Source organism: Sesamum indicum, linkage group LG13 (genome assembly GCF_026168435.1).
Source record: "Sesamum indicum cultivar Baizhima isolate 11 linkage group LG13, ASM2616843v1, whole genome shotgun sequence".
Lineage (NCBI taxonomy): Eukaryota > Viridiplantae > Streptophyta > Magnoliopsida > Lamiales > Pedaliaceae > Sesamum > Sesamum indicum.
The window spans coordinates 15,815,803-15,959,981 of record NC_142669.1 but is presented as its reverse complement, the minus strand read 5'-3'; the positions used below and the strand labels follow the sequence as shown (position 1 = coordinate 15,959,981).

The window sequence follows — 144,179 nt, the reverse complement described above, 5'->3', positions numbered from 1 at the left end:
TCAGACACGCACACACCCCACCCATCCACACACACCACACGCACACACACACCCACCCACACACACGCACACACACACACACAACCCCCCCCCCCACACACCACACGCACACACCACCACACACACATACACACCCCCCCCCCACACCCACACACACACCCACACCCCCCACTTCCACACACACACACACACACACACATACCCACACACACACCACATGCACATACACACACACACACCCCTCCCCCCCACACACACCCACCCACCCCACATACCCACCCACACACACAAATACACACGCACATGCACACACACACACACACCTCACCCACACACCACATGCACACACGCACACACCCCCACACACACATACACACACCCCCCACACCCACCCACACACCCACACACACAGACTCGCACACACCCCACCCACACACACACACCACACGCACACACACACACACGCCCCACACGCATGCACACAACCACCAACACACAAACAAATATATTTTTATATACCTTAAAAAGTTTGCTGAATGATGCCGCCCCTTATTCCGACTTTTACATTTCCTTGTCTATACGTCTTTTTTCTTTTTTTTTTTTGTGTGTGTGCGCGTGTGGTGTGTGGGTGAGGGGTGTGTGTGTGTGTGGGTGGGTGGGGTGTGTGCGTGTGTGTGTGTGGGGTGGGTGTGTGCGTATGGGGTGTGTGTGTTTGTGTGCGTGTGGTGTTTGTGTGTGTGGGTGGGGTGTGTGCGAGTGTGTGTGTGGGTGGGAGTGTGGGTCACCCACACACCACACGCACACACACACACAAAAAAAAAAAGACGCATAGACAAGAAAATGTAAAAGCCGGAATAAGGGGCGGCATCATTCAGCAAACTTCTTACATTTCCTTATTCCGGCTTTCACATTTCCTTGTCTATGCGTCCTTTTTCTTTTTTTTTGTGTGTGTGTGTGTGTGTGTGTATGTGTGTGGGTGTGTGTCTGTGGAGTGTGTGGGTGTGGAGTGTGGGTGTATAGGTTGGGGTATGTGTGTGTGTGTGGGTGTTGGGGGGGTGTGTGTGTCACGGTAAAACATTTTTTCTTTCACGGTACAACACCTCACTTTTTCTATTATTCAAAATGTAAGAAAAATATATTTTACCGTGACACACACGCATACACCCACCCACACACACACGAACACACACACCCCACTCTCACACACACACACGACACGCACACAAACACATGCACACACACCCCCCCCCCCACACACGTACACACACATACACCACACGCACACACTCCACACACACATACACACACCCACCCACCCACGCACACACACACCACATGCACATGCACACACACAACACCCCCTCTCACCCCCACACACCCACCCACCCCACCCACCCACACACATCGCACACACAAATACACACACACACACAAATAGACTCGCACACACCCCACCCACCCACACACACCACACGCACACAAACACACACACATGACACAAACAAACACTCCCCACACGCACGCACACACCCACCCACCCACCTACCCACACACACACACACACACACACACCTCTCACCCACACACACCCACACACCACATGCACACACGCACACACCCCACCCACCCCCATACACACAACACCCCCCCTCTCACCCACACACCACACCCACACACACAGACTCGCACACACCCCACACGCACAACAAATATATTTTTATATGCCTTAAGAAGTTTGCTAAATGATGCCGCTCCTTATTCCGGCTTTTACATTTTCTTGTCTATGCGTTTTTTTTCTTTTTTTTTTGTGTGTGTGTGCGTATGGTGTGTGGGTGGGTGAGGGGTGTGTGTGTGTGGGGGGGTGGGAGTGTGTGCGTGTGTGTGTGTGGGTGGGTGTGAGCGTGCGTGTGGGGTGTGTGTGTTTGTGTGCGTGTGTGTGTGGAAGAAAAACATGTTTTACCGTGACACACACACACACACCCACCCACCCACACAAGCATGCACGGCACACACACACCCCCATGCACACACATACCCACCCACATACACACACGCTCCACACTTACACACACCCACCCACCCACCCCCCCAACACCTACGCACACCCCCCCACTTCCACAACACACACACACACCCCTACACTCCACACAACGCACACACACACCCCACACTCACATACACACACACCCACACACACACAACGCACACACCCACACACACACATGCACACACCCCCACACACACATCTACACGACCACACGCACACACCCCCACACACACATACACACACCACACCACACACGCACACACACACACACACACACACACACCCCACACACACAGGGCACGCACACAAACACACACCCACCCACACATATGCACACGTCCCACCCACGCACACACCCCACACACACATACATACACACACCACACCACACACGCACACACACACACACACACACACCCCATACACACAGGACACGCACACACCCCACACACACATACACACACACCACACCACACCACACACGCACACACACACACCCCACACACACACCCCACACACACACCCCACACACACAAACACACACACCCCACACACACAAACACCCACCCACCCACACACACATATGCACACACCCCCACCCACGCACACACCCCACACACACATACATACACACACCACATGAATACACTCCACACACACATACACACACCCACCCACCCACCCACACACACACACACACACACGCACAACCCCCCACTTCCTCACACACACACACCCCCATACACTCCACACACACACCCACACGCACACACACCCCACACTCCCCACACTCACATACACACACACAAACAGCCCTCCCCCCACACCCCCCACACAACACCCACCCCACCTCCCCTCACACACAGAGACACCCACACACACCAAACACCCACCCAGACACGCACACACACACACACCCACAACACACTCACCCCCACCTACACACACACCCCACCCACCCCACACACACCACACGCACACACCCCACACACACTTCACACGCACACACTCCACACACATACACACACCCAACCGCCCACCCCCACACCCACCACTTCCACACACACACACACACACCCCCATACACTCCACACACACACACACCCATACACTCCACCCACACACACATATGCAACACACCCCACCCACCCACACACACCACACGCACACATTCCAAACACACATACACATACACATACACACATAGACACACCCCACACACACTTCACACGCACACACTCCACACACATACACACACCCACCCACCCACCCCACACCCACACCCACACCCACACACACACGCACACCCCCCACTTCCACACACACACACACTCCCATACACTCCACACACACACCCCCACCCACACCCCCCACCCACACACACATATGCACACACCCCACCCACACACACCACATGCACACACTCCAAAACATACATACACACATACACATACACACACCCCACATACACCCCGCACTTCCACACACACAGACGCACACCCCATACACTCCACACATACACACACCCCACACTCACATACACACACACACAGCCCCCCCCCCCCACATAAAGTATCACAAGGGGTACAAAGAGGGGCCTTAAATGCTTATTCTTCTGTCCGATTCCGGCTGATTGGATTGATGATTCATCAACGGGCACAGGCTAATTCAAGCGGCTTAGAAGCATAAAGGGAAAAACTGGGTGAAAGTATCCCAGGTTAGTGTGCAGATAGAGGACTTCTTTCACAAGTGGGAGCGAGCCCTTTCTTCTGAAAGTACTTCCGATTTGGCGTTGTTCAAGCCTTCTTTTCGGTTGGAGTTCTCTGGAGTAGGGCTCTTCTGCTGCTTTGGACTTTTGTTTTGGGGTTAGCATTCTAAGCACTCATAGCTCTGCTCATCGTCACAAGACGAAATCGAAATCTGAAATCTCATACCACTGTGAAATCTTTAAGGCCCTCTCTAACCGTGAAAAGTGGTGGGTGCCCACTAACGGCCATTCCTGGCTCGGCTCCGATAACGCAATTTCGGGAGGAGTCGGTAGTTGGGCACTGGATCCCTTCGGACCTGGAGAACCAAACTGGTCGCTCCTCTAGTTGAAGTATCGAGCCCCTTTTTCTATCTGCGGGGTGGTACGTACTGGATTCCATCTAGGATAGCCTCCACATAGCATTCACTGAAAAAAGGCAAAAATGCTTCCACGGTTGCCAACAAAAGGGAAACTTTCACGATTGAAAGAGAAAGATTTCTTAAGCTGTAACTTGCCTTAGAAGCGGTTTAGCAGGTAGTTGTTGTAGTTGTCTTAAGGAAAATGCACTAAGAAAGCGAATATCCTGCTGCTTCAAACCAATCCAAGCAAGAGGAAGGAGTTGTCCGTCCCATGGACTACGAAGTGGATCGATCAAACGCATTCATACCGCAGCCGGGTATTTGACTTATTAGCAAGCAAGCCCTTCTGCTCTACTTGGAAAGTCAAGTCCATGGAAAGCAAGGAAAGACCGTAGATATTAGAAATGTCTATCACCTCATCTCCTGGAATTCTTTCTTTTGACGATCAGAAAACGTAAGGGCGGGTTCATTTCCGAGTCAGAAAAAGAAAGAGGTGAAGCCGCTGTATCGACGAGAGGTGATGTCACCCGAGGATCACTCCTTCCTTCCCCCGCTACATTCTTTGGGGAGCTGCTCCTTCCAAGAAATGGGTTCAGACCAAGTGACAGAACTCTCTATGAGTTGGGCTACATAAAAATCTTTTTCTACAAAAATGGATATAGGCTTAACTAAAGCCCAATGCAGGTTGAACTCTATGGAATCTAAGCCTCACTCGTGCAAAGGAACTATTTCTTGGCAACTTGGACAACTTATAACAATGTTTGTCCCGCATATCACTAGGAAGATCGGGATCTTTACAAAAGGCTTTATAAAGCTTTCGTCTCAATTCATATTTAGCCACGAGCAATCCACACGGGGCTGCTCCGGACAAAGAACCGGCAAATCTAGTATGGAATTAGAGCTCGGGTGGGGATACTGCTCATCTAAGACTAGGTCTTTCATTGGCACCTCGTACCGTTCTGCGGGTAATTATTTACCTCTCATACCTACTAATTGATGTACCTGAGATACATTTTCTCTAGCTCCCGAAAAAGACATTATATGAACTGGATTAAAGGGGAGATCAGGTGATTTTATTCCTATAGTTAGGCATAGTCCGAATTAGCTCGTCAGTTCCGCAAACTGAATATGCTCGTGTCGCGCCTCCCCTGTCTACCTCTCCTCATTATCTTCCTTAACAAGAAGCATTTTTGCTGTGTACTCTATCACGTAGTGCCCCATCTGCCCGCACGGAATGTTCGCATCGATCCCTGACCTACGGTCCGGTTGAGCTCAAGTATCGGCTTGGGATCATGTCTTCTTAGGACTACTTTGGATATACAATTCTATTTCGGTAGTAATATTCCATTTCAGTTGGAAAATGTAGTCAGATGTTTGGGGCAGTATAAGTGATCAAGGACCTTTGCGAAGAGGGCAGCCATGCGTTGAGGGAAATGATATATGCCAAGAAGGACAACCCTGCCCCCCCTCCCCCCCCCCAACACACACACACACAACACCCCTCACCCACACACACACATGCACACACACAAACACCCACACACACACCCCACACATACACACCCCACACACACACACACACACACACACCCCACACACACACAGGACACGCACACAAACACACACCCACCCACACACACATATGCACACACCCCACCCACACACACACACCACACACACATACACATACACACACCACACGCACACACTCCAAACACACATACACACGTACACATCCACATACACATACACACAAACATACACACACCCCACATACACCCCCCACTTCCACACAAACAGACACACCCCCGTACACTCCACACATCCACACACCCCACACTCACATACACACACACACACACACACAACACAGCCCTCCCCCACCACACCCCACACACACCCACCCACCTCCACACACACACACATACCCATACACTCCACACATACACACACCTCACACGCACACACACCCCACACTCACATACACACACAGCCCTCCCCCCACCCCAAACCCCACACATAGCCACCTACCTCCCCCACACACACACCCACCCACCCACACACACACCCCTTACACACACACACAGCCACACACACAAACACCCACCCACACACGCACACACACATGCACACACCCCACCCACCCACCCACCCACCCACCCACCCACAAGACACCACACGCACACACCCCACACACATACACGCACACACCCCACACACATACACAGACCACACCACACACGCAAACACAAACACACACACCCCACACACACATGACACGCACACAAACACACACACAAAACACACATAGGACACGCACACAAACACACACACACCCCCACCCACACACACAAACACACACACACCCCCACCCACACACACATATGCACCCACACGCACAACACCCCCCCCCCCACACACACCCCTAACACACGCACATTCACACACCTCCCCACCCACACACACACATGCACACACCCACCCACAACACACCCACACGCACCCACCCTTCCGCCCCCCCCCCCCCACACACCTACCCACCCACCCACCCACACACACAAACACCCACACGCACACACCCCACATAAATACACACACCCACCCACACCCACCCACCCACCCACACACACACATGCACACACACCCCCTCACACACACAAACACGCACACACCCCACACACACATACACGCACACACCCCACACACGCATACACACACCACACCACACACGCAAACACACACACACACACCCCACACACACAGGACACGCACACAAACACACACACACCCCACACACACAGGACACGCACACAAACACACACCACACCCCCACCCACACACACATATGCACAACACCCCCCACACACATACACACACAACACACACACACACACCCCTCACACACACACACACACACCCACACACATAAACACCCACCCACACACACACAATGCACACACCCCACCCACCCACAACACACCACACGCACCCCACCCCACACACACATACAACGCACACACCCCCACACACCCACCCCCCACACCCACACACACTCACAACACACCCCACACTCACATACACACACACACACACCAAACACACACAGGACACGCACACAAACACATACACACCCCCACCCACACACACAAACACACACACACCCCCACCCACACACACATATGCACCCACACGCACAACACCCCCCCCCCCCCACATACACACCCCTCACACACGCACACACACACCCTCCCCACCCACACACACATGCACACACCCACCCACAACACACCACACGCACCCACCCCACCCACACACACAAACACCCACCCCACACACGCAGACACACACCCATCCACACACACATACACACACCCCACCCACCCACAAGACACCACACGCACACACCCCACACACACATACACACACCACACCACACACACATACACACACCACACCACACACGCAAACACAAACACACACACCCCACACACACAAGACACGCACACAAACACACACACACCCCCACCCACACACACCCCCCACCCACACACACATAATGCACACACCCCACCCACACGCACACACCCCACACAAATACACACACCCACCCACACCCACCCCACCCCACCCACACACATGCACGCACACCCCCTCACACACACAAACACGCACCCACCCCACACACACATACACGCACACACCCCACACACGCATACACACACCACACCACACACGCAAACACACACACACACACACCCCACACACACAGGACACGCACACAAACACACACACACCCCACACACACAGGACACGCACACAAACACACACACCCCCCACCCACACACACATATGCACAACACCCCCCACACACATACACACACAACACACACACACACACCCCCTCACACACACACACACACACCCACACACATAAACACCCACCCACACACACACAATGCACACACCCCACCCACCCACAACACACCACACGCACCCCACCCCCACACACACATACAACGCACACACCCCCACACACCCACCCCCACACCCACACACATACACACACCCACCCACCCCACCCCCACACCCACAACACACGCACCCCCCACTTCCACACACACACACACACACACACCCCCATACACTCCACACACACACGCACCCACACGCACACACACCCCACACTCACATACACACACACAAATAGCCCCCCCCCCCCCACACCCCACACACCCACCCACCTCCCCTCACACACACACACACCCACACACACAAACACCCACCCACACACGCACCACACAGACTCACCCACACACACTCACCCCCACCTACACACACACATGCACACATCCCACCCACCCACACACACCACACGCACACACGCACACACCCCACACACACTTCACACGCACACACTCCACACACATACACACACCCAGCCCCCCCCCCCCCCCCACACCCACATGCGCACACACACACGCACACCCCCCACTTCCACACACACACACCCATACACTTCACACACACACACACCCCACACTCACATACACACACAGCCCTTTCTCTTCCCCCCCCCCCACACCCCACACACCCACCCAAGCCCCCCATACACACACCCACACACACACGACACGCACACAAGCACATGCACACACCCCACCCACACACACACACCACACGCACACTCCCCACAACACATACACACTCACACACCACACGCACATATTCCACACACACATACACACACCCCCCCCCCCCACACCCCACACACCCCCACATACACCAATAGTTAAATGTGTCGTTAGCAGTTGCACTTGAGTATAATTAATTTATGAAAATTAAAATAAAATAAAAAATTAAAAAATAATTTAAAAATCGGTGTTGTGGAAAACATCCACGACTCGGTTTTTTTGGTTAAAAAAATTTACTTTTTGAGTCGAGTCGTAGATATGATCCACGATTCAACATAAAAGTATTATATGTCTTATATAAATTATATTTTTATAATTTTATTTTTTTAATAATTAAAAAGTAATTAACCCATACTTGGAGGATTTTGTTTCACATTGTGTTGGGCGACAAACTTTAGTTTGACTTGAACTTTACTTTATTCGAATTAATCGCATAGAGAAGAGTTATACTTATCATATAATTAATTTACAAATTAAAATAAATATAATAACATTCTTATTTGTTATTACAATTTTGTAATAACAATTATATATATATTCTTTTACTAATTATTACTAACGAACAACTTTTATATAATTACTAAGAAAAATTATTTTTTTCGTCCAATAATTTTATCTTCTATTGAATTTAGTCATATAAATAAGCGTATTAACTAATTGGTCATGTAAATTTACAAAATGATTAACAAATTGAGTAGCAACTTTGCAGAGTATAATATGTAATTAAGTATAGTAACAAGTGGAGCTTTGGATGGGGTGAAGATTTTAGTTACCCTAAAATTGTATGAGGCAACGCGTTTGCCTGTTCTTGACTCCATCTTCTCATTCACTTTACGTCTTTCTATAAACACGCTTACAATTATTTCTTCACTTCTTAAATCATTCCTTTTTTTTTTTTTTTTGTTAAAAGTAAATTATCACAATTTACAATAACATAAATTTGGTATTGTATTTTTGAAACGTGAAGGCTAACCCAACTCGTCGTACCTAAACTTATTGACTGTAGACTCAATTCCGTGTTGAATCGGCGGGACTATAGAGGACAACGTCCTCGTTTTTTTGTAGGTATAATTTTTTTTTAATAGGGATACATTTATAGTTTTACAATGTTTTACTGAAGTTCAAATATAAATAATTGATGAATGATCTTTTATTATAATTATTCTAAATTTTTTGCTAGTAACTAATAAATCTGATGAAACAACTATGGGAGTAGGTAGAAGTGTTTTCTAGAGGGTAAATTATAATTTACCCTCCAATGATATGAGAAAAAGGTAAAAAACTCTCTGTATAAAAAAATAATAATAACAAATTATTCCCTAAGCTTTTAAAAATAAAGCAAAAAGCCCCCTGTCTGAAAAGTTGATGGGGTGGTCATTTGCTTTATTTAGCAAAATACAAGAAGATAATTTGCTAATGTTTTTATCATTTCTTTTACCACAGGTAGTAAATTGTTTTTAACCATTTTCTGGACCATATAAATCTTTTGTCCCGGGGTTACTTTTAATTTTTTGCATAAGTTTGGTTAAGTGTATATTGGTTTTCTATTATTTAATTCTGAATCAAGGTATTTGACAGGGTTAAATTCTTTGGGGATAATGCATTGTTTATTCTAAAATGATTAGCCCTAATTTGTAGCCAAATTTCCTTTTTTGACATTATAAAAGACGGAAAATTGTTCAAATCACAGGTTTGACCAAGTGGATTGCGGACTAAAATTTTGGCTTGTAGAAGCCCATGAATGCATTTTAGTCCCACTGAGAGAGAGCACATCACTCACTAATGCAGCTGATCAACACATATAAAGGGACATTTGATGTGGATTGTGGACACTCACCATTTTAATCACTTAAGAACAAGGAAAGTTCCAATCATAATCCTCTTTTTTCCTTTTTCCACACACACACACACATATATATATATATATATATTAGTACGATGAGTCCATCCAAAAACTGAAATTTAATTTTAATTTTTACTATACTAAGAGTTATAAGAGGGTGTTTTGGGAGTTTTTTTTTATATGAAAAAAGCAATTGTTTTTTCGGTAATGATAAATTTCATTAAGTAAAGGAAAAGTACAGAGTGTACAAATCAAATGGCAATTTAAGTAGGTCATGGTATCCACCATACTCTATACAAAGCGATAGTACTAATGCTATGAGGTAGTTCAACACTAAGTATACGGAGTCTAAGCTCATCAAAAATAATTCGAGCAAGGGACACTGCATTACGAAGCATCTGTTAATACCTTCATCGATTACGATAGGTAGCATTGATAACATGTTTCCCCGTCCATCTTCGTGCAGCAACCAATACATCAATGGTCCATTCTCTAGTGGTCCAAGAGAAGTAGACCTTACGTCGCAACAGTTGAGAACACTGTCTAGCATAAGGGCAACAAAAGAACAGGTGCTGGTGAGTTTCAATGATGCCACTGAAACATAATACACACTCACCATGCAGATGCTGAAGCCACAACAAATTTATCAAACATCAAGTAACTCTATTGATGGTTCATCCCAAAGCTGGAAACTAGAGCAGTCATACCCTTTCGCCAATAGATCTGCATAATGTTTTCGGAGCTTATTAGAGGCTGCAAAATATCCTTACGTACTTGGTATAATTTTTGAACTAAATCCATCAAGTCCATTTAAAATAATATTAATAACTAAATAAAATATTGAGTAAAGAAAAAGGTAACTTAATTCCTTGAATTTAAAAAATAAAAAAAGAAAGAAAGAAAAAGCAATGCAATCCTTTAAAGTGGAAAGTAGTAAATTTGCTTTTAAAAATTGTGTTAATTATATTAATACCTCGGACAATCAATTCAAATACACAAACACCTCATGTCTCCTAAAAAATTATAGCGGCATCTTATTTAATGGCAAAAATTACACAAACACATTTTAAGATACACTACCCTAACACTCCACAAGGAGGTGTACCTATAATTGTACAAAATGCAAAGATATTTGTGTATTTAAATCTAATTTTAAGAAATTTCACTATAATTCACCAGTGAAAAGAAATTCAAGAATTATTCTTTAGTGGGGTTTTGTGCCATTAGTATTTTTATAAATATGATGAAAAATAATTATTTCTATGCACTAGCAAATTATGTGATGGATAATTCATCCATGAGAATATATGTATATGTTAAGCCACATGGATAAGTAGAGTAGTGCACTATGTATTGGTTCCAAAATATGATCAACTTGAGGCTCATTTAGGTAGATTTGTGTAGTGCTTTTTGTAGTCTTTAGTGGGTGTTTGCCCACTCAAATTAGAAAAACAACAACAATGAAATTAACTATAAAAAAAAAACAGAATATAACAAAGTTTAGAGGGTTAATGGGGTTACAATGTAATTGATTGAGATGCGTACTATTGGCCTTTAGTGGTTGAAATATTGTCATTATTGGAGCACATGTCATGAGCTTATTAACACCCACAATGCCCACCAACCAACTCCATAATTAGGCAACAAATGGACTACCCAATTTCTTTTGTATTTATGGAAAGTTGTTATCCAAATTAATTTTTTTTGGGATCAAATCAACCACATAATGCGGTGTAGTTATATTTGTTATGTAATTAATTATTTTTTAAAATTGTACGTTAATAATATGATAAATATAATGTGCTTGTTATTTAAGTTAGTTCAAATATCTTATCAAATTAAAATTCAATATGAGCTGAAATTTTTTTATATTAGTGGGTTAATTACATTTACTATCCTCAAAGTATACTCAGTGTCACAAACACCTTATAATGTTTAAAACGTATCAGAAAGACCTAACTGACTTAACGCCGTTAGTAAGACTGTTAGATTGGCACAAATGTACTCTTTATGTCTATCGAAAGTATCTATTGGAATATTTTGAGCATTTTTGCCTCCTAAATTATATATATATATATATATATATATATTTGAGTTGTTACGTACACTTGCATCCAAAAAATCAAGTAAAATTATACCCGAAACACCAAGCCAACTGCTCCAAAAAAATTATAGGTTTTTTTTTCTAAATTATAAGTTTATTTTAAATTTATTAAGTTTGATTGTTACTCATTTTATAGTGTAATTTTGCTAAAAGGAGGATCGGGGAAAAGTGAAGTACCCTATCCGGATTGTAGGAAGGGGATTGGAACATTTGTGAATAGTGTAAGGATGGTAAATATAATTAACCCTATAATGATAGATAAAGTTAGTTTAATGCTTTTAGAGTTGCATCTACACTTGAAGATGGACTAAAGCTTGGAAAAAGTAGATAATTAAAAAGGGGAAAGCTTTTATTAGATTAGAAACAACTAATGAGTATTGTTTTGGTCAATTTGAGGTAAAGGGTTCTTAATGATTTTATTTTTTTGTCAATTCCAAGAAAAGGGTGTGATGTGGGGTTTTCAGTATTCAAGTGGGATGAAATCCTCTACATTATAAAAATATTTTAAAAAAGAGAATTTATGTGTTTTTATTTAGTCGAATTTAAACCAAAATCTCTAATATTTAAATCTCACTGTAAGCAACTAATTGATACATGCCTTTTATATCATCAAAACTTATAATTTAACTGGCTTAAATATTGATGAATTATAATTGAATCCGACTCAATAATTCCTAACAGTAGATTGTGAGTTCAAGCCACATATGAAAGTACTGAATTTAAACAAATCCGATGTGTCGCAAGTTTACGAATAACATGTTGGAGCTCCAATATTTTTTGAAATACTATTTATGTATTAAATGATATAATATTTTCAAAATTATGATCGACTCTCAAAGTCTGGTTACGTACTAAATTGTATGTTTTTTTTCCTTTTTTTTTTTTGTGGTAATGAAGAAGTGACGGATCAATCCATTCATTTCTTCTGGAAAACGATAATTGGTGGGCAGAAAAAAAAAAGTGGAGCAAAAAGGTAAAGTAATGCAGTAGAGGTCCCCCTCTAATAGAGGAATGAAAGATGAGTGAGACAACATAATTTGATGGACATGAAAAAGGTGGATGAAATTAGAGTGATAGTAATGGCCGAGGTTTTTTTATTTCTAGTTAAGAAAGAAAAAGAAAAGGGCTGAATTGCAACGGCATCCTTTTAAATTTGACATAATTATAAATATATTTTTATTATTTTAAAAATTATAAATATCATCTTGATATTTGATAAAATTATGTACTTTTGGATTGAGGTCTAAAATTATCAACTTTCTTTTGTTGTATCTTTTTTAAAGAAAAAAGAATTAAAAATTGTAAATAAATCGGTTAGTTGGATGAAAGAAATTATCCACTTAGATCTGAAAAAAATTAAAAATTTTAAAAGATAAACAAAAATTATAATTCATAATACACAAAGGTATTTTGATCAGTTTATCTAAGAATTTAATAAAAATTAATGTACTGGACTAATTGTTAGGAATATTGATAATTTTTTAAAAAATAAAAAAATATTTAAAATTATATTAGACTTTGAGAGAATTTGTTATAATTTACCAAAAAAAAAAAAAAAAGAAAAATCGAGAAACGAAGGCATAACATTGCCTCTGCCTTTTAGGACCAAATAATTTGACTAGCCGAAAACTCTGATCATGTTGTCTGTATGAGAGCAACTAATAAAAAGTGATTGGCCAATTTTTGGGCTTTATCGGAATTGGATGTTTTTTTTTTTTTTTAGGTTACTCATAATTGATATAATTATGTTGTTTTTGGGATGGTAGATTTGAAAGCAGGGCTTTTAGGTTTTTACCTATTGATGTTTTGAATTTATTTGGATAATTTTATGCTATAAAATATTTTAAGACTCTTCGACTCTTTCATTGAACTATATTTTATTAATTTCAAACTTATGGGATTGTTTAAAATTTTTGTATGAAATTCCTTTTCTCAAATTAAAATTATTTTATCTAAATATTACCTTAAACGATGTTTGGATTAAGTGATTTGGAGTTGAGAAATGAATGTGGAGGAAAAATTTCAAATAACTTCATACTAGATGGACTTGATCAAATCCATCACCATATTATAAAATACAGTTCAAAAAATTCAAAATTCTTTATAATATCGAATTATGTAAATAAATTCGACAAATTTATTAATTTATTTTAATATATTCTTGGTCAAGTGCTTTTGTTGAATAAAGAAACTCCCACTTATGTCCCTTCAATTTTTATTTTAAATATTAACTCAAAGGCTTTATAAACTCTTCAATTATAATTCAAATGAAGATGAAAACACCCTTACTATTTATCTACAATTCCGAAAACTTGTTGAGAATTTATGTGAACGGGTCCAACTCACTAGACTCGGATCCTCATATGGACTCTAACGTCCATTTATGGGAAATGCATACTACAATGCAGGGATTATTACATTACACTTCTTTATTTACAAATTATTTACACAAATTATTACTATTTTTTAAAATGTTATACATACATACATCAGAAATATCGACATTATTTACACAATTAATTCTTGCTTTTGAAAAAATTACACGCACACCGTCCAAAAACATCAACAATATTAGACCAACTAGACAATTGCCCTACTTTTTAATTGTCATGAGTGATTTCTGTAAATACACAACAAACATAAATTGTATAAAAATAGACAAAAGATTATCCCTAACAATATGAGTACATTTGGATATATATCGCACCCATAGTCATCCAGTCCACACGGTGCACATTGCATCTGGTGTTTCATCTTATGCCACATATTGTATAGCATGGGGTGCAAAATGTAAGGCACCATGACTTGCCCTATAAATGCACGTTTTACGTGTCATGTCAATATCCGTTTAATACTTTTCCGAGTGTGTAACTCCTCTTTCTGCATTATTGTACGACAATTACTGACTTAAATAACCAAGTATTTCTTACAGCCAACTGCAACGGCCCTAATCGTGTACTGTAGTTCAAACTGGCTCTCCAATTCCCATGACTACCTCATCCAATCGAGAGTGACTAAACTGAAAAACAGCCCGGATCATAGTTTACTGCAAATCAGTGGAGCAGAAAATCAAGTTCTCATGTATCATTACGTTTAGTATTTCTCAAGAATTCATGCACATACGTTGTCATGTACCTTTAGCTGTGGCAATGCACTATCCTAAAAGGTAGGAATAGGATGGACCATATATGTACATATATCCACATCCTTGATAATTATTTTGTTCGCTTTCTATTCAGAATAGTGGACATAGAAGCAGAATTTCGATTTCAGACAGCTGCAGCATTAGTCCCCCCCTCTGAAGACGATTGCAGAGGTTTAATTAATTTCTTGGCCATGAGCCCATGACTTTGTAGGACTTTTAGCCAGATAGTTGTGGGCTCCATTTCTTCTATCGGTATTGTCTTAAAAGGGATCCTCACAAGAGATCTAGGAAGAATTAGCGTAGCCAACCACATAGCAAAGTATTGACGGTTTTTAGTTTTATTCTACTAAAGCACATCACTAAAAAAATGGGTCTTGGTGCTTGTAAGTCGTTCAAGCTTCTAGTGTGCAGCCAATTTGGGATTTTGATTACATCAATCTTGTAAGTGACCCTAGGGTCTCAAAAGGACATTTCCTGGCCCACATTGGTGTGTGGCCAAATCTGAAGTTGAATCCATCCAAACTTTTATGTGATGAAAGAAGAAACTCTGAGCCCTATATGTCCGGGTTAAAATGCAATGGCAACGGATGAAACGCGTGGACTTGTGAGCACAAGAACACACGAAAAAAAAACGAAAAAAAAACGAAAAAAGAAAGGGTTTTTGTGCACGTTTGCATGCAACAATGGGTGTGGAGTAGTGCAATGTGGCAATTTAGAGCACATATGTGAAGAGAGCTTGGCATTGATTACCCAGTGCAATGCAGAAGTAGGTAGAGATCATGGGTTTCCAGGACCGTGTGAGGGTCTACGTGAAAGCGAGAAGCACGTTTTCTTGAGAACCTATTTGTATTCAAGCATTTAAGCAGGAGAAGTGGAATCTCTCCTGGAAAAGTCGCTAAACAGCCGCATCAACTGCTTATTTCAAGCTGATTTTTTAATTAGTTAGTTTATGCTTATCCATCTATACAATCAATGATCATAAGAGAAGGAAAGGTTGTATTTCAAGCATCCTGAACCCTACTTCTCGAGTCAAACTTATTACATGATTTTGTGTCTGAATATACCAAGTTAATAAACTGATCAGATGTGGCTGAGAATTGGATCAGATTCCAGAAAAATGTAATGGTAATTAATCACTTATGAGGGCAGAAAGTCAGGCTGACCAGAAAAAAACATTTAAGTATAGATTATTGGTTATAGTTAAAAATAAAAAGTCGTAGTAAATAGTTATAAACCCACTGAAAAAAAGAGGAATTTGACACGGATCACTCAATCGTTCCAAAGCCCGTGTTATTTAAAAAAATAACAAGGTACAAGAATTAGAAGGTAGTGTCGCAACCATCTTGTGGAACCTCAAAAAAATATTTCCACCAGCTTTCTTCGACTTATTAGAGCATCTAATTGTTCATCTACCATATGAAGTGCTCTTGGGAGGGCCAATATTGAGGGTATTGAAAATTTTTCAAACAATAAGAGAGTATTTATAATTATGCCTAACTTTAGAGAATGTCTTGTAATTTATTCTATTATTAATTTGACCATATTAAACTTGATCTCATTTTTCTTTTTCTCATATTATTATACTCCTAAAATAAATGGTATAATATGATTCTATCATAGCCCTTTGTCTTAATTTGGCAAGGGTAATAGAAAATAAGATAATTAGATTTACACTATTTGATTTGTAATTTATTTATACAAATTATTTTTGTCATGTGCAATTAGAAATTTTGGCAGTTAAAAAATAAGAATAATTTATGTAATAATATTGATATTTTTAGAGAACGTATGTATAATTTTTTACAAAATAAGAATAATTTGTATAAATAATATTAATATTTTTTATGAGTGCATATCTAATTTTTAAAAAATATAAATAATTTATATAAATAAACTATAAATTAAGAGGTGAAGATGTAATTATCGTAGAAAGATTTGTCAAAGATACACTTTTTTTCAAGATAAGGCCACGAAATTCCTCTAATAAAGACGTGAGTGAAATCCCCACTAACAAAATTTACATGATTTGAAGCAATGCAATCTACACAATCCATATGGCAAAGGTGACAGTCCAATCACACCATTATTTTGTATTCTTTATTTTTTCAAGTGAATCGCTTATAAATACTATATAAATTAGTATTTATGGCACACACTATGTAGTTTAAATTTTTTAATATTATTGAAAGTAAAATATTTATTACTTAATAAAGTATATAGAACATGATAAGTTAATATTAAATAAATAAAAAAAATAAGTAAATATCAAAAGATAATGAAGAAAGTGGAAAGTTATAAGATAAAAATAAATTAAATATTAAAAAAGAGATAAATAGATATAATAATAATTATTGAAATAAATAAATATTCACAGATTACTGATACTTGAATTTATAACCTTTTAATCATAGAATCTCAATGTTGCGGATTAAACTAAATTTAATTGGCCGATAAATGCACTATGATATGTATTATTGAAAGTGGTGGGTTTGATGATTAAGCATTGCACTAATTAGAAAAGTAAATAATAATTAGAGGCCAAAATTAGTGAACCAGCAGGAATGCTGCATCACGGAGACAACACTCCTCTACAAAATTCTTAATTATAGTCCACTAATTAGCAGGCCTTTGGATAATTACATCCTTCTTTCTAAAAATTAGTTTAATTATATTAATTTTATTTATTATGATTTGAAAAATTATATCAAGTATCTACGATGTTTATTTTTATTCAACAAATAAATACGTTATGCTTAACATACACAAAATTTGATAACATCGCAAAAAAAGTTAGAATGAAAGTTCATATTTACCATCGATTGCAAAGGTTTTGTAAATTTTTTAGGATTAATTATATTTTGCCATCCGAATTATGATCGTTTTGCACATTGACATCTATTTTTTTTTTTGTGTTAATTTATCATCTCATGTTTACGAAAATTTACACTTTGACTGTTTTGTCACCAAGTTTTTACCAAACCAACATCACATGCAATTCACATATGATATTTAAAGGTTATGTAATGTGATATTTTTCATATATGCACAACATGTGATGTTTTTTCTACAGAAAAATCAACAAAAAGAAAGCCATAAATGGCAAAGTGCAAATTTTACAAAGTTGAGATAGTATGTTGACACAAAAAAAAAATTAATGTCAAAGTGTAAAAACGGGCATAGTTTGTATAGCAAATGTAACTTACCTAATCTTTTAGTAAATAAACTTATATAAGATCTAAAAATAAAATACAATTAGGAGCTTAATTATAGACTTAATTTTTCAAAAAAAGAGTAAGAAGTGGTGGATTTAAAATCTTGACAAATTAACTCAAATATCTTCAAATTAATTATGAATATGTCGTTATTGAAATTTTATAGGTTCCACGATCATTCAAACACTTTGATAGCATATTTTCAAAATAAAATGTAATATCGTATAAACTCCAAAAAGATTTTATAAAATGTATAACTATAATTTTTCTAGAATAAATTTAATCTAACACCATCTGATTAAGGTCTTATATGTTAATATTTTCATTTATAATTTTCAATTTTCATATTCTTGAAAATACTAAAATAATATTTTTTTTAAAAATATGTTTCGACAAAAACCCTGAATTATTATTTCTTTACACACACCTACAAATACTTTTCAATAAAAAAAATTCAATCATTTGGTGTAAAATGAATAATATATTAATTTACATCACAAATAATAAAAAGTACGATATTATCGATTGATTTAAATATACTCCTTTTTTTATAGAAAAAATTGTATACGAAAATAAAAATTGAAAACTGAAATTGAAACAGAGGAAGGCTAAAAGTCGAGTAGGATTGACGACTTTTTGCTGGCCATGAACAAAGAACGCAATCTAGAAAATCTCACTTAGTAATAAAATAATGAGATAATTACATTGTTTTCTCCTAAACTTTATTCAAATTATAGATAAATTCATGTTGTTTCAAAAATTATATCAAGTATGTTTGATGTTTGTTTCTAATCAATAAATAATTTTTCATTAGTTAAAATTTATCAAATTTGTTGTATTAGCAAAAAAGTCGAACGGGAATCTATATTTACTCCCAATTTACTTATTATTGACATATTGCAAGTTAAATAATTTTTTTCTAACTGAATTACCTATACGCTAACTCACCCTCATAATTGTATTTTGGTTTAAAAAAGAAAAAAAAAAAAGAAAGATCTGTTTGACCTACAATAACTAATGAATAAATTAATCAATAGTAAATATATATATTTTTTTAATTTATTTTTTTTTTAATATCGACCAATTCGATAAATTTATACTGAAGTGATCTATTTATTAGATAAAAATAAATGTAATAATATTAGATATAATTTTTCTATCATAAAAAATTTACATATAATTGCATCAAACTTTACGAGAGTACGGTGTAATAATTCCAAAAATAAATTGATTTTTCTTTAAGGTTTTTGAATGTGATGGAGTCTGTCGTGGTCATTGGTTACTGTCTGCTCAGTGGATAAATAGCGTACGACATACAAGTAGCGATTTACACAAGAAATCTCGAACTAATGATGAAACGCACTTTCAGAAATAAGACAAAAGGTCTAAAGTTCAAAAGATGTTATTAGTGATGGGTTTGAAGTCAAATAACGTATTCATTGATTTTTTTTTCTTTAATTAATATTTTTATGGAAGTGAACAAATTAACATATTAATCCAAATGGAATAATGAATATCGAAGCATTTCTTTGGACAATTTGTCTTTTTTTTTTTTTTTTGGTGATGGAACGGATAATTATATGATTATATTAATATTTTAATAAATTAAATACATCAACTAATTCAATATATTAATATAATATAAAAGTTAAATAAATTATATTAAACTCATATAAAGTCAAATAAATATGCACATTTAGTGATATTCGAACTTATTTATAATACCCCAATCTCAATTATTAAACTAAGACATCATTGATGGGCGATTTTTTTTATCATTATCAATGGTACAAAAAATTCGACAAATGCCGAATAATTTTGAATTTTTTTTTTTTTTTTGGGGAAATCATATATTACTGCATCCATGACATTTAACAGATACATATATTATGTATATAAAAATTATAATATTTATTTTATAAAAAAAGATTTAGGACATATTAAAACTTTCAGATGAAAAAAGGTTATTCAAAATCCATTGTAATTATTCAGACTCCTACTTATAAAACTAACCCATCATTATTACATTATTATGAGCCTATGAGGCATAAGGTGGATTGAAATATTAACTCAGATAGAAATTAATCAAATTCGAACTAATAATATAACAAATAGGGATACTTACGTTGCGCTCCTTGAGGTTTAATACATTTACATGTAGTCCCTCTATTTTTTTACTTGTCTACAATAATAATAATTATTAATTAACTATACATATAGTTGACATATATCAATTGGTAATAATTGAAATTTATAACATAATTATAACCAATTCAATCAAAAATAAAATAAAATAAAATAATCCCTCCATTGTGTAGACTTTTTAAAAACAAATCAATCACAATTAATCATTATCTTAATCACTGGAATACCTTTTTTCTAAAAAAAAAAAACTTAATAATCAATATTAAATATGTAGGATTAATCAAAAACTACCATAAAAACACAAATGAATACTATTAAGTAGAATATTCCAGATATAGAATTCGTAACCATAACTATGAGATTTCAACTTCGCCAACTAAACCAAACCTCGTCGACCCTCAATTATAATAGACTTGGTCACGAATTATTCAAATTAAATGGACTTCGACTAAACTTATTTTCGAACCTCAATATCACAAAGGAATCTGCAAGCAAGTTCGATCTAAATAGCCAAACAAACATTTTAGCTAAGTTATTACCATCCGAACGACGGTACGCCATTCTACTTGCGCTTCTATTGAAATTTAATGCAATATTATTTCAACCAAGTTGCAATTATCGAATGCTCAAACCTGTCATAGAGATTAAAGTTTCAGACAACCACACGGCATCCGGTTTGTGCTTCAACTCAAATTCAAATGAGTTCCAGGGAACAAATAACACAATACATAATTGCAGTAGTCGACAATTCAAACAAGAGTACAACATATATGACAGAGGTATTAGATCACACACATTCATGAATACATAGTACGACATGGACTTCACAAACAAAAGCATTCAGTATAACTAGCAGGCCAACTACAAACACGTAGATTATGAAAAATATAGAAAGAAGACACAGAATGCAAGCAAAACGAGATAAAATGACCAGATGCACCGGAAAACATGATACGGGACTTGATCAGAAGCCACTGTGATGGATCTTTCCACTCTCAACCATGCAAACAGAAAACAATCACCCACAGCGGACAGCTAGTTCCTGTTCTTGGATTTCTCCACGGCCCTGGGAGCTGTAAACCAGAATATGTAAAATAAGAACTGTCTGATTATCATTTATTGTTTAAAAACGGGGGGGCGGGGGGGCGCTTCGCATTATTTAAGCCCATATTTAGAACAGAAACAGCACGAACATTTCACTGAATTTTTCAGTTGTTTCACTTTACTAATGTTGGGTTGGGGGTTGTCCCTTCTGTTTTGTGATTTCTTAATAGGTACACTAGAAGAAAATTTACTAGTGGCTACAACTTCATTGTTTCCGGACTAAAATCATGGGAAATTATTATTAATAATCATAGTCACAAAAGCATAGATTATCCATCATGGAAACTTTTTTTGCCATAGCTATGAGCCCTGACAAATGTTTTTGCCATGGCTATTAACGATGACAAATGTTTTAGCGACATTCGCAAAAACTTCGACCAACAACCAGTGCGTGGCCGTGGTCAATAACTATTTACTACGGCTATTTATAATTGCCATGGTTATACTAGTAGAAGGAAGAATCATTTAATACTTAATATCTTAAACATGCACCGGGCGTGGCGCAACCAGTATGATTTTCTTTCTTTCTTTCTTTTTGGCCAAGACCTCTTGTTCGGTGTGACGCTCATACCATGTTGAATGATTACCTCTGGGCTCTGATACTATGTTAAATTACTACCTTGTGTAAAAACTTAAAAGAAGAATCATTTCATATCTAATATCACTAACACGGCCCCTATAAACTGTGGTATACTCTTCTTACTTCCAAGATATAAAACAATATCGCAGGTCAAAGTCCTAGTCTAGATGATAGTCACTTTATTCAATTTTATGCATACACAGTCAGTTCTGTATTGGAATTGGTCCATTCTTATACTTATCGAGCATCGAGATATGTTACATAGAGAAGACATAATAACAATTTTGCCTAGCCCCAAATAAGAATTCCCACAAAACAAATACTTTTACCACTGTGCAGCTTTCATCTAGCAAGCAAGCTACAAAAGCAGTTCATAAAAGATCATAAAATTAAAGCAAACGTCATACAATCATACATCAATAAACTGCTCACCTAATCCAATAGCATCGGAGCCTTTCATGATTTTGAGCCTCTTGCACGAGTCGATGAACATCCTAAAAAAGCCGCATGAATCAGTTAGATGAAAATTGAAGAATGTTGTGTAGTAGAAAATCTCCGGTTGATCAAGCATTGGAGCATATTGCACTCAAGTAACTTAACCATCCAAGAATGTAAGATCCAGCGTTTTCAAGCACATAAAATTAGACATATGACAGTATGCAAGAAATCATCAACGACCGACGCCTACAGATTCTAATGATTCATTTTAGAAAAGGCAATGTTCTCTTCAGTTTTTCAGCAAGAAAGAAACAACAAAATTGAAAAGCAATACGCTGCATAAATAGCCAATTCAGGTATACATTATGAACCCGTAAGAGAAGGAACAAAATGGTTATGACCAGCAGAAAATTCCTTAATACACTGTCCAGTTAGAGTAACAAGAAATTGAAAAAAAAAAAAAGAAAGAAAGAAAAGAAAAACTCATTCATAATCTTTGCTATGTGGTGTTGTTTTGATAAGAATTAATAGAATTAAATTGTTAAAAAATGTTTTGACATCAGCATGGCTTGATCTCTTTCAAGAAGATGAGAATACATAGAACGAAATAGAGCAAAACAATTTTATATAGAGCACAATCTTTTATATCATTGAGTTCCTACATCGATTGCAATCATTCTTGTCTAGCTTGTCCCTCAATGTTTACCGGTCCAGGTTTAGTTTGATTTCAAATTGGTCTATGCATCTTATTCAACTTCAGTCTGAAATATTGGGCAACTCAGCAGTTCTTTGTCATGGAAACCATAAAATTCAAATAAACTAACCACTGCAGGATGGAAGAATTAACAGAATTGTACATAAATGTTGAGAAGAATCTTTTTTTCCAAGTGTCTTTGGCAATGGGGGCTTGTATGTCCAATTCACAAAGTTTCTCACTTTGTCAATAATTACAAATTTACGAAGATAAGATATTTCGGGGTGCATGGATGACCTCAAAAATGAAATATTCGTCTATGGTTATCAATACTGGTAAACTCAAAACAACAAAGCAGATTCTGTTTATCTTACTACTTTCTTTTAGCAGTAATGCATAGAAGCGAAGCAATTACAGACATGAAATGAAGAACGAAAGCTTACTCCCACGGGACGTCTCCAACAAGCATCCAGTCACCGTCCTTATCCTCATATGTCAACACATATTCTGATCCATGCAGAAGATCTCTCAACTTGCTCTCGCTGAGCATTTCCCTGCTCGGAGCACCCTGCGGTCCACATTGTCCTGCAACGAGCATAATGTTAAGAACATAAAGGTTAAAGACTTAAAGAAATCTAGAACCGAAGAGCACCTTACCTAAGGTAAAACAGCTGAACATTTTCTCAAGGGCAGAAGAAAGTTCTTGATATGTAGAGTATGTTCTGAGATCCACCTTTCTCAGATAAGGAGCACCATCCATACTGACCTTGACAAAAAGAGCACCAGGACCCGGTTTACCGTCAACTTCATCATTGTTCTTTGAGGTTGTGGCAAGAGAATTCTTCCTGAAAGATCTGATTGGTGGCCAACCAACAACCTGTGCCCTGCAAGAAACAACAAAAAACCCAAACAGTTGCAAGTCTCCAAATACTAAAAGTGAACTAGTTCGACCATAATCATTTCCTCATTGATCCTCCTTTGGAGCTTCTGCACTTACTTAGAAGCAGGTGGGCTGTTGGTGTTAGAACCATTCATCTTGTTACTGCATTCCTTTGGTGTTTTTGCAGGAACCTCAGTCTTAACAGATGGCTGAGTCCCAGATGACCTGTTGGAAAGCATTACACTAATTCCAGCATTACCAGCTAACTTTGTTTGTCCAGAATCAGAACCTGCAGGATTAAACATCCAGCTTCCATCATTAAACACGGTACTCTTAGATTCTGAAAATCCATCCACAGTGTCTGAGAATCCTCTTTTGTTTCCAGAAACAACTGTCTTCTGTGACAATAAGATTCCATCCTTGGAAGGAATCAGTGGAAACAATTGCTTCTCATCAAGCTTGCTGGGGCTTAGCAGGGTAAAGTCTGATTCTCGTTCGGGGGATTGAGAGCCAGGAAGACCAAGCCTCAATTCTGTCGCCTTCAGATTTAAATTACTCTTCTTTTCCTCAGGCACACTCGAGACTGCAGAGCTGTCTACCGACGAACAATCAGACAATCCCAAGTAATTACGTTCTTTCAACCCCAACCCATTCTGAGCAACACGGTCAGCAGATGCTGAAGAAGCCATCAAGGAAACATTACACTGACTTTGCCCCTCAACCCCCAATAGCGGCGGCGATATCAAGCGTGGGATCGTACAATAATGTATAAATCTGCGAAATCAGGGGAGTCGCTAAACTGGCTCAGAACCCATCAACAAAGCATATCATAGTACTAACTGACTGATAGCACAGAAGAACTAATATTAAAACACAGCAATTCTACAGAAAATCTATAAAAAGAATTCTAGTCATGTTCTAGGCACACAACCACGAACAGAACAGGCAGTGATCATCAGAACATCACAACTTCAAGAAGGAAAAACAAAAGGAATAGCATAACTAAAAAAAAATTATTTGTACAGTTGGCACAAGTATTCATAGCCACCCATTAAACAAGAAGATACTTATTGCACGCATCGGTAAGTTAATATGACAACAGGCATTTCAATCAACATAAAAACGTATCAAGCACACACACACACACAAATGGAAGAAAATAGGAAGAGGGTTTTGTACTGGGGGGGGGGGGGGGAGAAAAAAAGGACCAACCAACAACTCCCTACAAATATACAATTTTTTGGACAAACAAGACGCGGATGCAGACAGCCACACAAGAATGTGAAAAGGGAGCAGTAAAAGAAAAGTTCATCTACGGGAATTTTTTCATCAAAATAGGAACTTTTCAACTTTTGCATGGGAAAAATTGAATAAAATGGAACGAAAATACAAAGAAAGATATAAATATTTACCTCTGGAGGAACCATAATCACCTAGAAAGAACCCATTGGAAAGAAAAACCAGAAGACAAATATTAAAAAAGACAGAAAAATGTAAATGCAGAAACATTTTGACAGTACAAATATGAAGAAGATCCACACTGCTGGGCATAAAACTATACGCATATACTAAAACAAAGTTGAGAACCCATAAATCATTGAAAACAAATTTACAAGATCTCAGCTTAATTTCAGCAATATCAAGCTCGAGAAAAAGAAAAAAAAAAGAAAAAACAGAATATTTTCTTCGGCAAAACTTTACATGCATAAGAAGATAAGAACATACCTGAAAGATTAACTTCGTACAGGAGCAGTGGCAAGAAACTCAAAAGAAAGATGAGGATTAGAGCTTTGAGTAACTGTAGAAAAAGCAGGAAACGCAAAGCAGAGAGAATTTTTAAGGTCCCTCCATTTAAGCAGAAAGCTAAAAACAAAACTCACAAAAGCAAAAGAGAGAGAGAGAGGGGTTTCTTTTGTTTTTTGTTTGGCCGAGAAACTCTCAAAGCTCCGCTAGAGTTAAAAATTAAAATAAAAGTGAGGGGGGGGGGGCAAAAGGGCAATTAAGTAGGAAATGTAGGGGCAGTTTCTTACAGGGATTTCACCGACGGCCGTGATTGACTACCAGAAGTGAATCTGGGCCGTTAAGATGACCAGGAAAAAATAATTACTGTCGCTCTTGCAGGTGGGTAAATGGTGACAGCCAATTATGCCTTTTTACAGTTTCCTTCAAGACAGCTCCTCTGCCTCTTTGCTTTCTGGTTCTTGCTAATTCACCATCATGCCCTTCACACCACTACACGACAAATTCTATTATGAATAATTATGATGTCGATACCAAAATCATATTTCATTTTATTACACAAAATATTTTTAATAAAAATTAAGAGGGTCTTTGGCTACACTTAATCACAAAAATCATAAATTAATATAGTTATACTATGGCTTTTCAAATTAATAATATATAAAATATTATTCTAAATATAAGTAATTATAATTTTTTTCCGAATAAAACAAGATTATAAACGTTAGTAATGATAATTTTATGATTACTATAATTAAAATTGAAAAAAATAGTAAAAATAAGTTAAAAACTCTTTACCTTTAAAAGAAATTAACAAGCTCGTAGCATTTTGTTTTTTAGAATAGATTATACTAATATTTTCTAATATTAGGTCTAATTACACAAACACCACATATATTTTCACAAATTTATAAATATACCCCTTTATGTTATAATTGTAACTATAAGTACGCCCCATATTGAGTGAAGAAACTAAAAAATACCCATTGAATACATTGCACTAACACCATTTGAAGGGGTGCATCTATAATTTTATTAAAATCAAGAAATATTTATGTAATTAAATATAATTTAATGGGATGCAGATATAATTTACCTTATTCTTTAATGTTGTGAGTTTATTTTTTGATAATTACTTAAATGAGTATGTAAGTACATACTATGAAATCCCTTTGACTTTGGGTACTTTTTGTTTCAAATGGGAAAAAAAGGCATTTTTAGGTGATGGGAACAAAAGGTGAATGAAGAAAAAAAACAAAAACAAAAACAAAAACAAAGAGGTGCAGAAATTGTTTTTGGATAATATATTATTGGAATTGGTAGAGGAAAAAAGGGAAATTGTGGGGAGGGATATATGCTATTTTGGGGGAGGTATGAAAACTACCCCATTTTTGTATTCTTTATATTTATGTCATTTTTCAATTTAAGTTGCAATTAATATTCACGTGCACCCCAATTTCTCTTTCTTCCAAAATTATGGGAATTTATAAATATTTATTTTGATTCTTTAGTTTTTTTATAAGTGGGAACAATTTGATTCTTTTTATGAAAATTACACCCATATTATATATTTATTTCAAATGAATTTTGTTTTGTTAGTTTGTCGCAGGGAGTTTTAATATTTTCTTCTAATTGATATATTTCATTATGTCGTTTAATATATTTACATATCAAATGTTGATCAAAATACATCGTAATTTTAAATTAAAGAATATGTTTAAACACATTATACAAATTTGATAAACACTTATATCTATAAGTTTGAATATAGAGCCTTTTAACTGTAAGGTTTCAGCCTTTTCACTGTTGATTTAGTAATGAAAACATATGCTCGCTATAAGTCCGTAATTGGGTACTTTATACTATAAATAATAATAATAATAATGTTTTAGGCAATGTTTTCTCATTTTTGGTTAGGGGCTGTGGTGGATTTTAAATAATGCAACTTATAGAAAATTTGACTCTTGTTAGGATAAAGTCCCAATTATGTGTACTATGCCATTGCTATTTTTATCCACATTGCACAAAAACATTCACATTTGACCATATTCTACATTTTTGGATAATAATAAAACGGGTAAAACACACTCTGCCTCACCTGAACTATTTTATGTAATATTTATTCCCCTAAATTAATAAATGTAACATTTACTTCCTTAATTGGATAAAAATGCCCCTCATACCTAGACAATTATATTATTTTTAATATATTTTAATTTTTTGTATATTAAATTATTTTAAATTAATTTTTTTAATAAAAAAATTTAAATTTAAAGTGGAGTATAAATTAATATATATAGTAGATATTTTAATAAATATAATATAATCAACAACTCATATATACTGTTTAAAAGAAATTGATAAATATATATGCTTAATCAAAAGCTCAATATTTTTATAGAAAAGTAAATAAATATATTTTTATCAGTTTTTAAAGAAAATATATTAAAAAATTCAATATGTAATTTACTTATTTTTATCTAAAAGAATGCATAGTTAATAACTTAATTCTATAACCAAATTAATAAAAAAAAATTATGAATTTTTTGTTTAGTTATGTACTCGTTCATTACTTAACGTTGAGGCTGTAAAAAACTACTTAATTCACTGATTATATTTTATTTTATTATAATTAAAAGATATTTTTTCCAATTAAAATATTTTTTAATTACACTTAAAATGCAAAATTATTAAATAACAAAATTCTTCAAACTATATATATATATATATATCATATAAGAGCAATATTGTCTAAAAATTTAATTTTAGGGGTAAGTATTAAATTTATTAATTTAAGGAAGTAAATATTACATCAAAAATAGTTAAAGAAAACAAAGTGTATTTTATCCTAGTATAAATAAAGTAAGAAGGACTTTTGTTTTATTATTTGACCAAATTGCATTTGTGTTTCCTGTGCTAGTTAGTAATAAAATTAATTATTAAACTAAGTTTAATTATTAACGAGTAATTAAACATTAACTCTAAAAAATTCTTCAACAATACTTCATTTCATAATGAAAAAAAACTCGTTGTATATAACAGCGAGTCAAATAAAGACAGACACGCTCACTTTTAAGAAAATTATTGTCTGAATTAGGTGGGATCGAAATTAAAAAATCACAAAAATAAATATAATTTTTTATTAAATTATACATCAATCACACCATTAGTACGAGCTAGCAACAAACTTAGCTGGACAACAACACAAAAGATGATAAGGGGCATTATTGTAATTAGAAGATGGTAGAGAGGGTATTATGGGAAAATTCAGACCGGCAACAGAAGAGGGCAGGCGTGTTACGTAATGACAGGCGTTAAAAGTTGGGTTTTACTTAAGTTTTTACAGTGGTTTTGAGGCAAAGGTAATCGAGGTCAGCATGCATGTCTTTGTTTCGGACTAAGGCAACAACTCCACTTATTACGTCCCAATATGAATGACGGAAATGCCCCTTGGTTGTTTCCCCCACGTGGTTGCTGCCCATCACATGGTGTGTTGTGTTGAAATCACAGAACGGACGTCCTCAGCTCACACCAACTCCATGATAGCCGTCGCCTGGGCTCCACCATTTCAAGTTGGGACTTGCGCAATAAACATACATACATACACACATACGTACCCGCATATGCCACTCTCTATTTCAATATATTTTTATAATTATTTTTTTTAATTATTTATCATAATTATATTTTATTATTTCAACTGTTAGAAATTTATTCTTGATCTAATAAATGACGAGGAGATATTTATCAGACGATTATTAATTTTATAAAAATATTTATAATTATATCAATCTTAAAAAATTCATTGTAATTTACTATATTTTCAGTACGTCATTTTATGATTCTGAATGACTAAAATTGTTATTAGGTTATGTATTAAGAGAATAATTTGGTGTAATCTCATATTAAAATCCGTCAGATAGTTTGAATCCGCAATCCAATGAGAACACCACCATTAAAGTTTTGTTTACAGTCTTTCAATGTATAAATCGAAAAGAAATGAGCACCAAACAGAATAAAAAATAATAAAAAATTGTGTTTGAAATCCAAAGGGTATATATTTATAAGCTTTTTCGAATTGTACGATTCACATAGTGAAGCGTCGAACTAATCTTGATAGAATGGTCGTGGAATGATGGGATCAAATAAATAACAGAAGTTGTGGGCAAATGGGAGATAAAGTAAAAGGAAAGGGGGTAAAGTGAAAAGGAAAGAAAGAGTAGGGGGAGTGCGGTGCGAGTCACGCAAAGGGCATTTATTAAGAAGGGAAAGTAGGGGACAGAGGGAAACAGGGGGAGTGGGAATAGTGATTGTTTTGGGGACAAGAAAGCGGCAATCGAACTTCATCTGCCGCCTCCTCACCCGGACATTATCCCCTCTTTCTCTCTCCTACTTCACCCTTTTCCATCATTACCCCTATTCTCTAATGTCTTTCTAAAAACAATATATATATATATATATATATATTAAAAATCTAAATACGTTAAATAATAACAATATTAATAAAAGATAAGTACATTCTCCTCCTTCATATTTGGTGTATCACATAATTTTTTTATAATCTAAAAAAATTATATATGATCTTTGTTTTGTCTAATAAATAAATCTCCTCAATAATTAAAATTTATCAAAATTATTTATATTAATAAAAATAAATAAAATTTGTATGTGTTCTCGATTGACTTATTACTTAGTAATTACACGTCAAATATTTTTTTTAATTACAGAAGTTAAATATTAAATTTTGTTTATTTTTTTTTACTAATGTTAATAAATTCAGTAGATTTTGAATATGGAGGGATTCTATTTATTAGACGAAAATAACTATAAAAAATGTTAGATGTAATTAAGAGAATTTATCTGTAATTACATTATATCTCATCAAATGACAGTATAATTATCCCTAATAAAAATTTATATTGTACCGATATGACATAATTTTCGTGGTCTTATATTATCTTGCAGAATAAAAATGTACAAAAATGCATCATATGGTGTTAAAAAAATAACAAAGTATTTTAATTATAATATATTAAAATTATTACTGATGATAGGTATTCAGCGACATTCATATTTGATTCTGCATAGTATATTTATAATAAAATTTAAAAGTAATAGAAACTGTGATTAAATTGTCATTATTAATCTGATGCAATATGTACCGTGATAATTATATTTATTATGTTACACTGAATTTCAAATTAGTTGTAATGACATTTTCTTTATATTTCTTATCAATAATAAAATTACATAAAAAATAATTATTTTGGTAAAATAAAAGTTTTCTCTACTGAATACATTTATTAACAAAATCTTTTGGATTAATTATAAGTTTAATTTTTTTTTATCAATTATATAAAAATAAAGAGCAAAAAATACCAATTCAATTAATACATTAATAAAAATTAAAATATTAAATTAAATTATAATAAATTTACATAAAATAAGATAAATATACATATTTATTGAACTCGAACCCATGACCTCAAATCTGTTCATTGTCTTCAAATTCTTTCACAAAACTTGAGTTTTATATTCTGTATATCCCTATAATTGATTATTTATATAATCTATACTGATTATTAAATACGAGCCCATTAGGATAACAAATTTTAATTGTCAATATGTACTTTTAATTAAAATACCCTCAAATATATATATCTTTTTACGTACGTGAGACCTCTTTAATAAATAGATTTTAATAATAATTCTATTAATCCACATTTAAAATTAAAACATTTCAACATTTTTAATTGACTATTTATTTATTTAATTAAATAATATAATAAAATTTTAAATTATGCCCGTACATGAAATATGATTTGACCGCTAATATATAATTAAATGTCAAGATACTGCAGCAGGACATAATCATGAGATGAAAATATATAAGATTATGAAAAACCAATTATACATTTTTATTGTTATTTAATGTCTGTTTTGGGTTGAAAAAGTAAATAATATTTTTTCAGGGGGTTAAAATAATATATTACATGCTTGGTCGCACAAGAATGATTAGCTGCCATTCACCTTTGCACGCTTGCTCAATCATAGTCTTACATTTGCAATGTTTATTTTTGCGTCTTTTTCCATTATTGCCCCTACCCCTTTACCTCAACGTACGACATCACACCTAATCAATGCTCTATGCCCTCTAGGCCTCTACATTCATTATTAATTATTATTATATGTTATAATATTATTATTTAAAATTAATTATATTTAGACCTTATTTAAAAATACAAAATCATATTTTTTTTAAAAAAAATTTAAAATTATACTTACGTCCACTTTTTTATGGTTTGAATGTAAGTAATACATTACTTTCATCCAAACCCTAATGAATTAAGGAGTCAGGTGTAAACAGAGATTTTTTTTAAAAAGGGTATAGGTGTAATTTTAATTTGTTTTAGGAAAAAGTATAATTTTATATTTTCTGAAAGTGTAATTAATCATATTATTTATGTAAACATACCAAATTAATTAAATTTTAAATATATCATTAGTAACTCTCAACAAGATTTTTTGTAGATATATATATATGAATTTGATGATAATGAAAGTGTTTCATTAGTTCTTTTTATATTCTATATGCATATCTTAATGTATTTACATATGTATAATTTAAATTTAACTTTATTTATTTAATTTTATTTTGGTTTTCTTTATTGTGATTGATTGCATGAAATTATTGTCTTGATCATTTTTTTTTTTAAATTTGATTTTTCTATAATCTGATTAAATGAGTTTGGAGTAGGGACATATGTTTGGTTAATCCATCTCTTCATGAGTCCAATCAAATGTAGGTAGGGCATATAACATATTGCATGCTGAAATTAAAGATTCACCACCAACAATCATGCAATCTTACTCATTATTGCAATTTCTATTTTTCCATTTTCTCATAAATACTGCTCTTTTTTTCCTTTTGATATGCCAACAGTGGCATACTATTTGTTCAGGTTTTGATCAACCGGTAAGATTGAGGTCGTATAAATAAAAGATTGTGAGTTTGAGTTTAATGAATGTGTATGTATGTTTATTTTTTTTTTATTATAATAGTTTGTTATTTCTTTATTTCGTTTGAATTTATTCATGATTTGAGTTATTGATTTATGACATTAGTTTTTGAATTTAAATGGATTAAATGATGTAGTGAATTGCATACTATAAAAAGAATACTTGTTCGGAAGCGCTTTTGAAAGGAAAGTTTATTTGAAAATTGCATCTGTGGAATTTTGGGTCATATATGAGCGCTTACCATTCTTCTGTAATATTTTTGTGAAATTTTGGGTCATATAGCACGTCATTGCGAGCAACAGTACGAGGTAAACCTGTCGGAGAAGGGTATAGAGACGTCGGACCTTAGTTATGTGCTGCCGGGGGCAGAGGCGCCCTCCGGCGATACACTAGTGGTCAGGCGGTGCAAGATAGGCTGCTGGAGGAAGGAGACTTGTCAGTGAGGGTTAGTGGACGACATGGGGTGAGCATGTTTGATCCTATTACGTCACGTCCCCTCATCATAAACATCAAAGGACGTGGATAAACGGAAGTGGGTGGATTACAGAGTCAGCTGCAATTGACTCTCTCTTGGGCCAAATGAAAATACAGGTTGGGGGGAGTGCTACTCAGGAACATAGAAGCCCAATTCCAAGTTCTAATTATGATGGATGTTGAATCCACAAAAAATATTATCCCACTAAAAACTTGTGGAAGTGATGAGCAGGTCGAATTCATAGGGATTGATTTTAAATTAATTTCTTCAAGAGTAAAAATAAAATAAAAATAAGGGGGGTTTTTGATTGTGAAGAAGAATAAAAATAAAAACTAAATTAAACTGGTCTAATAAAATTAGAACAGGTAAATATAAGAGAAGATATTCCAGTTAAAAATAGGATCATGCTTAGCTCCACGGTCGATCATAGATGCAAAGATAACAATCATTTATGATAGATAAATTGGTTATGGCCATTGGTACGACCTAACAACCTCATATTTCCTTCCTTTATGGATAGTTAAGGAACGTCTGTTGACTAAATCCCTAATCAGTAAATAATTTTGGGAACGTACTCAAGATTTAATTTACTGACAACATTAAGAACTAAAAAGACCCAATTCTAACCAATAAGTTCCTACGAAGATTTTTATTTAAGTTAGATTGTGCATTTTCCATAACATAATCGAAAACTTATACATAATCAATTATGCTATGTTACCACTAGTTTCTGAACTAAAGAAAACAATTACGGATTTGCAAGTTCAATTGGCTAGGCAAATATTATGGACAATGAATACCAATACCTATTATTTATAAATCATATTATTTGTCATAAAAGCATAGAGAACAACACAAATACCAATATGAATGAAAGTAGAAAGCATAAATTAGATCTCATAATGTTGGATTTAAACATTCACCAAGTCTTTAACCGGAATGAGAGAACTAACTAGAGATGCCTATGAAAGAACGCATGAAAAATAAAGTAAGGAAATATCATAAAAACGCAGAAAAATAGAGAGACCAGAATTCGAGGTTTGAAATTCCCGTTAAAAAGTGTCTCTTAAATTGAATTACATCACATATATATACTAACTAGATACCTAATTCTACTTGGATTAAAAAGATAGATTTTTAATTGAACTAAAAGACTAATGAAAATAAAATTATTATCCTAATTAAAATCCCCATTCATAAAAAATGTAGTCCAAGTAGCTCCAAATTCTTGCCAAAAATCGAGTTTGAGTTTTGTCCAAATTTACATTTTGGTTCTTTTCTTCATTTTTCATTAGTAGACTAATACTGCAAAATAATATTTATTTAAGAGCATTTTGATCACAAAAAGAGGTCAAAATATCACATGAAATAAGCACAAAATGCGATCCTATCAACTTACAATTTAGTGGAGCCCAGTACTTAAGGTAAGCCTAGTTCTACTTCTGATTCTCCTATTATAATTAAAGCCCATCATTCTTATGATAAAGAAGTCATTGTTCAAGAGGTCAGCTCGTGCGCTAATCAGACCCATTATATAGACTTGGATTTAACACAGGAAACTGAGTTACTGGCCCAGTGATTCCTTCACGATGACAATGGGCAACCTATTGGTATTAGCCTAAACTCTAATTGTTATTCGACACACAACAGTACATTAGATGTTCAACAAGGGTTAAGAAAATTTTTAACCTACCTGGCGATATCTTGATGGAATCTAAGTCTCAGGCTGTGGACTTGGTGCCGGCTCCTCTAACGTTTGAGGTAGGCCAGGCATCAGAGGCATGCCCCCGTAAGTAGGCAAGGAAATTCGTGATTAAGCCTAAATTAGGGGGACAAAAATGCAAGCTTCCGGCTTCATTGAGCTCCCTCAATCCAAAAAGATTCAGCTTTCAATTTCAACAGTGGAGGTTGCGGCTCAGCCCCGCTGCGAGCCATGATCATCTTCGCATGGAACTACCAACGATTGGGGGGAGGGTCCTTGGACAGTTCAAAAACTCGGGGAGTATCTCCGTTTACATAAACTTTCTTTGGTCTTTCTAAGTGAGACAGATTGAAGTAGGATGAATTTTCAGTTTATTCTGATTTGACATGTTCAAGATTGAGGTGGCATCGAGAGGGAGGTCAGGGGGGCTGATGTTGCTTTAGGCTAAAACACAGGGTGTGCAGATTCGGTCATACGCTACGGACTATATTGATGCAGAAATCCATGAGACAGAGGGTAATCGCATTCACAAAAACCTGTAAAAATAATACTAAATAGATCTCAATTATAGCACTCAATGTACAAATTGATAAGGTTGATTTGAAAATAATTTCAGAGTATCAAATGCAACCAAAAATATTATATATGACATCTAGAAGCGTTCTATATTTATAGTAATAGTGATGATTGTACGATCAAACCTGAATGTTGACCTAGCGACGATGATACAATTATGGAGGTCAATGACGTGATTGGTTTAAGTGATCCAAGTGAAAAGTACGCGGATCCTTAGAGTATTTGGTCATTTAGATAAATTTCGAGCGTTATTTAATTATTTTATACAATTTGATTGTAGATACCCGCATCATATTAATTATGAAATTAAGTCGATTTACATTGCATACTTAGAATCTCTTAATTAACTATAAATCTTAATATTGTTATTAAGATTAAGAAGAGGAAATTAAGTAGGATAAGGGAATGCTTAAAAGTTGAATTTGAATTAAATTAAGTAATGAGATTGGTAAGTATTAAGGACAGAGGGAGAGAGGGAGGCAGTGCGGGTAGAGCGTAGACCTCCGCTTTTGCCGCTACACGTCCTCTACAATTCTAACCATGGGTGAGTAAATAATTAACCATGGTTAGGAATGGGCAGGGTTTACCTGGGTCAGATCATCAGCCAATTTGGACAGACACGTTATCCTTGTATTCGGGCTGGCTTGCTTACACATTGGCGTCACTCACACTCAATCACACAACGAAATCAACATACCATTATATGTGTAGTTCCTACCTCTATCAATAACAAATAAACTTGGTCCATATTTATATACGGAAACAAATTTTAAAAGTGCTAAATATCATCTTTTAAATTATAAAAAATTTACGTATAATTATATCAAATTTTAAAAAAGTGAATTATAATTATCCCTTATTTATTTATTTCTTCAATATGACTTTGCATTTCTAAGCATTTAGTCCTCGTTTACATATGTGGTTTAAATAAATGTAGAGTGGCGGCCCCTTAGTTCTCTGTGGCAATTCGTCGAACGAGGAAGACATGATGAGTAAGTTAATTCTTTTTATTTTTTATTAGTTATTTTTTTTAAAAAAAAGCACAAAACTTTAATATTGTAAAAAAATTCAAAACGTGTTGAGTATGTCCTTTTTTTTCTTCTTTTAATTTTCAGATACGTGTCTGAAGAGTGTCGGTGTCTGACAATGAATTGAATAGTTTTACGAGTATCCGTGTATTTTTTAGGTTGATTGAGAAAATAAAATTATTAAGTAGGAAAAAAACTCGACTTTTAGTACCCAGTAGCTGACCAGTGACGTGGGCTGGATTTCTAAATTAGACCCTTTGTGGTCTGATTTGAAATTTGGGCTAATCAATCCCAATCATGGGCTAAATACTTCTTAATATCAAGAGAAGCTTCTGGAAAGAATTATACAGAGAGTGAAAAACAATCATGCAACAGGTCAGAGACAACAGATGCCATTGGTTCCAATACATGAATACATATTTATATATAAATATATAATGTTTTATTTATTTTCTTTACATGTATAAATATTGGGTTAAATGCAATTAATCCCTATAGTATCTGAAATAAGTAAAAATCTCCCGTGAAAAAATTAATTTCCTATATTTTTGAAAATAAAGTAAATTATTCCCCTATCGACGATTTAGATAGAGGGATAGGGGAATAATTTATTTTATTTTCCAAAATATCAGTTAGGGAAAGAAGCAGACTTGTAGTGGGCCGGTTGATAAGAGTTTAGTCTACTATTGGGCTTCAGTTCTCATACTACTACTCCTAAGCCCATTGCAGTTTTTTTTTTTTTTTTTTGTTTTTAAGATTTTGCTACCCTCCACCTTTCTTGACTAAAACAGATTTTTTATTTAGAATAGTCGTTATGGGACGCAATTTCTGCATACATATAATAAATAATTATTTATATTTTAAAATATTTTAATAATAAAAATAAAATACATAAATCAATACATCATATTTAAATAAATAAATAAATAAAACAAAATTAATTTAGAGATATTATCTACATAAAAAAAATTAATGTGAGTAAAATTTTCATGTTAGTATAGATAGATAGTACAAATTATATAGATGAGAAGAAGAATTTGAGTAGGGATGGTTGAAAATACATAAAGACGTTTTTGATAATTTAAAATTTTGGTGTCATGGTGTAAGTAACCGTTATTTGTGTGCGAAAATATAATTTTTTTTTTGTATATTATAGATAAAGTTTTTGACGAATTGAACTATTTTCACCCTATTTGAATTATGCATCAATCATATGATATATATATATATATATATATATTTAATATAAGTTTGATTGAATTTAATCTAGATTTGAACTTGTCCTTTATCCCAGATTCCGTTTGTTTGCCTTAATTTTGCTCCTCATATTTTGATATAAATTTGGATAAACTACAGTGATACTCTCTAAGATTAATTTTAATTACACAAAGACGCACTATTCTTAGTAAATTATAAATACATCATTTGAGATTATAATTATAATTAAGGGTGACATGGGGTAGATTTGGGTGGTCTTGGGACCCGCCCCACCAACTCCAAGAAGGATCCGAGACTTGCTCCACCCTGGTTATTTTTTAAGCTCCCCCCCCCCTGCCCCGGGTGGATCCAACCTAGTAGACCCAATTATTTTTATATTTTTATTTGTTCTACAAATATATATATAAATTTAATATAATAATTAAAAATAAAATTATTTATGGCCTAACTCAAATATTTAAGTCCGAAAAATAAATTCTCAAGTACAAATAAAATTATTTATAACAAAACAACCTAAATAATTCATAGCAATCATATATATATATATATATATATTCCTTTACGCCTCGTCAGGTATTATCGGACAATTTTTCAATCATCAACTGTTGAACAAGTACTTAATAATAAATAAATAAAATTATATAATATTTTGTTAGAGTTTATTCTATCATGATAAACTAAAAGACTATATATATGTATATATAATTATTATACTTAATAATTTTATAAAATTTAAAAATTGGCTGTATAATTAAATCTAACCCCATAAAATACATATGTAATTTACCCTATAAATTTTGATCTCTTCTTTTGCTCTTACTTTCCATGCCCATCATGATCCATCTTGATTTTTTTTAATTCACGTAGTATGTATATATTAAAAAAAATGCCATAAAAATTTGGATTAGAAAATCCATTTTGCTAATTCTCAACACAAAAAATTAAAGTTCCAAAATTTAGACTATTATATTGATATCTCCATAAAGTAAATTTATCAAGTAATACATCGATCCGATCAGTACATTCATATAATAAAAAGTAATAAAATAAATTTACAAAAAATGAAATAAATGCTCATGATCGATAGAATTCAAACTCATGATCTAAAATTTGATTCCGTAAATCCAAGACCACGAACTTTTCTTGGCAAAAAGAGCAGACGACATGCCCAAGTTGCTGCATGCAGGCACTATTGAAGAGAAAAAGCTACATGGATTCACACGCACATCATTGTTACTGTGTCCTGAGCTCTATACACTAGTGGCAGCAATAACACTAGAATGAATTGACAACCTACTGTACATATAATTAATTTTCAATCCATCCCGAAAAAATTAAAATCGATCTAAGTTTATCCGAGTGTAATTATTTTAGATGAAATTAAGTGTGAAAATGTAAATTTTATGTGCTGTGCATTTTTATTTTTAAGAAGTAAATATGTAGACATGGTTATTTTTTTAAATGAGATATTACTCTTTTTAGAAAGTATAATTTATTCCGAGCCTCGTATTTTTTTTTATTTTAACTAATACCAGTAAATAAATTACAATAATTTATTTCGATACACTGAGCAATACCTTAATATGATTAATAATGATTAAAAAATTATAATAACTTATATAAAGTGAAACAAATATTCTAATGTCCGATGGGATTCGAATCCATAATCTTGAACTTGTTTATGGAATTTCATCCTGAGCTTTAATCACTAGTTCATGACATCATTCATTATTCTGAGCGTTGTATTGAGCTCTAAAGGTATTTAGATTTTAATCACAATCAATCAATATTTATCATGACAATCATTGTATAATTATGATTAATTAATATTTGTTATAATTCTTTATATTTAATCATGATAATTAATTATAACAAAATATCATATTTTGTGTGGTAACGCCACTCCCTTTGACAATGATTCGAGAAGAGTCCCGAAACCTTAGATAGAATGATTGCATTGTATCTTGATACCTGATGGCTGGCGACAGTAAACTATATCTATATATGTATGTATATACCCAAATAAGAGAAAACAATGCTCGAGGTCAGAGTGCAAAGACGTGTTTGAGTGTTTTGTTAACATGTTAAAGAAATATTTACAAGGGTTTAAATAAGTATTTCTCAGTTTATTACCGAAAAACAAAAAATAGGATATTCTTTATTTACAATTTTTGCTTTTGAACGGTTTAATTGATTTAAATCAAAAGTTATAAGTAGCTTCCCAACTTCTATAATTTATTGATAAAATGATAAATATTAAGCTTTTTTTTTTTTCCCCAAACACTTACACTTCAATTTGTTTTTTCACTTTTCACTTTTATTTTTCAAACACTTTTAATTTTTACTACTGTTCAACTTTTTACTATAACTATTCCCACCACAAATACTGTAAAACTCTCAAGTTCAAGAGAGAAAATAAAAACTCCACTATCAAATTAGTATGGTAAAGGATGGATAATCGTTCATCATCTTGAAAATGTAATAAGAAACTTGTAGAAATAAAACAAGAAGGAATCTAGCTAATCGATTGCTAACTAACCAAATCTATGAAATAATCAAAAATCGTAATAAATTACAGAAAAGGACAAAATAGCTAAACTGTACAGAAAAGGACAAAATCAGAGGATCATAAGGTCACAAGCGACCTACAGAATTGAGGTCGTTCGCCCTGGTGAGATAGTGATGACCTAGTGAGATAGCGATGACCTGGTGAGATAGTGATGCGACCTAGTGGATTCGTTTTGTTCACAAATACAGAAGCTACAAATGCCCTTTTAAATTTTAATATTCCTTGTTAATACTTTTGCAACATCAAAAGTGTAGTTTCTTTCCAAAAAAAAAAAAAAAAGAAAGAAAAAAAATTTGGATAGTTTCAACTCCGATTACCTCCACGATCAGGACATATTACAAGACAATAGATTGCTGAACAAAAACACTGATACATCATTCATCAAAACAGTCCTCAGGTCATCAAAGAAAATTAAAGCCACAACCACTAGAAAGGTGAAATTAGTTATTCTTACCGATTGATTGAGCAAAAAACTATTGACGAATCAAAGTGTACTTCAGTATAGAAACGTCCTCTCCTCCCGCAGTGACAACAGTATCTCACTCTTTGTTGTATGTTTTGCACACATCTCCTTCTTATCTAATATATAAACATCTTAGGGTTAAATCCATTTTGACCCCCTGTGTTATATAAAAATATAAAAAATTTCTCTATAAAATTTTTAATATAAAAAATCACCCTTATGTTACGAATAACTAATCACACTGTCCCCTGGTCAATTTGAGCCTATTTTTTTAAAAAATAATGACTAAAATACCCTTCTAGTCAACTGGTCAAACTAGGCATATTAATATATAATTATTTTAATTTATAATATATATAATTTAATACTATTAAAATATATTTATAATATATAATTATAAACCCCCCACCCCGTTTTCTTCCCCATTCTTTCCCCGCCCTCTTCTTCCCCCCCCCCCCCACCCAGCCCCACCTCTCTCGCCTCCAACCCCCCCTTCCCTCCCCCCTCCCTTTCCCTCCGGCACCGCCTTCTAGGCGATGCCCGTCGCCCACATCTGGGCGAGAAAATGGGCGATGACCGTCGACCTCGCCGTCGCCCAGGGGTGAGGAAGGCGCGGTGCCCTCCTATTCGCCGCCGTCGCTGTAATTTTTTTTATAATTAAATTTAAATAATATTTTATTATATATAAAATAATATTTTATTATTAATACAAATATATAATATTTTAATTAAATAATTATTATAAAATAATATTTTTAAATAATTATTATAAACATAATATTTTATTATTAATAAATATATATAATATTATATATTAAATGTGAGAGAAGGGTAAAAATGTACAAAAAAAAGGTACTTTTATAAAAAAATCGCAATCAAAGCGCATGTGACCCAAGTTTTATACGGAGAAGTATTTTTTTTACTTTATTTTATATCACATGGGGTATTTGATACTTCAATTTTTATAGGATTTTTTTGAACATTTCTATTATCACAGGGGGGTCTCTGGATTTTTTCCAAATATCTTATATCTAGTATATCTAGAATTGAACCTTATTATTCTGAAATAACCAAAGAAAAAAATAAAATGAATTACAAATAATAAACGTGGCACAGAGGATTCAATGCCTATGGTGTTTGATACTGTTAACATCAATAAGCCAATAGAAAGGTCTTCTAAACATTTCCAAATTTATAAACAAACTATTCATTACACCACAAAAATGAAAAGTCAGAAAACCTATAATGAAACGACATACCCTTTTCTTTTCTTTTCTTTTTTTTGGTTTTTTTCGTTTTTCATTACAGTATCTCGTTCTATGTTCGAGATAAAAGTAATTTTGTTTGGAGTGAGAGCAAAAGAATTAAATTCCTCCCAACAGGTGCGATTTGAAAATTTCAAAGTCTACCGATAGAAAAAATTGGTAATTACCGAGGATACAAACACGTGGAACTCCTTCTTAGAAATATGCTTTAATGTTGGCCCTCCCGACATAAAATAATCCAAAGTCAAATGTTTCAGATTTTTTACTGGGGTGCAGTGTAAGACAGTAGACATTGAAGATGACGTTCTTCCTGTTAGTGTTGTCTACTGTTCATTCTTCTCCTTTGCAGATATTTCGTCCTGCCCCTTTAAGAACCGGAAGGGTCAGAAAGCCAGAATCCGGATTCATGTCCCCTCTCATTCTCACACATTCCGATCACTTGCCTCACCGCATTCATTTACATCAAATTCTGGTCGCATTTCACCAATTTGCATCTTCAATTATACTATTTTCACTGTAAGAAAACAAATTATTAATTCCCACTGTTATAAATCATTACAATTTTAATTATATATCCACCACGATTAAACAAATCAATACGAAAATCACTACAACTTTAACTATGTGTACATGGGAAAAGGTCCTTCACTTGTGATGGGAGGAAATGTTCGAAAGGCAGTTGGAAAAGTTTTGAACCCATCGCAAAGAGTGTCGCAATTTGCGACGTCCTCCTCCATCGTAAAAAACCATTGGAATTTTTTTGACGGAAAACAATTGCGACCATTTCTCCGACTGTAATCGACGTGACTTACTCTATGATGTTTTCTGCCACGACGACATAACCATCACAATTCGGTTTCTTTCTTTTCTTTCCTGTCAAATGATGACTTGATCGTAAGTCTGTCACAAATTGGGTAGATATTGCCCGTTGCAAACGCCGGTCGCAATAAACAGTTTTTTCCGTTTTATTGTAGTGCACCGTTCATTGAACTTTTGAGAAGGGACAACGTGATCCCCTGTGCCAGTAGCAGTGAACGTCTCTTTTGAAACTGTAAGGACCAAAATATTGTTTAGAGATTTTTTTGGCCTATATATATATATATAAACACGTCTTTGAATACATGTACACCAATTATCTACAACTACAGAAATTAGTGCACGAAAAATACATAAACGTTGTTCATGCATAAATAGGTTATGTGTTTTATTTTGTTTTTTCCTTAAAAGACATCTGGAGAGAACTAGAAGTTCATTTACTTGTCATTATAGATGACAGTAAGCAACGCAAAGTAAATTTTAGCTCGAATTTGATTTGGATAAATTTAAATTAATTATATGACAAGTGTAATAATTTTTTTTTGTGATTGGTGTACAATTAAGGGAAAGTGACCAATAATACCAAGTGCATTGTGCTTGCTCTGTAATTAATTTGATTCAGCTAAATCTGATCCGAACTAAATTTTCTGCAACCTAATCAAAACCAAAATTGCCCCGACCTGTCTGTAATAGGATTTTCCAACGAGCACACTCTATATGCAACAACACTTAATTTAGTACTTAGCACCAATTTCTCCACTAATTGATCTCATAAAACAAACAAATGAAGGAGCTAATTTTCTTACCACTGGATTTCCTAATCATCATTTGCGCTAAAAATTTAAATTGTTGGATAAAAAAGCTTTATAACACTTTATGAAAATAATTTGTGAAATTACACTTTTAGTCCTATAAGGTTGAATGTTCAGCACTTTTAATCCCCTACTTTATGAAATTTAAAATGGTCCATTGAGAAAACTCGACACATTTGTTAATCCTATAAATCCCATAAAACAGAAGACTAAATGTGTCGAATTTTCACAATTTAGGACTATTGAGGACTAAATATGTCGAATTTTACCAATTTTGAGATCATTTTAAAAATTCGTAAAGTAGAGGGCTAAATATGTTGAATCTCTTATCTTATAAAACTAAAAATATAATTTTATCAAAATAATTACATATTTTTAAGTATTCGGAACTATATAGATATATTCTGATGTGGGGTTTCTTTTGGTGTAAATTCAGTATGAAAATACTAAATGATGTAATCATACTATACCGACAGTAAAATCTATATTGGATCCACGTTGCATATATAATTACATTATTTTGATGTTTTCGAACTCGATTATTTTCTGTGTTCTTTGAAGTATAATTTTAAATTAGGATAAATCATACTATCTATCACAATTAAATGAATCAATGTGAAAATTTTATTTGACTAGGATTAATTAATATTTATAATAATTTTATTTATGATCAAAATGACTTTCCATGATTCATAGCTATAACAAAATTATGGGATTTGACATTAATTTTCTTAAGTTATGCTTATATTTTAGCCTTATTTGCTGTAATAATAGTTCAAATCATTGCATAGTCGTGATTAATTACTATTGAATCAAATTTATTTACTTTTGTCTATTATGATAAAATGTTTTATGTCCTACAGGATATTATAACACGGGAAATCAAATAAAAAGAAAAGGAAAAAAAAAATGAAAAGAGAATTAAGAAAAGATGATGATGCTTAATTAAGTGGGTGGGACCCTCTTGCCTCCGTACCTTGCCCCCGACACCAAATGTACCTTTGCCTCCACCCTTATAAATCCCCACCACCACACACTTTCTTGCATAAGCATATATAGAATAATATTACATACGTATTTTTGTCCAGAGAACACAAGATCTTGTGCTTTTGTTCACCTAGTCCTCATCAGGGGATGGGAAGATCTAGTGGTAGCGTTGTTAGAGAGTTGTTTTGTTCTTGATCTGATGGAGAGTCCATATCATGCCGGTGCAGGTGCACCCGCTTCACACAGTGCGGGTTCTCGGCCTTTGCTAGGGTTTCCCTTGGGCACAGCCCTAGTTTTGGTGGTCATCTTCACCCTCAGCGGATTATTCTCCTGCTGCTACCACTGGGACAAGCTCCGTCGCTCTTTCCCTCTTCTCGCCGCCGCCGCCGACGGCGATCTTGCCTCCTTCCCTAAACCCTACTACAAGGAGAAAAAGAAGCAGAGCTTGCCAGTAATAATCATGCCGGGGGACGATGTTCCCAAGTTCATAGCGGTGCCGTGTCCGTGTGAGCCGCCGCGGTCGGATGAAATCGCTGTCGAGATGCGGCGGCCGCCACCTAAGCCACCGATCGCGGTGTATGAATTGAGTTGTTCCACCAGTAGAAACATGGTTACCTAAAACGGCGCGATATGTAGTGTAATATTTATATAGAGTTTATTAAATTTCATTTTATTGTCCAATTATTGCAAAAGTAGTATATATATATAGATTATTAGGTTCTTATAGCTGTTGACTTTATTTATCTGGAAATAATATGAATTTCAATGTCACTATGTATTTGTCATGTTTATTACTTTGCTGTTTTTTTTTACCCCCTCTCTGACTGACAATTGATTCCCAACATATTGTTGAGATTTCAAAATTGTTTATGAACAAAGATGTTAGACTCGAGTTCCATGTTGATCTAATTGTATAGTAATTTGTAATTTATTGTTTTTGTTGCTAATTTGTTACGTGATGTGAAATAGACCAATTTTGTTGTTTTGAATGCAATTTAATACACTTATACAAAATCTTGATACAATTGGTTTTTTGGCTTCCTTTCTCTGAACGAAGACAAGGGGTATTTATTCTTATTCTTATGTGTTATTTCTGATAAGTAATGTGAAAATCCTTAATTCTTTTTTTTTTGAAAATGAATTTTTGTGCAATCTCACTTATGGCTATATTTATTGTGAACCTATATTTTATCTCGTATTTATTGCGGCCTCAATTATTGCGCAATTTTCTCTTAATTTGCACCCTATTGCTACTTCATATTTTTTCAATTTGGGAAAGTCCAAATTATCCTCTGGTTATTGTTTTTCTCCAGTATGGAATTATCAATATATTTGATAGAATTGAGTATCTTGATGTATTTTATAATATAAGTGGTCATTTTTGTTAAAAAAAAAATAAATCGAAGGGATTTTTAATGTGTCCATAATCCGGAATTCTAAAAGTTTTTGGTTTGACTTACTAATATATGTTCGGGAAAGTTTTTTTTTTTTTTAAATAAAGAACACAAATATCATTCTTTACACGTTTTGAAAGTTATTATTATTAATAAGTTTAATTATATTTTGACATTCGAATTACGATTATTTTTATATTTTGATATTTACTTGTTAACTTCACAAAATTTTATACTTTGCCATTTAGAACTATTTTTTAACGAAATCTTTTATCGAAAAAACATCACATGTAGTGCACATGTAATATTTAAGAATTATGTGATATGATACTTTCACATATGCAAAATATGTGATTTTTTTGGGTAGAAAAATCAACAAAAAATGATCATATATGGCAAAGTGCAAATTTCGCAAAGTTTAGATGGTAAGTTGATACAAAAAAAAGTTTCAACAACAAACTGTAAAAATTGTTATAATTTGGATGACAAAATGTAATTTACCCTTTTTAATATATAATAAACTTATTAGATATGAAATACCAACAAAAAAAAAAGATTGTTATCACGGTACATAAGAAGAAATATGACATTTATTATGGTTAATATCAAAATAAGAAACAAAAAATTGTGGATAATACTAATTCACCGCAGCTAGCTATGCAACATCGGTTACTAGACGTTGTTTCTAAAGGTAGAAGCAGAACATTAGCCACAACTAAAATCTATACACAATTGATTTGCACATTCACACAAACACACACTGCTCAGTACCATGATTAACTTAATTAGTTGATAAATCAAGTATATATATATATATATATATATCCTAAATCACAATTAAAAACTAGGATTTATGTCTTACAACATAAAATGTTCTCTATTTTTTACTAGCAAATTTTTAGTTTTGATGCCACTGAAACTCAAATATTTTGTGAGTGATTTCATTAATTTGGGGCATTTATATTTTTCCAGCCAATTTTGTTGATATAGCATGAGAAATGCACGGAAAAAATATAATTTTGGTCCTATAATAACTGTAGGAGTGACATATTGAAGGGGCACCACATGCCGAACATTTTTAATTTTCAGCAAATTTAGCATTTCTTAACGATATTTGTACTAAATGTGCTCTTTTTTTAATTATATTTTTTAATTACAAAATCGAAATTGAGCAGGACCAAAAGTGCCATTTTCTAATAATTATAGAACTGAATTTATATTTTTATTATCATAAAATGCACGGTAAGATTTATTTGAGGTTGTATCTTTCACTAAGTAATTTGCCAACTCTACATTGTCATTTTACATTAATTTGTCCGGAATTATTTATAATAACAATTTTATACATAAAATTTATTACTAATTATTACTAGCGACAATATTTACTCAAATATTATTACTATAAAACTATTATAATGACAAAATCAAAACTCTCGTGGCTTAATATATATAACTAGTAAATTTTAATTTTATAACTTAATTGTTTATTGCTATTATTTATATTTTCTTTGATAATTAAAATTTATTAAAATCCACATTTCTGTCATGACTCATGTAGACGCCATCTTCAGAGTCAACATCTAATCATGAGAGAAAAGTGGCACTAGCTATAAATAATGATCTAAGGAAGACTTTCGTGTGCACTAACCTGACCTAATTTCATTACGTAATTTCTTGTTTCAGTGATCTCTCCAGTACAACGCATTTGTACTGTTCGTGTAATCATTTCCTTCTCTTTGTTTTTTTCTCAAGTACATATCATTGTCCGATTTACTGTCCAAGTATACATCATTCTTGGACCACACCTCCATTTGACCTTTTCATTTCTTGGGAGCATAATCATGGACTCTAAATTACAATTGCATTTGTGTTTTAATTGTTTTGATTTGTATTTTGAAAATAAAGATAAAAAAATAAAGATAAGTAAGTGTGTGTTGAAAATAAATAATATGTTTGGATTTGTATTTTGGGGTGATTTAAAATATTTTAAAATTAAGTGGTGTAGGTTCGATATTGGAATTTGGGAGATAAAAATCACTGTTCATTGTCAAATCATATGTTTTTATATATAAATATGTAATATATAAATATTTTATGTTTAATGTTGTATTTTTGGGAGACGAAAATTACTGTTTATTGTCGAATCATGTTTGTTTTATATTACGTATATATAAATGTATATATATATATATAGAAAGTTGAAAAACAGAAAAACACGCAGATAAGGTGTAAAAACACAAAAATAAATATTGAGTGTGTTTTATCTTGTCTTGAAAAATGCGAAGTAACAAATTCAAACACAACCTAGAAAATTTTCTCCTTGGCCCTTCCTATTTCCTTCTACTTAAAAAGAAAAAAATAAATTACAATCGATTCTCTTAAAATTTATTATAATTATATATTATCTAAAAAATTAAAAATACCCACATGGGAATGATGGTCATCTAACTAACAAGTATCCTAATAAAATGGGTTATCATAAGAGAATATTTGTTAGATAATTAATTCTAAAGTGGTATTTGTAATTTTTTAAATAATAATAAAAAAATATTTATAATTATGACAAATTTAGAAGAACCCATTGTAATTGACTTTTTAAAAAAAAAAAGAAAGAAAGAACAGACTAGTGCAGTTTTAGGTAAGATTATTTTTGAATATTGAAAAATTAAGTTATATTAGTATTTTGAGAGTGAGTCAGTCACTACAATCATATTGAAATGTACATTTCCACAGTAACAAAATTTCATGCACTCATTTTTATTGCTGGAAATTAACAAGTGAAAAGTTGTATAAAACATTATTTATGATGCATATCAAAATTCAGTAGTACCATAAAAAGTTGAGTCGGGTTGAGAATTTTAAACTTCTTGAGGACTGACTTGCAAAATAGAGTTTAACAGTCTAATATTTAAGTCAGTAACGATCTTAATGAATGTTACAATAAAAATACGTATAACATATACAAAAACTCAATTAGCTAAGCATTGAATCGTGTAAAAAATAAGTGGAGTGCTATGGGGATGAGTTGTTTTGCAAATCGGTGAGCTGAAAATGAGTGAAAATTAATGTATAGAGATAACGTAATGTTTGGTTTTGTGTTTTGGCTTATCTTAAAGATGGGCCAAAACACAAAATCTTGTTTGTTTTTGTGTTTTGCACACCTCCACTAGGTGTGCAATTGTAATTTATTTATTTTTTATTATTATTTTTTTATTTTTTATTCTTCTCTTAACATAAATATATATTATATTTTATTAACAAACAAAATACTATATACATACACATATATATTACTAAATATATATATATATATAGATATATTCAAAGACATGATTTGATAATGAACAATAATTTCTGTCTTCCAAATCCCAACATCAAACCTACACCACTTATTTTACACTATTTTATATTATATCAAAACACAAATCCAAACATACCATCTATCTCAAAACACATAATTACTTATCTCTATTTTTCTTTCTCTATCTCCAAAACACCAAAACAAAAACATTCAAAACATTAATCCAAACATAACTAATGTGTGTAGGGCATATCTCCAAGTTTTGGCAGTTATGGTACGAGGATCATTTTGCAGACTGGGTGGATGCTCTACCCTATGGACCTTGGTTGAGGTTAAATCACCCATAGAAGTTTAGCAACATAATTTCGGACAGCCATCAACAAGTTCAAAACAGTCGTTCATGACCCATTTTCAATAGGATGAGGAAATCATCAGAGGCCAGGGAATAAGATAACCAGCTTAGGGGGATATAGACTTTTGAAGAATTCTCTCAGTCTAAATTTGTCAAGGTGTCATCCAAAAAACACAAGGATGACTCAACCCATTTAATTCCCTTAATTTTGCTCTGGATCGATTTGAAGGATCATAAGAGATCAACCTCAAATTGCCAAACATCGTACCAACACGAAGAAACCAAAGATTTTGGTGTGAGATCTTCAGTAGGTGTTTTGGTGTGAAATCTTCACTCCAAAGAACTTCAATTTGTTTTGTGTTTTCATTGCTTTTTTGTTAGTTGAACAAAGAAATTGGGCTGGAAACTTTTTGTTTTATAGGCTCTTTTAGGATGGGCCTAAAAAAAATTGAACTACACTCTATAAAGACTGTTTAATAAAAATAGCCCACTTAATTATTTTGCAGGTTAATTTTAGAAGTGCCCCAAATAATGAGTTACTTCAAACATATATTTGTAGTAATGATATTTTAAGGAAAAAAAACTTATACAAAGACAAGTTTTGTTACATAAGAAATATTAAATTAATTATAAATTTACAATATATATATATTAATGTTTTCATATATTTGATATCCATTAAATACTTAAGATTTACACAAAAAAATATAACATATATTACATATATTGTATTTTATACTCATAGTAAATATTTGGTAAAATACATATATGTAACTCTTTATATTATATTTAATAAAATATTTAAAAATATAAACTATTCATGCTATATACTTATAACACACGTTTAAATATTTTATTATTAATATTTATTATATTTAAATAATAATAAAATATAGTTTATTTTATTAAAAATCTTGTAAATATAAATTTTATGAGATGTTATTTAGCAATATAAAAGAAATGATGTATTCCCAATTAATAGGAACAACTAAAACCATGAGGGAGATATTCTTATAAGAATGGCCATTCCTAATACTAACTTATACCAAGCTTATATATAGCAATGAGCTTCGGAATATTCATTTCATTCCTTACTCTGTTGTCTCTAGAAATAACGAAAAAGTGTATAAAAGTATCGTTATAAATAATTTTTATGTGTACAGAAATAATATAGTGAGAATAAATATAATTGTCAGTATATGTACATTATAAATATGTTACTAATTATTTATAGTGACGACTTGAAATGAGTTTTGTAACTAATAGTCATATTGTAACAAAATTAAAATTAGTATCACCTAAAATATATTTTTATAATAATTTTAAAATTATTATTTAATATTAATTTTTCATTAATATTTTTATTCTCATAGAGTAGATCCCTTTAAAACCAACCAAACAAGTGTTTTTTTTTTTTTTTCCTCTTTTCTTTTGTTTAGTTTAAAATTCATAAGCATGAAGAAAAAGCTTCCAACATGCTTAATTTATCAAACACCAATAAAGAAAGCTTCTATAATTGTTTGATTCCACCTCATAAACAATTGTGATTGTATCTAGAGAATTACGTATTCATTTCACTAGGAAAAAAGAATTATTTTTTATATTGCAAACGACTACAATTGAAAAATAAAACTATTTCATAATTATACTAACATTTTTCATGATTTTAGTTTTCATCAAAACATTTATCATGATTTTAGCTATAATTAATATTTTGACTATACTTACAAATAAAACGATTAATTAATAATCGTTGTACAATCATAATTAATTAATATTCACCATATTTTTGTGCTTTTAATTATGATGACTAACTCAAAAATCTCTACATATATCTCTAGATTTCTGTGCAATTATTAATTGTCAGATTGAAATTGGCATAACTAAATTCGTCTCGTTACTTATAATTAAATCATAATAGTTCAACGAAAGCTGGGACTAATCAAGATCCTCAGAATCAGATCGTTGAATTCTTGTATTATTTTTATGACATTTGGTTGGGAAGAATTCGAACGGTTTGTGGGCTCGAGATGTTGTGTAATAACAAAGAAAGAACATATATAATTGCTGATGTTTTGGAAGTATATCAACCGGGAATCAAGTACTAGAAAATAAGACATACAGTACCTCCAATTCCTGGTCATATTTCCATCTTGTGTTTGAAAGATTTCCATTTTCCTCCCAACCCGAGCTTGCTATCTTATTTAATTATTATTATTTTTTTCAACAGGGAGGAATAGTTTTATTTCATTTAATGTTGGGAAATATATCATTTTAGTTCTGTAATTCAAATAGTGGTATTTTTGTTCTGCATGAATTAATTTTGATAATTTGGTCCTATAACTTTAAATTTTTTGATAATTTTAGAACATTTTTGATTAAATTGGCAGGAAAATTACATGTGATTTGTACATAACCCAATTAAATTAAAAATTATGGTGGAAAAGAACTAAAATTATCAAAATTTTAAAGTTACAAGAGTAAATTGTGAAAATCAAATCGGCAAGACCAAAAACGAAAAAGTATCACCCCCTAATTTATAGGACTAAAATTGTATTTTTTGTATTTAATAAAAATGACTAAAAATTGCAAAATTTTAGAGTTATAATATTAAATTGATGAAAATCAGTTCGTGCAAGACCAATAATACCACCCATGAGTTACGGGACTAAAATTATATTTTTTCCTTTAATATCAAATGTTACAATATAGAACATGTTGGAAGTATTGATATTATCATGCATTTTATATTAATTGCAGATAAAAAATATATACGACTTATATAAGATATGAGTATTCACAATTTGCTTTACCAATTGAATCGAACTATAACCAAAATTTCAATAGGTACTGAATACCGAACCAAAAATTCCATTTTGTTATTCAATACAAGTATTTTAAAAAAATTAAGTATTTGGTCCGGTATAAGTTTTTTGGTATTGGTTTACCATACAGATACTATAAAAGATGCAGTATTTAGCCGTGGTATTTGTGATGGTGGCTAAAACATTTGTCATGTCTTTTAATTTTTATCATAGCTCTTAGCCATGAAAAATAACTTTTTCTTGGTGGAAAATCTATGTTTTTGCATTGATCTTATCTAACCGCGGCCATTAGGAACTATACACTATGATTTTTAGTATATAGCTATTAAAATTGTAGCTACTAATATTTTTTTTTTTGAGTGCAAAACCAAATACAAATTCTTATAAAATATATATATATATATTATATAATGTATATAAATATAATAAATAATTAATAAATATATATACATATAATATATAAATTTATTTTTAAAAAACCTAAATTTGATTATTTTGATTAATAAGCCCTAGCCCCTACATCAAATCTAATTTTCATTCTTCATTCAGTCTAAAATTCAAACACGACATGGATAGGGGTGTGCATTCGATTTTAACAAAGCTTGAAATTTCTTTCTCAATTTGCTCATGTAGATACACATTCAATTCCGATTTATTCGTTTCTTTAATCTCAAAAATCATTTATTGGTATTTCTTTTTATGAGCTCTAATAGTCCTTGTGTTCATATCAATATCATTCCCAAATTCACTCGGAGTAGTGCTTGCAGAATTTAATGTTGTGGAAAAATACAATTATTCAAAAAACATCACAGAGAGCACTTCTCCAAATTTTTCATTTGCCCTCCACGTTCACGCCTATACATATTCTTGAAGCATACTATACATAATTAAATTTATGGTGTGATGGTTTGGCCCACTCTCTCTTGTTTGGCCCACTCCTCACCCGACTAGGCTCCTTTATTTATATTGTTCTCTCCTTCTGCAGAATCTAATTCTAACCTTAATATGTTCAATCTCCTCGTCTCTTCCATCACTCTCCTCTTGGGTTTCTCCACCAGTTCGAAATCAATGTCTCTCCTTCTATTTTAAGCCTTCGATGGTTTCTGGTGAAGTATATCGAACAGAAAAATGCTATATCCCTCTCTCATTTCTAATTAAAAAGTTTTTCGTAAATATTTTCTAAGTGGAAATCTGAGTGGTCCTTTATGGACGATGACTGTGTGGTTCTTGGGCTAAGCAACCGTGAGTGGTTTTTGACGTTTGGTAGCTTTGGGCTCCCCTTTTCCAGATCTGGCCCCTGGCCATTTTTCCCCTTTGATCTTGTTGTTTCCTTTTCTTACTACCTGCTTTAGATCTGTTTATATTATTCTTTTAATCTCTGTTTTGTAATATTGTTCTGTATAAGGATTTTCTAAACCTAAATTCCTCTGTAATTGTTGATTAGGATTTATTTGTATATTCTGGGCTCGCTACTAAGACTGCGTCCAATAGTAGTATCAGAGCCACCGAGTTTTCTTTCCAATGTCGACTCGGTAAGATCGTTAGTTTACTCATCTTGCTTGCATAGATTTTGTTGCAAAATATCCTTTTGTCACACTTTGTGCGAAAAATGGCTTAGTGCAATTATGTTAATCTGATATTTGGCTCTATGAATTTTATCGTCACTCTGTGCGACTTGCTGTGTGCAAAAATTATTTTCCGCTTAGTGCATTAACATTACTACTTAGTGTTTATTTTCAACCTAGACTGACCCCTTAGCTTATCCCTCACTTGGCCAAGCCCCTGGTGTTGTCGAGTACCTGGTTGAGGTTAAGCTGAGGTTTCTCTTCTATTATGTATCTGTTGATATTATTTGTCTTCTGTATCAGTTGTTATCATTTCTGCACTTGTTAATATTTTTTTGTTGTTGACTTTGTTACTATTCTTCTCTAATATTTTATTAAAAATGGTCGGATATAACTTACAACTTTTTGATGAAAAATCAAAATTTTCTATTTGGCAACAAAAAATAAAAAGAATTTTAATTCAACAAAAAGTTTTCAAAGCCATTGATGGTAAATATATTGAATATATTTTTGAAGAAAAAAGAATAAAAAATGATGAATATGTTTATTCTTCTATAATTTTAAACCTTTCTAATACTGTTTTTAGAAAAGTAGGAAAACAAAATACAGCTAAAGATTTATGGAATAAATTAAAAGATTATACTGAAATTTCTTTACCTTGTAAATTGTTTTTACTTGAAAATTTTTTTCGTCATAAATTGGATTTGTCCAAAGATTTTGAAAAAAATTTAGATGATTTTACCAAACTAATTCAAAATGTTAAACTAACGGGAGATAAAAATATTGATTACTATTCTCCTATTGTGTTATTAAATGCTATTCCTGAAGCCTATACTGATGCCAAAGTTGCTATTAAGTAAGATAGAGATATGTTAATTTAGATACTGTGATTAATTAGTTAAAAAGTAAAGAAATGGACCTTAAAATTGATAAATCTAAGCAGGTCCAGAATGGGGTAATTGTTAGGGGAAGAACCAAAAATAAAAACTCTATTTACAAACATAGAAGACATAGTAAAGTTAGAAGTAGAAATCGTAGTAGATCAAAATCTATAATTAGGGATGAAAGACCCAGGGAAAGAAGATGTTATAATTATGGTGGAAAAGGTCATTATATTAAAGATTGTAAAAAGTCAAAAAGAGATAAAAAAAATAAAGAAGATGCAAATGTAATCACTAAAGAAAATTCAGGAGAAATTTATATAATATGTGATGCTAATTTTGCTCAATCTTCTTTGCATATGAATGAATAATTAATTGATTCTGCATGTACTTTTCATTTGACACCTTTTAGAGAAATTTTCACAAATTATAAATCTGAAAATTTGGATTGTGTTCATGGCAAATGAAAAACTTTGTGAAATTAAAGATTTTGGTGACGTATGTTTGACTTATAAATTAATCATAAAAATGTAAGGCATGTTCCTGATTTATGCCATCACTTAATTTCTTGTGTTGCTCTTGAAGAAGATGGGCTTGAGGGAAGTTGGGAAAGAAATAATGAAAATTATGAAAGGGCCCACGACTATTTTCAAAGATGAAAGAAAAGGAAATTTATATATTTGTTCTGTGATATATGATATTCTTGCTGCAACTATTTTAAAAAATGATAAAATTGATTTATGGTATAGGAGATTAGGCCATATCAGTACAAGAGGCCTAAAACTATTACATAAAAAAAGAGTTTTAATGGATAAAATAAATAAAATAGATTTTTGTGATGCTTGTGTGCTAGGAAAACAACATAGTGTACATTTTCCCGCATCACCTCACTTAAACCCCTCATGGGATGCTCTTAAATGGATACTGAGGTATTTAAATGGTTTTATGAATACTGACATAAAATTCTCTAAGTGTGCTAATGGTGCTAATTTAGTAGGATATGTGGATTCTAACTATGCAAATGATAGAGATAATAGAAAGTCAACTACATCACATATGTTCACTTTGTGTGGTGTTTGTATAAGCTGAAAAACACAACTCCAACATAATGTTGCCTTGTCTACAACTGAATATATTGCAACTACTGAAGCTTTTAGAAAAACAATTTGATTAAAAGGACTTCTAAAAGAAATTGGTTTTTCTGAAAGAAAAAGTCAGTATTTTCTATCAGTTAAGTTAGAATTTAACTCTGTAGAAAACTTATGATAGAACTAAGCATATAGATGTAAGGTATAATTTTATTAGGGATATAGTTGGAAAGAAAAGTATTAATTTAGAAAGATGGATTCTGAATCTAATCTGACTGACATAGGAACTAAGTGCCTATCAATAGAAAATTTTAAAATTTGCCTTAATATCTCAAACTTAAGGTAATAAATCTTTTCTATATTCTTAGTACTATTTAACCCCTGTATACAAGTATCTTTATCTATTTTCTTGCAGAAACTATCATGGCCTCAGGCGAATGGCAATGATGATGTCAGATCCGGATCTGGACTTAGTCCTTCTTAGGGTTCATGGTCCAAGGTGGAGAGTGATAAAATAAATATGGCCCATGTCATTTATTATTTCTGACCCAACCCAATTCCTCCTTATACTCACTTGGATGGCTTGATCCATTACTCAGTGTCCCAACCCGGCTCCTCTATTTATATTGTTCTCTCCTTCTGTAGAATCTAACTCTAACTCTAATCTGTTCCGTCTCCTTATCTCTTCCATACTCTCCTCTCGGGTTTCTGCATCGTTGTTTTGCTCTCTCTCCAAAACTAGTGTATCTCTTTCTATTTAAACCTCCGGTGGTTTTTGGTGAATTATACTAGACAGAAAAATACTATCTCCCTGTCTCACTTTCGGTTCAAAAGTTCTTCGTGAACATTTCCTTAATGAAAATCTGAGTGGTCCTTTGTGGGCGATGACTGTGTGGTTCTTAGACTAAGCAACCGTGAATGGTTGTCGGCATTTGGTGGTTTTGGGCTCCCTTTTTTTGGATTTGGCCCCTGAGCCATTTTTTTCCTCTGTTCTTGTTGTTTCCTTTTTTCTATCTATTTTAGATTTGTTTATATTATACTTTTAATCTCTGTTTTGTAATAATATTCTATCTAAGGGTTTTCTATACCCACATTCTTTGTAATAGTTTCTTAGAATTTATATTTATTTTTGGACTCACTACTGGTGGACTGCGTCCAAGACTAGTAACAATATATAACAATTGTCATTATATTGTATTGTCACTAAATTATCACTATACATGTATTACTAAGTATATTTAGTGACAACTTCATATAAATTTTTTTTCATTAATAGTAATAAGATAAAAATCGTCGTGACTTAATATAAATTTTTAGTGATTATTTTAAAATTATCACTTAATATTTTATCACTGATATTATATTTTCTTATAGTGTATTTTTATCCCATTGAAAATATTAAAAGTAAAAATTAAAACAAAATCAAACGGGCCATAATAGTAGTTGCTGTCTCGCGATTCCTTCCGGACAGCCAAAGATATTTCTCTCTCTATTACAGGCCTAAGGCAACCAAAACAGGAGGGGGAAAAAAATGAAAGGAATCCTATGACAACATTTCATATTTCAGAATTGTACGTACATGCATTATTGCTTGTACATTGGATAAGAATATTTGACGCTTTTGCTTGTACGCATCAACACTCTACAGATACCAATAATGATAATATTAATAAACGGAATATCACTATCACTAGGAACAAATATAATCTTTTATTATAGTTAATAATTATGATGATCAAAAGTAAAATAATCATAACTAGTATTAATTAATTATAATTGCGGAAAAAGCTGTTTTATTGTTTCCGTAGTTGAGACCAAAGTATTAACAATAACTGATAGCATGCCAAACGTTTTGATCATAAATAAAATTATAGCAAATATTGATAAATCATAATCGAAATTTAGACTTTTATATTAATTTTATTTAAGTGTAGTAGATAGTATTAATTTGATATAAATAATTTTTCTACCGTGATCATTTATAATATCAAGAATAATCCATTTTTTAAGAGCAGAGTATTCTGATCGACTCATGAATCTGATTCAAAGGATAAAATGGTGGCAAATTTTATTATTAGATCACTAAGAATTAAATTAAGAAAACATATATATACATAATATATATGTGTCATTCCAGTTCCTAAATCTCCCAAAAATTCGAGATTTTATTTTTTCGGTGCTAATAATATTGTTCATAGACATCTTCCTCCGTAGCCTGCATTTCTAAACAATGCTTGTTTTACATCTTCGGAGCTCATAAATGATCGGTGCTCGCCTACCTGTAATCATATATACCAAAATGATTAGTAGAGAAGCTGTACTTAAATAATTAACTATTAAAATTAATTACAACGATATCTCCTAAAAATTATTATAATTGAAGTTAATTACTCTATTCTTGTTTGATATAATTATGCGTAAACTTTTGTGATTTGAAAAATTACACTATTACCTCTAACATTTGTCTTCATCCAATAAATAAATCCACCCGTTAGTTAAATTTATTAAATTGCTGACGTCGGCAAAAAAAATGAACAAAAGTTTATATTTATTCTCAATTGACTTAGTACAAGTAAATTGCGTGCATGTCAAACAGATCATTCTTTTACCCAAACCAATACTATATATCTACTCTTAATTGTCAAATTATAAAGTCAATGCGAAAAATTTAAATTTTGACCATAATTTATGAACATTTATTACGGTTGTTAGGTTACAGCTATATTTTGAACAATTTTAATTGTGGTTATTATTTTGATCCTGTCGGCATAAACAACAGCTAATTAAGTTGATTGGTATTTGGTGCAATTGTTTACTTTCATTCTTGGTAATTGTAACTAATTAACTCTAAATGTTATAAGTTAATTACAATTAATATGAGCATTAACATTAATTTTGGGGTAAATTACCTCATAACAAGAAGCTTGGAAAGAGAAATCATTGAAACAGCTGATAACACATTGGTGAATATCAAGTCCGAGAGCATCCAGGGTGCTGAGTGTTGAGATCAATAGTCCTGGTTTTGCTGTACAGCATACCTCCACACGAGTGTCCTTGTTTCTCCTTTCTACATCAAACTGATTTAAAAAAAATAAAAATGAATACATAAATAGAAAACAGAAAGCAACTTACAAGGTTGTAATAACTTGTATGTTTTTTTTAATAAAAAGAAAAAATTATGTAACTTAGAGAATTTCTTACGTCTACAATTATTTAACGGGTTATATATAATTTACCCCCCTCTGAAAGGAGGTAAATTGTATCATTTTTTAGTATCACAGGAGGTAAATTGTACTTTATTTTTTTATTAATCCAGGAAGATAAATTGTTTTCAACCCATTATTTAACTAGAGTACGTGTAATATATTATAAAACTACAATTTTACCTATGATATGTGTTCGTCGGGCCTGGATGGATGTAATATTAGGAAATGCTTTACACTCCAATAACAATTATATCAAAATCAATCACATTACAAGTTTTATTACATTTATCATGTAAATCAATCATATAACGAATATAATACAGTTATTATATAATGAGCTCCGATTTGATAAATCTGATGTAAATTAAAATCTTCATTCAGACTTATAAATATATTAATCACGTGCCATTATCTTCGTATACTCATTTAATATTTTTCAGAGTCATTCGTTGTTTAAAAAAAATATTTTTTTAAAATTATGATAAATGTAAATTACCTTTGGGGGGGTTCTCACTGGCACTTGATTTGGCTTTAGGTCCTTGGAGGAGTTTGCTGTGAGTTTGATGATGTGGTTCAAATTCTCAGACATGCCCTCTTCTTGCAACCTGTGAATTTTATGAAGGAGCTCCCTCATGTAATCTATTGTGTCCCCAAGTATGGATGTTCTGTCCATCTGCACCTTAGTTTTGCGTTATTATTTTTTCAAACAATTTTCTTTTTGTATAGAATATAATTTATTACATCATTCAATACGTTTAAATTTAAAAGTTAATATAATATATTGATAGTTCTAGATCAATAAACATCTATGTATATATATATATATATATATACCCATATTCGTGAAAATCGAACCCATAATTTCTTAGTTATGAGACCTCAAACCAGTCGAGCAAGACCTAGAATTTTTAACTCATTTGTGCCAAAAATTTAGGCACGTTGATGTTGCGGATGAATCAACTTTACTATATATTTAATATAATAACCAGTGACTGAAGTACACACAATTTTGTGTTGTTGTTTGAAAATTTTATGATATTTATTTAATTAAATAAAATAGACGAAAAATTAAATGAATAGCTGATCAAACTTGCTAAAATCGAGTGAAATGACATGAATGAAAAATAACTGATATAACTAATTAATTAAAGTAATGGCTATTTATAGAAGAAAAAAATTATAAGTAAAGGTATTTTAGTCGATATAAAGTTTGTTTACGCAAAAGTCGTTTTTCTAAGCCCAAAAGGCCTTGAGCCTTATATGTAGTATTTCTTTAGTCAATGATTTTTCTTTAAATCTTATTGATCAATAATTTGATATGATTATGGAAATAAATATTAAGATTTTTAATTTTTAATAAAAGTAAATTTCTTCAAAATAAAATGAAATGAAAAAAAAAAAACTAATTTTGGGACATAAGGAGTAATACGTACGACACACTTTAAATATAGAAATCCATACCATATATAGAAAATATAGCAATTTTAGTTTTGTAATCTAGGGTTGTTATTTTTAGTCCTGTACAAATTAATTTTATAATTTGGTCCTATAACTTTATAATGTTGGAAATTTAGTCCTTTTCCAGCCAATTCGAGCGAAAATTGTAATTTACTTGTAATCTTAGTCCTGTAAATAAATTCATGAAGGACCAAAAATGCCAACTTTCTCAAGTTATAGGATTAAAAATATCAATGTTTGCTAAGTTACAAGACTAAAATTGAATTTAATTCGATCATGTGCAAGTCACATACAATTTTCTGGTCAAATTGATCCGAAAAGGATGAAAATTGCCAAATTTTTAAAATTATAAGACTAAATTTGAAAAAAATTAATTTATGCAAGACTAAGATTACCACCCCATAAGTTACAAGACTAAAATTGTAATTTTTCCCAATATATATATATATATATGTTTAGTTTAATTGAATATGAGATAAAAGTTCTAAAACTCGAACTTGTCAATATTATTATGTTATTATCCTTAAAAATAAGGATCCAAAGTTGGGGACACACGTCATTATTTCAATTAGAACGAACAATCTTTAAAAAAATAGAATTTTTATTTTAGAACGCGGTTGGGAAAAAAATAAGTTGTAATGGCAGCACCAATTTGTTACCTTGCTGATCTTAGGAACGATTGATCGGAGCATGGAGAGGCGATCGTTCAACCTTTTCCGGCGTCTTCTTTCCGCCATCAGGTTCTTGGATGGCTGCCCGTTTGGCTTCTTCGCTCTGCTCTTCTTCTCTCCGATGTCATTGCCAGTCTCGTCCATGTTTATAAGCGTATCGACGACCTGACCGGTCTCAACCTTAAAGAAACCGTTTACGACGTTGTCCAGAAACCCGACTTCTCCGTTCATCTCTTCCACGTACTCCTCTTGAACTGGCGGCATTGCTGCTACATCGTCCATGTCGTAAAACGAACTGATTTCGGGCAGAGTTAGAGCGTCGAGAAACGGGCAGGGATGTCCGAATTCGGCTGGTGAAATGAGTTGCAGAAGCGACGAATTTGCGACGGTTGGCGAATGCAAGTGTTGTTGGTCTGGGGTTTGATGATCGAAAGGGGCGAAGCTCCAAGAATTGGGGAAGACCTCATTTGGGAATGGGATCCAATTGTTGTTGTCTATCTTGGGAGTCATAATTAACTCCTCTAGCAGACTTTGCTGAGTAATCTCCATCTCTCTCTCTCTTTTCTGTCTCTCTCTCTCTCTCTCACACACACACACAGAGACTTAGAAGAAGGCAGAAGTGATTCAAGATGAGGGAGAGTATATATAGATCTATTATTATCAAAGCTAATCCTGTATTAGTATATTTTCCGGCATAAATTAAGTTCGTCAATGACATCTTACACTAGTGAATAAGATTGAAGTTTCATGAATAAGTTTGATGTTGAGTTCTACCAAATTTGAAAATATTCGTCATACTTAATATGATGTATTGTAATATCTGAATTTATAATAATTTATCTCTAAATTTATTTATTAAATCAATTTATAAGTCCGTTGTAATGAATATTTATCTAAAAAAATAAAGGGCATAAATTATGTTCAAGGATATATGGAAAGACTTTGAAATGCATGGAGATGATTGAGGAGCACAATTCATAAATGTCAAATAACAAATGTCCTGGAGATATGTTGGATTATATATTGTGTCTATGTATATAAAAATTCTTTTTAAATAAAATAAATGATATATCTTTTTGCACATGTGACATTATATATTTAACAGGATAAACGATGTAATAGTATTTACAACAAAAAAATCAAATTCCAAAAGATGTGATTTCTATATATTAATTTTATCACGTGAAGGTAAATAAGAGGATTATTATCAAATATATATATATATATATATCTTTAATTATATATAGTCATGCTGCAAGCGGATTTTTGAAATGAAATGGCGCTACTGTGAAGTTACATTAGTATCATCAATGGAACAGGAATAATGCAATTTTAATTATGTAATTTAGGGGTAGCACTTTTTATTATGAAAAAAATTAAATTTTTTTATAATTTTAAACTTTGGTAATATTAATAATTTTCAAGCTAAATTAACTAAAAAATTATATCTGACCTACCTACGATCTAATTCCTTGGTAATTATTTGTAGGAATAGGCATAACGCTAGGCCTTGTGTGTATGAATATATAACACCTAGAGGGACATGATTGGGATGGAATCCACTTTTCTTCTTCACCTATATTAACTTGCCTCCTAAAGCTACATACATTGATAAGCTAAAAAGAAAAAATAATTAATATCTAAATATCTAGCTGGTTCTTCCAGAGTATTTGTGTGCGAATTAATTAAAATATTCTTGTTAGGATAAATTTTTAATTTGTGTTTGAAACGAAAAGAGTGGAGTTAGCATCATAGATCCCTTTGATCGAGTTCTTTGATTGATTATTTCTAGCCCCAACTTAATTTTGGCTATTGTGACACTTAACTTTTGGTTAATTAGCTTTAAGGGTTAAATTCAAATTATCCCGTGAAAAATTGAAATAGGTACGAAACTTCTCTTAAGTAAAATAAATAAATAAAAGGTGTTTAATATTTTGAAAAAGAAATATTTAGTCCCCTCCTCCTTGCTATTTTCTTTGCTCTCGCAATATGCAACTGGTTTTCATATTTTTGCATATATATATATATATATATTATGGCTTTTTTTTTTGTTGGCCTTCATTCATAAAAATTAATTATTTTCTGCATAAAAATTACTACGACTTAAAAATTATAATAATCAATCCTATTTATTAGCGTCGAACATAATTGATGGAAAAACTTAAGTTTTGACCATAATTAGTTGACATTTTATGATTTTACCTATAGCCAAAATATTTAACATAGATTTTAATGATAGCAAATATTTTGGCATCGTTTGCAGATGCAACGACTAATAGCTGTTACACAATCATAATAAAATGTTATATTTCTTCAGATGATTATTAATTATACGAGGGAAAATATTCAATTATTACTTTATTTTATTTTTTCTCCAATCTCAACTAGTCATTCTATTGTGCGTGTATTTGTTTATTACCTATAATTATTGTGCATTTATGCCGATCAGAGCCTGGTGTCCTATACTGCTAAGGAAAATCTCATGGTTGTACTATATCTTTTTCTATTTATGAAAATTATATTACCAAAAAAAAAAAAAATTCTCAGACATGAAGGCATAATATCCACAGAGAAAAGAAATACTGGATTAGCTATTGGATGATTTATTTAATTAATTAATTAGCGAATTTGACAAGAAAACTATTTACTTGATGGTTACTTTATTGCTGATTTTAGTATTAAATATTTTTTGTTGTGGTTTACTATTAAAAATACTTGTTAGTAAGATTTTGGGGAAATTTTTTCAAATTTTTGCCATAACCAGCTACAAAGTTTCGTAATATTAAAATTACTTTTTAATTATAATAAAGAAATATTAATATTTTATAATATTAATCTTAAAATAACAAAAATTTAACTTTTTATCCCTCACTAAAATTCATTGCTAATTACCAAAAAATTTTACATAATTTCTTGTATTAGGGTTATTAAAGTATCACAAAATACAATTATTGGGTCCATGCATCCATTTTACACCCAATAATATTTTACCTGAGAAATTAATTAAATTATTGCAACTTACCACAGTTTTTATTTTTTTATTTTTACTTTTCAACTTTAATTAATTAATTTATGTGTGATCAAAGGTAGGAAACAAGGAAAAAAAAAAAAAATAGGACCTTGATTAAAGAGCACACATATTAAGAAAAGAGTGGGAGTGAGTACTTCACGTGAATGTATCACCACATCAAACTTGAACATGTGGCTGTAACTCATTGTGACCTCAATTTAAGCTGTCAAATCTGCAATTTAATGATGCCAAAGTACTTGAAAAAATTAAAAAAAGTTTAATGAAATTCTTTCTTCTTACAGCTCATAATGGCAGAGCAAGGCTGTCCCTAAACAGTAATCCAAACAATTAGCAATTAATGACAAGATTAGCACAAGATTAAGACTTCTTTGCTACAGACATAAAGATGAGTCCAAAATATGACAGTGCTACGACACGAGTCATGAGCCTACAATATTAATATGATATGAGATGAGATAATTACTTCGATACCTCGATCTATAGTTTATTTCACATACATTATTAGAAAAAAAATATTTTATACAAATTATTCATATTTTTTTGAATAATTATATATACATTTCACGTAAACATTCACAACATTACACAAACCTCCTTATATTTTTCTTTGAGGGGTAATTTTTGTAATTGTGCAAAAAACAAGGATAACTATTAGGTATCCTCCAAAATTCGAACAAAGCTAGAAAACAAAGAATAAAAAACTACCAACTATTACAGATTTTGATAGGAATTGAAAACCCCTCATACAACAATTTTCAATATAAATATTACAGATCTATTCAATTACAGAGATAGAATTACAATAAATAATACAGTATAAAAGAGAGATAAAATATACAACGGATTATAGGAATAAGGCTCAAAAAGCCAGATCCAGCCAATGTAAACCTAAAACCATAAACACACGGTCGCTTGGAACCACAAAGGCCACAAAGACACCAAACAGCTACAAAAGCTATTAGATTAACCCAGGGCCACAAAGGCTAAGATCTTTGATCTATTCAACCACTAAGGCTAGTTCACGAAGAACTGTTTAAGGAACACAGAAGGAGATTAGAGAGAGGAGAAGGGGTTCAAGATCTAAAGATAACACCAGACATAAGCCATCATACATAGAGGAACAAACCATTAAATTTCAGAAGAGAATCCAGGAAGAACAGCAGTGGAGAGAGACCCAACACCAGAGAGAGGAAGAAGACGAGAGAAACAGAGAGACGAGAGAAGAAAATTAGGGTTTTGACTAAGAGAGAGAGAGACAGACCATTTCAAGGGGTCAAAGCGAGTACCCTAGTGGATCGGGTAAGGGTAATGGGCCAGGGACAGAAGCAATTGCGCCAAGCACCATGAGACGGACCAATCCTAACTATCCAGGGAGATGGGCTGGGCCTAAAGAATTTGGGCCACAAATATTTACAAGGATGGCTTATGTAAATAGAATTTAGATCAGAGAATGTAAATATAATTATTACCTATTAATATATATATATATATATATATGGTAAAAGTTAATAAGTTAAAAATAAATTTATATATATATATATATATATATATAAGAATAAAACATGTAATGGCTTGCTTTACAATAAAAAACCAATAAAATATTAGCAATTATAAAAATTAATATATCACCTCGTTATATGTATTAGGTGAGAATTTTTTTATTTTATAGTTCTGATAATTTTTTTTTAATTTTTATAGTAATATAAGTGTATATTATGTAAACATTGTCACTATCAACATTTAGTTAAACATCATAAACAAAGTTATTAATATATATAAACAATCAATGATATATACATATATTAATGAAATTAATTTAATGAAAACATATATCTTTGCCACTATATTTGAATGATCACTATTAATCCTATTAATTATTATTAAACTACCACCTCATTTAAAAACTTAAATTATTAGAGAAGAGAATCATTTGATATTAATATCTCAACACGTTTTCTGACTTGCAAATCCCACATGTAATTTTTCTTTTTAACATCTTATTTGATATGATTTTAATACCATATTAAATGACAATCTCATTTAAAAATTTAAACTGTTAGAAAGAAAAATCATTATACGTGCAAGACATGTATTGGGGATACAAAAATGATTGTTTATCTTTATAATCGATCGTATCTACTATGATAAGAAAGCATTCTTAGTTTAGTTGAATTTTAATATTAACATTCTAACAATTATTTATAGTGACAACTCAAATAAAATTCTTGTCGCGGACACAATTTTGCAGACTGTACTCTAACAAATTCAAAATTATTTCCATTGAATATAAATTTATAACATCTGCAACTCTACAATTATAATATTTAATATTCTATTAGTAATATTATCCAATATTGTATCTGAATATTGTACAGAAATGAAAATGTGTTTTTCGTTCCTAATGATTATTCACCTTGGGCAATATTTTTATTTAAAAAGTAAAGGACATGACTTTGTCCAGTGGAACTGTACTATGAATTAAATTATTTGAGATGATTAATTAACCCTAGATGTTGGGAGCAAAGTGCAATGAATTCAATTTCAGAGGGAATCAATATATGATCAAATGCATGTGCCCCGACAAGTAAAATTTTGGACTGTGGAAAAAGTGAAGATAATGAGTTGATGGGAAACTTGGGACAAGATTATACATGTTTTCTTGCATGAAAATTTTGTATTTTTGGCCAATAATTGTGACGCAAAATCTAGTGAGGCTGAGTTGGATTTGGCTTAAATTTGCAGAATAATAAAAGGTGACAGCTGCTAAAAAAAAAAAAAAAAAATTCTTTTTGATAAGACTGAGAGTTTTACTTTTGTTTTCACTATAAAAAAAATTAATTATTACCTACACTGTAAATCTTTACGATTTAAAAATCGTAGCGAATCAATAATATCTATTACGATTAGACAAAATCAATACGAAAAACTTAAATTTTGACCACAATTAACAATGAGTCTCTGTCGTTTTACGTTTGGGCAACATATTTAGTTGTGGCAAATATTTTTGCCCATTGAGCTGTGATTAATTTATATCTATCGTGATTATTTATTTTTAATTATAATAATTAATTATAATGAAAAGATATATATATTTTCTTAGTGTATAATTCAACATAGAAGTAATGGAGAAACAGCGGCGTCCACTCCGAACTTCTCTCCGACAACCACTTCTGGTTTTTAATCTAATTAACAAAGACATAATCAACAACTCTAAACCAATCTTTCCAGGGTAAAAAAGTTTGAAGAGGAAAGGAATAATGAATGGTACGTAAGTTGTGACAATTGTACCTGTTTTGGTTATTATCTATCAATTTTTCATGATTTCGCAACACACATATGTTTGTAGATTTATGACATGTTTTTTCATTTATATATTTTGTATGTTTGGATTAGAAAAGTCTGTTTAAGATTTAAACTGTTTATAGAATGCTCCAAATATATTTAAATAAGTTGGAAGTTTGGTTGCATGTCTTGTAAGAAATAAACACATCATAACAACATTGGGAAGACTCAGTTATAGCAATCCAATACTTAAATTAATTACAAGAGCATAAGAGAGAGTACATGGAGGTCTTAAGAGTACTCGGGGTTTCAAAAGTTATACATGAGGCACGGAAAACTAATATTTATAACTACTCTGCAACTATATATACGATTTCATGTGAATCATCAATCTAAAAATAATCGGACAAATCATTATGAGTTGATACATTGAGTCAGGACAAAATCGGTATAACCGAAATTGAGCCAAAGTAACAAAAAAAAAAAAATAAAAATTGCATAATCTTTATTCTGTATATACTATATATTTGATAAATTAATTTAACACTGTCTTATCATATTGTCGGAATTATATGTTCACGACATTTCACTAATATTTTCATATCTTTTAACACATACTATTTATCTATATGATCCGAGTATGGAACAGAGTTTCTTTTATAACGATCGCCTCTAGTAACCATAACCATAATCAATATCAAAATCAGTCGAGGTTAGTTAAGAAATATAATCAATACACTAAACGTTCTAGCAACATAACATATCCAATGGTTGACAGCTATGATATTTATACATACAGTTTAATTAGATCAGTCACATTCAAATAACGTGAATCATTAAACACACCATCCAGACGACATATGATGTCAAAACTCAACCCAAACAGGACTCAAATTCTTTGTAAGATCATTTTTTTTCATTTCTAGTGGGCCATAATAGTAATAATTTTACAAGGTAAAAAGGTGGATCAAACACTCAAATTACATGATGGTATACCTGGAGGATGTGGAAGTAGAAGCAATAATGCAACTTTTGTTGCATCAATATATCAAATCTGAACAAAAGAGAGAGAGACAGAGAGAGTTAGTAAAACAAGGGATGAGGAAACCATGCGAGGAACAGACAGCCCACAATATTGTCACCATAAACCACTTTTGCATTGTCCGTTTCTTGCTATTCTATATTTGGTAGGTTCAGTTCAGGATTTTGTGTACCATGCACCCCCATGCTGCATGCTCATACATACCACTATTATTCTCACCTACTGCCCTACGCACGTCCCCATTCTGCATGAACTCAAACGACGTCGTCGTAGCCCCAGCATGTGCACATATATATCTATATTAATAGATATAAAGAAACTTTTTTCTCTTACAAATAGAAGTTATGATATCGCCACATCAATTTTATTTTTATGCCAATAATACTCCTAAATTTATTTTCTTTCTTTTATTTTTTTCTTGAAAATATGATAGCGTTGGTTTATATATATTTTCTTAATCATAATATATTTTAAAATATAAAATATTATTTATTATATGCACACAAGGATGACGTGTCATGACGTCTAGTATATATATAGAGAGGGTAAATTGCAGCCACGTCTTATAAGATTTGGCAAAATTATAAATATATTCTCGTTATTTAAAAAAATATATATAAATACTTCCTAATTAATTTTAAGATCTGTGTAACAATGAGTCTATTTTGTTAGTTTTCCATCCAACCCTTTATGAATTATAATTTTATATACTTTTTAGAATTTTATAAATTATTTTATGATCTAATTTTCTCAATAAATTATTTATCTTATCCATTCTTAAGTTAGTAATAAGTCAATCGAGTGTAAATACCAACTTTCATTCAATTTTTTTTTGTTAATTTTGATCGGATGTATTTATTAAACGAAAATAAATCTTAAAAGTATTAAATATATATTTTTTTCAAATCATAAAAATATGTAATCACATTAAATTTCAAGAGAGCAAAAAATAATTATCTCTTTTAATTATTTAAACAAATAGGGTATCGATCTTTATAGGCTGGATTTATAGCTTAATGATTGAAATGCACTGTTCTGATATGACTGGTTCTAACATTGAATCATTAGAGGATGGATTGAGTCAGAGAGAAAAATCATTGGAGAGCTGGATTTTTAATTAGTGCTAATCTGCTACAGTCATTCTGTAATTATAGGAAAATAAATTAGAAAGAAAAACGTGATTTATTAAAACTGAAAAATTGTATTAATATCAAGAAATTAAAAAGGAGAATGTTAGTATTGACATTGATGATATCATATGCATTGGGTAATAAGAATTTTTATTTTATCACATTAATAATTTTTATAATCTTAATAGTGATCAGTACTAAATTAAAGACTACTAACAAAAAAGTTGTACATACACTAGAAAAAATATAATTTTTTTACTCCCCTATGATATTATAAATGAGTGTATTACCCTCTATGAAGAAGAAATAGCAATTTATCTTCCGTGTTAATTAAAATGAATTAATTTACCCCCTGTCTATGGAAATAAATTGATTTACTTTAAAAAATACATGAGGTTAAAATGCTAATTTGTTTTTCATAGGGGTGTAGTTTACTTATTTACTATATTACAGGAGAGTTGCTTGCATTTTTTCGATGGTTAATTACTATAGCCAAAAGAAGAAAATCATGACAAGTATAAAATCAACCACGCTTCACAATGATCATTGATCGTTTTTTCTGGAAGTATATCAAACATTTGTCATGCCAAAAATCACGACAAATTTTTTGGTTATCGCTAAAACCATGACGAATTGATTAATTGTGTGGTAAAAATTTAAATTTTTACTGTGATTTTGGACCGTGGTTAGTAGTATTGATTTATCATAATTTTTAAGTCGTGGTCACAAGTAACAATTTGAATGTTGTCATTAATTTTTTTTCTATAATATTCTGTTTCTTATTTTTTTAGTGTCACTATAAATACATTATGAATTATCCATAGTGATAATTTTTTAAACCCAATGAATTTTTAGAAATTATATCGCCACAAAACTAAATTTATTATTTAATATATATAATAATAATTTAAAAATTACCACAAAGAATTTTCATTAATATTATATTTTTGTTGTACTTGTTCTCTATCGTCTGTTAGTTCACTTTTTTCTCTTTACGAGTGTATATGTGCTAAAATAGGTCTAATTTTTGTGTTTGTACAGTTGCGAATATTTCCTTTTCCTGATTGTTGGTCCGGACTCCGAACAGAATATAGAAAGATGTCGATTCGTCTTTCTCTAATCCAATCAACAAGATGATCAGTTAGACAAAGCGATGCGGTGTCGTTCCTACCTGCAAGTTATGATTCACTATGCTTGATTTTACTTGGATCTGGATCCAAAGGTAAGATTGAACATATTGCTTTGGCTGTAATAAAAAATTTGGATGGTTTATAAGTTTTAATATCTTTTTTTTTGTTTTTTTAATAAGATATCTTTTTAAAACGAAAATCATGATGCTCATATAAAGTCTGAATGGACAATATCTCGTACAACACAATACCAATTGTGTTGTAAGCCATATTATTTACACAATTTGTATGAAAAGATCATGTGACTGACCCAAATCCCTCCTCCCGGGGGGAAGGGGGGAGGATTTGATAATGTATGTAAATGTCGCACATTGGTTGCAGATGATGAGATTGAACCTCCTCTCTAGTGAAGTTTCTTGTCAAGACAAAATTGTGAGGCTCATACGAAGTTGAAGTGAATAATGCCTCGTACAGTGGGACACTGATTGAGTCGCAAGCCACATCAAATATCCTTTTAGATTACCATTTTAAGGATCCAGCCTAGATGAAATCCTCTGATAAAATTAGTATAAGTCAATTTGTAGATGTAAAGCAGCATAAAGGAGTGTTTGCGATAACTTCTACTTTTGTGGTGGAAATAAACTGTAGAAAAAGCTGTAAGTTAAATAATAGTACAAATTAGGAGTTTTTGCAAACTAAAGTTAAAAGTGAAAAAAAAATAAAATTAAAGTTAGAATGGTTGAAAAAACAACTTAAAATTTATAATTTTATTAATAAGTTGCAAAAGTCAGCAGATACTTACAATTTTTTGTTTAAATTAATTTAATTTAAATAGTTCAAAAATAAAAGTCATAAAATAAAAATACTATTCTCAATATATTAGTGATAAGTATTTAAAATAAACATTTGCAACCACCCCTTAATCATTTACACTATGATGATCAATTGATAGATTCATGTACATCATTTTGAAGAGGTTGGTACACGAACAAAACACCCTTTTAAGGATGTATATAGGTATCAAGTTGTGAAAAATAAAGGATAACGCAATTTGCAGGAGTTGTGTATTAGAATTCGACATAATAGTTGTACTTTTTATGTTTAAAACAATATTGTCTCGCATTAATGTTAATAGTAATGACAATTATTTACCAAGATACCACGATTAAATTTGAAAATAGTATCACTATAATTTTGAGAACTAACGAACCAAAATGGTAGTCCAAAGTTTTTCAAATAAGAATACAATTCATAAAATAGATACATTATTTCATTCGACACACCACTTTAATGGTTGATATTTATTCGGTTGATTGAACACAGTTAGATGATGTCTAGTTACCATCAACCATTATCCATACATCAGAAGTTTGTTATGTATCGTACATCGTGACCAATTATTTATTAATGTTTAATCTGATTGAAATAAATTTGTTAATTAAATTTAGCATTAATTTTCTATTCACCAATTTTCAACATATATTATTATATTATTATATGTAAAAACGAGAGTTAAATACGACGAGAGCCAAGAAATTGTAGGTTTCAAAATATTTCGTTAACAAAAATAAAAATTCTAATAGAAGGTTATTTTAATTTTGAGATAATTATACCGCTTTCTCTTAGAATTTGGTGTAATTACACGTAAACTCTTTGTGGTTTGAAAAGTTATATCTAGTACCACTGACATTATTTTTGTCTAATAAATAGATCTTCCTTAGTAAAAAATTCATCGAATTTGCTAATATCAGCAAAAAAAATGAATGAATATCCATATGTACCTCAATTGACTTATTACTGATTTATTCATATGTAATTTTCTAATATCAGCAAAGTCAGCTAATTTGATTAAAAGAATGAATTTATTAGTTAGACAGAAATAATATTAGCAGTACGAGATATAAGTTTTCAAATGATAAAAAATCTACGTATAATTATACTAAATCTCAGAGAACACCCCGATGATCTGGAGCTTAATATTTCATTGTGGAAATATTGGGTTCAAAACCCATTAAGAATGTGTATGAATAAGTGCGTGGTATGCATGTGGATTAAAAAAATAATCTTAAAAAAGGGCGATGTGATTCCAAAAATAGCTAGAGGGACATAAGCTCAAGTTTTTAGTAGAAAATTTTATGTGATATTGTACTTCATATATGCTCGTTATATGTGTAAAATCTATGTCAATTGTGCTTTAATTTTACTATTTAAATCGTAAAACTTCAAATGGGCATAATTTTTTATTAGAAGAGGTGTTACGCGACAATGCACTTATGATTTTGACCTTCTTTTTTAGGAGAACCCAACCTCTTACCACAATTATTGTGAGGGATGACCGTCCGTTACAAAATTTCATTATTTCAAACAATGTCTGAAAGTTTGTTTAAGTTTTTCTGTTTTTTAGTTCATGTTAGTTGATTATCATATTTTTTTATAATTGTCATTCGAGACCATATTTTACCATATTATTATTAGGAAATTCAGGTATATTTTACCTGAATTTCACAGGTTTTTAAAATAGTCCAAAATTTAATTTGTGTAGAGACATGTTTTACTAAGAATTTTTTTTTAAGTACCGGTAAATCCTATTTTGAGAATTATTTAAAAATAAAATAATTTCTTTTAATTTTGAGTTTTCAAAATAATAGAGACGTATTTGCATTTATTTATTTATTTATTCTATTACTTCCACTCCATCAATTGAGATGCATTGATTGGTAGAGAGTGAAGGAGAAAAAAGCTGTGGGGAATATTGTGAGAATGATGGGGTTCACCAAGTAATTATAGCAGCCAGCCAAATATATTTTGACATTTAAATATCCCCCACAAAATCTGGCTCTAGATTGTGATCAGACACCTGACCTGACCTGACAATCATGTCCCCTCTATTACAACTCCTCCTACAATTTATGTTCCTTTTACACAATCGTTCCTGAATTAATCTAATTTAATGTACTAAATCTATACATATTTATAAAATACAAGATCCAGAAATAGGGATGGTAATACACAAACTCGTAAGAGAAAATTGATAAAATAAAAAATCTAAAAAGTGGAAATGATATTTCGCAGACTCGTTAGAGATAATTGCATTTGTATTTTGTGAATCGATTAAGATTCTTATAAGAGTAGTGTATTGTCCACTGACCAAAATCTTTATAACTGGACTACTGTTATTGAAATTGGATATTTTTACTATTTTAAGAAAAAAATATTGATATTTTTTTATATTTTTTAAAATAAAAGTATAGTTCTAAAGTATTTAATGAATCAGAATAAATTAAATATCTTATTAATATCTTAAAAACAATTTATTAAAGGTTTTTATCTTCAGAAAACTTTGTACATCCTTTATTTTCTTTTCCTTTAGTATTTTTTTCAAATAGTTCTCTCCCTCTTTTCTCCTCGACTCTTATATAATTTAGTCAATGCAATCTTGGGCGTAGATCCTGAATGGAAGCTTAGAGCCCAAAAAGTGTTTGGGGGCAGGCATTATCTGTACATTTTTGGCCCAAAAGTTACTCAAGAACATTTATATTAATACAAAAGAGAAAGGTATTCCATCCTTACAAACGAAAGTTAATAAAACCGTCTCACCAATTTTTAAATATGATAAACATAACTCTAATTGAATAATTTTAAAATTAATTATAGTTACTTTTTTAAACGAAAGTAGTTTTATATCATTTTAACATCAATATACCAATTTGTTTTTTTGTTGTTGTGTTGATAATACCTTAAGTTGGTTTTCTTTTCTTTCTTTCTTTTTTTTTTCTTTTTGAATTGCGATTTGTTTATTAAATATTTTTGGAGAAAATGTTTACTTAAGGCGATTATTACACCTTCGTCTCCTGAGGTTTTTACATATAAATCCCCTTTTGTTTGAGAAATTATATCTAGTATCATGACGTTTATTTTCAGGTAACAATTAGATCCATATATTAGTCAAAATGCATGGAATATGCTGGTATCAGCAAGACAAAATTTAATAAAAATATATATTTGTTCTGACTTATTATTGACTTGTTGCAAGTCAAATAATATTCTTTGACCAAATTACCCTTATAAGGGTAAAAATGTACCTCTCACATATATTAGTGTATGAAAATGTATAAGGATAGTTAATTTTGGTCAAAAAATATTTGCTTGACTTACAATAAGTTTATAAGTCAATTAAGAGTAAATACGAATTGTCATTTAATCTTTTATTAATTGATATCAACAGATTCTATGAATTTTACTAACAAATGGATCTATTTATTGGATGAAGACGAAACGTTAGGAGTGCTAAGTGTAATTTATCAAACTATTGAAAATTTACTTGTCAATATACCAAACATTAGGAGATGATAATGTGTGAAGATTGTAGTTTAACCAGAAAAACAATTGCACAAAGGAAATGAGAGCAGCTGAGACTGTTTCCATTGCTTCAGAAAAATGTTACAGAGGAAATGAAGAATTACAGAGTATATATAAGAGGGAGGAAGAAATCGTTAAAATAACAAACCCGCCTAACATAACCAATCTGCAACTGCTTCCAATAAGTAAAACGTGACTACCTCCAATAAGTAAAACGTAAAATGTAAACACACTTTCTCTAAGATGCGACTATCCTTGGTCCAAGAGGTCTGATGCTACGCCAGCACCTTCAAAGTTCTCATCAACCATGGTAGCAGCAGCAGCAGAACTCATAACAGTGGATGGAGAAGTTCCAATTCCAACAGCCCCCCCACAAGCGGGACTGGGGGCAAACGACACAAGTCCCAGCTTGGACAGAAAAGAACCAAACAGTTTCAACGGGAGAGCCTTAGTAAATGTGTCGGCAAGCTGGGCAAAGCTACGAATCAAAACAAGGGCGATGAAGCCATCTTTGTACGCGTCACGAACGAGATGACAATCAATCTCAATGTGTTTGGTACGCTCGTGAAATACAGGATTTGCAAGAATGTGAAGAGCGGCTTTATTGTCACAGAAAAGAGAAATAGGCAAAGTCACTGATATACCAAAATCAGCCAGCAAATATGAGATCCAACGTAGCTCACATACGGTGGCAGCTAAGCTGCGATATTCGGCCTCCGCACTCGACCGTGACACAGTCGACTGTTTCTTTGTTTTCCACGAAACAAGAGCTGGACCAAGGAAGATGCAAAACCCCATCAAAGATCGTCTAGAATCAGAGCAAGATGCCCAATCGGCATCACAATATCCCTGCACATCCAATGAGTTAACAGCAGGTAGGAACAGCCCAAGAGAAGGGCATCCTTTGAGATATTTCACAACGTGAAGAGCTGCATTCCAATGAATATCACAAGGGTGGCTCAGGTACTGACTTAGTTGCTGCACTGAGTGAGATATGTCGGGTTTGGTGAAGCTAAGGTAGAGCAATCTCCCCACTAAGCGCCTATAAGAATCAGGAGCTTGAAGACGAGCCCCTGTGTCCGAACATAACTTTAGACCTGCGGGAAAGGGGGTGGAAACAGATTTCGCATCCTGCATACCTGTGTCAGAAATGATGTCTAAAACATATTTTGTTTGTGCCAAATAGATACCAGTAGAATTTCTTGCAATCTCTAAACCCAAAAAATACCGGGCATCACCTATATCTTTGATAGTGAATAATTCATGGAGGTAGTTCTTCACCCTCTGTAATTCATCAATGCAGGCACCGGCAAGAAGAATATCGTCCACGTACACCAACAGTGATACCAAACCGCGATCAGAGTTGAGGAGAAACAGACAATGATCGTGAGCACATTGAGTAAAGCCAAATTCTTGCAGTTTCACCGTTAATTCAACGTTCCACTGACGGGAAGCTTGCTTCAATCCGTACAAGGAGCGTTCTAATTTGCAAACAAGCCCTGAGCCTACCTCATAACCAGCTGGAGGAAGCATATATATATCCTCTTCCAAATATCCATGGAGGAACGCGTTATTGACATCCAATTGTTGGAGAGCCCAACCCTTTGCAGCAGCAAGAGCAAGGAAAAGGCGAACCGTGACTGCCTTCGCTACTGGAGAGAAACTTTCAGTGTAGTCGACGCCTTCAACTTGATTGTACCTTTTGGCGATGAGGCGAGCCTTGTAGCATTCTATGCTACCATCAGCCCGTAACTTCAACTTGTAAACCCACTTGCTGCCAATGGCTCGTTTTCCAGGCGGAAGTGGTGTTAATCTCCATGTGTGATTGTTTTCTAGCGCCTGAATCTCTACGTTCATTGCTGCCCTCCACTCTGGGCATCGAGATGCCTCTGCAAACGAACGGGGCTCCTGCAAAATTGACAAAGAAGCTACAAAGGAGGTGTATGCAGTGGAGTTAGAATGCAAAACAGTGGAGTTATGTTGGCATACAAAATCATCAAGCCAAAGAGGACGTTGACGCATTCTAGTAGATCTACGAGGAGGAGTGACTGTAATAGAGGTAGAATCAGCAGACACAGTAGTGGGAGTGTGTTCTGTGACTATAGGCTGAACTATAGTGGATGTAGAAGGCGGAGACTGAGAGGTAACACAAGGAGTATTGGTAGCACCAACACTAACAGTAGGTAGAGGACAAGAAGGTATGTCTGCGGAATAATTTTGTGCATAAGGAAACACATGTTCATGGAAGATCACATCTTTAGATGTGAAGAGGGTGTGATCTTCCAAGTCGAAAACTTTATACCCTTTCTGAGTCATTGAATAACCGAGAAATACACATTTGTGAGCTCGTTTGTGAAACTTTGTTTTATGAGGATCTAAGTTTGTAGCGAAACAAAGGCATCCAAAAATCTTGAAATGTGAATAGGAAGGTGGATGACCAAACAATATTTGAAAAGGAGTTTTCCAGTTGAGAAGTTGCGTCGGTGTCCTATTTATGATGTAAGTAGCAGCCAAAATACAATCCCCCAGAATTTGAGTGGAAGAGAAGCTTGAAATAGAAGTGCACGAGCAACATTAAGAAGGTGTCTATGCTTCCTTTCTACCCTCCCATTTTGTTGAGGGGTGTACACACATGAAGTTTGGTGAATTATCCCAAGCTTTTGACATAATGCTTGACAATTGGCATTGATGAACTCCGACCCATTATCCGAGCGTAACACTTTAATTTTGGTTTCAAATTGGGTGACAACCATGGCTGTGAAATTGAGTAAAGTTGAATGAACTTGATCTTTGTGTTTAATGAGGTATGTCCATAGAGTTCTACTATAGTCATCCAAAATGGTTAGGACATAATTACACCCGGACAAACTAGATGTTTTATACGGTCCCCAAACATCCAAATGAACTAAAGCAAAAGGTGCAACGGACTGAGAATCACTTGGTTTAAACATGACACGAGATTGCTTAGCTTTCGGGCAAATATCACATTTCATTTCTAATGAGTTGGTTGAAATATTGCATTCTCGAATGTGTTTAATCGCTGTCATAGAAGCATGCCCTAACCTCTTATGCCATAAGGAGTCATTACATTCATCAATGGCTGAACAAGAATTAGGAACAGATATACTGGAACTAAGTAAGGGACTAAAAACAGAGGATCGTACTACATAAAGCTTTCTGTTCATGACTCCTTTTGCCACCACTTCTTTACTGACCTGGTCCTGCAAGATGCAGCTAAACTGATTGAAAAGAAAGGAGTATATATTGCTGCTACAAAGCTGACTTACTGAGAGGAGATTTACAGAAAATTCTGGAACGAAAAACACTGAGGTAAGGGTCAGTTTGTTTGATATTCTCACAGTCCCGACATAAGTCACGATTTTCTTAGTTCCATCAGGCAAATGGATGAGATAAGTATGAGAAGGAACAGAATAAGTATCGAAACATGACAAATGTGCACACACGTGATTTGTAGCTCCAGTGTCAATAATCCAGTCACTCGCATTCGGGGCAAAAGGTTCAAGAATGTTACCTGCGAACTCCTCATCGTAGTGTACATAGTTCGCGTAATTTGAGATGGGGTCTGTAGGTGTTTCCTTCTGCTTCATCATTTTAAGTATCTCAGCCATCAAATATGCTACCTCAGATTTTGCTTCACTACTGGAGCTTTCAACTTTGTTAGCCACTCTGCCTTCTACATTTCCAGAAAAATTATGATTCACTCCCATCCTCTTCTTGTCATTCAGCGTTTTGAACCAATCTGGCGTCCCGTGCAATTGGAAGCACGTATCTCTTAGGTGTCCCGTCTTATTGCAATGTGTGCAAACCATGGAGCGCTTGTCCACGAATGATCTACGTTTCTGTGTTTGTTTATATCCTCCTTTGTCTTTGTTCTCCCTCAAAGTTACTTGGTACGCCGCATTGTTCGTGCTGTCTGCAAGTTGAATTTGCACATTTCTCTGCTGCTCCACAGCAAAGATCATCGAGAAAGCTCTCTCTAGATCGGGTAAGGGATCCATCATTAAAAGCTGGCTCTTCTCCTTGTCGAAATTCTCATGGAGTCCCATGAGGAACTGCATTAGTTGCATCGAAGAATACATCTCCCCAATAGCTGCATTGATTCCACAGGAGCATCCTCCACATGTACACTTAGGCGAAGGAGCTAAACAAAATAGCTCGTTCCACAACTTCTTCACTTTCGTTAGGTAGGAAGTCAGTGTCATATCTCCTTGTGAGATTGAAGAAATCTCACGTTGTATTTGATAGATCATAGGCCCGCTGCTGCGTCCGTATCTAGACTGAATCTCCAGCCACAACTCTCTCGACGAACTCACGTACATGAATGCCTCTACGATCTCCTTCGAGATCGAATTCCACAACCATGAGGTTACCATAAGGTCTGCTCTCCTCCATTGCTCAAACAAAGCAGAACCAGCTGGTGGCCGTGGGAATGTTCCATCAATGAAGGCTAGCTTCATTTTACAGCCTAGAGCGACGTATACCGCTCTACTCCAAGTCAAATAGTTAGATCCAATCAGTGGTGTAGATGCCAGCACAAAGCTGGAATTGTCCGAAGGATGTAAATAAAGCACATCCCTCTCGTATTGTTCCTCCGCCGTTGGTGACGCATCCGTCATGATCACAGCTTGTTACTGTGCCCTTAACAGGTGAATATAAGCACATACGGAGTATCAAGAGACCTTCAATATGAAGGCTCTGATACCATGTGAAGATTGTAGTTTAACCAGAAAAACAATTGCACAAAGGAAATGAGAGCAGCTGAGACTGTTTCCATTGCTTCAGAAAAATGTTACAGAGGAAATGAAGAATTACAGAGTATATATAAGAGGGAGGAAGAAATCGTTAAAATAACAAACCCGCCTAACATAACCAATCTGCAACTGCTTCCAATAAGTAAAACGTGACTACCTCCAATAAGTAAAACGTAAAATGTAAACACACTTTCTCTAAGATGCGACTATCCTTGGTCCAAGAGGTCTGATGCTACGCCAGCACCTTCAAAGTTCTCATCAACCATGGTAGCAGCAGCAGCAGAACTCATAACAGTGGATGGAGAAGTTCCAATTCCAACATAATGTAATTATTCTTTATTTTAAGTATGAAAAGTATATATTGAATAATGAGTTTAGCTTATATATTTATAAACTTAAATGAAAAATCTTAATAAAATTAAATTAAAAAACAAAATCCTAATTAATATAAATTATTAAAAATTCTATTCCTTCTCGATTCTCATCATAGGGCGAAACAGAGTCAATATTTTTATTGTATATACGTATTTTACACGTTAGCAAGATTTAGTTTAAATTAAATTGGTCATTATTGAACACGGTCTCAACGAATATATAAAAAAAATGATATGAAATGGAAGAAAAAATTTGTGAAAAAAAAATCATGGTGAGAAAATGAGGAAAAGAAATATGTCGAGAAAAGAAACGCGTAAAAGATGCATTATAATTACAGGTTTAATTAAAATATAAAAATTTATAATAAAAAGAAACATGGAGAAGTAAGATGAGAGATAAACCATAGAGTAGTGTGTGAGAGAAAAAAAAAAGTTATGATTATGAGAATATTCAAAAAAATTAAAATTATTATTCTGATCAATTGTTTAAAAAAAAAAAGAAATGAATTAAAGAGTACTTTGGGTATTCAAAAGTTGGTATAATAAAAAGTTTTTCTTATAATAGTATAGATTAATTTTGACGCGTCATGAAACTTTTCAACAGTATTGTTTTTTTATCACAAAAATTGCCTAATAGTTAAATTAATTTCATTAATTAAACCTAAAATGTAATGAAAAAGTTGAATCTGATACTATTCCTAATGTGATTTTTAGTGTGGGAGGTGGCACATTTGGCTGCGTTCGTTTGCAGATGCCTTTATTCGCTTGTTAATTATAAAGGATTACATGGCAAAGCAAAACTAATTATAAAGGTTTTTGTTAAAATATTAAATAAATATTTTTAATAATTTAAATTTTTATATAAAATAATCCTATAATAATGTTATCAAAATCATGCTAAATAAAAAATTTTAGATTTGAATTTCATTACTACGTTCCATTTATAAAGAAAATATTAATTTCACACTTGCAAAATTTCAAAATAAATTGCAGCTTCTATTTTTGAAGCAATTAAATATAAAATAATTCTCATTTTCAATTGTTTATAAATTATACCCTTAAATGATGCAATCGTTTAACATTCTGTATAAAGTGAATGAAACCTAAAGTATTAACATTCTCTAAAAAGTAGATGCATGATGCCTAAACTATTTTTAATAAAGGGTAAAATATTTTTTTAGACCCATAAAATATGGACAAAATTTGTTTTGGTACCACAATTATGATAGGTTTCACTTTTAGTCCTATAAAATTCATAACACGTATTTTTAATCCCAAAAATCATATGCGTTGTGGTTTTAGGACTAAAAGGTCTAAAAATCACATTTTATAAAATTAAAATGACGTGATTTTGAATTTTATGAGACTCAGCGTCACTTGCCATAATTATAGTACTCAAAAATTTTTTAACCTTATTTTAAGTGATTAAAAAATTATTTTGCCCTATAATAAATGTATCACGTCGTGTATTGGATAAGATTTGCCAACTGCTCCACCATAATTAAAAAAGTAATTGATTAAATGATTCATATAATTAATAAATATGACTTTATATATATGCTTGCATGTCAAGAATGAAACTTTAATCCTAATTTTATGTGGAAAAGTTTAAAATAAGAACCTTAAAAGTTTCATCTTATTCAGAGATTTCAAGATATTATTTCATACAGTTTTTAAAAAGTATTATTTACAAGTTAAATTATAGGATTAAGCTGATAAAATAGTTAAAATAAATTAAGGGAAAGGCGGAGTTGATTGAGTAGTCCCATGATGAGTATATAACAGTGAAGTAGTATCCCTATTCAGTATTCGTTCCTCTTCTAAAAACACTGCTCATCGATCCATCACTGACTGTTTTCCATTCATCATATATTCCAAAGTTATCATTAGGATAACAATCTGTGAAGACATAGAGATGAGTGAACCTCCAAAATATGCCTATCCCTATCCTGCTCAAGGTTCTCTCTCTCTCTCTCTCTCTCTCACATTCTTTAAATTGGAATAATTAGTTTGTTTTAATATATATAGGTCAATATCAGGGGCCTCCAGTGATGGCACCGCCACAATATTATGCTGCGCCTCCGCCCCGGAGAGAACCTGGTTTTCTTGAGGGATGGTCCGTACACCTCTCTCTCTCTCTCTCTCTGTGTGTGTGTGTGTGCCTGCTGCACTCACAAAGATATATATAAAACAAATAAGACAACGCGACTCCTAAATTATGGAAGATACAAGTTCAATACCTCTGATATTAGAGATAATATTGCCTGTTTTTCAAGGAAAAAAATCAACAGTTGTGTTGTCTTTCTTTTTCTTTTTCTTTTTTTTCTTTCAGCAGATTTTTTGCTTATAATAAGTATTTTAGGGAAGAATCTTGCATTTTTACCCCCCCCCCCCCCCCCACAAAAGGAATAAATAAGTAAATATATATATATATATAGTTCATTGACTACTTTTCTTTATTATGTCGTTACAATATTAAATACGGATTTATGCATGAATTTTGATTTATTATTATTATTTGGTGGCAGTCTCGCGGCTCTATGTTGTTGCTGGATAATTGATGAGTGTTGCTGCGACCCCTCCATCATATTCATATGCTGATGATGATGAATTTTCCCATGAAAAAATGTTTATGTATCCTTTCTTGTTTTGTGATGTTTAAATTTGCATGTAAGAGCTTATGTAGATTTATGTCTGAATCATTTCTTCAGTAGAATTTTATTTTCTTTTGTTTGTTGTCGCTGCTCACTAATTATGCATATTGCACAAAGCATAAATATTAATTTTTCTTGATAGTAATGAATATGTATTGAAAGTATATGTGAAACATTTATGTCAATATCTCAGTGTCATTAAGAAAACTCTCGTACAAATCAAAGATGACAACACTTTATCATTTTTCTTGGACCCAGCGGCTGACTTCCCCATTATGGAAGTATTCGTTGAATCACAACAAACTCACCCCAAGGCTAATCCACAAATGAGCCAACAGTGAGGAGAAGCCAACCCACAAATGAGCTTACAGTAGGAAGAATACATGGAGCTTTTGGCCGTCCAATGTTTCCCTTCTAATTCTAACACCAATTATTTGGCAAGTACTTCCAAGCTCAATTTTGGATACGTCTTCTGGGTGTTCAAATGGTGTATTGAAGTGTTTCAATTTTGTGGCAACATTATTAGTGTAGACGGGACTCGTTTATACACAAAATACAAGCCCAAAAAATTGATTGCAGCTGCTATAGATGGAAATCAACAGGTACTCCCTCTTACATTTGCAATCGTCAATGAATAATTCCATTCATCTTGGAAGTAGTTTCTTCAACAATTGAGCAGGCATGTTATAAGAGGGCGACGTGGGATGTGCCTTACTTCTGGCCGTCATCCCGGTATCATTAAAGCAGTATGGGAAAGTTCGGACGTTGTGCCACCTCACGTAGTACACCGGTATTGCATGAAGCACGTGTGTTCTAATTTCAAAAGTCGTTACAAAAATGTGTATTGAAGGATCTTTGTTGGAGAGCTTGTTCTGAATATCGAATAAGAAAGTTCAATTAAATTATGGAAAAGATAAAGAATCAAAAACTAGATGCATTTGAATTCTTGGACCAAATTAACAAGGAAAAATGGACAGCTTCTCATGATGGTGGATAACGATGCGGTATTTTGACAACCAATATGTCAGAATGCATCAGTGGAGTTTTGGAAGGGGCTCGCCACCTGCCAGTAACTGCAATATTCAAAATAATGCTTTAACATACTGTCTATTATTTTTGTGCAAGGGAGGCGAAGAATCGTGTAACGTTGAGCAACAACCAACTATGGATGAATTTTGCATACAAGATGTTTACGCGTTGGCAAGAAAAACTTGTTGAGCATACGGTCACAAAATACCATTACTTTCAACAGTTCACCTCGATCGTTACAAAATGTCAGTATGGACATGGACTCAATACTCATGTTGTCAAAATTGCCAACCAAAAATATTCATGCGGCAAGTGGATTCAATTCGACATCCCCTACTCTCAAGCTCAAAAAGTGTGGCGCTGCATACAATATTAATGTTGCACCAATAGTTAAGGATTATTAAAATCTAATGGCTTACATAAATACATATTCTAATACTTTTGAACCTTTGCAGTCGGAAGATTACATATTTAAAATTATTTTTTTAAAAAAAAAACTCGAGTCGTGGATAGCATCCACAAGGCCGAGTCGTAGATGGCATCCACGACTTGTCCTTTATTTAAAAAAAAAAGAAAATATTCCATTGTCGAGTCGTGGACGCGACTCGATGACTGATTTTTTTTAAAAATAAATTATAAATTATACATCTCCACGACTCGACATGAATGTGCTAATACATTTAAAAAAAATATTATTTTTATAATTTTTCTTTCTTTTATAATTAAAAAAAAAGTTGATTCATAATACAACGATCCTCTAAAAGAAAAGAGTACAAAGACCAAAATGGAATGTGCCCAAAGAAAAATTATTATTTCATCTTAAGGGATGTATTCTGTATTTTGGCATTTCCTATTTTCTTTGCCTTTTTTCTAAAAATTCCATAGATTATCCAACTTCAATTTGTTTAATAATGTGTGGTTCATGACATCATTTAATACATATAAATTTAAAAACAAATTCAAACGAACTACTATTTCAAATGAGACAAAAAATAAGAAATTGCTACATATACTATATTCGTGGAACTCAAATTTACAATCTTTTAACTATAATATCTCAATTTTATCAATCGAGTAAAACCTAATACGTGTAGAATATATGGGAAACCATTACACTTCAAACGTCACATTCCCACCAACTCTGAAACTGAAACCTACTCGCCCGAACTTTGGCAAGGATGACATGTTAGTAGTAACATGGATGTAGGGACATAAACACAATAAAGTATAAATTTTGGCAAGTATCTTTTATTAGTCTTTTAAGATCTCCTCTTCCCAATGAAATGTATTCATAAAAACAAATTTATGAAATTGCGTTAAAAAGGATAGTACCTCTCTTTTATGAGATTTTGTTGCCTCACACATTGCATCATTTATATGATTACAAACAAGAAATTTGTGTGATGTATAAGTTCGAAGGCCTCTAAAAACAAAACTCTTGAGAATACGACCAAAAATATAATATCTTGCGCCACGAAATATCAAACGCTTCATACACCATATATACAATATACAATATATGATAATTTTTAAAAATTTTGGATACAATATGTATGTGATACTAAAGCAAATAAATTAACTATTAATTGATTCCCAAATTAAAGTATTTATTAATTTACTTGATTAATATTTTAGATGGATTTATCCAAACTGAAATACGAAATTATTCAATTATTTTGGTTGGCTAATATTTGAGTCAAGATTTGTTTAAATATTGTTCAATAGAAAAATAAAGGAAGCAAATAAAGTGACTTTCAAGCCAATAAAGGAAGCAAATACCAATAATTTAATAATTCTAGATCATGTCTTGTAACTAATATGAAAGGTAAATCAAATCGCACTACTTCATCAAACAATCCTATCAGGAGTTTTTAACTTACAACTCTAAATAGGAGCGTTCACCAATAATTTAATATAAAGAGTCAAGACAGACAGTACATAACAAGTCAAGTCACGATAAAATTTAAAACACATAACAAGTCAAATTCGAAGCTCTCAATCGTATTACAATCCCAATGTTCTACATCTTTCTTGGCGACAAGCCCTCAAGCATTGATACTAAATTTTAAGATAGTCTATTGATGCGTATCGGAGTTCAATAACACCACAAGGATCGAAAGATTTTAATCAAAATTTTGAGATTATCATAATTAGGAATAACCTGCAAAATAGGGATTAACACTCTTATACTTATGTTTGTATACTATTTAATGAAATGAAACGAGGAACTCAAGTAAAAAGCATGAGAATGGATGAAATAAATTATGTAGCATGAAGACGGAGTGCTAAATATGTCAAAATTTATGAAATTTCATGAGGTAGTGCTAAGATAGAGGAAAAATCGAGTTGACTTGTTATAGGAAGTCTAGTTAGCTTCGTTATTTTGTTGGTTTATTTGGACCCCTATTTATAGAACAAGTTATGAAATATTTAGGATTGGTTGGGGTTGGTTGAGATATCTCTAAAAGTCTTAGGATGCTTATTTTCTACGGATGGTGCCTATCCAGGCATTGAAGTTATCCTAAAAAAGATATGCTAGTAAAAAAATACTCTTACCAAGTCAACTAAGAATAGGTGTGTTAGTTACACGTATCTTTCATTATCCAGATTCAGCTAGGGCTCTTTTTTAAGATGATGTTGCTTACAATATGTAGAATATAGCTGACGTGGCGGATGACCTGGCTGGCATTAGGCCTGCTGGTATGGATCTTGTTTTTGTGCGTTGCCCTATCAACAGGGTGGCAAATTTTGGGTTGAAAATAGTCTTTATTTTTTAAGATCCTCCTCAAAGATTGTAACTTATCATGTTATAAATTTTTAATATTAATTTGTCCAAATTTTCAGCCTCGTAATTACTTTTTCACATACTCAAAAAATTTGTTAGTGGTACTAAGGACATAAACAAGCCGAGTTTGAGTTCGTTTATGAGGTAATTTTTTTATCTTTTTATTCTTTCAAATAAAAAAGATATTATTATAAATATACAATATTAAATACTAATTATAAAAAGTATTGAAATAAAACTATATGCTAAAATATTTTAATCTAAATGTATGACTTCACAAAATATTTATGATATATCTAATATTAATTTAGTAGTAATACAATCAGTAAAAATATAGCGAATATACATCAATTATTTAAATACTTACGCATAATTTTGTATGATGTATATTTATCAAATCAAAAATTATTAATAAATGATTAAAAAAATTCACTAATACTTATAGTATTCCATTTTATAATATATTTATCCGAATAAACTTTTTACTATTGAATTATATAAAATACTAATTTTAATAAAAGAGATAAGTATAAGTTGTGTTGTCAAAAAAATTAGAATGGTTATGAAAATACATTTTTAAAATATGATTATGGAAAATTGAAATATTATATCTTTAATTCAATTCTACAAAAGAAAAAATAACCAAGCAGTGATTCATCTTATTTTAGATATATATAAAAATAATAAAAATAAGTAAAAATATTCAACCATCATTGTTATTATTATCTTCAAATTAATTCATGGAATCACTGAATTTCAACACAAGTTTATAAGAAGTAACATAGAAATATTACATATTATATATCTCCTTACAAATAAATACTCACAAATAAATATAAAAAATTATAACTTAATTGTTTGAACATGTTGATTTACAAAAATATAAGAGATTATAAATTGGTATTGAAATATAATAATAATTTTCATATGCATTATATTAAATAATTATTTACAAAAACTAAATTATTGATTAATCTTATAGTTAGATAGTTATTAGATAATATAATTAAATAAAAATACCACTTTTTATTATAATTTAAAATTAAATATGAACTATTGATTATATAATAATATTAATATATACATATATATGGTGAATTTTGATATGAATTTGGTACAATATTGAATATGTAGTTAAATATATAAAAATACTTATAAGTTAAAAAATATAAACATACTAAAAAAAATAGAGAAAATCTCATTAGTCGACTCACGAGCTTGCAAACACAAATAATTGGGGCTCAAACTTGTGTCGATCGGTTTGAGTCATCTTGCACTCCTAAGTCAAAAGACTTGCTAGATAGTAAAAGACATTATGTGATCTAGTTTCTATCTAAATATTAATTTAACTAGTTTTTTTTTTTTTTTTATCAAAATAGCATAGTTTTTTTTTTTCTTTTGCTTTGATCCAAATCTTTTGATAAATATCAGTTAGTACCCGATGCCATATCTGGACGTATTAGATACTCATAAAAATATATTGGACAAGTATTCAATTTTTTTTTTTCTTTTCGCTTTTTGATACTTCGAAAATGCATTTAACATGTATTCATAATGTATCTGCAGAGTTCGCCTATTTGATATGTATCCATTATTAAATCTTTTTATAGAATTGTAGTTTTTTTAATAAAAATTATTTAACATATTTATTGAGTTTATGATAAATAAAAGATAAGTGATAAACAATTGAGAGAATCGTTCATTTCATAGAAGACATCTTCAACTTTATTCCACTTCCGTACACAAGAGAAGAATATATTGAAGTTTACAAACACACAGATTTCATGCCGACAAGAAACGATCATACAATGATTCCAGGACATTTCAAAGATCCATGGATATATATATATATATATATATATATATATATATGTACACAAGAGTCGCTGAACTGCAGTAATCACATCTCATGCAACACGTATCTCATTCTGTGGGATGACGGCTTGATTTGGGTGTCCATTACTGTAGCCATTACCGGCACCAATCACATTGCCTGATTTGTAGCCATAACCACCACCACCACCACAACCACCGCAACCACCACAACCGCCACATCCACCACTACAGCCGCTGCCACATCCACCACTTTTGGTCCTGTTTCCACACCCACCACCACCACAACCCCCACAACCACCGCAACCCCCACATCTGGCCATGTTTCCACACCCACCACCACCACAACCACCACATCCGCCACATCCACCAGACTCCAAAGTCCTCACATCACTTCCAACCCCGTTTCCACATTTTGCATTACAACTTTCACTGCGAGCTCCCCCTTCAGATGGCATCAAAGCAATCCCTTTCTGCTTCGGAGTTTTAATGCCTGTAATATGGGTATTACATCCTTCCTTCCTCAATACATAAGCAAATATAAATGTGAGCACAAATGCAGGCTGAAGGAACCATTCTTCGTTGACCTGACAGCCCAAAATAAACTATTCAGTAAATCAGGGTTGTGATGCTTTGCTGGAAATTAGTATTTCTGTACATAATATTACCTTCACAGTGCCAGACTTGAAATCAAGTAATGCCACTGCTCTACCATAAGGGTATTCATCAGAAAATTCTATTGCAGTAATTAGGTGATTTTCGAATCCTTTATGTTTCTCACAATGCTTCAACTCATAATCCAATCTTCCACCAACGAAAAGTCTCACCTGAATGAAGAAACAGAGAGATGAGTCTTGCAATTGGACATGCTAATAGAAGTTATAGGATTGAAGACTCTTTAAGATATAAGGTTGCCTCTTGAACATGATATTTTTCAAATAGTAATTGACTACAAAGTGGCTAGCTACTCATTCTTCACATTGTCAGATTTTTTGAATTGAAGGAATGCATCACAGATGTGTTAAAAAACCAATACTACTATCAGAAAGAATGTCATCCATGATAAGAAGTTATACTAATAAAAGCAATGCAGTCTCTTGAACAATACTAAGATTCTAATAAGATTACTCAAGGAAGAACAGAATCCAGATTTTTGGTTCTCTTTGGAAGTTCCATAACTGCAAGAGATATAGACATATAGCATAGAAAGGGCAACACTTACGGTCCGCGGGCCAGTCAGCTCCAACAGGTGGCCATCATCATTGTTTGTTATTGGAAACTGAAGGGACCAAGGAGAATTTACTAGTAACCATTTCGACTCTGCAAATTCAGCCAGAATACATTTTTCGCCTGATTCTAGAACGCCAGCCACCTCTTTTCTCATACTTTCTCCTTTGCCTCTCGACTTTTTTGAGTTTCTGCAGTTAGTATAATATCACAATTTTAAGATGTCAAGTAACATCGTGTTCTTCAAAACCTCAATATATTTCCTTCAATAAGTTACATATTCACTCCATTGAATTTATACTAAATGGTGCAAAGAACATTACATGTGGACAACCATATACCCAAATGTCTCCCACCAAAGTTTATCAAGAGAGAAAATCAGGTACTTCAATTCTTCAGAAACAAATGAACTTAGCAAATCCAATACCCACAATCTATATTCATAAGTTTTGACACCAAAATAATCATAAACATGATAGTCAAGATTTGACAAATAATGGTGAATTAACCTATAGCATCGCACACACGTTGAAGTTCTCTTAGGCAAAGTAACTCATCTAGTCCAAGAAAAAAGTAGAACCATAAATACCTCATATGTAGGCTCATGACCAAATTTCCAGCCTCATCAATGATGTTTGTCCAACTTCTAGCAAATCGAGCCCTCACTGGAAGTGGGAACAGGCAGGAAGTTTTTGAGAACGGCTGAGAACGCATTGTATGAAGTACATACGGTACCTTTACAGGTATAGTAACGGATATAGCCACTAGTAGGCCAATTGGTTTGGACTGTATGATGTTTGAATTAGGTAACAACTCCAGCCATTTCTCTATTTTGAGACTTGACCCTGAAGACAGGAAATCTTCCAGGGATATTGAAGTGGTACCGATAGTTTTGGATGAGTTTGGTGCTTGTAATCTGGAATCCAAGCAATACATAAGTTCAAAGCTTAGATGGCCAGTCGGTTGACAATGGAAGGAAGCCACCTGTTTCTCTCCAGATTCAGAAAAAAATTTTAGACTCCTCTTTTCATTGAAGACAACATCAGGTTGCGTTTTACTAAAGGACAATAAGAGACTTCCATTATGTCCTTCTGGTAGATTCCTCACTCCCACAGCCTCCAGCATTACCTGAAAAATGGCAGAAATTATGTTAACTTTGTCCAATGCCACAATCATTCTCTTCCCAAGTCGAGGAATCATATTGAAGACTTAAACCTGCTTCTGTATTTAGAATTAGAAGACCTTGAATGCACAGTATTCTCATTCAGACACTAGCTATTACAATGATATTCCCATTTCTACAGAAGAAAGACATCCTAAAAAACTTTTTACACTGAAAGCATGACGAGTACGTGAAACTGAAATTGCATCCATAACTCAGAAGAACCAAAAGATCATTTCTTTGAAGTAGGCCAATCTTCACATAATTCAAAATATGACTTTTTATGGGTCAAGTAGTATTCAGTATGCCAAGCTCAAACCAACCACTTTGAGTCAGTGCATTTCTTATAGAACCATAAGTTTTGTTCGTTGAGCTATTTAAATTTTGATTTTAAATGTGCAAGGACTTTTTATCTGAAGGTTAATGGTGCTCATGTTAGACAAACAATGACAAAGACTCTAGTACAGCAGGTAAAATGCAAAATGCTTAACTTTTCCAGGCAAAAGAACATGCTTCTTCAAAGCTGCAAGCATTAGTTCAAGGGTATTCAGGTTATTATATGTATCAAATACTTTTGGTCCGTTAAATCAATTGAACTCAACAAGGTTTTATCCACGTAAGCGAAAAGTATATGGAATACTATTTGCCGGCTCCTCTTGATTAGGCAGGAATTTTATGTTAGTCTATATTTTCTAGATTGCGTAAGGGCTAGCTAAAAAGAAAAAAGGAAATTACTCAGATTAGAACTAAACGCTAAAAAGTTGTACGTAGCTATGAACAACAATATGAAACTCTGGCATCCACCATTTATGAGGCATGATATAGAAATAATCATTATCATCAAAAAATTTTATGACCTTCATGGTTCCAGACTCTCCAATCCCCCTTCTGGTAAACATCTTCTGAATCATGGTGATTTAGTTTACTCTAAAGAAAATATAACTATATACTATTGTTAGGTGCATGAGTTTCGATGCCTGTATATGTGCAAATAAATCTATGGAAAAGCTTACAGCTATAGAGATCTTTTATGAACTCTACCTCCAAAACTTTCACCTCAGGAAGTTTGATCTTCTGGCTGTCATTGACAGTGGTCAACGTCTTACTTGCTACGCCAAAATAAGGAGTACTTCTGACAGATGAAGGAGTGTGACCACGGTACATTGCTCCTGCTCTCCAATATCTAGAACCATACATCTCCTCAAATGTCTTGGTGGTCCCAGAAAACCCAATATCAAGTTTCTGACCTTTGGTTCTGTCTGAATCAGTATCATCATGTTCTAAAACCTGTCCCATAATTTCCACAAGGTCTTTGCAATAAGAAACTGGATGTAACTGGTGAGTATGCCAAATGAGGTCAATGTCATAAGTTGGAACTGAGAAGCTCTTTATGTGTCTCTCCTTGTTTCTCTTGATTAGGTGCAAAAATCCTTTGTACCTAGCCACAGATCCTTCAAGATACCGATCATCAATCATATGGGCTCTGGATACCTATAATACATACGAGAAGGTACACAGGATAACACAGTCAGATGATAGAGAAAAGGGCTTGACGTTGATAATGCAATGAAGCTGTATCTCGTGCATCTTGAATGACAATAATGATAAAAGCCATTGACAAAGCAAAAGTAAGTATTAATGGGATCTAATGCGAAAAGGTTGACAATGACAATGAACTTGAATACCTGATAAAAGAACGGACTTTGCCTCTGAACAGCAGCGATCAAATCATACTTGGTACATTTTTCCCCTCCTACGTTCCTTCCATGAATGTTATCTTGAAGAGCACCCTTCAGATCCAATTCATAGGGCTCACCTGGGTATAAAGTCTTCCAAACTTCTTCAGTTGTGCTTCTTGAAGCTTCACCCACAGAAGAAACAACATTCTGATTGTCAAGAATTCTCCCATAGAACTCCTCACAGTCTACTTTATATCTGACCTGGAAGATAAGATCATAAATGACTTCGCATTGCACCATAATTAAATTACTAAAAAATTGATTGTAAAATGCAAAATACAGAAACATACTGGATTGAGTCTGTGACAGTGCCATATCCATTCACAATCTAAAGGAACAACCAATGGACCATCTAAAAGTTGGGATTCAGAATGCTTTGCCAGCAAAGGAAGCCAAAATGCATTATACCTAGAAAATCACAGATAAATGTATTGATTAAAATGAATATAAAAAATAATTCAAAGAATTATTCCCATCAAGACGATGTATTGAAGGCCTCAAAAGATGTGTGTAATGCCGGTGCTTGTGGTTATGCTGAAGACTCTTATAAGAATGAACATCTGTTTCTTCTTATGACATGATATTAAACAGTGAATCACATATGAAATTACAAAAACTATAGTAGGTGATGGTTTAATCATTTTTCTACTTTCCAGAACTTCAAGTTGGAAGTTGTACTTAGTTGGGTGTTCCTCAAATCTAAAATGACACCAAGCAAATGATTTCAGTTATTTTTTGTCAAAATAGTATATTAAACACCTTCACCTAAACTGCTAATATAAGCTCCTCAATTTTAAGCATCAAGATAACATAAAAAACATTCCCAAAGGAGAACCATCAGAATATCTCATTTATTACATTGCAGTACTGATGTATAAATCAGCCTTCACAAGCAAGAGAAACAACAAGAATTCATATAACAAATTCAGAATCAGCTTCTTACCTGTAAATGGCCCTATCTAGACCTGGGCCTTCATATAGCCAACGGTTCCTATCAACAGCTGCCAGAAACTTGAGCTGTTGTTTCGCTGCGGCGATAAGGTCAAAACTTATTTCAATGCTTTGAGCTGCTTCCCATTCGAATTCCTGCTCCCTCTCCATTCTTTGCGCTAATCAGCTCTCAGCAAACCAAGATTCTACCCCTGTTTATATCTATCAAAACTTTTATAAACTGACATATGGAAAACAAGTACACTGTTCAATTATTGATCAGACTTCTTATAGTTAGTAATCCAAAAAATGACAAAAATTTGGGAATATCTGAAAAACTAATAAACTTTCTGCGCGAAACTATGTGAACTGAAACAAGACCTTATATAACCTCAACAGATAAAAAGAGATTTTAATAACTCCAAATTTATGAAATTTCAACTGCCACACCTCACATTTTCGCATGAATAATTGAGTACAATCCCATGTAAACCAATAGAAAACGACTACAACCACACAGATTAAGATGATCGGCGGAAAAACAAACAATTGGTCGAAAACTTACTAGAGAAAAACCACCCGAAAATCGACGAAATAGCTTGATTGCAAATGATCCGGCAACGTGGACTGGAGAGATGGACATTGATATTTATGGTATCTCATCAGCTCAATGCTAGTACAATATCCTCGATCAAAAGTACAGCAGAGAAATTGACGGACCAAATTGTCCTTGGAAAACAAATAACACCCAATCGCGGCAACGGCCGTTACCTTCTCGTGTTAGCCAATCTCTTCATTCTGGTGTGATGTGAGAGATGATATTTAATCATTATTTTTTCTGAACTAATTGATCTAATTGCAGTAAAAAATTAAGGAAATTAAATTAAGGAACAATTACATTTACACCGCTGATGTATGGTATATTAAAATAAATTATCTGTCTTTCTCCTTTTATTAACCACCCTCAATAGTTAAAAAGTATGGGTAGTTTGGTAATGTTGTTAACATTTTCTAGGAGTTTATGTGTAATTTTCTAAAAGAATATGAATGGGTTGTGAAAATAACGTTGATATTTCTGATTAGGTCTGTCAATGGGTAGGGTCAGGCCCGAATACAAGGAAAGCCCAAAAATTTATTCTGTACCCAGACCCTTAATCCCAACTCAAGATCCACGAGTTTCTACACCCGACAAAAACTCAATTTTCGGGTAGGGTCAGATTTAGACCCAGTTTTTTTTAATTCTTTTTTCTGCAATCATATTGATTAATTAATTTTTTTCCATAATTTATCAATAAATTTAAAATTATTAAGACCAATTCACAAATAACTTTTTATCGATAGAATTTTTTAAATATTATATCATTGATTATACCATTTACAAAATAATCTTAAAAAATATCAAATCTACATATTTAATAGCAATCGAATTTAATATTAGAAGACTTTAAAATTTAATTTTATCACTACAGGTATTCAAATAAACAATATCACCCTACCTATTGACACCCCTATTTTTAGTGGATGTATGTGTAATTTTTCAAAAGTCAGGGGCAATTTGTTTAAATAAACTATATAGCAGAGGTGTAGCATGTAACATCCCTTGAATTAATTATATACCAAAATATATGTATATTTTTTTTAGAAAGTAGAGATGATTTAATCGTATAAATAGACCATATCATCCCTTAAACTAAGTATAATCCGTAGTAAAAAAATTTGCGCCAATTCGTGCCAAACTTGAATCAATAATATGAGTATAATACACTCGTCACGTAATTATTATGTAATTTAGAGATAATCATCAATCACATAACATTTATTATTGGTATTTAGTTTTACAATTCTTTCTTCTATAATTTTTTTGGAAATCTTTATAAACCCTAATTTTTTTTAGGATACTCCTTGAGCGAATTTGATAATGTATAGTAGATTGAACTTTGTTTTCATGAGCATAATTATTTTAGGTTCTATCTCAATAAATATGAGATATTTATTGATTTAAATTGTGAAAATATATGTAATAATTATTTTACATATATACTTGAAAAATCTATAATTTAATTTGTACAACTAAAATTTATTCTGATCTCTCTAAATAGTATTCTAGAGAGGGCACTGGTCTAATTTATACTAATGTACGTGTTTTTGTTTAATGTAATAGTAATTATATATTTATTCCGATGGTGATTATTGGATTAATTATAAATCATTACTAGTTGTTCATAATACCAATGGATAAAGATTTTTATTTTAGCATTATGTGAATTCAATCAATATATTAATATATTAAAAATAATAAATAACAAATTATAATAATTCTTAATTCAACAAATATGTCAACATGACTGTAAATAAATTACAAAAATAAAATGAGATAAATATCCATACGTCTCACCCAACTCAAATTTATGACATCCAACGTATTCATATGACCTCCGTCTTAGGCTCAATCACACTTTTATGTGCAATCCGGATGTTATTAAGGAATGCGTTGAATATTGACAGATATCTTGCAATAATGATGCAATATCATTTCCTTAAAAAAATATATATATAACAAATAACAGTTTCTAATGAGGTTTAGATTGAATTAAAATATGCATACATATATCTATATTGATATAAAAAAAAAGGGCTCCCATACTTTCAAATGATGATTACTTATACCGCAGCACCAATTTTTATAAAGTCAAAAACATACTTGAATTAATAAGATAACTGCCTTATTCAGTTTTCTCTATTATACATTAAATGGCACATTAATTTTTTTTCTTCTTCTTTTTGATGTAATGGATTAGTTTGTAAATTTTAATCTTATTCATAATATATTTTAAAGTGTGAAACATTATTTATTATATGTATGCAGAAACAGCATGCCATAAAAACTAGTATTATATAAATGCAAAGTCCCTGGGCTATTAAATCAAGTTCAGATAACAGTTATATTTACAAAAAAGAATATTTCATATTTATTTTAAAATGAAGGGAGAATTTTTATTCAAACTAAATATGATTAGATTCAATTATAGAAAAACGAACTCCCCTAAAATTTATCATATTACGATTATCCCTTATTTTTTAAAAAATTACAAATACCTTTGCAATTATTAATAATCATTTAACAAACACTCCCAACAATAGGCTGTCACGAGAAGATATTTGTTGGACGGTCATTCATTTCAAAAGAGTATTTGTAATATTTCAAAAAACGAAAAGCATTTGTATTTATGACAAATTCTAGAAGAGTCTACCATGACTTACCATAATATATAATCAATTCAAATTTGAGTAGATTTGAGGCGGGCTGAAATTTTCTAATGTTGAAAGTGAGAAAGAAAAGAGCAAATGAGATGTCATAACTTGTGATGCATTGAGTTAGAAATCTGAAAGGGTTGTGCGTGCATAAAGTTGAATTGTTCATGAAGGGAGATTGCTTAGCTGAGCATACAGAAGGCCAATTATGTCACTTCACAATATCAAGTACAAAATGTTCACTTCTATTAGAACTGCTTTGATCTTATCCCAACTCATTACATTATAGAATCAGAGGGTATTTTAAGTTACCAAAATATATAAAAAGAGTGGTTGGCATTTATATTATTCATATCAATACATAATTAACTGTCTCTATCAACTTCCATTACTCATTACCAACATTATGAAGACAACAGGCATACAAATTAACCAAGAAATTGGTTCACTTATTCTTAAAAATGCCTAGAACAATCATAATTTCCCATATTTGCAATATTTCTGCATCCACAATAAATGATGATTACGATTATTACTAGAATAATTTTGTGACATTTTACATGATTTGCATCTGATAGTCTAAGTTCGTCTTACATCTTATATTTCAATTAATAGGCAAATGACACGAGTACAAAATGTTTCTCGTAATATAAAATTATGTGAAAATTTTATAATACACACTGTATGAGCATTAAGTGGAGCACAAAATGCAACATCAACTTAGAACAGAAAATTCAGAGAGTTAAGAGAGTTTTATGTGAAATAAGAGTGGCATGGAGTTGTAACTTGTATGGATGGACAAGCATTTCCTGAGTCGCCTCATTTACGTTTTAGTACTCCATTCCGTTACTTCACTATGATGATGAAAAGTCTCTGGATCATGATGGTTTCAATCATCTGCTTGGCTTCCCCTAATTTCAGTCTCTTCTTTGTTGCTTATACATAGCACTTTCACTGCCAGAGAAATACGGTAGCTGATGCCGGAACCGGCTATTCAGAATCAGCTACTGAAGAAATGCTACTGGCACAAAATTAAGGCCATGAGATGCAGAAAACTTGGACAGGGAACTCCTCTGTCTACTCCTGCCTGGTTTCAGTTTTCAGGCTCTCTAAGTTTTGTCAGTTATACTGTAGCTGCTCTCGACTCACAGAAACAACAGACGTAAATTAGATTCATGTATAAAAATCTAGGAAGCTCAACCTTCCATCTCTACTGGAAATAACTTCAACAGCCAAGCAAAGCCATTCCACTGGAAGGAGCAATCTACACCTAGTGCAAATGAGAAATGTTAACAAACAGGCCTAGTGTTGTATTTTGCCAAACTTGGATTAAATGACTGAGGAGATCACAGTCAAGGTGAACCCAGTCGTAAAAGTTCTGGACAACGTGGATATTTTGTATATGCCTAAACATAAAAAATATGTTTTACGCATTCACTCCAAGGTTTGACATGCTCAGATGATATATCTGCACACACAATCATCCGCAATATCTACAGATCATTTTGGTAAGTCTAAATTTGAGCTAACTATTTTTTTTATTCATTTGAAGAAACTAAATATGAAGCTTCTTGGGGTCTCCCAACACTAACATGATGAAGGGCCTATAATCATCTACCTCATTGCTAAAAGGGGAAACACCAAGCAGATTTCCTAGGACAACTATAACTCGCATGATATAGAACATGAAAGATATGAAGGTGAACCACAACAACAAGCATAGTTGTAACAATAGCTAAAACCTTACTGCCGAAGTGCTATGAGAAGCATAAGCAATATTTAACTGGATCTTGCAACCATCAGATTCATCGTTCTTCCCTATTCAGTATTTTTATGCTGTTGCACTCATCCATTATGGATGATCTAAACTCTTGGACAAATATATGTTTCTTCAAAACGAGCAACTACAATCTTTTCAAATGAAGATGCAAGGCACAGAAAAATATGGTAAATAAATAGATATCCATCCACAGTTTAACAATGGAGTACATAGATATTGTGAGACAAAAGTACAAAACAATGATAGGTGAAGGTGGGTTTGGATCAGTTCACCATGGTACTCTACCCACCAGTCAAGAAGTGGCTGCGAAGTTCGATATGCCAGTTGAACTCAGAAAGTGATGATTCTGACAAACAAAATAAGTCTCTCTACCATAAGTTAAACTTGCTTCACCCAAGAAGATTATGATTTACACAAGAATCTAAATAAATGAACTAGATGCGTTCTTAAAACACTGAGAAAGTTCATTAGTTCCATTTGCATTCACTTACCCTAGCTCTTTTGGACAACATCTTCAGGTTCCATCCCAAGTAAAAAGGCAATTGTCAAATCTAATCTGTCTTTTTAATTTTTCTCAAACAATATGCCCAGAGGATTAAACCCATTAAAAGTTCTGTCTAAGCTGCATCAGTGGATTGACCAAGTATGATCTTTTACCATATTCAGCTTGGTACTTAAGCAATAAAGTGTTACCTTTTATCTAATACCTATCTGCCAATAAAATACACTGACAAATAATATTGGTATATACACTCATGAGTTCAGCGGATAGTTGTGCCAATGAATTCTTCAGCTGAGTTTTCTCTCAGCAATTTGGCGTGAAAACTTGGTCTCACTTTGTGCTATTGCTACGAGAATCAACAGTAAATTCTTGTGGATCCTTCCATGTCTATTTAAAAGATTGATTGCTTATATGGTACATTCTCGAAATGGATAAGCAAAGTTCAATCCTAATAAACACAGCAACAACCAAAACTTACAATTAGCACAAGCTCCAGTGAACTGGACAATTCAGAACGTAGTTCAAGAGACCCCACACAGAAATTTTTGAATAATGAACTGCAACCACAATACTTAGATCCAAATCCAGAAAGGGAACTGTGATCATATTTATTTTATATAAAAATATATCATACATACAAAAGCAGCAGCAACAACAACAAGATTTCCGCTGAAATGTAAAAACATATTAATCCAACATATTAACCCCGCGATTTATATTTCTTACAGGAGCACAGAAATTCAGTGTGGGTCAATTAGGAGTGAATAGAGCAGGGTTTGCCGTGGCATTGCTGACTTGTACTTCCAGCAATTCCAGTCGCCGCTCCAATGTATCCAGCTTCTCGTTCAATTTCGCCAATTTATTCTTCGTTGTCGACTCTATTTTTTTTAAAAAGAAAAAGAAGAAAAAATCAAAGAACCATAAAAATCGCTTTCACAGAACAAAAACAATCTAAAATTTAAAGTTGGATCCGAGAGCGAAATTGGGTGGTTACCAAATTGTACGAGGAAGTCAAAGAGGCGGCGAACGTTGAGGGAGATTTGGGAAATGAATTCCCGATTCTCCCAGTCGGCTTGGACTGCTATTCCCACGTTTACAGCATTCGTTATCCCCCCCGCTCGCGCCATTGTTCTCCCGGTAATTTCGATTCCCACTGCTCGGCTCCGGCGGAATATTGGCCGTTCAGCTGAGCAGCTCTAAGTACTGGGAGTGTTTCAAGTCATTAGTCTTTCCGTCTCCCGTGCAGCTCATAAGCAGTGCGGACATTTTGTGGCAGGCAAAGGAAAACGCTACTACTTCAACACGACTTTGAACTACAGGGTGTTGGCATATAGAAACGCTAAATATATCCCAAAGGTCACGGCATACTCATGTGAATAATTAATTATTTTATTTTAAAAAAATAATATTTTTAAAAATAATTGAAAAAAAAAAGACAATATATAATGTAAGAAATGGGTTATTTAACATCCTTACACATTATAAAACTATAGAATAAAAAAAGGTATAATATAAATAGGAAGAGTAATAGATTCATATTCAAGTTATAAAACTATAGGATTAAAAAAGGTAAATATATTATTCAAATTTCAGCAGCTTATACCAACCATTAAACTATTTTAATTCTAATACACAAAAAGGGGCATTACGATAACTTTGCCAAAATTTCAAGTAAAAATAAAATAGTCTTAACTTAAAGTGCAAGGGACTAATCATCACGTTTGAGGCATCCATTTTATTACACAGGGCGCCAGGATTAAGGGGTTTGTACGCCTGTTGTGGTCGTGGTTGTGGTCGATTTGTTACTAAAAAGAGTATTTTTATTTATAATTTTCGTCTTTAAATTGAGGGAATATCACAATAATTTTTTTTCTTTTAAAATTTAACATAATTACGAATACCTCCTTATTATTTAAAAAGTTTCAAATACCTCCTTAATGTTTGATGTATGTAATTCTTGAATTGAGATATGAAATTGCCAACTTTTCTCTTCTTATATTTTTTTTATAAAAATAAAAAAATTGTAAAAAATCAGACAAGGTGAATAAAAAAATTTAAAAATTATTCACTAGTCCATAAAAAAAATAAAAAAAATTTAAAAAATAAATAAAAGTATAATTCTTAGTCCATAAGGACATTTTAATCCGTTCACCACAAAAAATAAATGAAAACAGTATGGAGGTATTTGTAATTTTTCAAGCAATGAGGGAGTATTTGTAATTATGCAAATTTTAAGAAAGGTTCTTGTAATCTACCCTTAAATTAAACTATTGTAAGTCAAAAGTTATAAATAATTTTTGCAAGTTATTTAATAATATTGTAGATATTAAGTTGTTTTCTCAAATACGCAGATTCCAACTCTTTTTTTTGCCCAAATACTCACAACTTTCACTGTTGTCTAACTAACAACTTTTTTATAACTTATTTCCAAAAAGAAAAAAAAAAAAATAGGAGGTTTATAAACACCCTTTAAATCACAAGTTTCTTGCCTACCTGGAGATTTTATCATTGTAACATCACCCAGACAGACATTCAAATCCACAAGAGTGAAATTTACACTTAAACCCTCCTAGTTTTTTAAGTCGCGTTTTTGAAAAAATAATACTTTTGTTCATCTTGCCTATTCCAAGAACGCATTTCAAATCATCTATTTCATATTCATACCATAATATGGCTAAGAGATGTTTCATGTGAAGCATACAGTAAAAAAACTGATCTGCAAGAAATGCAGCGAAGCGAAAGAAAACATCGACCAAGCGAATTGCACAAGGGGAGAAACAAGCCTTGCTCAAGGTTTATTGCTCATACGATCGTTTTGTTATCGTACGTATACAGCAGCGAAAAGAGGAATCAGAATCTGGAATTTTGTACATAACCACTTGCAAAGCCACATTTCTTCATACGTAATGTAACGTAACATACATGTGTCCAGCTTTCACCTCTATCCATTAGTTCTTGTACTTCATGGTTTCTTTTTCGAACCCGATCGTGGGAAATTGCTTTGCGTACTCCTCCACGTCGTGGCGGAGTTTTGTAATCTCAGATTGGAAGGATGGCATTGTGGTCAAGAAGTCCTTCAACTTTGTCCCTGGAATGAAAAAAGAACGAGAAAGAGTTGAGAAAAAAATAGGAGGTGGTTTTACGTTTAGGGACGATAATTACATCCCACCCCCTAGGTTTAGGCATATTATTAGAAGAATCCTTCGATTTTTTCAAAATTTACATTGCACCCCCTGCTGTCATGTTTCACATTACAGATGTAAATTTCAAAAATAGAGTTGTTCTTAATATGTTCAGAAGCAGAAGAGTCCCTCGATTTGAAAAATTTAAATTTCGCCTCCTACTGTCATGTTTTATATTATGACAGAGTATTTTGGAACTTAGGGAGGTTTAGACATATTATAGAAGACTCCCTCGATTTTGAAAAATTACATTGCATTCCTGCTATCATGTGTTATATTCAGACTGCAGAGGTTGTCAATGTAATTTTCAAAAACAAGAGTTCTTCTGTATTTTGCTCAAATTTTAATGATGTTCAGGCAAACTACAGAAGAATCATTGATTTTGAAAATTACAATCCACCTCGTGCTGTTTGTTTTATTATAGACTGCAGAGGTTGTCAGTGTAATTTCCAATATTCAAACTTAGGAAGGGTCCGTGTAGTTCTCTCTTAAATTTATGGAGCTAAGATGGAGTAAAGAACCTTTGGTATCAGCCTTGATTTTTACAGCCAACTTCACAGCAGCATCAAAGAATTCAGCAACTTTGACGAAATCCTCCTCTACAAATCCCCTAGACGTAAGAGCAGGGGTTCCTGAATAGATAAAAGACCGAAAACATTACATCAGAAAAGTTGCAGTTCCATAATTAAAACTCGATTAAGAGAGAAGAGAGACTCTTACCCATCCTGATGCCACCAGGAACCATGGCAGATACGTCTCCAGGAACGGTATTCTTGTTGGCTGCAATGTGGACAGATTCCAACACCTTCTCTACCCTCGAACCGTCAATACCCTTCAACAGGAAAACTCAAACGTAATGAAATTCTTCCAATGTATAAATTATTTGTGATGAGGGTAATGGAGTTCTTACGCTTTACCTTGTTTTTCAAATTGACTAGGACCAAGTGGTTGTCGGTTCCACCAGAAACTAGTTCATATCCCTTTTCAGCCAATGTCTGCCAAAATAAAATGTTTTGATATTTGATACTCGATTGCATATTAACCAAGATTGGAGTGCACTGAGAAAGTTAAACATCCGACTTTTCAAGCTGAGATTTTCAGATTTTACTACTGTTTCAGTTTTTAAATGTCCTTTATTTATACCTGGGCAAACTTCGAGCAGTTGCTCAGGACTTGTTCTTGGTAAGCCTTGTATTCTGGTGTGGTTGCCTGCAATCAGAAAACAGTATGTATTGACTGTATGCTTTGAGATCGTTATTAAGTCAATAAACAATATGGAATGAAAATAGTATGCCCTGAAACAAATATTTTTGTTGACTGTTAGGCTGTTAAAGGTCACTCAGCTTCATTTATAGAATATATGTCGTTCCCAACAAATATAGTATTTAGAGTGTCAAACCTGTTTAAGAGCAACTGCCAAACCGGTAATTGTGTGATTGTGAGGACCACCTTGGAGCCCAGGAAAGACAGCTTGATTGATTTTATCTTCATAGTCGTACAAAACCTTCAACAGATACAAGAGTTAAAACTTCAGATACAGAAATGAACTCAACATCAGCTCGCAAGTAAGCATAATGGTACTTGAGACCACTCGAAAAAACAACTATGAACTAACCTCTTTGCCTTGCTTGTTGATCTCTTTGACACCCTTCCTGAAAAATATCATGGCACCACGGGGTCCACGGAGTGATTTGTGGGTGGTGGTTGTCACCACATCCGCGTAGTCGAATGGTGATGGGATGACTCCAGCTGCGACTAATCCACTAATGTGTGCCATATCTGCCAACAATATGGCTTTCTGCTTGTCACAGACCTGTCAAAGATGTGAAGACACAAGGTTATTCTTCTTAACAATTAGAGTCACGCCGAGCGGCTTATAAGATGTGCAAGCAACAGATGTTCTATGCAAAACCAATGGGAATTACCTTCCGAATACGTGAGTAATCATAGAGACGTGCATAAGCACTAGCACCAGCAACGATTAGTTTTGGCCTGAAGAGTACAGCACTCTTTTCCAGCTGCATCAAGAAATCAATTCAGCAGTGCTTTAATATATTGTGCACTGCTCCATTACATAAAAACTACTGATAATTCAATTCTAAAAGTTCAATTGAATCAGAATTTATTTTTACAAAAGAATATAGAATGATCACATGATGTAAAAGCTTAAACTATTAGGGAGGTGAGACATTAAATATTTAATATTGCTAACACGCCCACATCTGATACTCTTTCTGTGAAGAAAACGTGAAACACTTCTCCAGAAATTGGTACTGTAGAGATTTGAGCCAACAAGACTTGTTCTTAGCCTAACTCTAAATACCACAATATGATCACCCCGTTTGAAAGCTTAATCTAATAGATAGAATGGACATCATAAATTCAAAAATCTTATTTCTTATGACTTGCATATGCCTTGAAATTCCAAGAACACTATCTAAGATAGAATCTGAAAATCCATGCATATGTAGCAGTTGACATCAAAGAAAATGATCAACAGGGAGAAAACATGATCATAAAGAGAAGGGGAAGCTACCTGATCGTAATCAATATAGCCAGTGCTTTCATTCAATCTGTATGGCATGGTCTCAAAGAATATAGAGACTGCGGATATCTTCTTTGTGTCGGTCTGTACAAATTGAAGAAAACATAAAATTATTCTCAAAATGCTATAATTTGGAGGAATTGATGTTAAGGACAAGAAATCTTCAAAATTTGTTATGGATTAACTAATTTCATATTCAGGCTGCAGAATAATCTTTAAGCCTGATACTGCCTGCATAGAGATCCCCTCGGAATAGGAGAGTTTTGCACATTTATCACTATAGTAATGGTAGAGTCAAACTCAGAAGAAGAAATTGAAAAACTTTAAATAAGATCATTTTGGCTGGAAATTCTTTCAAAGAGTAAAAAATGGTTTGGTAAGTAGAAACATTGTATACGCAGGGTCGATAAGAGGATGTAGGATTTTTTGACATGTGCTGAAACTTGTAGCTTGTGGGTACCTGATAACCATGAGAAAGATGCCCTCCATGAGGAAGATCAAGTGCCATGATTCTGTCATGTGGTTTAAGTAAAGCCGTGTAAACATGAAAGTTTGCTGGAGATCCTGATAAAGGCTGTACATTCACTGCATTAAAAAGCAGCCAACAAGATTCAACGTTAACTATCATGGTTCTTACAACTGAAAATGTCAAGGCCCTTCCTTCCAAGTTCTTAAAAAGCAAGCAGTTTGCTGCTTAAATTATCTTCCCAGTCATGAAAGGCATCTAGGCAACTATAAGGCATATTTGACCAAAAATCTATATGTGCATCCTGTACGTCAATTTTGTGAAAATTACCTCCCCATTTTGCAGGATCCAACCTGAATGCTTCCAAAGCTCGCTTTTGGCATAATGTTTCGGCCATGTCAATATACCTGAATTCAAGAGAACTTGCTGAGAAGAAGGCAAATCAAGAGAGTCCAAGAACAACACTTATATGCTATCTTACATGGGAAAATATAACGTTTTACAATAAATCACAACAAATCATATATTAAGAAGAAAACGAGAAAACTTTGAAGTTCATAACATACTCATTTCCTCCATAGTATCTAGCACCAGGGTAGCCTTCACTGTACTTGTTAGTCATAACTGAACCAACTGCTTGCATCACAGAGACAGATGTGAAATTCTCCGAAGGGATGAGTTCAAGTCCCTATAACATATCCAAGAATTGCTTTACTTCGAAAGGATTTTGTACAAGAACACAACCATACAGATACTCAAATTACAAAAGTGATTAATCCGAGGAAACGATCGATTACAGTGAAACTTAAACACCATGTGTTTGAACATGATATCACTATCAAGAAAACAATCGCGATAGAAGAGAGCAGAAAACAAGAGAAAAGCAAAGGTTACCTTCCATTGCCTGGCCTTTTCATGCTCAATAATGTCAGCAATTTCAGGATCAACGACCTCCAATGGAGCATTCAGCTGCTTCGGCCACTGCAATTCCAACACTAGTATTTCAAAATCCCGAAGAACAAACCCAACGCACATACAAGAAAGAAACCAACTAACATAGAACTACGCATCAAACAATCCAAATCCCATACCGTTACGCCGGTCTTTTCCTTCTCGTACACTGCTTCATTAGGCAAAGATGACTGCAAATGACCAAATTAAACTGCATAAACACTTGAACAGAACGGGCCCGCCAAGTGAAAGAGAAAGTAAAAACAGTAAGGTGAGCAGACCATGTAGTAGAGAGAGCCGCCATTGCTGAAACGCTTGACGGGTTTGTCAATGGAGGAGGAAAGCCTCCTGACAGCCATTGCCAACGCCATTTTTGCTCTCCCCTTTTCTCCGCTCTAAACGTAGGCAAAAGACATGCGCAGAGACACAAGTGCGCTGTGGGTCTCTTGTTTTGGGTATGGGTTTTTTGGGGGGATGAGATTTTGGGTGGTGGCAGAAAATTCGACAATATTTCTGGTTCTTGTTTTTCGGATTACCAAAATGTTTTTTGTTCCTTCTGTGACTTTATCTTGTTCGGAATTGCTAGAGAGACTGACTGGCCGTTGGCCTACGGTTACGATTGGGCTGATTGGTTCTAAAACCGGAGGGAAGATGCCTAGATTTGTAACCTCACTCAACAACTGCAAGTTTCACTTGATAATTTTGAGGAGGTCTTAATAATACTATCTCAAACTCAAAGCATTAATTGAGTTCCATTCTGGACATGAGATCCAGTTGAGTTTGATCCTATAATTGCATAATTGATTATCAGATAATTGATTTTAATAAAAAAAATTATAATATTTGAATTTTTAATTTTATAAATGAAACTACCTATATTGGTGCCATAATTTAAGAAAAAGTAAAGCAAAAATATTATTCTTTTTTTGTTTAATAAATGTAGATCACATTGTAAGATTATAGCTAACTCAATAAAATTCAAATTAAAAAATAAATCACCAAGAAATCATATATGAATAATTAATTTTGAAATAATTGATTTGAAAAAAGTGATTATGCAGTTTAGACTCACAATTTTATAATTTTTCATAGATTGTAACTAAATTCCAAAACTCACCCCATTCTTCAGGTTAATGAAGGATTTTAAATATTATTTGATGGACATAATGGGTTGTTGGATGAAAGATATATATATATATATATATAAAATGAGACTAAAAGTTATAAAGGATAATTATGCCGTACTCCTATGAGATTTGGTGTAATACACAGATTTTTTTGTGGTTTAAGAATTTATATTTAGTACCCCTTATGTTTGTTCTTTAATCTAATAAATAAATCCATTTGTTAGTCAAAATTCACCGAATTTGTTACTATTAACAAAAAAAATTAAATAAAAATCTATAATTACCCTCGATTGACTTATAACTTATTGTAGGTTAAACAATTTTTTTGTTTACCAAATATGCTAATGCATGTGAGAAGATATATTTCTACCCTTATTAAGGGTATGTCTTCATCTTATTACATCTTTACATACTAATACATGTCAGGAGGTATATTATCAAGAATAGTTTGGTTAGAAAAATATTTGTTTGATCTGCAATAAGTCAATAATAAATTAATCGGAGGTAATTATGGATTTTCATTCAATTAATTTTGTTAATATCAATGAATTTTGTAAATTTTGACTAACGAAAGAATCTATACATTAGGTGAAAATAAACATTCGGGGTCTACAGATATATACATATAATGACACAAAATCTCTTGAGAGGATGGTAGAATTATACCAAGTTATTAATATTTTGTATTTTGTGTGTGTGTGTACTATGTAAGATTTACAATTTACAATCACAAGTAGAAAAATAAAATGGAATAGATCAGCTTAAATGTTGAATTCAGTTTTGTTACTGTCCGAAATCTCCCTTTCAGTTACAAATGATAGAATTTACATAAAATAAAGAATGTTTTTGCCCATCTTTTGTTTGTGTCGATAATCCTAACGTCCACATATTTAAAAAATTTAATTCTATTGATTTGGAATTTTTATTTTTTGTCCCGTAACATTTAAAAAAGTAGAACTTCTGATTTCATGACATCTATTACATGTTTTAATAAAAAATATTGTGTGCTTAGTATTTGGCCTTTACGAACTTTACACTTTTCGTCCTATTGATTACGAAATTCTCACATATGATTTCATAACTTTCAAAAAGTCGTATTTTTTATTCCATGCACTTAAGGACCATGTAGCCTTTTCCTATCTAATGAAAAGTTGGCATAAGACAAAAATTGCTACTTTTTAAAGTTATGAGACCAAAAATGAAAATCTCGAAATCACCAATGGGACCTAAAGTAGAAAAACTCTAAATTACAAGACGAAAAAAATACTATTTTCCCCATGTTATTACAATTTAATCCCTGGATCCAAATTTAATTATTTAAAATTTTGTCCGTAGATCAAGATTTCAATAACCACATCAATGTATTTGCATTTGAATGTGTGTTTGTGTTGCTAAAGACAAGGATTCTCACAAAAACCAACCGTGAAAGCCCTATCCAAAACTAGCACTTCTCCGCCACAAAGCGATCCCTGATGTATGATGAACCAGGTGGAATTTGGACCTTGTTGCTTCCTTCCCCTTCTTCTTGGGACGTTTGTAATAACTTTTATTTTTAAGGTAGAAATAAATTGTAATAAAAAATTATAAATTAAACAACGTGAAAAGTTTGAAATAAAAAATTAAAAGTGAAAAAAATATAAAATTGTAGTGTTTGAAAAAATAATTTATTATTTATAAATTTACCAATAACCTGCAAAGTTGGTGGAGATCTACTTATATTTTTTTGATTTAAATCAATTTAATTTAAACAATTCAAAAATAGAAATTGCAAAATAAAACCACTATTTCAGCTTATTTTCAACAAATAATTTGATAAATGCTTATTTTCAACATTACAAATACCATCCTAGAGTGAATTTGGTGGGAAAATCGCATTTTTCGTCCCATATATTAACCTTATTCTCAATTAGGTCCCATTTATTAGATTTTTCTCATATTTAGTCCCATTTGTTTTTAAAAAAAAAAATCGATGTTAGTCCTAAGTCACTTCTCTATCCAATTTTAATGGAAAAGTCACGTAAATTAAGTGTGGTTGTTAAGAGAGTCTGGGGGGAGGGGGACGCACGTCGGCATCACATCTATGAGTTGCAAAAGCAATTTTCAATTCTCTTGCTCTAATCTGCCACAAAATTTTCGCTAAACCAAAAACTCTAATTTTGTGCTTTGAAAGACAATTCATTTTGTAAAATCACTTAACCTTCAGTTGTTGAGTTCAATCAATGGCTCTTTTAGTGCAATTTTTGAACTTGCTATTTTGAGGTGGACATGGCTCCCGATACCTTGCAAAATTAAGTTTTGAGTTGCAAGAATGTTGGTGCGTGCCTTGGCTTTCATTTCTCCCTAATAAAGGCATTTTTTTCCGACCTAAACAAGTCAACACGTGCACTCACCAACGGCTATGCTTAATTCACATGATTTTTTTGGTTAAAAATTGGACAGATAAGTGACTTGGGACTGATATTGAGAATTTTCTAAAATGTATGGGACTAATGTGATAAAATTCTAATAAATGGAATTAAATTGAAAATGATCTTATTATATGGGATCAGAAATGTAATTTTTTCGAATTTGATCTCAAATTGTTGATCAAAAACTCTAAATTTTAATATTTATAAAAATATAAATTAATGCGTTTGAATAACTCAAAACTGATCATACATTATATTGTCATATACCTCCACAATCACGATTGATCAAAAGTGATTTTAGATATGCATTGTTACATACTCTGACAACCGTAGTTGGGTTTCAAAAGTATTTTTGAGAGCTCCAATTGTTAAATCAGATTCACCCGTAAGCACTCTCTCTCCAAATTAACATATTGTTGACATCAAATTTCTTTTAGAATAAGTTACAATTAAAAGTTCATATAAATTAACCAAATTTGAGCTTTATATTTTCAAGATTTGGTCAAATGAATTTTGATGGATATCTAAAATAAAATATAAGATTATTATTTTATTTTAAATTAATTAATTGTGTCCATACATGTTTAAATATGATCTTTTAAGAAATTTGTCCATCGAACTAGCCAACAGAAGTGAGCCGCAAGCAAAAGTCCTAACTCAGACCTATAAAAAAGGGGTATTTACAATGAAAATAAGAGACGCCATATACTCTTTTTTTTTATATAAATAAGAACGATGAATTATTATTAATTGAAATATATCAATTACAATTACAATCATTACTGCCAACATCAATATCTAACAAAGACTATCACAATAGTCATATTCTGCTCAATAACACCCACTATTATAGTAAACAACAATTTTTATTATGCAGTAGATAACATCCCATGCACATGGCGGAATTTGTATCCATGACCTATAAAATCATGGAGTTTCAATTTCACTAACTTAACTACGCCTCATTGGCAAGAAACACTATATACTACATACTACATATATGCAACAAATCAAAATTCCCACAAGTCCGACAAAGATTACATATTCAAATTCAAGAACAAGCTTTCAATCTTTGAATCGCAGCTTCTCAACGCTACTGACCCTATCAGGACTTGTGACATTTTTTATTTTTAAAGATCATAACATTTTATCTTAAATTCATAGAAAATTTATTCATCCATATTTTTTCAGTCTTCTAGTGAACACTTAATAATCCATTATGTATTTAATTCCACCTTGTAACCCTAGTCTATGAACCATTTTAATTGATTTTTCACATAAGAGAACAAGTATATAGTCTGCATTGGAATACAATCGTGAATTTTGGTACGACTACAATAAATATCTCAATATGTATTTTGGTCTAGAGTCCAACCCCTCCATAATCCATTGTTTAGTGAAGCCCAATAAGGCTATTCTATAAATGGGCCCAATCCCATCAGCCATAGGGATCGTACTTGGTAAGTTTTGAGTCTGTGTTTCAGGAGTGGGCATTCAGATCAGATTGGTCGAATCTAATCTAATTCCAACCAATTAGGGTAGATGGCTCCTATAGTTTTTATAATTTTTAAGTTTTGGGTTGGTTATTAATTAGAGAGATATCGGGTCGAATTAATAGAATACCCATTATATATTTAGAAAATAATAAAATTGATAAAGAAAAGAGAATTATTTGTTGTTACTGATAAATTAGTAAAGAGAATGGTGTATGCCTTGGTTGATTTAGTTATCAAGTTATTAATATTATGAATTGGATTATTTATTCTATTAATTTGAATAAATTGTGATGTTATATATACTATTTTTGAACATTAAAAAGTGATACTATGATTGGATATTAAATTTGTATAATGTTTAAAATAAATAAAGTCACATCGTGCGTGTAAATTTTAATTTATAAGTATAAAGTTATCAAAAGAAAAATATGATTTTAAATATTTTTGTTGCCCCTGCTTTTCTTCACATTTAAATTACAGAAGTTAAAAAAAAAAATTTGAATATTCAATTTTGGGTACCCAACTTTATCAAATTTATATCGGATAAAAAAAAGGAAAAAATATTATTTTAGTCCGCTAAGTATGCCTCATTTTAATTTTAGTCTGATAACTATGTTTATTTTTTATTTAGGTTCAGTAACTTACGAAATTGCTTACTTTTAGTCCTCTGACAGATTTTTAGATAATTTTACCCCTATGCAACTTTTGAAAGGCAGTTTTAGTCCATATGCACTCATAAGGGTAAAATTGTCCCAAAATCTGCCAGATGACTAAAAGTAAGCAATTTTGTAAGTTACTGGACCTAAACAAAAATGGACATAATTGTCGAACTAAAATTAAAATTAGGCATACTTAGCGGACTAAAATAATACTTTTCCCTAAAAAAAATATACTATCTAGTAATATCGAATGTCTGACCCAAAAAACTCAAACCCAAAACCCGACTCACGACCACCCTCAGGGTGCTTGCAGTTTGCTAAATTAATCAAAATTTAAAATTCAGTACGTGCCAAAATTTATTAAAACAAAAAAAAAAAATCCAGTTCCATATTTGATTTACATGTATTTATTTTTTAGAAATTGGCATTTCATTTGGTTTGATTTTTAGTTTTGGTTTCCAAAACGTATCGAATATCAAAACATTATTTTTATATTTAATTTTACATGCATATTATTATATCTAGTAATTATTCTTTGTACCATTTTTTGTTTACTTATCAAAAATTAAAAAAAATGTAATTATTGTTTTTAATATTTAATTTTAAAATAATTTTTTTTGAATAAAAAATTCTGTTTATCATAATACGCATCGAAATACAAAAAAAAAAAAAATCAATTATTACTAAAATCAAATCAATTCATTCAAATTCAGTATTCAATATAATACTTTAACGTACTAAAATTTTGTCGGATTCAATTCGATTTTACCAAACAAATACCCTTGATTCTGGAATTTTTTGATCTTGAAAAATCTTTATCTTATATTAGATCATACTACAAACTTCACTTGGCAAACGATACAAATATACAGATCTTAAAATCGACAAAATATTATATACATATAAATAATGAAAAAACATTTAATTAATTTATATTTTATGAGTATATATTGGTAGAAAAAAATAGTATAGAATCCTTAAAAGTCTTAAGAAAAACATTCAAAATTCTTAATTTAATTTCTTGAACACTTCCCAATACCTTAAAATATCTAAAAAAACAGCACTAGAAATATTTGCAAAAACAAGTAACACAAGTACGACGTCTTCCAAACACGTTAATGCTGCAAAAACGAAGACAGCTACGACGAGCAGCATCCATCTAGATCCAGCCTTCTGTTTGTGATGAGTGATGATATGAATAAATGAGAAAGAATCCAATAATGCCCCAAGATCAGAAGGGGGGACACTGACACAACATCCTGGATTTTGGGCAGAGAATTTTGCCTTTTATCACTGGAATTGAAGGCCAGGACAAGCAACCCAGCCCCCACTACCTAGCTGGATTGGTCTAGCCTGGCAACTACAATACTTCACATGCCCAATTACTCATAACTCTCGCACTACAGTGTGTCCCGCATTTCTGTGGGGATTTTCTAACACATTTTACTGATATACATACTAGAGTTAATTACATATAACTTTTTTTTAAAAATGTAAAATTACATTCTTTTTCAAAATTTTTTAAAATTGTAGTTATACTTTCTTTGAAAATTCTCCGTTTATATCCGACCCCCTTTTCGTTAGGATTTGAATGAAAAATACCGACTTTAGCAAAATAAATTATATAAATTTTCACTTTTGCCCATTATTTAAATATTTTTGTATTTATAAAAAGATAAATATAGTATTTATATATGGAGTGAGATTAATATTTTTACGTTTTCTTCCTTATAAGTACAAAATTATTACACAAGAATATTAAATAAGAGGTAAAATTTAAAATTTATGTAAACAACGAATTTCGGAGATGTAAGGATAATTTTAGAACTTTTTTGGGGAAAATGTGTAATTTTGAACTTTTAAAGACAGTGTAAGTATAATTAACCCTATATATTTTGCATGGAACTGATACGGGAATCCTTCTAAGAATTACTGAATTTGAATTACAATATCAAATTGGGGATAATTTCAATTTTGATACATTAAGTTGGTGACTAAATCATTTTTAGTATCTCATATTTCAAACTCATTAATTCTAGTCCCCAAGTTTTCCTAAAACTAGTATATGTGTCCCATTTGCACTAATTTTAAATTTAAAAAACTAATTACTATTTTAAAAAAATGTATCAAATAGATAATAAAAATATAAAAAAATTAAGAGAAATCATCTAAAAAAATGAGAGAACAAAAAAGGATGTAGAAATTGAGAAGAGAGAGAAAAATTAATATTAATAAAATAATTAAAAAAAATTGACGGAGCACAAAAAAAGTGAGACATCAAAAAGGTGCTTTCATTTAATAATAAGGTATAAATGATCGAAACTAACAGAGAGACCACACATACGATAGGCAAAAGACGAACATGGATAACCAAACTGATTCAATGGCTAACTTAGGTGGCCAAAGCTGAAATCATCCCACGTTAGTAATGACATTTTATTATGTCTTTACCACTATTTTTTTTGTCTTCAAACGGCCTCTTGTTAGTTTAGACTACCAACTAACGGAGATGACTGACTTTGATCATTTTAAAAAATCTTGGTGATGAAGTCGGAATATTGGATACCAAAATTGGAATTATCACTATACGAAATTATGGTATAACACAACTATCACTACCGGAAATATGACATGTTCCCATTGCTTATTATCATGACAAAAAGTAAAAAATAATGACGAATAGTAATTAAGCACTGTTGCTGAACAATTATTGATTGTTGTTTTAATTTAAAAGACGAGGCCAAAATATTAAACATAACTAAGAGCCATTGCAAATATTTTAGGCATAGCTGAGAACCATGTCATGTTTTAACAAGAGTTATGGTCATGACAAATGTTGATTAGTCGTCGTTTGTAACTTGAGTTTTCGTATCAATTTATTGTTATGGGTGGTGGATAATATTGATTTACCATAATTTTTTAATTATACTTTTTACACTGTAGGGAAATAAATTATAACCTCTTTGTAATGGCTAATTATCAAAGTTAAAAATAAAAAATTGAGGTGAATACTAATTGGCCACAACGACACAATGATCATTAGTCGTTGTTTTCCATACGAGGTAAAAAATTAGCTACAATTGAAAATAATGGCAAATATTTTGATCATAGTTAAAAACCATGATAAATATTTTGAATATATATGAAAATTGTGATAAATATTTGATTAACCATAATTAAGACTAAGTTTTCGTATTATTTTTACTTGATAGTGGTATAAATTTATAATCATAATTTTTAAATTATAATTATTTATAATGTAAGGAATAATTCAATTCAGTATGTGTAATTCTAAAATCAAAATTATCTTTATCCAGACCAAAATTTTTATATAATTTATGTTAATTACTTATATAAATTAAAGAAAATAATTTTCATGTGCATTAGTTAGTTTGATCTTTCCCACCATGATTTGTCGTTAGGTTATGACTTATGAGTCCACACTCACCTTAGACTCGATTCTTTTAATATTTCTTTTTATATATTTATATAAAGTATATTTATACGTACATGAAAAAGGTTCGTGTATTTTATTCATACTTCTGTATAATACTATAAACATAATACTTTTATAAACTAAATAATAATTTAAAATAGTTTGTTAAGTTGTAAAGTATACATAAGTATAACATATATTTGAAAGTTATATTATTTAAGAGTAAAAAATATGCCCATTTAAATTTATAAAATATAAATTAATTTTTTAATAATATTTTTAACTGTTTTAACAATTCTAACTGGGCTCCACCGAGTCTGTGTCTGGTTTTCGATCCAAAAAAATATTAACAGATCGAGTCCCAAAATTTGACAAACTCGACCCGTTGTCATCCCAATCTGCAATCAGTACTAATAAAATAAATACTAGTAAATGTTGGTACTATTGGTAATAAATTGGTTGTTCAGGAATTGGCACCTCTCTATATTATTCATTTTATTTCACAAAGAATTGATTAGCTTTTTTTATTATAATTTATGTTTCATCTTATATTATATTTAATATATACACACCACGTGTATAAAGATGACGTGTGATTTAATTATTTCACATTTATAAACTTAAAAAATAACAATAAATAATTCATAAATTTTCAAAACCAATAAGAAATATATTTTTATCCTTATTTGCCTTATAGAAACTCGTTTATTTATGACTGGGGCATATTCATTATTATTCACCTAAAACAACAGACCAACTTTTCAGGCCCACACAAAGAAATTCCCAGTATTGCACTATAAGGATAAACATTGGATGCCTTTCTCCACCACCGCATGCAAATCCTAGCAAGTACAAACCCCATCTCCTCCACCACCGCTCCGCTCCGATCTACAGCCCTTCACCTCCGCCGGAAAATGGGCGGCGACATCTTTCACCGCCGGCCATCCTACCTCTCCGGATGCATGTCCCCCTCGTGCGTGCCGGTGCACGAAGAGTACTCCCGCATCCACATAAACTCCGGCCAGGGCCATCGCAGCCGGAGGCTGCGGAAGCTCCTCCGTAAGATAGTGAATGAGAGCAGAATCTTTTACGGGGCGCCCAAACCCTTGACGTTCCAGTACGATGCCGTTAGCTACTCCCAGAACTTCGACGACGGATGCCATAGAGATGACGAGTACCCACGGTGTCCATTGCCCAAAACAAGTTGCACATAAATAAGTGAATTTCTAGTTCAGTAATTTTCCTTTTTTTTTTAATTTTTTTTTCTTTTTGGGTATAATCTAACGGTTTGGATCACTTCTTAAATCCATGGGAATATGCAATAGATATATGATTTTGTATTTTAATTAATTATATATAATTTTAGTCATGCAATGAACAGATCTGCAAAGTCTATTATATATATCACTAGCTATGTTGCTAAATCAATTTTCCTAATAACAAAATAGCATATTATTAGTCTCTCCTTATACATTCTTGTGGTTTTCCAAAGATTTGCCGTTCGTTCACTTTTTAGAATTTGTAGGGGGAAAAAAAAAGTAATTTAGTACCGTAATTTGTTGGTTGTAGTATTTTTTGTTGTGGGTGAATTGATCCTCACAATTTGGTCACATAATTTTACAATTTTGGGATTTTCATCCTTTTCTTGGTCAATTTGATCGGCGAATTGCATTTGACTTGCATTCAATTCAATTAAATTCTGATTTTAGTTTTGCAGCTTGAAAAATTGATACTTTTTATCCTGTAATAATTGAATTATAGGATTAAAATTGCAATTTAATTGAATAATGTGCAAGTCAATACAAATTTTAAAATTGTTAAAATTATAAAATTTCCTGATTAAATTATGAATGTTAATTTTGTATAGGATAAGATACGTCACTCCCTCTAAATTACAGGATTAAAATTAGAATTTTCTCAAAATTGTAATGTTGTTATGTTAAAGTTGTATTTTAAAAAATAATTGCTATTAAACCATGACGACAATTTTATTTTAAAAATAGAGAGTTTAATATTTGCTTGGAATTTTTTAATTCACAATTACCCCATTTTGTTTTACCGACATATAAATATTTGTCCTTTTAACGTTATTGATCGAATTTGCATACGAGATAGAGGTAGGTTTCAGCTATTACACTGCATATACAGTTACAATGTATAGCAAGGGCGGAAAATCCTCCCACGATCATAATTCATAAATAGAAGAAGTGAGTGAAAGTAGCTTTTTTTCTTCGATTATGTCTGCTATCCGATAGCATCATGATGATGATGATATTCTAACTTTCGGTTTGTACTGTAGTTCTTAAATTCTGCGGCTATGTTCGGTGTCATTTTTATTTAGATTTGGGTTATGTCCGGAACACTAGAGGGTGATTCGTTAAATTTCTAAGTTTTTTAAAATATTTTATAAAATGTTAAGTTTATAATTTTGTTAAAAATATTTTATAAAATATTTGAGAGCTTATAAATTTTAAATATTTATTTGATTAATTTTTGTTTAAAGAACTTATGAGATTTCGAAATAAAATATTTTGGTTCTTATAAATTCTTTAAAAAAGAAATTAACTTTTATAATTTTTTTTATAAAATTTTATAAGTTATATAAAATTAATATGTTAAAGGATAAAAATATTCTCATTCATACACTTGCACGCTCCTTCTCTCACACACATCCACGCATGCTCTCCTCACTCTCTCTCTCTCTCTCTCACACACACATACACACACAAAAACACACACTCTTTCTCTCTCTAGTTAAATGTTTTCTTTGCTATTTAATTATTTTAATATTTAAAAAGAGAAAATACTTCACTATTTAATAATAAATTATTATAGTATAAAAAAATAAGATTGATATTGATATTAAATTTACTGAAAAATATAAATTCAAAATATTATAAATTGTACCATTTGAAATAATCATTACATTAATAAAGAAAATAACACTTATATATTTATATCAATATTCAACTAGCATGAATGTACATATATATTATTTTTATTCGAACTAAAAAATTTTATTCGGTATTCTTGGTGCACCAAATTTTGGTTCGACTCGGTATGATTTGTACCAAACGCGTGTTGAAAGAAAAATTTGTAATGTTGTGTTGTGGGTGGAACCACTGCTTTAAAAGTGAAAAATCAGATGTATTTATAAGTTTTATATTCTTTAGTCTTTTAATAGAAGCATAATGAATATGTCCAAGTCTACCATGCAAAATACTAACAGATCAACTATATAAGCAGAATTCAAAGAGTTTTTATTAGAAAAGGTAGAAATGGTGTTTAGGACAAACAGTCCATCAGAGAGTTACCCTTTTCCTATAAAATCACCACCTGTGGTGATTATTACCCTATCAGACTTCCAATGCTATCTTTAGTCCAACTTTATTAAGGAGACCATCAGAAATAAATTTCTACGAAGCGAGGCGACATATAATACATCATAATGCTAGAGTTTTTTCCAAAAGTAAGTTAAAAAAAATCTTTTCTTTACCTAATACTCCAGTAGTGGCTGCGTTGCCCATGAAGACGCATTCACCGTCTGATGCCGCATTAAATTCTTAAAACAGTTCTTTATTTGGAGCAGAAATGCTTGGAGGCCCTTGTGTCCAAAATTCGCCCTGTTTTATTTTCCTCCAAGTTCACCTCCGCACACACAACAACAATTATCTCTTCATTTTCGGCAAGATTGAGTTGAGGAGTGGTTTGAAAATTTTGCTTTTGGTTTGATTTCTGTTGGTCTTTCTTCCCACATTTGGTCGTTTCCTTTAAGTGAACTTGTTCTTTTGAAAAATCTTTCGATCGTTTCCTTTAAGTGATTTATGTTGCACGTCTTTTTTTAATTTCTTGTCCTTGTATTGAAATTTGTCCTTAGAAGATTTAGAAGGTTCAACACTTTCAAAAGCCAAGATAAAGGGGAGATCAATAGAAGCAAGAATAAAGTTGTTTTCGAAACCAATATGGGACAAAGCCTAAATAAAATAAAGGAACTATTGACATTCCCTACAACGCGCAACCTTAAACTAAATTATATTTTTTCGCTATTTTCTTAATATTCTTTTTCATTTTCTAAATCTCTGTTTTCTGAAATATTATTAAAAGTTCCTAATATTTTACCATACTTTTATATGTTTTAATGGGTAATTTTCATTTTCATCCCTATATTTATCAATCAATTGCCAAGATGATCCTAATACTTTTTCAATTTTTGCAATGTCATCCTTCCTGCGACATTCCTGCCACATTTACTTTCAAATTTAGGACACTTATTAATAATTAATCAATTTATAGGAGAAAAAGAATCCTAATAGTTGATGTTTAACTAATTATCTTTATAGTTAGATCACCATAAGGGAAGTCAAAGGGGGTGCAGAGGGTCATTTTGAATATACAGTATTTTCAAAGCCCCAAGATGCAAAATTCCTAGACCAAAAAATCCACCAAATGTTATCTATACACATCGAGCATACTACATATTATTAGTTTATATTATGTTTCCCTTCAGTTTTTTCCCTTGACAATAATTTTTTGTTTTTTCTATTTAACTCTCCCAAATTAACTATGTTTGGTTTTATTTTGAAGCTATCTTTGAAATCTGGCAAAACATATCCAATATTATCATAGTTTCGTGTTTTTTTTATCTCATTTGGCATAAATACATATATATATACACATACACACACATATGTAAATATATATAAAAGATACATAATTTTATAATGAATTGATAATGAATAGTAACTTTTGTTACCCAAAACGCAACATTAAACATAAAACACTTATATATATATACATACATATATATAAATATATATATAAAAGAGATATGATTTGATAATGAATAGTAATTTTTGCTTCTCAAAACACAACATCAAACAGACAATACTTATTTTAAATTATCTTAAAAAATAAATCCAAACATACACAGTATCTCTAATACATATTTATTTATCTTTATTTCTCTCTCTCTCTCTCCACAAAATTCAACAAAACACTCAAAAAATGAATTCAAACACTATAAATGTTTTTGTACCTATGCTTGTTTCTGTCTGGTAGCATATTTATTCTTCAAATTTGAGTTTATATTAATTAATTAATGCATTAAGTTCCAGGTCAAGCCAAATATTTTACATTAATTTGCATCTGATTACAATTAATCTAAATGTGGAGTCCCCTAAATTAGAGATTTTGCATAATACAAATTTGAGGCAAATAAACCATTTCTTTTATGGTAATTAATAAGTACAGTTGCAATACTAGATTTATGTTTCAAAGGCAGTTCAATTCCCAGCAACGTACGTACACTGGAGAAACCCCTCTTTATGCAGCTGCCTGATCTCGGCAGGTAATCCACTCCATGCATGCTTGCTAGCTCTTTATTGCAGCTGGGATCCAACCCTATATCATTAGCTGCTAATGTACAAGAATTGACTGCCGTTTTTACCCTTACCTGTAAAAGTTATAAATTATATCACTTAAGACAACATTGATGAAGCTTATTGTATTTTTTAGTTATGTAATTATAGTCATTTGTCCCTTTAGAATTATAATTTATTAGGATTGTAAAACGGTAATTCGCCCTTTTTCACTTTTGTGATTTTAGAACAAAATGGCTAGAATTTTCAGGGTTGGTCAGAATTATGATGTCACTTCTCGACAAATTTCAAGAAATTCTTGCCAAATTTGTCTTAAAATCGAGAAATTTAAAAATGTTAATAACCAATTTACAACCTAATTAAACAAGTTATAGGTACAAAAAAATGTATAATTATATGACAAACCTAAATTGTACCTTGATCGTAGTAGGACACACTGTTAATTCCATTTTATTCGTATGTGAAAATATTTATAGGCAAGAAAATTAATTCCATTAACATAAAAAGACCACAATAATGTGACTCCGATCATGCACGCACTCTTAAAAAAAGAAGCTCATTGCTTTCGGCTCTTGTTAGGGAGTCATGTTATCCTTTTATCTATTAATATTTTCACAGTCGGCTTGTTGCAGTTTACCTTGATTCTGTAGCTGTTTCTGCAGTTTCAGAATTTTGTGGCGCAGGCGGGCTAAGTTGAAGCTGTATCGGTCCATGCACGTCTCTGCTAACAGTGAAACCGTAATTAGCAGCAAATCCAGTTCCATTTGCTGCACTTACATCCCTTGCACCATAAGCCTGTTGCATAAAGAGTTCAGTATTAATTAATAGTCAGAATTCGGTGATCTATGGTCAAATAAAACTGATAACGGTAATTAATATTCGCTATACTTTTATGTATAACCAAAACATTTGACATTAATGTTGTGAGCTTTAGCTAATGTTTTGGCTTTTTTTTCTGGCAGAAACAAAGACGAATATATAAAACCGTTGCACAACTGTAGTTAATTAGTATTCGTCATAATTTTTAATTTTAACTATGTAATTAACCATAACGAAAGTCATAGTTCTTTTAGTATTAATTATATAGTACGTACCTTTCTGTACAATTCCATGTTTTCTTGTTCGATGAGTTTTACCTTCTTGTACAGCTCAACGTTCTCTTGGTGGATGAAATTCCCCTGAAATGATGAACCCAATGGAGCAATAAATATTTTTGTATTTGAGTAATTATATATGTTTTGTGTAGATTCGTCATGCTTATAATTTGATGCGCATTGGAAATACTATACCTTTCTACTGAGTTCTTGAATCTCCTCAGAAAACATCTGGTCCTGCCAAGCCATAATCAGGTCATGTTTAGAGAGGAATTCAAATCGCCACACGACAAACGTATTTCTATGTGGTCCGAAAATGAATTACGCCTAAATATTAGCATAATTTCTAGTTCTTGTCGGGGAGCAAATTGTTGTGAATTGCGTATAAGGGTCAGACTCTATACTCCAACAGACATGACAGCTACAGAAATTGCTGACCTTTTTCTTGCGCACGCCGCGCAGGCTCATCTCCAGTTGGTTTTCTAATCTCTGTAAGTCTTTGACACTCAACCCATAGAGTTCTTCTCCCATCAATTGCCTGTCTCAAACTGAGTGTTAGACATACGTCGATTCTAAGACGAGGAGAGAAATTATTAAATATATCTCAGCAAATGTGCAATGGAATCTAAAGAATCGAAGTAAGGAATTTACTCTTTCTCGTAATTGCATGATATATGATATAGACAAAAATTACAATTTTTAATCATGGACGTTAAGGGAGTGGCGACCGTCGTCCTGTTAAGTAATGCATTAGTAATTTCAGTCCTAAAAATTATAATTTTGTGGCAATTTTAATCATTCCAACAAAAATGCACCAGAAATCCGCTAAAGTAATTGAGAATTTTATGAAAACTAGAATTTTTTCTTACGTGAGATTTTCTGAAAACGTTGTTAGGTAGATGAAAGAAAAACGGAATAAGTTAACCTAAGCCACCTTCGCATCCAATTGACAAAAAAATCCTAATTCCCATAAAACTCTCAGTTGCTCTGGCAGTTTTTCGATGAATTTTTCTTGAAAAGGCTAAAATTGCCGCAAAATTATAAACTGTAATATTAAAACTGCTATTGCATTATTTACAGGATGATTGTTCCCACCCCCAACATGCAGGACTAAAACTGCAATTTTACCTATACGGTGCATGCAATACCTGCTAGTGATTAGTTGAAGGATTAATTCGCATACATATGTAAATTTACTTTCTTCAATAGCAACTGATCTATAACCCGAGCATTTCAGTAGTCTCTGTGAGACATATATACACAAAAATCTTGTAACATATATATATATATATATATATATATATACACGATTGATTTCTTAGTGACAGGTTTCATTTTGATTGTAATAATGTATGTATATAAACAAGAGGTTACCGATGATTTTCTTGCAAATCCTGTAATTGTTGCCTTAAAGTTGCTGCCTCCCTTTGCCAAAACTAGAACATATAATTCAACAGATTATTAAGCATAGGGTATGTATAGAGTCCTCGCATTGTGACAGGAGTAAAGAGCAAAAGATTAAACAAAAAACCTAATTACTACAATGCTTGATATTCGATCAGTTTAAGAAACAACCTCAGAGTTTGCGCTCTTTTGCCGGATCGGTTGGGTCAAAACATAACCGAGCCTTATATTTTCGATACACATGCATATTATTAGTCTCGTCGAACTCAATTCTCTTCATTTTTCTGTGAGAACATAATGCTAGACATCAATGAGGTGTTTCCTTTGATTTTGTTTCAGATTTCAATTCTGACATAACATTCCAAATGTAGCTGTTTGATCAAGACAAACGAACTATCTTCGAATGGAATTATGCTGAACACAACATATGATTTCTCAAAACATGCATCCTATTTATCACTAGAACTGAAAAATTGCAGTACTCTTGCTACAAATATGGATACGAGGAAGAAGTGAAGAAAATGGCTCGGAGCAATATTCATGCTTGTGTTCTTTCCTGCATAATTCCATTAAAAAATAGTTCGTTCCCCTTGAAAATAGCTGGATTTTGGAATATTATGAGAAATTCACTTACTTCTATTTTCTTTATTTTTCTTCCTTTCTTTTTTACTCTTCAAGTTTATTATTACTGTAAGCTATATTTATATATTTTACAATAAATGTCTTTCGAATTACTGACGGAATTCTTATTAATGGTCTCATAACTTACAAAAAAAACACACTTATCGCCATTTCATCAAATTTGTTAATATTTTTTGACGGAAAAGGAATGTAATAAGCACGTGGCTGTAATCCACAAGGCCCAAGAGTTGATAGTTCGTGCTTATCGTGTGATATTTTCTATCAAAATACTAACGAAATTTGACGAAATGACTAAAAGTAAAAAATTTTGTAACTTATGAGACGGTTAATGAGATTCTGTAACCAATAGGACGAAAAGTATATTAATACTAAAATATAGGATGAAAATGCAATTTTCCTATACAATGGACAAAATGATATGTTACTCTTGCTGTTATGGATTAATTTTAAAAGTGTATATTAATTCAAGAAGAAAAATGATCCAAATACCAAGCCCCATGTTTAGGATTTTTGGTACTTTTTTTTCATTAATTGATGATTTGCTGTCCTTTCATTACATCAATTGGACTTTCCACATCTCTAACAGTCCAGATCGGATTTGATCAGTCGAAATTCAAGTAAATCAGACAGTAAATATAAAATATACTTGTTTCGTAATGATTGATTACAATTAAAAGAGAGTAATCAATATTCCCGAAACAAATATTATTGTAGTTACTGTATGATCAATTGGATTATGTTAAATCAAGTTTGCAGTGAAATTGCACTTTAGTGTTATAGAATATATAGTGGATTTAACACTTTTAATCCTCTACTTTATGAAATTTTCAACATAATAACAAAATTGAAAAACTCGACACATTTAGTGTAGTGATGTATGGGATTTTCAAAATAATCTCAAAATTGAGAAAACTTGACACATTAGTCCTTTGCTTTATGCTCTGAATGTGTTCAATTTTTTCAATTTTGGAATCATTTTAAAAATATCATAAAGTACAAGACTAAATGTGTCAAGTTTTTCTGATTTTAGGATCATTTTAAAAATTATGCAAAGCAGAGGATAAAAGCGTTAGACCTCCTATCCATAAGACTAAAAGTGTAATTTTTTTCCCACATTTGGACAATTTAAAGAAGAGCAAGATATCCTAATCCAACTTCAAAGTTCTTGAATCTGTGTCATTTGGGAATAAGGCTGCGGGAATGTAGTTAAAAAAATTTCTGTATGGCTACTCCACAGACAACATAAATTAACACGAACTGCTGGAACACCATGCACGATGATAAATTTGAATGGGCTGATGAAATCATATATACCTTTACCTCGGACCCTGGATTCAGCAGTTGATGATGTTCCTCTTTTGTTTTACTGTAACGCTCAATCACTGATTTCATGCTGAAGCAGTTGAACAAAAATAACCCAAAAATTATTATTAAATTTTTTTAAAAGTCAGGTTATATATCAAAATCCTGAAAAAACATGAGGGAGGTATATATATATCATATCATTTTTTGGCAGCAATTGGCAGTCACTAAGTTATAGTAAAATCAAAATCCTCATTTCATGTACTTCACACTTTACAGCAAGATGGCGAAAGATTGTGACGATACAGAATTAGAGACGAGCACGGTTTAAAAACTAAGGTAAATTAACGTCACCATCCATGATCAAATAAATCAGTGCACAAACTTAAATTTTGGTTGTGGTAAAAACCATAGACCAAAATATTTAACACGGTTCTTAGTTATGGTCAAAATATTTACAGTGATTTTTAGCTATGGCTAATTTTTCAGTCTTATCTGCTGCAACAACGGCTAATACAAGAATTGTGAAACTGTACATAATCACTATTTAATAACAATTTTTATTTTTTATGGCTATCAGGTGGAGTTGAACTAATATTAACTTAGGGTAGTGAAACAAGATGATCATGCATGAGATTTGTAAAGGAGAAGTTCCATGCTGGCGGCCAAACATGGAACAATGTTCAAGAGGAAAGCATCCCACTGATGGTAGTAAGCATCAGCACAAACAGCTTGAGATGGACATGGACGAGAATGGGAGCCATCATAAACAATGTGGTGGACAATAAAATTTGGGTACTTGCCGGGGGAAAATAAAAATTCCAAATTAAAAAGGTCATGTGCCAGTTTCCTGCAAATATAGTAGTTTACGGCGACATATAGACTTAATGTGCTAAAGTTTTATAATTATAGTACTCAATTGCAAATTTTGTAGACTTAATGTGCTACAATTTTATAATTATAGTACTCAATTGCAAATTTAAAATCGGAGAGGATCGAAAGTGTCACCCGCTATAATTACAGGACCTAAAACATATTTTCTTATTTAATGGTTCTTTTTGTTTTTTTTTAATTATTGAGCAAAATACTGTCATGGGATAATTATACTAAACATATTGAAGTTTTAAGGGTATTCTCAGCAGGAATTGAAAACGAATTAGTAACAATATATGAGGACCAAAAATGTAATTATCCCTACTCTCATACATTAAGATTTTAAAACTTGCAGGGGGTTAAGTATAGTATATCTTTGTTAGAATGGAGTCAATAACTGCAATACATTTAAAGCTAAGGCAATATGGTAATAAGAAGCATGACTATGAAAATTTCTAAGACAGCAATAATCTTAAGAGGTTGTTCTATTACTGTCCTAGCATGATCTTTTCCAGTGGCGTACGTATGTCATAAATTGATGAATAAGGTGAAAATATTCATCTACGTAAAAGACATAATAACTATACACGAAGACAAATAATTTGCAAATATACTAAAGAGAGACGCCATCGATAATAAGATCTATGAAATCCACTCAGCAGTTTAAACATTAATCTAATAACTATTTTACCAAAAAAATTGCATTTTTTGTCCCATATATAACTTAATTCTAATACATTTTTAGTCTCACTACTTGAGGAATTTTTGAAAATAATCACATAAGTCGCAAGATGGTTCACCAGCCTAATTTTCTTAGAAAATTGATGGAAAAAATCACGTGTCAGTCATATTTGATATCTTTTGTATTATAAAATTGCTACGTGATTTGCACTTGATTTTTTTCATTAATTTTGAAATAAAAATTGGTATGGATCAGAATTTTTAAGTTATGAGACTGTTTTCGACAATCTCATAAGCAATGTGATTAAATATATATCGTGCCTAATTTATGAGACCAAATAAATGTAATTTTCCCACTAATTTACCATTCTATATGAACTGTAGTCCAGTTTAGTTGTGCCATTTGCTGATAAAAATGTAATATTTGTAACAATGTATATATACAATCATTTTACAACTCCTTTGATGTCCATCTGCCCATTTTCAAAATCTTAAAACTGATTCAATAAAAAAGATTTGAAAATTAAATTCAGCCAAAATTACATTTTAGTCACATACGATAAGAGGTTCAACACTTTTAAGTCTCTACTTTATTATACTTTAGAAATAATCCCAAAATTGGAGAAATTATACACATTTAGTCCTATGCTTTATAAAATTTATAATATGGTCTAAAAAATTGACACATTAGTCCTATGTCAAGTTTCTGTCAAAAAATAAACGGCAAGGACGCGCGCAATGAGCTTGTCTGTTACCCGTGTTGTTAGTTTGGCTACTCATACAACTATAGATACACACATTGCACGTGTCCTCGCTGTCTATTTTTTTACGAAAATTTGAACATGGGACTAATATATGTCAAGTTTACCCAATTTTGAGATCATTTTGAAAATCTCGTAAAGTATATATATATAAAGTATTGAGTTTTTTCAATTTCAGGACAATTTGAAAAATTTTATTAAAGTAAATGACTGAAAGTATGAACCCCTATTCTATGGGACTAAATGTGTAATTTCAGGTTAAATTCCAAGATGTAAACACATTATATATATATAATTCAGGTAAGAAGATGACCTTTGCTTGTTTAGGATAATGAAATTCTATTAGTACTATATTACAAAGACATCCTTTCAACTATATAAATATATTAAATTTACCGATCCAAAAGTAATAAACATTACGAAGATATCAGGCATGAATGATTCTTTAGTAAATTTATTATTTAAACCCTGTTGTTTTATATTCTTAGATTCAAAGGTTAAATAGTCATTTTACAACTCGATCTTAATTGCGTTTTACTAACATACCATTTTCTTAGTGTGTGCAAAATTGAAAATTAGCATTATTTGTTGTGTATATTTTTACTTTAGTCCCTCATCTTACCACTTATGAATGTAAAGGTTATTAAGTCTTCTATAATTTCTTTTGGAGTTTGCGGCACGATACATGCCCAATTGCTCAAGATATTATCGTTTATTTTTTGTCTTGAAAATGTTTTGCTAGTGAAAGGAAGTCTTGGAACTTTTAAACCGTTCAAATTCTTCGTTTGCAATCAATGTGAAGGTGAGACGCTTGCTTTCAATTTGAAAGCTCCGACTTATGACAAAGCTTAATTGTATCTATAGCTTATATGGCTTGTAAACGGTGGATGTTACATAATGCATATGATATATGTGGTAAATGTATAAAAAGAGATTCAATGAATATATACAAACATTTTACTATTACCATATACTCATGTACGTAACAAAAGGCTGTTTCATTATTTCCTTTTTCTAGTTTCTTAAATTCTTTACCTATAATACAAAATTATTCACACGCACAAACACTTATACCTACTTGTTTCTTTTTAATTGTTTTTCAAAATATTTGTTTTTCACTATTCGATCCGAAGTTAGTGACGGTTTGTTGGCTGTTCAATCTTCTCTCTCTATATACATAGGTTATTTTAAATTAAAAACTTTATTTTTATATATAATTTCAAACAAAATAAAGTTTGTCGTAAATTATCGTAAGTTGACCGTTAAATTTATACCTAAAATCACATTAATCCGATTTCCTTATTAATTTTCTCACCATATATACTCCTAACGGTTTATATGTTATTGATTTCAGTTCTTGGATCAGCTTTCTAGGGAGAAATTCGTTGAAATTTGATCGTGTGACTTGACAGTTACATTTTCAGGGACAATTATGTCAATATTATACACACTTTCAAAAATATTTTTATATAGAAAAGATCATTTTCTATTTTTAAAAAGTATATATATAATGACATTTTTACCCTAAAAATATAACAAGTCAGATTATCAAATTTCGATGAATTTTCACTGAACAGTTGACCTAGAGATCGGCTAGAATGAAAACAAAATACAAAATTTAAAACTGATAAGGTGAGGAATAAACAAAATACGATCCAACCTCACCGAAAACTCATTCATAGAAAAATTTCACGAAGTCACTATATATAACCTTCAAGAAATGGATGCTCAAAGATTTGAGACGATACACGGTTAGATTGAAAGAGTATTAAAACTTCGTTTGTGTCTAACAACTTTCTAACTTTGAATTGGTTCTACAACATTGGTCATTGCTCTAAGTGGTATGTTGAACTTAAGAAGTTTCTATGCCTCGATTTGAGTGTATGACGTACGTAGAACATGATATTAGCGGTAACAAATATATTCTTCTTCTCTAATAATGTAAACTTTTATAATATATTTGTTATTCTATCATACGAAATGAACAAATATATATACATTCTTATGTATCCTTCTATTCTATTCGTGCGTTTCTTCATAAGGTTAACTCGAGAGAGTATTAACATAGTCTACAACGATTTTTGGAAAACATCATTAACTCTTACTCGATGGTATTGATCATGAATATGTAATTTTATGATTTTTCTTTGCGAGCATATATATATATATACATATATCATACTGTATATGATTAACTCCTATATCCTTTAGAATGTATGGCGATATATACAATAAGTATACATGTATCACAGTTTCCTTCATATATTTGAGTAATTTTATGACATTTGTTGGTAGTTAGGATTGTTTATTACAATTTGCTGTCTGGTTAATGTTATATTCCATGTCAGAGATGTAACTCAAGTGTACAATTAAAATGTTTACTTTTACACACACTTATATATATATATACACACACATACATATAGGTCTAGCAGATTGAAAATTCAAATATTAATAGAAATAGACAATCCAAAAAGACAATATATTTGTAGTACAAAAACCTATATATGACAGGTTCTTTTTGTCTGTTAAGAACTCATTGGAGTACTAGTAATTACATAAGATAGATGTAGAATATGCCGAAGCCCTATGGGAAACTGTGAATGTATATACTTCTTATGTACCCTGTGAACGTATATTTCTATACTTACATATATATATATATATATGGAACTCCAACACTTACAGTTCTCTGCCAGTTTCACAGTGCTTTTCAACTCATAAACTTTTGATAGCAAAGCCTCTGAGAACTAATACTCAACCAAATTTTTTGAAGGCGTAGAAACAACAAATTCTCTTGTAAGATAATATATATAAGAGACATGAAAAAAACAAATCTACGAAGGAAAGAAAATGGATCATGGGATTTATCAAAAGTTTTAGGTTTTCTTAAAGTATATACATACATTCTTGTATAATTGGAATTACATCGACCTTCCCTACCAATATATGTAACTAAAAAATTCAAAATTTAAAATCATATGTAAATAAACTAAAGGTTCATTGCTATATATTTTGCAGTAGTTTACTTAATAGGAATGTCATTATTATATGGTTGATTCATGAAATTAAATCATGTAAATTCTAATAGTATATATGTACATTAAAGTAGTTTGAGGATATATAGGATGTAATAAACATTATTAACAAAAAAGAAAAAGGAAGAAATATTCAAATCTCATCGCAACTACTGTTCTTTCTCAGGAAAATCAAAGCAGAAAAATAGGGTATCAAGCATTTTCGGGGCAGCATTATTGATCTACAACTAGCTCATAAGCAGCTTCTTTAACATGTGATTTCAATTATTTAAAAAATAAATAAAAATATACAGATAACAAAATTATTCGAACCTGGTGTTTGAAAATTCATAGAGCTTTCCGGTGCTGGAAAATATGATTACTCCAACTTCTGCATCACAAAGAATCGCGAGCTCCTTAGCCTTCTTCAGAAGCCCACTTCTCCTCTTGGAGAACGTCACTTGCCTGCTCGTCGAGTTATCGATCCTCTTGATTGCAATCTTCCCCCTCCCCATCACGTCTATGATCAAGACAAATTTCTAGGGTTTCTCCTGCAAAAGTGGAGAAAATCACTTAGGAATGAAGGGCAAGAAAAGAAAAAAAAAATAAAAAAAAAAAAAGATTACCTTTTTCTTGAGCTCAGAAAAAAAGTCTGCAATTCAACAAATGTGAGAGAATTTAACTCTTGGGAGATGATAGAGAAGGTTGATATCAAAGTCAAGCTCTTTTTATAGGCAAATGAATTGTTTATGAGGCATTTGCCATCAAAAGTTTGGATACCAGAAAACATTATTTTTTAGAAAGTGGGGTCCTGAACTAAATTATTCAAGAGCTCGAGGACTAAAATGTCATTCTTAGCACTCAAAAAGTATGATGGTTTTTTTTTTTTTTTTCAATTGCGCCGTCGCCTTATGGGTCTTCGACACGTGGAGAGTCGTGCTTTCTTTTTTTTCCTTAGTATTTTCCTTAAGGGGAAATAATATTTTCCCTTTTGAGTAATAACATTAAAACCTTAAAAACTGACAATGAAAATTTTGGACAGACACTAAGTTCAGCGTTTTTTGGCTAATTTAATTTTGGCATTTTCACGTGAATCAAAGTCCATCTGGGAAAGGTTGTAAGAGATAGGGTTTTGTTTCCAATTCTTTTTTTTTTTTTTACAGAAAGAAAAAATAATAATAATTTATTTAATGTTGGCACGCCTTTGTCTCGAGCTTCACCAAATTAATGACAATCCGTACTGCTAAGCAAAATTTAATGTGATTGCTCAGTTTTCTGCCTTCTCAAAATTAATTACTAAATCAAACAAAAAACATCGACTATAATTAAGATTCCATGTTCTAAAACAAACTTTGAAGCTCTCGGGCACTGTCAGAAATAGAAGTTTTTTTTTTCAATAGAAACTGCGATTTTATATTGCATTAATTTCAATAAATTAATAAATTAACGTGAGATAAATATGTATGCATCATAGTAAATTTATGGTAAATCAATACTATTTACTACGATCAAATAAAATTAATCTGAAACCTAATTCTTGATTACAGTTAATTAACATTTGTCATGGTTTTAATTTATGATCAAAATATTTGTCATGATTTTAGCTATAGTTAATATTTTGGCGTCACTTGCAAGAACAACAGCTAATAATCGCTGCATATTCATACTTAATCAGTATTCATCACGTTATTTTTGAATCCTAATAATTAACTATAACAAACAGATCATATTACTTCCGGTATCTATATGTATATATATGACGTCAAAATTCATTGATTTATAATACAAGCAGATGTTAGAAGTGTAGAGATGTTCCGACAATAACTCTCAGTAATCAAATTAGATGTCATATATATCATGTGGGTAAACAAAGTCTTCATAAATGTGATGGACAATTCTTATATATAGCTAAATTCATAGTACAAAATATGACTGCAATAAAGAAAAGGCTTATGTTCTTATATTTCTATATTTAACACACACTAAAAAAAAATTATTATTGACTACAATATTAATGATTGGCTAAAGCTAATGGTAAATTACTATAATTAACAATAGTTAAATAAAATCAATGTAAAAAACTAGCTTTTCTATCATGAAAAAATTATTTGTGACAACTAAAAGTTGTGGCAAAAATATTTGCCACGGCTTTTAGCCATGACAAATATTTTAGCTACCGTAGAAAAAATCACGGCCAATAACCCTTGTGCGACTGTAGTCAATAACTATTTGCTACGACTATTTATTGGTAACCATGACAATTAGCCATGACGGAATGATATATTTCTTGTAGTGACGCTAGAATAAATGTAATTTTTTGTTATAGTCAGTTGCCTTTGTCAAAAATAATAATACTTGCAAATGCTAATTAATCATGGATGCACAACGGCTTTTAACCATTGTTTTACAAGCGATGTCAAAACATTAGCCATAGCTACAACCCATGGCAAATGTTTTGGTCATAGTTAATTATGTGATAAATATTGATTAATCGTGGTAAAAATTTAAACGTCTGTATTTATTTTGTTTGATCGTGATAAGTTGTATTGATATATTATGATTTTTAAGCTGTGGATATTTATAATATAAGAAATGACCTGACTTTTTTAGTGATACTTAACTTATATCACGGATTCTAATTATAATACTTAAAACATTATTATGGTACGGAAAAGCTTAATTTACAGGGAGAAGAAGTTACAAAATTCATTTGATTTAATAAGTTGTCCTTGGATGCATGCTTTTAAGAGTCCATTTTATTGAATTTCCCCCATTATGCTTGATTTCAGGTGAAAAATCTCCACCCTAATTTTTTATTAATTATTATATCAGACCCTGCCCAGTACACATAGCAGATAATTTAATCTGTTATTTTAATTAACACATATAATATAGAATCAGTGAATGTGGCATACGTTTTTTGTTCGTGTATAATTTTTTAAAAATACTTAAAAATAAAATACTTTTATAAATTATAGTATTTGGTTTCTGTAGATTTAAAAATTACCTAATATATATATATAAGATAATATATATAAAATTAAAAAAAAACTAACAAAACGTAGATATGTAAGATCATGATGAGTATGAAAACTAAAAATAAGTTAATTAATGATTTTTTTTAAAAAAAGGCAGATCAAAATAAATTTGGACATCAAAAGGACACTCTCCAATAATACATAATATAGATGATACGTAAACTATCATTTAATTTCTAATTTTACATTTAGAACAATATTAACAGAAATAAATATTAATTTCTTATTTTGTATTTTTTATTTAAATCCAAATACACTCGACTAGGGTCCACTAATCCCTGAAACAATTAATCATAGCAGCACTGTTAATTGTCTATAAAGACGGATTTCTATTGGCTGAACCCACGTGAACACAGTTTGGTAAACCAATAAGAATCTTTTATTATTACAGAAAACGAAATATTAATAACGGGCTCCTTGGATTAAGGAGAGCCCCACATCCAACATACGGGTCTAAAATAACCATTAGAGGGTTTTGATGCATGGGCAGAGACAGCTGTCAATCATCAGCAAATGATAGATATTCAAAAGACCAAGAAATTGAAGAGAAAAAGGAGTAGTTGGTCTAGGATTCAAGTTTGGACATGAAATGAAACGATCACATCACCCCACCCAACATTGGAAGTGTCGACATATGACTCACCAAAAACCCGCCATTGAAAAATGAGTAGTTGCTTCAGGTACGTACTGTTGAGATGCTAAAATATTAAGGAAGGCACATGAGCTCAATCAGGCTATGGAGATATGCCTTTTTTGGAATGGGAGAGGTATGTTGCTTTTCACAATCCATCCTCACATGCTCTGCCAATATTTCTTAGTTTCAAGACATTATTTATCTGCATGTGATTCGTTATATTATTTAATATTTTTAAATTTAAAGATTGATTTAATACATTGAGAGTTTAAATTAATAAATACGTTCAGTTGAGATAAAAAAAATAAAAAATTTAATACAGAAACAGATATATGCCCACATTTATACGACTCAAACCTTGATTAATTAATATGTACATGAATTCCAAACCTTCAATTGGATCATTTGGTGCGTGCTTCCTGATCATGATGCCTACGTTCCTTTCATATATATATATATATGATAACTACAACGAGGTTTCTTGATATTTGGTATAATTATAAATAACACCTTGTTGTTTGATAAATTATCAATACCCCCTTTTAATATTCATCCAATGACTAGCCCATTTCGTTAATCTCTGTTAGGTTTTCATTCTTTTTTTATGGTGAATTGATTAAAATGCCCTTTTTGGCTATAAACTATAATTTTTTACTTATATTTTAGAGTTTTCTAAAAAAATAAAATTATGGACAAGGACAAAAATTAAAATAGATATTTCTAAGCTTCCAACCAAGTATTACATAACTCCAACAAATATTAAGGAGTATTAATAATTTTTCAAACAATAAAAATATATATATAATTATGTCAAATTTCAAGAGAGCTCATTGTAATTTACACTTCATATATACTAAGGTAGTAATTTAGTAATTGATATAATTCATTTCATTAATCCTTAAAAGGAGGTCACTCATTTGAATTAATTTGGGTAACACTACAAAAAAAAAATGAATTATTTCATATATTATAAATAACTACAATTTAAAAATCACAATAAATCAATACTATCCACCACAAGCAAATCAAAGTGGTGCAAAAAAAAAAAAAAATGTTTTGACTACGGTCAATTAATTAACATTTGTCGTGGCTTTAGCTATGACCACAACATTTGATTAATTTTTAGTTGTGGTAAATATTTTTGACATTGCTTGCAAAAATAATGGTTAATAATCATTGTGCATCCGTTGTTAATTAAAACTATATACGTCTTTTCACTTTTAACAAAGGTCACAAGTCAAAACAAAAAGCATTTTGATGACCCAAAAGTAATTGAATGTAAAGAATAACAAGAACATGTCTCTACTACTCTTAAAATTCGAGATAGAAAATACAAATGAAAGCTTATTGTTGAATGAATTCACTATACCAACTATTTAAAGAAAAAAAGTTCTGATCTTAGTATGGTAAAACAAGCTTGGAACTGACTAACATTTAGACTATTTCAAAAGTCCGAGAGACTCGGTCCAAAAATATCCAACTAGGACAACAATATTTCAAAAACATATAGGCTATAAAAATTAACTACAAAAAATTAGAAAAATACGCAAAGTTGATTGTAAAAAATTGCCCGAATAGTAGGCGAAACTATAGAATTTTAAGACGATCAATGGTCCCTCGTGATGAGGAGCTGAATTCTTCTCTCGAAAACGATTTAAAAAGTGGGTGGTACATCCCAAACTCTAACTAAATCAAAAATTATGATCATTTGAAGTTATATCGTCAAATCATGCAAACAATTAAATCACGAAATCTTTAACTTACGTTTATCTAATCATTTTTGTTCCAAATCATATTCCTTCTAAGAGACAAGTACTGGCAATTGCTAGACACACAATTACAATTTGTTATATATATATATACACACACACTAACGAAAACATGGAAAAGTTAGAGCATATATTTATATATGCTGAGAACTCCTTGAGATTCCTCGGAACAACTATTTCTTTGATATACGCGCTACATAGTATTTGTCAATATAAAAGTTCATAATGTGCCCAATTACGCCCCTTTTACTTGGAAGCTGAGACAGTTTTAGGTTTTCGTGATATAAGTTGTAAAAATAAGTTCGAGTTTTACTAATGTGTAAGTATTTATCTTAATTATATAAGTATTTATTATATTTTTATATGAATTATTATAATATTATAATTTGTTTACAGTCATATTAATATATTGATTGAATCAAGAGTTACTATAATTTATTGTTTATTATTCTTAGTAATGCACATACGTACCATATAAGATAAATTACAACTATTTTTTCTAAAATTTAATATAATTATAAATATTCACTGATTGTTTGAAAAAAAAATTACAAATATCTCAGGCAAATGAAAATAATTATACAGCTCCTAGATGGTGAGGTAAAAATTATTATTTTACTCTTATTGAAATTTCTTTATAGAAAATATTTAAAAAAAGTAAAAAAATTCGAAGGTAGGTGAAACAAATAAACCATAGAGCATATTGGTCCAAAAAAAATATATTAGAAAATTTATAAAAAAACGTATAAAATTATAATTCATAATTTAGAAAATGGCATTTTGAACCGTTTACTATAAAATTTGGATGAAAATCTAATGGAGGCTAATAGATGGGCTCCTTATTAGACGGATATTAAAATTAAAAAAATACTTATAATTATATCAAATTTCAGGAATGATTGCAATAATTTAATCTAAAATATCACACGGCTTATCCAATAGCAGTCGGAGCAATAATTCCGGTCTGTTTCTTTTGTTTTTCTTTGTGAAGTTTGGGCTGCAAAGTTAAAACCATATTGTAATAACCTAGTAATTAATAATTGTCTAAGTTTGAAGTAAAATATTAGGGTTTGTGCTTTTGAGTAAAAAATAAGTCAATCCCATCGTCCTACTTTTTTTCACTTTTACACCAAAGTGAATAGTTGCATATTTTAAGACCCACTTGCCGACGGACGGACATCAGCACGCATTTCCAACTACATATGATTCTCCTCGTCGATAATGCTATATTTTCTCACTCACTTTTATTGCATGTATTATCCAATATATATTAACGTTATTCGCCACAATCATATAATATTAGTTCAGACATTCCTTGCTGCGTTAGTTCTTACCCTGATTGAGGTGTGAATAAATAGTGTACACTAAACATATCTTTTTGTTTTACCCATAAAAAGTTAATTGGATTGAACTCATTGCTTGCTTCTTGAGAAATTAATATTAAGTAATTTTCTTTTTTAATAACTTAAAAATTTAGATGTAATTGCCATTTGATTCAGAGTGAGGCCAAATAAAATGTACTATGTTTGAATCTCATTTCATTCATTTATTAAAAAACAATTATGTGCAGAATTTTCAAACAAATTAAGCTTTTAAATGATACGACCATTTAACAGTATTAATTAATACTTCATTGAAGAAATCTAACTATTACGAATGTTTCTTTCTTTATATTTTTTCATGGGAAATTGCTATTGTTAGTATTCCGATTAACATAGTAGGAATTAAAACCAATCTCTTTGAATTAAACATTGTGAATTAATTACCGATAGCTCAATCGGAATATGTACATATAAAGTTGCATGATCCATGTTACTAGTGATGTTCGGATTTATAACATTTAATTGAAATTTAATTAAATTATAATATTCACTAGAATATGATTTTAATGAAATTTAAGTATGAAAGTGACTATTGAAAAAAAATTAAATGACAAAAAAAAATTACATTTACAATAAAAAAATACAGATTTAATATATCCAATCAGAGAGTTGTTGTACATAACGGACACCAAATATAGAGAAGGTGCATTATTGTTGTGCATGAGATCAGTTGCAGCTTTGAAGGTGGACATAAACTTCGGTTATTAGGCTTCCGGATCTGAGATCCCATGTTAGGATTATAGCTCAGGATCCAATCTACTGGATCCATTAGATACAATTTGGATCCATTGGGTCAATTTTCACTTTACAATTTTTAATATTGTGATTGGAATGAAAGTATATTTATTTATTTATTTATATTCTCACTAAAAATATTTCTACTATACTTTTTTATCACAATTATTATTTTATATGTATGTGTGTATATATATATAATATAATTTAAGATGGATGAATTGAAGTCTCATTTGTTTTGGTAATAATTATTTTATTGTAAATAATATTATAGAATTTGCACACACGTATATGTGTCATAAATTACTAATATATATAAATTTTTAGTCATTAAGTTTGATACGTACTGATGCTCGGCAGCAGCATAATACTCGAAGGATATTAAAAATAATCTTAAAATTAAGAGAAGACCAACCTGCAAAAGCATTTTCAATTTAATAAGATTGATCATTTTTATTTAAAAAATTCATAATATATATTTCAAATATATATATATATATATATTTAGTTTCTTGAAGTTTTATGATAGTATTTTATATAATATTTTGATGCTACTCATGTTCAATTTTACTGTGCTCTAATAAATTAATATTTTTAAAGAAATTAATATTTTTAAAATATTTAAAAATATCATTTTACAAATTAATCACCATAGAAATATTATTTGCTTATTTATTTTAGTTGAATATATTTTTCAAGCAGTTTAGAGGTATTAGCACTCTTAAACAATCTTCTTTTGATAGAATTTTATTATTTTATAATGTATTTTTATTTATTATATAAAAAATTATATTTAAGTAGGAGTATAATGTCTGTTCACAATGGAACAAACACATGAGAAATTTATATTTTTATATAGTGTATAATTAAACAAAATATTGATATTGGTTTGACGCTATTAACAATATAAAATACAACTTCATTAACTATTCATGTATATTTTGATTTTTGCACAAAACCTATATAAAATAAAAAATAAATATTCTTTATTGAAAACTGAAAATTGAGGATGAAAAACAAATCCAAGCATAGGCTAAGCTTTCTAAAGATAAAGAAAAAAAAAAAAAATGAAGTTCAGGCCACTTCTCAATTTATGTGTGTGTTTATAGAATGAGGATGTATAATCCGTCGGGTTAAATAAATTTTTGGGTTTGTCACTCAGGTGATTTAACATTTTAATTCTTTAATTTTCTAAAATAGTAATACTATATTTTTTTAATTTTTACGATTTCAATCCTTTTATTTATCGGAGTTCACCTCTGTCCTGTAAAAATATAGATACAAAATGTTATTATAGAAAGTTAAAGGATAAAAATGTTGACAGAAATGCGTCAAGGCCCAACTTTAAATTATCACATGAGAGGCATATGTATTTTTTCTAACAAAAAAGGTGAACTGTGGCGAAAAATAGACTAAGGGCGCTTTCCTGTGTTGCACTGAAAAGAAGGACCTAAGAGTTAAGCGTCTTCTCTTAGTCTCTTAGGTTTCTTCCTCCCACACCTACGGGGAAGATTAGCAAAGCGGGAAAAGACAGAGGGAGCGGGAGCAGCATCTTATTCTCTTCGTGAGAACTTCCGGATCGGAGAAGCACTCGGAACGGGCTCCACGTTCATTTCATTGGCAGAAACGATCCAATCCATAAATACGGAAAGGAAAGAAAATTCCTAAAAAGTTAAAGAACGAAAACGCAAAATCGCCTGAATTACAAAAGCAAAAATGCATCTAAGCCTAATCCGTCTACTAACAAATGCATGTACAATTATTGAGCCCGAAAGGAATTTAATGGTGACTTGTGGAACGGTTTCTAGATGTTACAACATATATGTAATACATGAGTTAGATGGATGATTTAGTAAAAGAAATATGATGTTTTGTTATGGTTATTTACCATGATCAAAAGTACTACACAACTATTTTTGGTCAAAACATCAGTGTCACGAGCATATCATAGAAAATCTTTTACCAGTAACCCTGCAAAAAATTATGAAATAATTTGTTGTCTTTTATTGTTTTCTTCAGGCATGCAGCAGCTATCACAGGGACCAATTTTCCAGGCCAACTTTTTCTTGAAGCCAATTAAAAATTTTGAAAAATCACAATCAAGCTGTTTTCATTCTACCCAAACTTCCACTCCTTCTCCTACACGCATTCTGACCTTTGTCTGCACCCAGTTAATATGTCCCAAACACAGCAGATTTCCCTGGAAAAATGACACAGGTACGATAATATTCTCCTGTGTTCAATTAATAAACATTGAGACAGCGAACGAGTTGCATGCTCAGGTCAATTTTTATGTTATCAGGCATGCATATGCATCCATATTTTATATATATAGCTCAATTAAAACATTCCATCATTACAAAATACTCCTATAATCAGGTTAAATGAGGATCCACACTATGTCAGCTATCCTCCCATGTTTCATGTTGTCTTTCCAAGATGCTCTCTCTCTCTCTCTCTCTCTCTCTATATATATATATATATATATCTATATATAGAAAATTATTTGTTTAGTTATTTAAACTTGTCTATTATTAATTTTAATTCTTTAAATTTATCTGTTTTAGTTTTAGTCCGATAATTTTTAAAATTATTTAATATCAGTCCTATGACCCAATTTTGAAAAAAATTACCTATACACAACTTTTTAAGAGCAATTTTAGTCCATAATATCCATTCATTTTGCATCTCGTAGCTAATGCTCAACTAAGATGGTATAAAAGATTAGGTTTATTGGTATATCACAATTAGAGTATTAGGATGGACTATTAGACTTTATCGTCAAAAAGACAAAAAAGTCATAAATTATGTTAAAAGATCAAATCTATACAAAATTGATAGATTAAAGACTAAATCTAATATAACCAAAGATAAATGACCAAACAAATTCAGACAGAAGTTATTGGACGAATTTTTTTTTTCTTTTTCCCTATATATATATATATATATATATATATATATTAGAGAGGAAAACATCGCACGATGCATGCTTGAAATACCCGGGAGATCGTTACCTCAGGTTTAATTATTTACCTTAGGTAATAGCTCCACACTTAACAATATAATAAGTTGCAAGTCGTCGCCTCTATTGACGACTTGCATTGCAAATCTTTTAAAGTCGCGGTATCTCTATAACTTATATATTTTTTACATTTATTAAAATAAATAAGCCTAGAAATTAATCTCATCCCAGTCACTGTCATTCCTCCAATATATAGTTTTAAACAAATTTGAGCCGGCGAGAATTTGCCATGCCCGGGTCATTTTTTATGTTATCATGTCAATAAACAAATCTTGTTTAATGAATCATGCATGGGATATAAAGCAACATTTGATTGATGATCACCACAGCAGCTTCTACACATCAAATCCCCTGATCATGGCCACCTTTTGCTATGCACCTGGAAATGTGCTTATTTCCATCTTTCTCTTCTTTCTCATCCCTTTTTCTCACTCAGTGAATTTCCAGCTTTCCGGGTTCACTCCCGATGTCACCACCATTCTCCTGGAAGGCGATGCAGTCACTTCCCTTGGATCAATCCAGTTCAACGATGTCAGCTACCTTTGCCGCGTGGGACAAGTCATCTACAATGGAAAGGTGCCTCTTTGGGACTCCAGCTCTGGAAAACTTGCTGATTTCACCACTCATTTTGCTTTTGTTATCGACACGCCAAACAGGGCGCAATATGGCAATGGACTTGCCTTCTTTCTAGCCCCTGTCGGCTTCCAAATCCCGCCTAATTCAGCTGGTGGTTTTTTAGGCCTCTTCAACACCAGCACCAGAGACCAGCCTCAAACGCAGATCGTTTCTGTAGAATTTGACTCATTAGCAAATCCCGAGTGGGATCCCCCGTACGAGCATGTGGGAATAAATAAAAACTCGCTTAATTCTTCGGTAGCAACCCCATGGAACGTCACTCTGCATAGTGGAGATACTGCGGATGCATGGATTGCATATAACTCCACTACGCGAAACTTAAGTGTCTTCTGGAGCTATGGCGGTGGTTCTAACTCCAGCCTTTCGTACCCAATTGACCTGAAAGAGGTTCTCCCTGAATACGTCACTGTCGGTATCTCTGCTGCCACAGGTATGTACGTTGAACAACACACACTTGAATCATGGGAGTTCAGTTCGAATCTAGAGATAGCAGCGAGCAAAGGAAAGATTGGATTAATTTTGGGATTGACTCTTTCGGGGTGTGTTTTAGCAGCTGGGGTGATAGTAGTATTTGTAGTGTGGAGAAAACGGAGACATGGGGTCAGGAACAAAAACACCTCCGAGGGAGTTAACTTGACCTCGATAAATGATGATCTCGAACGAGGAGCAGGGCCAAGAAGATTTTCTTACAAGGATCTCGCGTTCGCTACAAATAATTTTTCAGATGACAGAAAATTGGGAGAGGGAGGATTCGGAGGAGTTTACAAGGGGCACCTTATCGACCTGGATATGCCGATTGCTGTGAAGAAGTTCTCCAGGAGATCTAAACAAGGGAAAAAGCAGTACGTAACGGAAGTGAAAATCATTAGCATGTTGAGACACAGGAATTTGGTCCAACTAATAGGTTGGTGCCATGGTCATGGAGAATTCTTGCTTGTGTACGAGTTCATGCCAAACGGCAGCCTGGATCATCACCTGTTTGGCAAAAGGAATCCTCTTGGTTGGAGTCTCAGATACAAAATAGCCCTTGGTTTGGCATCCGCCTTGTTATATCTCCACGAGGAGTGGGAACAGTGTGTTGTGCACAGGGATATCAAGTCAAGCAACGTAATGCTCGATTCAAGCTT

At 32.2% G+C, this 144,179-nt stretch overlaps 7 protein-coding genes, 1 long non-coding RNA gene and 1 other non-coding gene across 12 annotated transcripts in view; 3 read left to right on the top strand and 6 right to left on the bottom strand.

Moving 5' to 3' along the window:
• Window positions 1–21,996: 21,996 nt before the first annotated feature.
• On the bottom strand, window positions 21,997–26,935 carry LOC105158554 (auxin-responsive protein IAA8). The gene is made up of 6 exons (XM_011075339.3): window positions 26,715–26,935; window positions 25,107–25,763; window positions 24,767–24,993; window positions 24,553–24,694; window positions 23,410–23,471; window positions 21,997–22,366 (listed from the first exon to the last, which is right to left on the bottom strand). Exons 2-6 carry the CDS (start codon window positions 25,676–25,678, stop codon window positions 22,329–22,331), a joined length of 1,041 nt encoding a protein of 346 aa, XP_011073641.1. The 5' UTR covers window positions 25,679–25,763; window positions 26,715–26,935; the 3' UTR covers window positions 21,997–22,328.
• Window positions 26,936–45,712: 18,777 nt separating this feature from the next.
• Window positions 45,713–46,431, top strand: LOC105158705 (uncharacterized protein At5g65660). The gene has a single exon (XR_016063747.1). It is a non-coding gene; the product is annotated as an uncharacterized protein At5g65660 (transcript).
• Window positions 46,432–59,108: 12,677 nt separating this feature from the next.
• Window positions 59,109–63,095, bottom strand: LOC105158704 (transcription factor bHLH93). The gene is made up of 4 exons (XM_011075546.3): window positions 62,390–63,095; window positions 60,769–60,945; window positions 59,976–60,143; window positions 59,109–59,345 (listed from the first exon to the last, which is right to left on the bottom strand). Exons 1-4 carry the CDS (start codon window positions 62,948–62,950, stop codon window positions 59,259–59,261), a joined length of 993 nt encoding a protein of 330 aa, XP_011073848.1. The 5' UTR covers window positions 62,951–63,095; the 3' UTR covers window positions 59,109–59,258.
• A 20,152-nt stretch (window positions 63,096–83,247) lies between these two features.
• On the top strand, window positions 83,248–84,112 carry LOC105158553 (uncharacterized). Its single transcript, XR_002286748.2, has 3 exons — window positions 83,248–83,479; window positions 83,561–83,637; window positions 84,050–84,112. It is a non-coding gene; the product is annotated as an uncharacterized LOC105158553 (long non-coding RNA).
• Window positions 84,113–89,691: 5,579 nt separating this feature from the next.
• Window positions 89,692–95,680, bottom strand: LOC105158552 (glycine-rich domain-containing protein 2). Of its 3 annotated transcripts, none has more exons than XM_011075338.3 (9): window positions 95,446–95,680; window positions 94,894–95,121; window positions 94,241–94,358; window positions 93,897–94,151; window positions 93,253–93,702; window positions 91,639–92,177; window positions 91,045–91,240; window positions 90,491–90,649; window positions 89,692–90,409 (listed from the first exon to the last, which is right to left on the bottom strand). In XM_011075338.3, exons 2-9 carry the CDS (start codon window positions 95,049–95,051, stop codon window positions 89,897–89,899), a joined length of 2,388 nt encoding a protein of 795 aa, XP_011073640.1. In that variant the 5' UTR covers window positions 95,052–95,121; window positions 95,446–95,680; the 3' UTR covers window positions 89,692–89,896. The 3 variants fall into 3 exon arrangements, with proteins under 3 accessions (XP_011073640.1, XP_011073639.1, XP_011073638.1); XM_011075337.3 differs by having other exon boundaries at window positions 94,894–95,102; XM_011075336.3 differs by having other exon boundaries at window positions 94,894–95,092; window positions 95,446–95,679.
• Window positions 95,681–101,001: 5,321 nt separating this feature from the next.
• Window positions 101,002–101,670, bottom strand: BRK1 (BRICK1). The gene is made up of 2 exons (XM_011075335.3): window positions 101,409–101,670; window positions 101,002–101,292 (listed from the first exon to the last, which is right to left on the bottom strand). Exons 1-2 carry the CDS (start codon window positions 101,539–101,541, stop codon window positions 101,165–101,167), a joined length of 261 nt encoding a protein of 86 aa, XP_011073637.1. The 5' UTR covers window positions 101,542–101,670; the 3' UTR covers window positions 101,002–101,164.
• A 1,505-nt stretch (window positions 101,671–103,175) lies between these two features.
• SHM1 (serine transhydroxymethyltransferase 1) lies at window positions 103,176–108,167 on the bottom strand. Its single transcript, XM_011075333.3, has 15 exons — window positions 107,840–108,167; window positions 107,699–107,749; window positions 107,502–107,588; window positions 107,174–107,295; window positions 106,938–107,014; window positions 106,602–106,726; window positions 106,133–106,225; window positions 105,522–105,614; window positions 105,212–105,409; window positions 104,996–105,100; window positions 104,740–104,805; window positions 104,514–104,591; window positions 104,317–104,428; window positions 104,118–104,228; window positions 103,176–103,502 (listed from the first exon to the last, which is right to left on the bottom strand). Exons 1-15 carry the CDS (start codon window positions 107,927–107,929, stop codon window positions 103,363–103,365), a joined length of 1,548 nt encoding a protein of 515 aa, XP_011073635.1. The 5' UTR covers window positions 107,930–108,167; the 3' UTR covers window positions 103,176–103,362.
• Window positions 108,168–121,765: 13,598 nt separating this feature from the next.
• LOC105158549 (MADS-box transcription factor 23) lies at window positions 121,766–132,583 on the bottom strand. 2 transcript variants are annotated; one of them, XM_011075332.3, is made up of 9 exons: window positions 132,463–132,583; window positions 132,170–132,387; window positions 126,517–126,595; window positions 124,531–124,592; window positions 123,595–123,694; window positions 123,352–123,393; window positions 123,157–123,240; window positions 122,700–122,857; window positions 121,766–122,136 (listed from the first exon to the last, which is right to left on the bottom strand). In XM_011075332.3, exons 2-9 carry the CDS (start codon window positions 132,349–132,351, stop codon window positions 122,133–122,135), a joined length of 711 nt encoding a protein of 236 aa, XP_011073634.1. In that variant the 5' UTR covers window positions 132,352–132,387; window positions 132,463–132,583; the 3' UTR covers window positions 121,766–122,132. The 2 variants fall into 2 exon arrangements, with proteins under 2 accessions (XP_011073634.1, XP_020548071.1); XM_020692412.2 differs by having other exon boundaries at window positions 126,523–126,595.
• Window positions 132,584–142,766: 10,183 nt separating this feature from the next.
• Window positions 142,767–144,179, top strand: part of LOC105158547 (Concanavalin A-like lectin protein kinase family protein) — a 2,003-nt gene continuing 590 nt past the window's right edge. Inside the window, exon 1 of the mRNA XM_020692210.2 lies at window positions 142,767–144,179. This exon is cut by the window's right edge and continues 590 nt beyond it. Coding sequence (XP_020547869.1) covers window positions 142,774–144,179 — 1,406 coding nt within the window. The 5' untranslated portion in view covers window positions 142,767–142,773.

Coding starts and splice junctions, on each gene's coding strand:
- LOC105158554 (XM_011075339.3), bottom strand. CDS start 25,678: ATGGCTTCTTCAGCATCTGCTGACCGTGTTGCTCAGAATGGGTTGGGG. Junction 24,695..24,766: donor GTTCAGCTGTTTTACCTTAG/GTAAGGTGCTCT, acceptor TGCTCGTTGCAG/GACAATGTGGACCGCAGGGT. Junction 23,472..24,552: donor GTTGGAGACGTCCCGTGGGA/GTAAGCTTTCGT, acceptor CGGCTTTTTTAG/GATGTTCATCGACTCGTGCA.
- LOC105158704 (XM_011075546.3), bottom strand. CDS start 62,950: ATGGAGATTACTCAGCAAAGTCTGCTAGAGGAGTTAATTATGACTCCC. Junction 60,946..62,389: donor TCGTTCCTAAGATCAGCAAG/GTAACAAATTGG, acceptor ACTAAGGTGCAG/ATGGACAGAACATCCATACT. Junction 60,144..60,768: donor CAGTGAGAACCCCCCCAAAG/GTAATTTACATT, acceptor TTTTTAAATCAG/TTTGATGTAGAAAGGAGAAA.
- LOC105158552 (XM_011075338.3), bottom strand. CDS start 95,051: ATGGAGAGGGAGCAGGAATTCGAATGGGAAGCAGCTCAAAGCATTGAA. Junction 94,152..94,240: donor ACTGTCACAGACTCAATCCA/GTATGTTTCTGT, acceptor CTTATCTTCCAG/GTCAGATATAAAGTAGACTG. Junction 90,410..90,490: donor TCAAGTCTGGCACTGTGAAG/GTAATATTATGT, acceptor TTGGGCTGTCAG/GTCAACGAAGAATGGTTCCT.
- BRK1 (XM_011075335.3), bottom strand. CDS start 101,541: ATGGCGCGAGCGGGGGGGATAACGAATGCTGTAAACGTGGGAATAGCA. Junction 101,293..101,408: donor TGACTTCCTCGTACAATTTG/GTAACCACCCAA, acceptor TAAAAAAAATAG/AGTCGACAACGAAGAATAAA.
- SHM1 (XM_011075333.3), bottom strand. CDS start 107,929: ATGGCGTTGGCAATGGCTGTCAGGAGGCTTTCCTCCTCCATTGACAAA. Junction 107,589..107,698: donor AGGAAAAGACCGGCGTAACG/GTATGGGATTTG, acceptor TTGGAATTGCAG/TGGCCGAAGCAGCTGAATGC. Junction 106,727..106,937: donor GGATCCTGCAAAATGGGGAG/GTAATTTTCACA, acceptor TTTTTAATGCAG/TGAATGTACAGCCTTTATCA.
- LOC105158549 (XM_011075332.3), bottom strand. CDS start 132,351: ATGGGGAGGGGGAAGATTGCAATCAAGAGGATCGATAACTCGACGAGC. Junction 126,596..132,169: donor TATGAATTTTCAAACACCAG/GTTCGAATAATT, acceptor CAACTGCTTCAG/CATGAAATCAGTGATTGAGC. Junction 124,593..126,516: donor ATCCAGGGTCCGAGGTAAAG/GTATATATGATT, acceptor TATATGTTCTAG/TTTTGGCAAAGGGAGGCAGC.